The 144,179-nt window shown below is 36.6% G+C and overlaps 5 protein-coding genes and 1 long non-coding RNA gene across 9 annotated transcripts; 1 reads left to right on the top strand and 5 right to left on the bottom strand.

The window, feature by feature from the left end:
* Positions 1–296: 296 nt before the first annotated feature.
* Positions 297–11,189, bottom strand: LOC131545321 (uncharacterized). Of its 3 annotated transcripts, XR_009272409.1 has the most exons (7): positions 10,771–11,189; positions 10,527–10,703; positions 6,794–6,832; positions 5,814–5,886; positions 3,795–4,840; positions 3,641–3,718; positions 297–1,366 (listed from the first exon to the last, which is right to left on the bottom strand). It is a non-coding gene; the product is annotated as an uncharacterized LOC131545321 (long non-coding RNA). The 3 variants fall into 3 exon arrangements; XR_009272408.1 differs by having other exon boundaries at positions 3,795–5,886; positions 10,792–11,189; XR_009272407.1 differs by having other exon boundaries at positions 3,795–5,886.
* Positions 11,190–12,993: 1,804 nt separating this feature from the next.
* Positions 12,994–34,373, bottom strand: LOC131545320 (fibroblast growth factor receptor 1-A-like). 2 transcript variants are annotated; one of them, XM_058784026.1, is made up of 9 exons: positions 34,031–34,373; positions 21,433–21,586; positions 20,796–21,053; positions 20,633–20,716; positions 20,189–20,361; positions 17,703–17,826; positions 14,392–14,582; positions 13,658–13,802; positions 12,994–13,334 (listed from the first exon to the last, which is right to left on the bottom strand). In XM_058784026.1, coding segments are annotated over exons 2-9 (1,143 nt in total). In that variant the 5' UTR covers positions 21,434–21,586; positions 34,031–34,373; the 3' UTR covers positions 12,994–13,167. The 2 variants fall into 2 exon arrangements, with proteins under 2 accessions (XP_058640009.1, XP_058640010.1); XM_058784027.1 differs by lacking the exon at positions 34,031–34,373 and adding an exon at positions 24,741–24,832.
* Positions 34,374–35,753: 1,380 nt separating this feature from the next.
* On the bottom strand, positions 35,754–38,982 carry ankrd39 (ankyrin repeat domain 39). The gene is made up of 5 exons (XM_058784923.1): positions 38,885–38,982; positions 38,500–38,591; positions 38,312–38,415; positions 38,008–38,211; positions 35,754–37,878 (listed from the first exon to the last, which is right to left on the bottom strand). Exons 2-5 carry the CDS (start codon positions 38,588–38,590, stop codon positions 37,732–37,734), a joined length of 546 nt encoding a protein of 181 aa, XP_058640906.1. The 5' UTR covers position 38,591; positions 38,885–38,982; the 3' UTR covers positions 35,754–37,731.
* Positions 38,983–39,781: 799 nt separating this feature from the next.
* On the bottom strand, positions 39,782–47,149 carry kctd9a (potassium channel tetramerization domain containing 9a). The gene is given in 13 exon segments (XM_058784803.1): positions 39,782–41,375; positions 41,473–41,606; positions 43,493–43,522; positions 43,525–43,597; positions 43,691–43,840; positions 43,937–44,032; positions 44,624–44,691; positions 44,920–45,048; positions 45,164–45,222; positions 45,743–45,839; positions 46,026–46,069; positions 46,275–46,396; positions 46,937–47,149. Coding segments are annotated over 13 exon segments (1,167 nt in total). The 5' UTR covers positions 46,985–47,149; the 3' UTR covers positions 39,782–41,258.
* Positions 47,150–47,298: 149 nt separating this feature from the next.
* Positions 47,299–69,618, top strand: LOC131546200 (olfactory receptor 13C4-like). Its single transcript, XM_058785591.1, has 3 exons — positions 47,299–47,394; positions 68,238–68,443; positions 68,585–69,618. Exon 3 carries the CDS (start codon positions 68,653–68,655, stop codon positions 69,616–69,618), a length of 966 nt encoding a protein of 321 aa, XP_058641574.1. The 5' UTR covers positions 47,299–47,394; positions 68,238–68,443; positions 68,585–68,652.
* A 17,561-nt stretch (positions 69,619–87,179) lies between these two features.
* On the bottom strand, positions 87,180–104,223 carry npy8br (neuropeptide Y receptor Y8b). Its single transcript, XM_058784965.1, has 2 exons — positions 103,947–104,223; positions 87,180–92,456 (listed from the first exon to the last, which is right to left on the bottom strand). The coding sequence occupies exon 2, from the start codon at positions 92,262–92,264 to the stop codon at positions 91,131–91,133; it is 1,134 nt and encodes a 377-aa protein (XP_058640948.1). The 5' UTR covers positions 92,265–92,456; positions 103,947–104,223; the 3' UTR covers positions 87,180–91,130.
* Positions 104,224–144,179: the final 39,956 nt, after the last annotated feature.

The following is a 144,179-nucleotide window of genomic DNA, read 5'->3' on the forward strand; positions in this document are numbered from 1 at the left end:
TTTAGGCTTTTGCCTCCAAAATGCGACAAAAGTCACTGCTTGTATGGACACAGCTTACAGTGCCGTGAAAAGGTTTTTGCCCCCTTCCTGTTTTTTATTTTTTGCATGTTGGTCACACTTAAAAGATTCAGATCATCAAACAAATTTTAATATTACACAACGATAATGCAAGTAAATACAAAATGCAGTTTTTACATTTACATTTAGCAGACGCTTTTATCCAAAGCGACTTACATTGCATTCAAGTTACAGTTTTTACATTGTGAAAACACATACGTGAAAAATTAATTGCCCCCTCCTGTTAAATCATGAAAGAACTGTGATCAAGCCGTGTTCGCAGATCTGTGTTTTGACGTTATACGTGAAACTTTTCAAAAATGCAAATCAAAAACCCATGGGTTCAACCCATTGTCGTGTAAACGTTCCCCAATAAAATGCATAAAGTTTTTAGGGGTAAAGTTAAGATTTTGTTTAGGGTTAGTGTGCAATGTTTATGATGAACTTTACAGTAAAACATTAGATGTTTACGGTATGTCCTCATCAATAGCTTTATTTAGTATGTGTTAAAAAGGAGAAAGAAATAAAACGAAACACATCCTGGAGTTTTTCCGAATCGCATAAGGATTCGCTGTAATCTCACACTTCAGACGTCAGGCTTTTATAAATCACACATTAGCGTGCAGGGTGTGGGCTGCTGGCTTCAGTTTTAGCATGAGGAAAATGACAGGGCAGGCTTTTAGACCATTTCCCCCGACAGAATATTTTTAAAACTGGGAGGATGACGAAAATTAAAATCTTTTCTGCACGAGCACATAGCTGGCTGTAACCCAGCTCTGAACAGCTCAGGATACTTTTGTCAGTTGTGTGATGTGTGAATACAAGAGCTTTTTCACAGTTGGCAACAGTTAAGTTTTTGTTGAATAGGCTTTAATGTGCTGTGGCATGTCTAGTGTTTAGATATATAGCGCAAAGTCTGGCAAAAGTTTGTCTGGGGCGGTAAAACATGCAGTGTTGATATTTCTCATTTTGCTAAGAAGCAAAAATGTCTTTGACAAGGTACACAATTCATAATGTTCACCTTATGGACCATTTAGTAATTCCTCAGTGTAATGCAAATCATTTTAAGATGCATATTACATTGGTTTAATCACAAACAACACACATAAGGACACTATTCCTGCGCACTCCAACCAAACAGGCGGATATATGAAGTAAACATGCATCAATATCATGAACACATCAACACCAAAAAATGAAAACTGTACCCATGGGGTTTCCCAGTGTATAATTCTACTCTCCAAGCGATGATGTTATCTCCTTTGGCAGGACATTTTCCTGTGCTGAGATCCGATCCTCCTCTCGTGACCTGAAATGAGCCCAGAGATGCTAATGTTAAGCACATACCGATGTGCCGAAATTATGAGCTAGTGATTTATTTCCAACTGCCGCTATTACAAACCTTAGCTATTGGCTGAATTGCTCATTAACAACATTATGGAAAAACAAATTCCTATATATATAACCTATATTCAGAATGGTGAGCGCCTCTTCATGCAGAACACGTTTAGTTGACACCAAGATAAAAAAATTAAATAAAATAAAAGACACTGCGTTCATTCTTCCTTCTTATCCTTCCTTTTTTTTTTTAGTTGCTTAGCATTGCATCTTACGCATTCTGTGTGAACCGCTTCTAAAAATGCACGAGAAACAATAGGCTACAGTTGGCTCATAGGCTACTGTGCGAATAAAGACACTGAAATATGTAAAGTATGCTTTGAAGTATGCTTAAGTTGCCTTTTTATTTCAGTAATTTTATATTAGTTATCTGAAAGTAGAAAATAAATAAATAAATAAATAAATAAATACACACCAAGTGTTCATTCGATACAATTCAGTGCACTTCACAAAGGCAGCTTCAGCAGAAATGCCAATGTGTAGTACTTAATCTAAACGGTGTGGTGTGAGATTGTATCTTTGGAATTTTAATATATTTAACAATAAAGCTCTGCTAATGACTAGAAATGGACACGTTGTTTGGTCTCTTTCATACCTCTCTTTGGTCTCATTCTACTCGCTCTGTCTGATGTGATGTAGTTTTCTGTTCTGTGACCGACTTCTTACATTTGAACAAACAAGATGCAGCTGGGTGTGAACATATGCACAGATTTACACTCAGAATTAACAGACAGTAAATTGTTAATGCCAAAGGATCAACTGTCTTTTGTTAACAAAGAATTCAGACCAAAATAGAGGGAGTGGTGCATTTTTTATGCTGATTCTTAACCAATTCAACACGCAAGCGTTCTCATCTGACTCATTTGAGCGGTTTAGTTGGATTTAAAGACAGTCAGTTTAAATCACTGCAAGGTTTTGTTTGAATGAATATTCCACGATTATGGAGGGAATACTATGTGTTATGTGTGAGAATGTGCTGTAAGTAGCAATAGCAGAAAAAGGTTGTGGATGAGATGAATCAACCACTGGGACAAACATTATGATCTATTGTTTCTTTCTCACTTTTTCTTTCTCCTCCTTCATTTGTCAAAGTCAGAGGGCTAAAGGAAGTGTTTTGTCTAGTTAACAGGGTAGCCTACAGTCGATGAATGTATGCCATTCAGATACATACCTCACATGTTAGAACAGGCCCGCAGCCATACAGCACTGTATACTGAGATCTTAAACAACTCTCCTATTATTCCAATCGGCTCAGCTTTCAAATATCAATTTATGATGTACAAAAAAGTTTAAATGTTTTAGGTAAACAATATTTAGGATATTTGAAATATATTTAATAATGAACATAAATTTTACATGCTACCTAAATCATATAGGCTACACATAACATTAACAGAAACTATTTATCTTTATAAATATGAGGAAATATATTTATCAGAACTGATTGAAAATGTATTCATGTAAAAATATTTTTAAATCTTTATTAAAGGAATATGGACCTGTTTGGTTGTGTTTCCTCTCCATGTGTTCCCATGTGTTCTCCGTGACCTAGTTTTCCCTCGTGTTTGATTATGTCATTTGATTCAGGTGTGTCTTGTTTATTACCCTCGTTACCCCGTGTATTTCAACCCCAGTCTGTGTTTGTCGGGTTTTAACGTCGTGTTCGTGAAGTGTGGATTACCCTTTGTGCTGGATTATAATAAAGATTGTTAGTTTGATCCACGTCTCTGTCGTCTCTCCGACACAGAGTACTGACAATTAGTAGTTTATTAATTAATTAATTAATTTTTAAATACAATTAAATGTATCTGAAGGTATATTTTTGGTAATTTGGGGTATTTTAGGATCATATTTCAAGGGCCATGCCTGTTTGCATTGTCTAGCAGAGGCATATTTAGTACTGCAAATGTTCTCTGCATAAACAACTTTCCAACAACATATGAACCTCAGAGCTGATTCAAATCTGAAACCAACACAACCCCAACAGAAACATCGAAACTTACACAAATGGCAATCATTTTGCTGCCAAAAAACATGGTCAATTAAAGGGAAATACACAACACACATCCAGGAGTCATGATCATGATCCGTGTGTCAGCAGGAAGGTGATGCAGTATTTCCTCTTAATATGACTTACACTGCTCCACCCCTGATCGTTTAACACAGCACCTCCCCTTGACCTGACCTTGACCTCCTCGCCGTCTCTCACACCTTCTGGCACCTCCCATCCTGTGTCTCGCAGAGCAGTCGCCCACACTGAAGGCTGTAAATGAGCACAATCATCAAATGACAAGATGTTTTAAATCAAGGATGAGGATATTCAATTACTCTAGCTTTACCTCCATCTCACTCCACCCAGTTCTCTGTGGCCTATGATGCTGTGCCCATAGATTAGATTACCAGCCACTGTCACTCTCCCAGCCTCCTCCAGCGCAGGTCCACAGAGGCTATTAGATAATGTGGGTCTTGTCTACCTGTATAGATGTGTTGTTTGGAAATGTGGTGCTCTTTGAAGTGGCAGCCCATGCAGAGCCACTTACCTGATTAAACCTAGTTTAGAAATAGCATGCACTTCCACCGAGAATACAGAGAAAGACAAGAATGGAAAACAAGGGAAAAGAGAATGAACAATGCAAATAAAGATATGCACACTTGCTATTCATTGCTGCTTAATGCAAGTGGACCACTAATAGTATTGTTCATATTTACGGAAAGTGATTTAAACAACTCCACCACCCCCAATTTAAATGCATAACTCGCCTCATACTATTTGTGCTACTATCACCACTTCAAATTACCCAGCTTGATTTGAAACCCTTAGCAACCCAATATATAAAAGGCCAAAAATATATTTAAAATGTTATGAAATATATTTATCAAATTGAAAATGACATTCAAATGCCAAAATATATTATTTAATACTTAAAGGGGAAAGAAAGTACATTCCAATCACAAAAACATGGCAACATATGCTTTCCAGTACAACATATGTTTTCCAGTGAAAAACAAATAGCTATTCCTAAATTGCCTATGATTATAAGACTTGTTTTCGAAAATATATCTTGAGTTATGTATAACTTTAAGTTTTATTCTTACATTAAGAAAAATAAATAAATTATCCACTGCTTGACCAAGCAAACAACTTGTTTAAAGGATACACAAAAAGAACAGGATATTTTCAGTGTCAACTATGCCAAAGCCAGAGCCATTCATTCATGTGTTTGAGAAAATGCTTTTTTTTTTGCAGTATATATTTTCTGAGGGCAACAGAACCGAGGAAGCGGATTTTTGGGAACTTTCATTACTTTTCCAAATAAATCTCATTCAACCCAAACGGATCCAGATTTTCCCTTTGTGGTGTCTTTCTATATTTGCTTCTGGCTTCCTGAAAAAAGATCAGAAACGGAAGGAATATGGTTTAGCTTTAACCAATGCTCTTATGTCAAATACAGCTGTCTCTTCACATTTCTACCTTATATCTAGGTGATGTTTGACTCTGAAATCAATATAATACATTTTGACTCAGTCTGACATGTAATTTGTAAAAGTGACCACAGATGAGAACTTGTAGCTGGAGAAAACCACAGGTTACTTGGCCGTTTGTATTCACATCTATCTATCTATCTATCTACAGATACAGCTATAAAAACAGGCTTTAAACTAAATTCAAATACTGAACAGCCACCAAACAATGACCTCCCTTCTCCTCTGGTTAGACTTCAGCTGGAGCTGATATCAGTTCCAGGCTTTGCAAGAGACTATTTACCACATCAAAGTCTGAAATATTCCTTTATTCACACGCCACACACACAACCTCACACATCAAAACATAGTGCAACCCTTCTAGTTCTCCTCTTATTGCACCTAAAGGTCACACATTTCTCTCTTCTCTCTCTCTCTCTTCTTTTACGAGAAGCTTTTGGCAAACACAGGCCAGTGGAAAGCCTCTTAGAGTGATTGTTTAAATTCTCCCAGAATCATGCATTGACTTGAATCCGGCATTTGGCCATGTTTCTGCTCGAGCACTGCCCGTGCCATCTGCAATGAATCAGTCAAACTGCTGTAGTGCATTAGGCTGCATTTTCCATGGCAGCGTTTGCAGCCATATGCATCGGTACAGAGTTTTTTTTCTTTTTTTTTTTCTAATGAATGAGGTCTGGATTCTGTCTTTTCCCATGACCCAGCTTGAATGGCATAAGTTAAAGCTTGTTCATTGGAGATGTATTATCTGCTTGTTAAGGCGTTTTAAGCACTGCTGTTAGGATAAGAGGTAGCTAACTTGCTTTTGTGAACAGTTAGGCTGCAATACACACATACGTAGTGAACACACAAAATAATATTCACATCGATAATCGCACTTTCCTGCACTGCACTGCATGGCGTCAGCTGCAATAAGCTCCAGATGGAAGCTGGCTCTCCTCCAGACAAGACCTTGGATGTGGTGAAGAAACACACGTGTTCACACACATAATCACAGATGAGAACGAGGTATAAAACAACAAAGCCAAAGACTTGAAATTAATTATTTAGAAATCTATAATCAATATGGCAGAAAAGGCAGCAAGAAAACTATGAGAGAGAAGGAGGAACATACTCTTCAGCCCAAAAATTTCCTAAAGTGATTTCTGCCGCTATGTCAATATACAGTTCCAGTGTCCAAATATCATTAATCTAACTCAACAAATGAAGCAGAAGCAGCAAATGTGCTGGAAAACTGCATTCAATTTGTGCCTTCATCTTCCTCTTTTCCACTGGACAAGAACAGAAGAGTAAAAAAGGACAGAAAATTGTGTTTGTCAAACCATCTGCACGAGGTCTCTAAAGACATAAACCTCATAAGACCTAAAATGATTAGATACATACACCTCAGCCAACGTACTAAGAAAATTCTAGGCCTTCATATAGTCACAACACCCACTATGTAATTTTAAAGTGCAATTTATGACCAGTGTAGTGGGCTGTCTTGGAATTTTTAGAGTTTATGTGTTAAAATAAACACTGTGTTGGGTGGAACCGTTTAGATAAAGATGACCAGGATGTATTTTGTGAAGCCAGCGCAGTATTTTATCAATAATAAACTACTACGTCTACCTAGTGTTTGTGGTAAAACCTCTTCTGAATGCAGCCTGTGGGTTTGATAAACAAACTGCACAGAGATTATATTTTAAGACATTTTACTTATGCTTTTGGCGTTTATTAGCCATAATATATAGTGGCTTGTGAAATAGAGTATTCAGATTAACGTTCTACATGTGAAATAGCAGATTAGATTAGATTGTCTGAAGGATGCACACATCAGTTTACACAATATGAATTATTTTGTGTATTTGTGTTTTACCCGTGAGCTGTGCTTTCCAGAATCTTTGCTGTCCAATTTCTGCAAAAACAATCAGGAGATCAGCCAACAGCATGCTCATTCAACCAGGAGTTATGGATTTACCAGACTAAAGGCCCATCCGGAGTCTAACATGTACCACACACACATTTACTTCGCTAACTACAATCCGAATTTCGGAAATGTTGGGACATTTTTTAAATTTGAATAAAATCAAAACTAAAAGAATTTCAAATCACATGAGCCAATATTTTATTCACAATAGAACATAAATGTTTGAACTGAGAAATTTTACAATTCTATGCACAAAATGAGCTCATTTCATATTTGATTCCTGCTACAGGTCTCAAAATAGTTGGGACGGGGGCATGCTTACCATGGTGTAGCATCTCCTCTTCTTTTCAAAACAGTTTGAAGACGTCTGGGCATCGAGGTTATAAGTTTCTGGAGTTTTGGTGTTGGAGTGTGGTCCCATTCTTGCCTGATATAGGTTTCCAGCTGCTGAAGAGTTTGTGGACGTATTTTTCATTTAATGATGCGCCAAATGTTCTCTATAGGTGAAAGATCTGGACTGCAGGCCAATTCAGCACCCGGACTCTTCTACTACGAAGCCATGCTGTTGTAATAGCTGCAGTATGTGGTTTTGCATTGTCCTGCTGAAATACATGTCATCTGGAGGGGAGCATATGTTTCTCTAAAACCTTTATATGCCTTTCAGCATTCATAGTGCCTCCCAAAACATGCAAGCTGCCCATACCGTATGCACTTTTGCACCCCCATACCATCAGAGATGCTGGCTTTTGAACTGAACGCTGATAACACGCTGGAAGGCCTCCCTCCTCTATAACCCGGAGGACATGGCATCCGTGATTTCCAACAAGAATGTCAAATTTGGACTCGTCTGACCATAGAACACTTTTCCACTTTGAAACAGTCCATTTTAAATGAGCCTTGGTCCACAGGACACGATGGCGCTTCTGGACCATGTTCACATATGGATTCTTTTTTGCATGATAGAGCTTTAGTTGGCATCTGTAGATGGCACGGTGGATTGTGTTTACCGACAGTGGTTTCTGGAAGTATTCCTGGGCCCATTTAGTAATGTCAATGACAGAATCATGCTGATGAGTGATGCAGTGTCGTCTGAGGGCTCGAAGACCACGGGCATCCAACAAAGGTCTTCGGCCTTGTCCCTTACGCACAGAGATTTCTCCAGTTTCTCTGAATCTTTTGATGATGTTATAAACTGTAGATGATGAGATTTGCAAAGCCTTTGCAATTTGATGTTGGGGAACATTGTTTTTAAAGTATTCCACAACCTTTTTATGCACTCTTTCACAGATTGGAGAGCCTCCGCCCATCTTTACTTCTGAGAGACTCTGCCTCTCTAAGACATCCCTTTTATAGCTAAACATGTTACAGACCTGATGTCAATTAACTTAATTAGTTGCTAGATGTTCTCCCAGCTGAATCTTTACAAAATATCTTGCTTTTTCAGCCCTTTGTTGCCCCCGTACCAACATTTTGAGACCTGTAGCAGGCATCAAATTTGAAATGAACTCATTTAGTGGATAGAGTGTAAAATTTATCTGTTTAAATATTTATGTTCTATGTGTTCTATTGTGAATAAAAATTGGCTTATGTAATTTGAAAGTCTTTTAGTTTTCATTTTATACAAATTTAAAAAACGTCCCAACATTCCAGAATTCGGGTTGTATTTTGGAACGCTTCGATCAACATATTCCCAAAAACATGGAACAGTGAATTTGTTCTATATGTTTATCCCAGAATGTTGCGCATTCACTTGCTGAAATTTTAAGCAAATACTGAGTGATAAAGTAGTAAGATTTGAATTTCTTAAAGTAAATTGCAAGGCAGCAAACATTAGCCTCAGTAGCAAGAGATACCAGGTTTCCAGGCGAGATTATGACATCATTACTTGCGGTTTTGAGAGTCAAATACACAATCAGTGTCAAGTCACTGTGACATTTAAAACATTAATCTTAAAATTCTCAGTGCTTACTCCATGGCTGTTGGCCCATCTGGGAACATTAACAGCTGAACAGCTGAAGGGAGAGATGGGATACGGCTGATGGTCAACAGATAAAGGGTCATATAAAGAGTCATGCTGTGACAGCAAACATGCAAAAATATCAACACAGGGAAGCCTACTCTAAGAATTATTCATTTATAATTTATTCAAAGGTATTTCAACATTAAATTTACATAAAAATAGTTAACATTAAAATACACAAGAAGTCTGAATACAAACCATATTAATGCATGTAATCCTGAAGACCTGGATTACTTTGGTGTGATTAATTGGTGCTGGAGCTAAACTCAGCAGGACAGTGGCCCTCCAGGAACAGGACTGTACACCCCTGGTCTAGGCAGTGATGAGGTGAGACCTCAAGTTGAGAATGTAGATGTGATAAGCTCCAGCACCAAGGCCCAAGAAGGAAGTTGGGTCCTTCTTGGGTCTCATGGGTTGGTGTTATCAATTAATTCCCAACCCTTGCAGTAACCCCCGACTAACTTGTTAAGCTATGACACTCAAACACTACACGATATTTGTCGGATCACTGTTCCTTTCGCACTACATGAGTATCGTGTTTTGGGTACCGTGAGGCTGCTGTGGTTTGTACAACAGATTGGAAAATGGGGTCACGCATTGCAAAATCTTTGACTAGGAAGAATCCCTGACGAATCACAAAACGTATGTGCGAGAATTCATGAAAGATTACATGTGAGTGGAATTTGCACTTATCATGCTCCCTCATTGGCTGTAGGTTGTCGCCAATGTCATTTCCAGTCCAGGCACCAAGTCCCAAATATTTAGCCTGCTAAATATTTCTCAGGCATCTGCGCTCCTCTCAGAACACATCTTTGATAATTTACTGTATGCGATCGTCACTCACATAAACCAGTGGTTCCCAACCCTGGTCCTGGAGGCACCCCAACACTGCACATTTTGCATGTCTCCTTTCTCTGACACACCAATTTAAGGTCTTGGAGTCTATACTAATGAGCTGATGACCTGAATCAGGTGTGCTTGATTAAGGAAACATGCAAAAGGTGCAGTGTTGGGGTGCCTACAGGACCAGGGTTGGGAACCACTGACATAAACATGCACTGATTTGCCTCCGATTTCATGCTTTTTTAATCTCCAGAAAACTGTTGGCAAGTGAAAATTGGGCCCAAAATCTTGTTTTTTATACCCAGCATATGGCAGCTAAGAACCTTGTGGAGCAGTGTTTCCCAACCACATTCCTGGAGCAAACCGAACACTGCACATTTTTGCATGTCTCCTTTGTCTGACACAACTATTTCAGGTCTTGGAGTTTATACTAATGAGGCTTGGGAGGGTTACTTTAAAAATGTATTCCGTTACAGTTACAAATAACTTGATGAAAAAAGTATTCAGTAAAGTAATCCAAGCACCACAATATGAAAGTAATGTAATCTGATTATTTTGGATTACTTCAAGGTCACACATGTGAATATAGTCAAGTAAATGCATTATAATCAAAAATACTTACATTTATTATGGATATGATGATGCAAAACATAAACTATCTGATGCACTATGTAAAATATTTAAAATATTTTTTTTAAATGCCATGTAGTTGTAACTATGCTGTAACTAAATGTTCTGCCCATATAAAACCAAAACACAACAGAAATGTTGAAATACAGAAATACAAATACATCTGGAGGATGGAGGACGGAGAAGTACCTGGACTTTAGCAGTGGTCCATGTATCTCTGTTTTCCATGTTTGTTAGGAGTTAGAAATCTGCATGCAATGCAACCCGAGGATGAGCAAAGCATGGATGGGACCTGTAGCAAGCTAGCAACAACATCTGGGCCATACTTGCAGCTCAACTGTCAGCCCCTGAAGACCTGGTGGGATTCTGTAAAAGTAATAAAGCATGTTATATTTTGTTACATCAGACATTATAAATGAAGGCAAGGTTTTACCTGTCTATGAAAAAGAGTTACATCAGATCCGAGAAATCCAAGCAGTTTGAGTTGATTTCAGAAACCCTGCAGCCTAGTAGTTTTCCAGATGTGTTGGCTACCTACTTCCGAGAACATCGTAAGTACAGCGGTGCAAAATGTGCTGGTCAAGTAGCCTATAAGAACAACACATCATTTTTCTTAAACATAACGTTATACCCATAGAAAAGATCTCTGCGCCATTGTTTTGGCAAAGCATCAATCAAAATAAAATCGAAATCGCGATTTTGTGCGCTTATCAAATCGTACGATGTTGCGATTCAGTTAAATAAGTTGTGTGTATTCATTCATTCATTTATTTTATTTTATTTTATTACTTTAATTCTGTGTTTATCGAGTCTCAGGGCGGCTTGTTTCAAAGTGAAGTGAACACAGGGAACTCAATCTCTGCATGTGCTGCGATCACGAGCTCCAGCTGCTCATAATTCACTGTAAAACACGCGTTCATGGGGCTCCATGGAATTGTCCACCAATAAAAGCTCGAGGGTTTTGGAAGTGAAGAAATTAGGACAGTGTTGTAATTTTACGATTGTAAAGTAAAGCAATTGTGAATATGCTTATTATGAAATATATATAGCCTATATATATTTTCATTTACGTTTATTTTATAGTGCAGCTGTATTACAATAGTGATGTGTTACTGTTTTATAACAACTAAGTGTTTATTATTATTAATTAATATTATTTTTATTATATTTAAATAGTTTGGCTCCATAAAAACATAAGTGTGAATGTGATGTGAAATGATACAATATCAAAACTAAAAAGGTTTGAGATTATTTTAAAGTCTAGGTAGGCTACAATGCAAAGACTTTTTACTCTGTTCATGTTCATTTTGATCACTGAAATTAATTGGAGCTCTAAATTTTGCCTCCAAAGTGCTCAGATTGATGCTTTTAATATTAAAACATTGCCAATTTTCTGCAGGGAGCAAATCCCCAGACCAAGTCGAAGTTCGCTGTTAATATATGCCTAGTTATTTTAGTGCGTCTGTCGGAGGCATCAGTAACAGGACTGTATCACCCTCTGCTGGAGAAAACATAAAGCACATGTAAGAGCAGGTCATTGTGGCCTCAGTAACTCCCAAAACCAATTCTCCAGACAGATAATAAAAATAAAAGATTATTTTATCCTATGTAAACCCAGATGAGTAAACTCGCACCTTCCTGCCATCCCAGATGTATATCACTTTCTTTCTCCTGTGGAACACAAACTGAGAAAAATAATCCATCTATCTGTCCATATACTGTCAGTGTATGGGTCCCTCAAATTTGATGCTTCAAAACCACTCAAAGTGAACACAGTGTTAATCCAACCTTGTTGAAAAAAGCATGGATGCTGGTTTGAGCTGGTCCTGAGCAGGAGGGACCATTTTAGGACCAGTTTAAACCAGCTCAAACCAACATCTATGCTTCAAAACCTATGCCTAGCCAGCATATGCTGGGGTTTTTTCAACAGGGAACAAACCCAGTTTTGAAGAGTCTTCTGAAGCGAAATGATAGGTGTGTGTGAGAAAAACAGTATATAATTATGCAATTGGCTTTAAGGGTTACTATATGACTTAACTGTGTACCACTTACCGTAGTTTAATCTCCTTTAAGCAAAATATTCTAAATCAGGGAGGAAACCGTCGCTTGCACAAGCCTGTCAGTGGGCACTATCTACGTGCCAATGGTGAATTATAATACTTATTTTCGTCATTTAATTAGATAACACCACCACCAACAACAAAAAAGTCATTTCCATTTAATTGTACCCTATATGTGCATGAGCACAAATAACTATTAAACAGATTAAATTAAGTGTGGCAGATTAAATTAAGAGTGACATTTAGACAAAGACTGAAATAGTATGGCGCATTTGTATCCCGTCCAAGCAGCCACTATTCAACATTACACATTTAAAAAATAAAAAAAAAAAAAAAAAACTTAATTCAGTATGATTTCTAAGCTGTGTTCCTCACGGGGCTCAAAAATGTCCCCACAAGGGTTTTTAGATATTGCCATATTTGTGAGGACATTTTGTCCCCATAACGTAGGTAGTACATGAACCACACAAACACTTATCTTTTGCAGAATATATATTTAAAAAAATATATAAAATAAAAAAAATTATAATAAAATTCTGGATTTCAAAATAAGCATAAAACTTCAAAAACAGAAATTAAAAATATAATAAAAGAATCATACATATCTCAAAAGAACTTTCAATACACTCTTTCATAGAAAACATTTAACTCTCCATCACAACCTACATTAACATTAAAAATAACAGCATGTTGTATTGTAAGTATGTCAGGGTTTGTGGAAGGAGAGAATGAGGACTCGGGTGCAGAGAAAATTGTGAGCCTTATTTGGCTCAAAATGCAAACAAGAAAACAAAAACTATCATGATTGTGAAAAACATGCAGTCCACGGCAGGCGGCAGTACTGAAGTCAGGTGTAGGACCACTGGAGCTGGACTGGAGGATGATGCTGACATATCGACAGGACAATGGCAAAACTTGAAGCTGGGCATTGTGGATGCTCACACAAAGACAAAGACAAGGACAAGACAATAAAGATACTATAATGCAATTTTAAAGGGATAGAATAATAGTGATTTACACAATTTTTATATAAAGCCACTGCATTAAATGTCAGTTCTTGTTAGCCATAGCTTTGATAAAATTCCTTAAACACAACAGCTTGTGCCTTCCATAAAATCAAACTATCAAACAAAGTATTTTTTGATTTTATAAAAAACACCACAGTCATGTGACCAATTTCAACTCACAGTGGGAAATGCCGCTGTTAGACTGAAAGCATAAACCATCAAACAAAAATAGTACCATGAGAAGCAAAGATACCTTCATAGACAGTCAACCATGCAGACTGATGAGCGAAGCCGACAGAGTTCCCAGCCAAGCAGGTGTACTCTCCAGCATCCTCTAAAGACACTTTCGTAATCTGCAGTACCTCCATGTCCTTATGTGTGGTGTTGACACCTGCCGTCTATAGAGAAAATTACCACAGAATAAAGCCAGACAGCTCTGGGAAAACCCGCCAGAAGAAAAAGAGTGTTTTTGGATATGAAATTGCTTATATTTACATATTGGAGTAAAGGTTGATACTTTTCATGTTTTCTGAGCTCCATAAGTAAAGGGCAGAGTAAATATGTTAAGCTTGTGCCTGTCTTTGTATTTATGTGAAAGTCATTGTAATCCAAGCTGAGATGTCCACCAGGCAGTCTGATCTAGCAGATTGTGAAACTGATGATTTGGATTAAGCTTTCGCAATCCACAGAGTTTTGGTGACCGACAGAATTAAAGGAATGTTCCTGGTTACAACTTCAGTGCTTTCAACAGTATCAGCATTGATAACCTCTATTTTATGCTCCTTCTTTTTATGTTCTGGTTTATGCTTCCATTGTCAGTGTTTGACAGCAAGTTTACTTGTTCATTTTTACAAACTGTAAGATTATTGTAAACTCTGAGGTGTCACAACATTATTTTGTGTAGAAAAATAAAATAATTTTCACTGTAATTGACCGACAACATTGAAACACACTCAGGTCCATCTCAGACTAATAAAGAGGTTTTACCTTCAAGATCCGAACATACGGCAGTCCGTCAAGGCCAAATTTACTGCCATTGACCACAATGTGCTTCAGCCACTGGATGTGTGGCTGAGGATCGCTGAAGACTTTACACTCAAACTCCACGTCACTCCCCACCACTACTGTACGGTTAGCAGGCAACCCCGCCTGAAGAATTGACCTATTCCCTTGAGAGTCTGTATAGAACATACACACAAACACATTAAAGGCTCATCACACAGAAATTACCCCAATTAACAATCCTTTAATCCTTTCTCTGAAAGCATTTTCTCTTCTTAAAGGGAACCTATTATGCAAAATTCACTTTTACAAGTTGTTTGAACATAAATGTGTGTTGGCAGTGTGTGTATATAATATATATAGCCTAGTATGTATAATGTTAATCCACTTGCTCCTTTTTTTTAATCCCCATAAATCACAAGCAGTGTCTCAGAACAATCCCTTGGCAGAATCTCTAGCAGAGACCCCACCCTGAGTAAGCCCTACGTACACAATCTGCCATGTTTATCTTCATGCTAGAGCATTTAAAAGCAGCATTCAAGTAAGAAATGTCTTCTTATTAGAAATTATTCAGTCAAGAGTAGTGAGCGATTTTCTGTTCTTATTTTATTGTGTGGTCATATTACCAGCATAGACAGCAGTGCAGTATTATGTGCTGTCACTTAATACACAGATCTAATATAAAAATGCAGTTTCTTTCCCAGCTGTTTACCGTCACAGACTGTGTTTTTGTAACTTATGTGCTTTTTAACAAACTCAGTGGTGGAAAGAGCAAGAAATTGTACTTAAGTAAAAGTATTGCTACTTAAGGAATAATTTACTTGAGTACAAGTAAAAGTACTAAAAAATAATATGACTCAAGTAAGAGTAAAAAAGTAGCTTGCTGAAAAGCTACTCAAGTTACTGCGTTACAAAATACTTTACTATTATTTTTCTATTGGAGCATTAAACACTCATGTACTATAATGCCTGTTTCACAAGTGAATCAGAAAACCCCTTATACGGAAAAATGCATCAGATATCACTACAGCTGAATAACATGTAGTCAGTTTTTTCCACTGATGAAACATGGAAGACAATACACACACAATTGCAAAGCAACGCTAATTGACATAGCTTGTATCACAGTATAGAATTTTATCAAATATTTTCTGTCTCACTGTGATAAGAAGCAACATGGAACCACAAAAGCTAATTGTTTCAAACATGACTGATGTTATATAGTGATTTTGGAGCAAAACATGATATTTAGTCTCATAAATTGTCATGTTTGACGCTATGCTAAGCAAACATACTAGCTATCCCTGTTGCCAGGAGCAACTGTTTTATAACTAATTTTGAAAAGTGCATTCACGTAAGATTATGTGGTTGTTTTGAAGAAGGGCAAAAGCAAAGAAGGGTAAGTGAGAGGTTTTCAAAGAAATGAGGGTTTAAAACAGTGTGAATAAAGGTGCCAGTAAAAAATAATGTGGGTTATTGGTAAAGTTGGGCATCGTTTTAATTTTAATGATTCCGATTCTTATGAATTTATAATTTCGGTTCCAATAAGGTAAATAAATAAAAAATCTTAAGATATCATTCACATTTATTCTAACTCTTTTTGCAAAATATTTCATTATTAGCTGAATACTATGAATGGAAATCAACAGGCTAAAGAACACTTACACAATGTGTGTGCAGCAGAGAAAACAGTACACGAGTCTTCTTGACTTGAATGGTTTAAAATCACATTAAAAGTGTAGTTGTTTACAAGGTGTTATAAGGTGGACTCCAGGCACATTTTCAGTTGAACAAAAAAGCTTTTTATTTTACATGTTAACCCATACCTAGGCATAGGAATCCAAAATCGATTCCAATTCTGGAATAGGACGCTTAAGGTCAGGAATCGTCTACTTGTTATAAAATTATAATTTTGATTCCTCTTATCGATTCCTTTGTGCACATTTTAATATGACTTTGAACCATTCAAGCAGAAGATGACTGGCGCTCTGTTTTCAGTACTGCACACATAGGAGCGTAGCCATCATTTCAGAAGTGAGGGGTACAAAAGAATAAAAAAAAGCTTATGTCCATTTTGTTGTTAATGTTTAGGTTATTTTAGCTTCGTTAAACTGCACTGTTAAAGAGGGTGATTTTTACCATTCATCTGAACTATGTGCATGCATTTTAGACACTTACATTGATCTTCCTCCATCCATCCAACTGCGTACTTCTATCAACTGAGTTTCTATTCACTTAAACTGCTGAGTGCTCTGGTAATATCAATGGCATGACCCATTTCAGGAGCTGTTAAATTACTATTTAAAATTTCACTAAAATATTGAAACGCAGTGATGCAGATTCAAAAAACCAACACCGGTGATTGACAGTCAAGGCAAAGCGTGGTTTGAACGCCCCGCCCCCAAGCTGAACTGGAAGTTTTGATTGTTTTTTTGCCCAAGTCAGACCTGTCTGTTATTGGCTGAAGTGCAGGGCTCCACCCCAGCAGTTTGAAAAGTGCCCGTCTGTTTCTCCATCTTTGTCTTTTTTTTTCCTTTTTCTTTTTTTGGTAGTACTTTTGGTGGAAAAAAATTGTAGCGTTTGTTGAATACTTTATTTTTTATTCTACTCAAGTATTGTAACAAAAGTATTTGTAATTAGTTACTTTTCACCTCTGCATAAACTTGTATGTATTTGATAGTTTAAGCACAATAAGACATAAAAGAGAACTTACTTTAGTACTCACATGTACTAAACCGCTTTCTGTGCTCGTGCTGTGCGCGCTCAGAAAACCGTATATCAGAAGCTTAAACTGATATGGCTTTAAAACGCATGATTTCAGTACAATAGACATGATAATCAAAATCAAACAGATGTTTTGTTTTGGCAGAGTATGAGAATACTCTTTGGCTGAGGAATGAGCTGTAAAGGCACAGCCCTATTCTCGAAAAGGGGGCGGGGAGCAGCAGCTCATTCGCATTTAAAGATACATGCACGAAAACAGCATGTTTCTGCTTCCACTCAAAATAGGCTTTTTCAAAATTATATAATAAATGATCTGTGAGGTATTTTGAGCTGAAACTTCACAGACACATTCTGGGGACACCCGACATTTACAGTATATGTTACATATTGTAAAAAGGGGCAAAATAGGTACCCTTTAAAGAAATTAAAGCTGGCATAAGTATTGGGATGTTCAATAAGCACTAATGTCATGCAGCCTGCAAGAAGCAGCCTCTTTAACATGCAGACTAATTCATTATAATAAGCAGATTTTAAAAAAGCAGATTCGAGAGAAGAACAGAAATATGACTGACCAACTACGTCCAGCTGGTAGGTGTGATTGATGCTGCCATATTTGTTTTCCACCAGACAGGTGTAGTTGCCTTTATCTGACGGTACCACCGACTCCATTATGATGGTCCACATGTGCTGTCGAACCTATAGAGATATACACATATAATAATAATTATGACAGTATTACTTAATAAATTACTTACATGTGTATATTAGGACATCCAATCAGTGCAGATTCCATGTGGGCATGAAATATATATGTCTATCTATCTATCTATCTATCTATCTATCTATCTATCTATCTATCTATCTATCTATCTATCTATCTATCTATCTATCTATCTATCTATATACAGTATATTTACATAACTATTAACATTACACCATAATGTACAAAATTACAAAGAAGAAGTGGATCTGAGTCAGTATTCTTCAGATTTTAAGACAAAATCTTTTTGCAGCTCAACATGCAAAAGCACAAAACTGCTAAATGCATTAAAAGGCTAAACTAAAACATATGGAAATATACTGGAAAATATAATGTAATGCAGGGATCTCCAACCCTGCTCCTGGAGAGCTACCGTCCTGCAGACGTCAGTTCCAACCCTGCTGCAACACACCTGTCTGTAGTTATCAAGTATCCTTGAACACCTTGATTAGCTGGTGTGTTTGATTGGGGTTGGAGCTGAAATCTTCAGGATGGTAGCTCTCCAGGAGCAGGGTTGGAGACCCCTGATGTAATGTATTAAATAATACATTTCCATACATGGGAAACTAGTACTTTCAATTTTTCAGTATACTGCAATATATTCATGGACCATGTATGACTATATATTAGTACATAGGAAACAATTTTATATAGCAATAAACAAAGACAAAAACTGCAGTATATTTTTACATGTAATAGTTTTGAAACACTCAATTTCTCAAGAATTAGTTTCAAGAGTTAATGCTTGGGTTTGCATAAAGCTGAACACATACTATCTCACTTTATTGTTTGCACAGATACACATTTAATACATGAAAATATGTGTGATGCTACGGTATATAAGAAAAATACCTGAAAATTTTACTGAAAACAAATATTGAAAAGTTTTGGATTTTTGGACAATTGGCAGTATGGTTAAATTCATGGAAACATGGTGGGTGAAAAAATTAGAAGACATTTATAACTTAATTAATTTAGTGCTTAATTTACTAAATAAAAATACAAATACATGAATATTTATCACAATATATTTTCTTCAAAATTGAATTTATATATTATACATACATGTTCCTATATAAATGTGAATATATAAGGTACATATATATCCAAATATATTCACACATATACAGTACCATATTTTATTACATGTACAGCTTTATATTATGAATTACATATATTACAATAAATAAGTAAATAAATATATTGTCCATTATTTTTCAATATATTAAAAATGGCAATTCTTTATGTATTGGAATATCTTAACACAATATTATTCAGTATAGTTTCAATATACAATAAATAATTTAATATATTGATTGTTAATTTAAAAAAAAAAAATCTTTGTTTAAGGGCAGTTTAAATATGAATAATTATTTTGGTCACACTTTATATTAGGTGGCCTTAACTACTATGTACTTACATCAAAAAATAAGTACAATGTACTTATTGTATTGCAAAACACTTTTGCTGCTATTGAGGTGGGATACGGGTAAGGTTAGGGACAGGTTTGGTGGTATGGCTAGGTTTAAGGGTGGGTTAAGCTGTAAGTGATGGGTCAACAGAGTAATTATAAATGTAATTACAGAAATTAATTACAGATGTAACTACATACAGGTATTTTAAATACTAAAAAAAATAAATATAAGTACAATGTAAAAACATGTATGTACACAATAAGTGCATTGTATCAAATGATTAATTTAAATGTAAGTACTTTGTAGTTAAGGCCACTTAATATAAAGTGGGACCATTATTTTCTACCCCTCTGAAACGCCCACGTCATGATTCCCTTGACACACCCCTCATATAGGCTACAGATGTTTTTTGCCATAAAGTGGTTTACTGCTGTTTATCCAGTGAGTCAGTGAGTGACTAAACGATCAACCTCACACTGTCCCATTTAGTAGTGTAAAAATAATCTGTTATTGTAATTATTTTATATACAAAAAGCAATCAAAGATGGTTCTCTTTATAATCGCTAGAGCCACTATAACCTATAATCTGACATAACCACTAATACAGGCCTCTTCTCAAGCCAAAAGCACTATGAACTTCAAAAGTTGAGCACCTCAGAAAAACATTTCAAATAAAAAAAAAACCTCTAATGTGCAGCTCTATTATGATGCAGGTGACTCGTGCAAATAAAGGAGAGTGTTCATGATGCTTTTTTCCTAAGAACAAAAGCATAACAACAGCATACTGTCAATATACAAAGGAACAGAGGAACAAAAGTATGACAGAAGTGGTCCATACAACTTATGCACTATATTCCAGGTCACAGCATTTCAGTGCCCTCACCTTGTAGCCTCCTATTCGCTGGTCTTTTTTAAATTCTTTGCCATTTTTGAGCCACTTGAGTGTTGGTGTAGGGTTACCGTTGGCCTGGCAACGAAACTTGATGGTTTTGCTAGCGGGAACCACATAGAACCACTTCTCCATCTTATCAGGATGAGCCCAGACAGGTGCCATTGCTGAGGAACAGATAGAAAGTTTTGATAATGCCCTTGGGACTCCAAGACTAATAAAGAAATTAATTTGAGTGTAATGAACAAAGGCTTAGCATATTCCACAAGACGGCTGTGGTTTATAAGACAAAATGTGCACTATTTCCTGTTATAGTTCCTACTTTAAAGTAAAATCCTAACAATATCGTAAGAAACAGATACTGTTATTGACATTTGCAGATGTTTGAGTCAGAGTTTTGAGCACAGAGAGTTTGAATAAGAGAGGAGGGTGACTCACGAAGCAGTTTCTGGTCACTCGATAGCCTGGTCTCCTCGGAGGAAGACTCATCTTCTTCATCATCTTCTGAGGAAGCCAATCCATCTGATTGAGAACAAAAATTAAGGTTAAATTTTTGTTGTTCTGAACAATATGAAAATCAACCAAAATCATCCTTTCTCACCTGTAACGTTGACACTGAAGTAATCTGTATGGTTGCTGTTGGGTCCCTGAGCAAAGCAAGCATACAGACCAGAGTCGGCCGGCTCTACTGCTTCAATCTCCATCTGATGGTTGCGCAGGCGAGTGTGCTCTCCATCAACCAGGGGAACATGGTTCTTAGTCCAGGTCACTTCCTGTGTCTCCTCTATACTTTTACAGCTCAGCTCCAGTTTGTCCCCCGGATACAAAGTGTACGGCGTCGGCTCGACCAGGGCTATCACTAAGAACAAGATGTAAGAAATGTAGTTATTATTAAGGCTGTTAAAACTCAACTTAAATTGCTTTGATTCAAATATTCCTTCCTACAGAATTTGCATATGAATCAGGGGCATAATTACCTAATTAAAATTGTTTAAATAATTAACTGGATTAATTACTTGTCCTAGATAAGCAAACAAATTCAAATTATTTCTATAAATTCTGTGATAGTGTTTCCAATCTCGTTTGCACACTCGCTCTACAGTTGACATTTTATTTTAACCATTACTGAATCCAGGACGTTGTTAGTAAGCACTCCTTCAAGGGAAGACATGGTTTATTATTAACATATCTTCAACTGAGACATGATATAACAAAAGTACTATGAAAAAAAGACTTACTCTCATCTTGGGTGGCCAGTCTGCCCTGGGACTGAAGTTAGGAGTACTGAGATCAGCAGCAACATGGTCTTCATCATCATCATCATCATCATTAAAAATTCTTTCTACTCAGCTCTTCATAAAAACAGCCAAAACATCAGCACTGTGTGTGAGACTGAGAAAACAAAAGAGTGATTAAAAACAACATGAAGAATCTTGTGTAATAATAACACTCAGCGGGACTTGAATGTAACCGTCTCGATTTAACTAGATTGTGAAACAAGGGCTATGATACTACTTCTTTAGTGATATATATATATATATTACTAAAATTAATTTGAAATACAACCCAAATTCCGGAAATGTCGGGACGTTTTTTAAATTTGAATAAAATGAAAACTTAAAGACTTTCAAATCACATGAGCCAATATTTTATTCACAATAGAACACAGAGAACATAACAAATGTTTAAACTGAGAAATGTTACACTTTTATCCACTAAATGAGCTAATTTCAAATGTGATGCCTGCTACAGGTCTCAAAAAAGTTGGCACGTGGGCAACAAAGATTTTTTTTTTGTTATTAGCAAGGTTTGTACAGCACAGTGGTCAACTACTGTTGTTTTTATTGTGCTTTATAAATAAATTTTGATTGATTGATTTTGAACAAAGGGCTGAAAAAGCAAGAAATTTTGAAAAGATTCAGCTGGGCATCTAGCAACTAATTAAGTTAATTTACATCAGTTCTGTAATATGATTAGCTATAGAAGAGATGTCTTAGAGAGGCAGAGTCTCTCAGAAGTAAAGATGGGCAGAGGCTCTCCAATCTGTGAAAGAGTGCGTAAAAAGATTGTGGAATACTTTAAAAACAATGTTCCTCAACGTCAAATATCGAAGGTTTTGCACATCTCATCATCTACAGTGCATAACATCATCAAAAGATTCAGAGAAACCTTTGTTGGATGCCCGTGGTCTTCAGGCCCTCAGACGACACTGCATCACTCATCGGCATGATTCTGTCATTGACATTACTAAATGGGCCCAGGAATACTTCCAGAAACCACTGTCGGTAAACACAATCCACCGTGCCATCTGCAGATGCCAACTAAAGCACTATCATGCAAAAAAGAATCCATAAGTGAACATCTTCCAGAAGCGCCGTCGTGTCCTGTGGGCCAAGGCACATTTAAAATGTACTGTTTCAAAGTGGAAAAGTGTTCTATGGTCAGACGAGTCCAAATTTGACATTCAAATTTGACATTGGACGCCGTGTCCTCCGGACTAAAGAGGAGGGAGACCAGCATGTTATCAGCATTCAGTTCAAAAGCCAGCATCCCTGATGGTATGGGGGTGCATAAGTGCATACGGTATGGGCAGCTTGCATGTTTTGGAAGGCACTATGAATGCTGAAAGGTATATAAAGGTTTTAGAGCAACATATGCTCCCCTCCAGACGACGTGTATTTCAGCAGGACAATGCAAAACCACATACTGCAGCTATTACAACAGCATGGCTTCATAGTAGAAGAGTCCAGGTGCTGAACTGGCCTGCCTGAAGTTCAGATCTTTCGCCTATAGAGAGCATTTGGCGCATCATTAAATGAAAAATACGTCAAAGACGACCACAACTCTTCAGCAGCTGGAAACCTATATCAGGCAAGAATGGGACCAAAACTCCAGAAACTCCAGAAACTCATAACCTCGATGCCCAGACGTCTTTAAACTGTTTTGAAAAGAAGTGAGCTGTATTTTGAGAGCTGTAGCAAGCATCACATTTGAAATGAGCTCATTTTGTGCATAAAATTGTAAAATTTATCAGTTTAAACATGTGTTATGTCATCTATGTTCTATTGTGAATAAAATATTGGCTCAAAGTCTTTTAGTTTTCATTTTATTCAAATTTAAAAAAATGTCCCAACATTCAGGTTGTACATTTATTTTGTGCCGAGTATACAACAAATACATTTTGCATATTAATTTGCTTAATAAAAATACCCTGCAACTGTACTTTTTGTATACTAAACTAGTATACTTAAAGTCTGCTAAATTAGAACAACTAATTTTGTGCTTAATGTACTTTAAGTATGCATAAGTAATGCTAAGGTCCAATTAAAGACATACTTATGTATCTTTGCTTGTGCTAAAGTGTAACTATTGTAAGTATACTATAGACGCACTTTAAATAAATTGCATTTAAAGTCTGATATTATACAGAGATCATACAATCCTTATTAATAGTGATATTAAAACACATTTTAGGCTTAATATTAAGAAATGTGCATTGTGCAATAAAGAAATACTACAAATAAAGTTTAATTATAATTTTATATCAGTAAGCAATATGTCAATAAATATGTTAATGGAATTTAAGTATACTTAGTTTGAAATAAATGTATTTTAAATAAATTATGGCAATATTTTATTTATTTATTTTACTCAGGTGGTTTTGATATTATTTTATATTATTATTTTGCTACATCTGCACAACCATTACTATACCAGCATTTGTATTGTTAAATAAATGTATTGATAAAAATATGATTGCCTTCTCTTTAGAGCAGCATTCCCAATATCCTTATGGGAAAAGACAACTGTATGATTCCTGGAAGGAAATAAAATCACAAGATAGAAGGCTTAGTTTAGGACCAAACTACTAGGCTGATGTAAATATTTAAACTTTTAAAGTTTTTAAACTCTCTTTCTCTCTCCTTCAGCTGCTTCCATTAGGGGTCGCCACAGCAGAAGTATCTGGTTTTATGCTGGATGCCTTTCCTCATGCAACTCAGCCATCACAGAAAGTGGACTGACTCATGAAAACCACAGTGCTGGGACACACACACACACACACACACTTTTTTGTTTACCTAAACTATTTCTAAGTAAATCCGGCCAACCAAGAGTCACCAGACTCCTCTTCCACAGGAAGGCTATTACGGCCAAACTAATGAACTCTTTCCTGTTCTTTCTCATTCTTGATTTTCTTCCAAATTTCTAATTCTCCTCTAAACCCTACGACTTGCTTCTCTTTTCCAGGCTTTTATAAAAAGCTGATGTCGACAAAATTTTCATGCTAAAAAACAATTGTGTAATGGCTTTCCTTTCAAAAAAAAAAGAAAAAAAAGTTTACTGTGCCAATCCAACCCTGCCAGAAGTATTCCACAGTAAACAAGCTTACTGACTACTGATTAATGCAACTCAAACTACATAGTAATATTTTTTTTTTTCGAAATAATTTCGAAATCTGAGGCCCTGTTTACACTAGTGCGTTTTCATTTTAAAACCTGGGATCCGGACGTGACTTTCAGCCATGTTCTGTCTCAGAGGAGCTCACCACAGCATTGAAGGCATCGTATACCACCCTGTCATGCTTGAGCTCCTCACTCCTCACTACCCTTGATGGCAGGGCGTGAGGTTGCAGTGCATCTTTGCCTGCAAAATGCTGCCATCTGGAGAAATCATCCGTGTCTCCCATCCAAAGCCTGTAAACTGCCCTCAGCTCTTGCTGTTAAAGGCTTACAGTGCTGTGGGCCAGGCTGCCCCTGCCTTGCACACCATGGTCATCCTGCAGGAACATCAGGACAAGGCATTGAAAAACTGCACAAGTTTTTCTGACTCAGGGTTGATGCAGGAACTGCACACGGCGACTGACTTTGCTCTCCGAAAAGAAGGTCACAGTGCGGGCTTTAGGGCAGGTGATGTCCTTGGTAGTCCAAGAACGCCATTTCTCTGGCTGAACCTGGCTGAGATGCTGGATGCCAACAAAGTTCACTTTCTCAACACTCCCATCTCACAGCCTGGCCTCTTTGGCTACACTTTCAAGGATTTTGCCCAGCAGTTCTTGGCAGTCCACAAGCAGATGGAAGCCATCAAGCTGAGCATCCAGATCCTCAACTGTCTCGATGGCAGGCTGATATTAGCTCACTCGTGAGATCTGTTGTTCAAACACAGGTACAGAGGTGGAAAGCTAATTACAAATACTTTCGTTACAGTACTTGAGTACATTTTTAAATTTTTTTCTACTTTCTTGAGTATAATTAAATTGTGGTACTTTTACTTTTACTTGAGTTGAATAAAAATAAAGTATTCAACTTCGCTACGATTTATTCCCACCAAAAGTACAAAGTACTACCAAAAAAAAAAGACTTTAATCTGCATCACTGCTTTCAATATTTTAGTGAAATTTTAAATAGTAATTTAACAGCTCCTGAAATGGGTCATGCCATTGATATTACCAGAGCACTCAGCAGTTTAAGTGAATAGAAACTCAGTTGATAGAAGTACACAGTTGGATGGATGGAGGAAGATCAATGTAAGTGTCTAAAATGCATGCACATAGTTCAGATGAATGGTAAAAATCACCCTCTTTAACAGTGCAGTTTAACGAAGCTAAAATAACCTAAACATTAACAACAAAATGGACATAAGCTCCTTTTGTACCCCTCACTTCTGAAATGATGGCTACGCTCCTATGTGTGCAGTACTGAAAACAGAGCGCCAGTCATCTTCTGCTTGAATGGTTCAAAGTCATATTAAAATGTGCACAAAGGAATCGATAAGAGGAATCAAAATTTTTATTTTATAACAAGTAGACGATTCCTGACCTTAAGCGTCCTATTCCAGAATTGGAATTGATTTTGGATTCCTATGCCTAGGTATGGGTTAACATGTAAAATAAAAAGCTTTTTCGTTCAACTGAAAATGTGCCTGGAGTCCACCTTATAACACCTTGTAAACAACTACACTTTTAATGTGATTTTAAACCATTCAAGTCAAGAAGACTCGTGTACTGTTTTCTCTGCTGCACACACATTGTGTAAGTGTTCTTTAGCCTGTTGATTTCCATTCATAGTATTCAGCTAATAATGAAATATTTTGCAAAAAGAGTTAGAATAAATGTGAATGATATCTTAAGATTTTTTATTTATTTATCTTATTGGAACCGAAATTATAAATTCATAAGAATCGGAATCATTAAAATTAAAACGATGCCCAACTTTACCAATAACCCACATTATTTCACCCACATTCGTCAAGTGTCTCGAGGATGTAAAATCCTGGATGGCTAAGAATTTTCTCCATTTAAATGAGAGTAAAACAGATGTGGTTGTTTTCGGTCCTCTTAGCTCTTCACCACTTATTTCTAGTTATTTGGGGCCTCTTTCTAGGAATATTCATCCATTCGCAAAAAACCTGGGTGTATTTTTTGACTCAGAGCTGAATTTTACTGTGGTGAAAACTAGTTTTTACTATTTAAGGTTAATATCTAAGATTAAACCAATGCTCTCATTTAGAAATCTGGAGACAATCATCCATGCTTTTATATCATCAAGATTGGATTATTGTAATGTTGTGTATTTAGGAATTTCTCAGTCTTTGATAAATCGATTACAGCTTGTCCAAAATGCTGCTGCCAGACTATTGACTGGTAGGAGAAAGAGGGATAGAATCTTTGCATTGGTTACCTGTTAGATACCGGATTGATTTTAAGGCCTTAGTAATAATTTTCAAAATTTTAAACGGTCTCGCACTTTTGTATTTGTCAGATCTGGTTAATTTGCATAAACCTGTGAAAAACTTACGATCTGCTGACAAACAATTGCTCCCCGACTTAAGCGAAAAGGGGATCGGGCCTTTTCGATTGCCGGTCCTCGGCTATGGAATAATCTACCTCTAGACATTCAGGACGCCCCCACAGTGTCCGCTTTTAAAACGGGTTTGAAGAAGCATTTTTATGTTATGGTGTTTGAATCCGACTTAGGAGAGACGTAATGTATGTTTTCTTTTTAAGATGTTGTGTTTGTCATCGTTATGTGTTTGGTTTTGCTGGAATGCATTGTACAGCACTTTGGGCTGCTCAGAAGGCAGTAGAAATGTGCTATATAAGAAAATAAACTAAACTAAACTAAACTATTTTTTACTGGCACCTTTATTCACACTGTTTTAAACCCTCATTTCTTTGAAAACCTCTCACTTACCCTTCTTTGCTTTTGCCCTTCTTCAAAACAACCACATAATCTTATGTGAATGCACTTTTCAAAATTAGTTATAAAACAGTTGCTCCTGGCAACAGGGATAGCTAGTATGTTTGCTTAGCATAGCGTCAAACATGACAATTTATGAGACTAAATATCATGTTTTGCTCCAAAATCACTATATAACATCAGTCATGTTTGAAACAATTAGCTTTTGTGGTTCCATGTTGATTCTTATCACAGTGAGACAGAAAATATTTGATAAAATTCTATACTGTGATACAAGCTATGTCAATTAGCGTTGCTTTGCAATTGTGTGTGTATTGTCTTCCATGTTTCATCAGTGGAAAAAACTGACTACATGTTATTCAGCTGTAGTGCTATCTGATGCATTTGTCCATATAAGGGATTTTCTGGAATATGATAAGTTTAATACCTCTATGAGTTTCACTTGTGAAACAGGCATTATAGTCAGTGGTCGAATTGTAAAAAAAATTCAGGGGTATGGTGTGCTCGGGGGTGGGGTTGGGAGGGATGGGGTCCTGTGACTAATTTTACACAATGATTACAAAATTGGTCTCAAAAGGTTGCTGAATGTGTTTTTGTGCTGGCAAGGTCTGTCATGGATAAATAAATATTACAATAAAACCGCCAGTAGGTGGAAGCAAGTCCCTGTTTTAATAAATGACTCACTGAATCATTCATATCAAACGATTTGTTCAAAATGGCTATTTCAATAGAAACTAAACAAGTGAGACCATCTGAATGTTTAATCACTGGCTCACTCGAATCGTTCAAAAACTGATTCATTCACGGAATGAAACACCGTGTTGTTATGCACTGTTGTATAAACCTAATAGCACATTTGTGCTTGCGGCCTCGCACACATGTGCTGATATACAGAAAAACATTGCTTGTACAATGAATAAAAAAAAAAACATAACTCATAAATGGGTATTTTTTGTTTCATTGCTGGAATTATAAGGGCATTCTAACTGTATTCTGATGAGCTTCATCGTGCAGTGAATGCTTTTGGACTCAAGACGTGTTTTTTTTTCTTCTTTTTTTTCAAAGTTGGATAATGTCAGCTCTCCTATTGTCTCTCAGTCCCTCACAGTCACACATACATAATGTCAGGAGAATGTCTTTAAATTCTAATCAAGGATAAATCATACCTTCTGTTGTCTTCTTTTTAAAGAACTTCAAACGTTGCGCTTTAACCATTTTGCGAGAAAAATTACAAATTGCTTCTGCTTGTGTGCAGCTTATTACAGTTCCAAATTCTGATTGGTCAATCACCATTATTTAGTTCGTAAATGATCATAAGTAGTTTTACGTAATACACAAAATGAATAATCCAAAGGGGATGGTAAGGGATGGTCATTTTGGGTAAAAATAGAAAAATAATAGTAAAGTACTTTGTAACGCAGTAACTTGAGTAGCTTTTCAGCAAGCTACTTTTTTACTCTTACTTAAGTCATATTATTTTTTAGTACTTTTACTTGTACTCAAGTTAATTATTCCTTAAGTAGCAATACTTTTACTTAAAGGTGCTGTATGTAGGATTGACACCTAGCGGTTGAACTAGGTATTGCAGTCCAAATTCAAAATATTGGAGATGTTTTTTTTCACATTCGGATATTATTAAATGCTTCCATTGTTCTCATTTGTAAGTCGCTTTCGATAAAAGCGTCTGCTAAATGACTAAATATAAATATTACACTGCCTCCAATAGATAGAGAAGAAAAGACCTGGTCGTAACAGGAGACAAGAAGGAACAGCCTATAGCCTTTTTCTTTAGTAAGTGTTCTTCTTTCAATTTTCCATACTAAGGTCCAGAGATGTTGACAAGTGACATGTTGAGGTGTTAAGATGTCAGATTAAAGTACATCCAGCCTGTTATGTTTTAATCCATTACCATGTTCAAAACTGTTTTTCTGTAATCAAATTCTATAATAAGAGTCCAATCTAACATGAAACATAAGGAAATATGTGACACATATATTACAAAACCATACAAACAAAGTATTTCTTTATGATATAAGTCAGGGGTATTCAAGTAACCCTTTGATGCACTACATGGGTCTAAAGTGACCCAACAAGTGAGTTTATTTTTTCTATATCTTTGCAAGCAATCAGTTTCATCATTCAGAATTCCAGGAATTCCTCAATTAACTTGATTTTGATCATCACATATTCTTATTTTTTCTTTGTTACTTTTTGAATACAAATCATTTTTGTTTCACTACCCTTCTAATGCACAAAATGGGTCTAAAATTACCAGTATTCATTTCCTATGTTATTTTAGTTATGGATGAGTGTTTCTTTGCTGAATCTTTAAAATAAATGCATTTTATCATTTATTATTTCAGGTATTCATTACATATCTTTTTTTTTTTTTAATTTCCACAAATCATTATATTTATTTTTCCTTCCTTCCTTTATATAAAAAAAACACTATTTTTGTATTTCTACATCAATTTTACACACATGGGTCAAAAATGACCCATATAGAAACCTTTGATTATTTGCTATTTTTTTGCAAGTAGGAACATATTTACTGCAGAAAACTTTTCACCTACACCACATTTCACAACTCAACATGACTGATTTTGTATAATTGATGCATTTAGTCTTATTGTATAATTTATTACCACAGAAATTATTTGATATACTGTGGAAAATAACTGGACATAATATTTGTATGTTAGGCTAAGGCAACATTTCCCAATCCCAGTCCTCGCACCCCCTCCTCTGCATATTTCGTATGTATCTCTTATCACATACAACGTTTGTTCTATTTGACTGTAAGTGTCCTGCGAAGTGGACATTACTGGATATTCCGCCATGATTCCAGTTCGAAACGAGTGTACATGTTCCATTCAAAGGGCACTAAAGTGTGCGAGACGTGAATTTAAATTGTATTTATGACTGGGATTGGGAACCGCTGGGCTAAGGTTATCTTGGCCTTGAAATCTATTACAGAGAAACATGTCCAATTGTTCCCGAGGGGGAAATGTGATTTCTACCAAGGAGAACGCTAGAGCCCTGCATTTCAGCCTGCATTTTTTTTGTTGTTGTTTCAAGGCAACTGTACAGCCCCAAATTAAATATATTTCTTGGATATATATTGTTATGTTGGTGTTTTACTACCCTTGAAAGGGGGAATTGCTTTTCTCATTATTTTTAGTGCTGAAAAAGACTTTCTCAGACTCAGATGGTAAAAGTGAGCTATAATTTCTATTTTCAATGTATATGAAATACTATTTAACTTATCTTTTTCTTTAACTTAAATTTGGCAACTTTTTCTCATTTAGGGCCATGAACATGTCTAAATAAGTTGTGTTCCAAATTTGAAGTTGATATAAAAAAAATTGAGGTTCCTATGCAATTTTGTTTTGGCGTTATACAAAAACTAGCCACCGGGTGCCATTCAAACGCCATTTATTCTTTTTTTATGCAATTTTTCTTTTAAAAATATATAAATTTTTCTCTCAATATTACTTCTATCACAAAATAACCACCAAATATGGAGTCTTGAGACTCAGACCTTTCCAACGATATGTATTTTGTCAAGATTATAAAACGTTTTGAGTCTAAAAGACTGTAATACATTTTGTAAAACGCCACCCCCTCACTAAGGGGGAGGAGCCCGCTAAAAGATTTTAAAATACCATTTCCATGTTAACGCAATGTCCGATTTCAAAATGGTTTTCACAGGATGAATTTGTTTTTATTTTTTAAGCTTTCAAATTATATATAATTTATGATGATTATTAAAACATTTTATAGGGAAAAATTAAACGAAATATAATTTTGTGACAAAGGTCGGAACTCCCATCATGATGTAGCATATGTTTTGAGGTGCACTCTTGTCATAAATTAGTCTATTACTGTTCCTACATAATTTGTAACAAAAAAAAAAACAGAGGGACGGTAACAGTTAAGGGGTTTTAAAAAAATGCGGTTAAACACGTTTATAAAAAATCATACATTTTGATATTAATTGTTTGCACTGTTTGACAAATACTGATATTAAATTTTTTCTGTTCATACCTGATTCCTTCTTGTTTTTAATAATGTGAAATTTAGGGAATTGCATTGAAGGCAATTAGGGTCAATTTGACCCGCTCCATCAAAATAGTACCCAGAAATCGAACACAATAGAAGGGTTAATATTTTAACTTGCAGTTTCAAAGTTTAAGTTCTATCCTAGCCATCTAACAACAATTTTCCCAATTATAAATAGGCCTACATATATACTGTATATATAGCCTATATATATATTTTTTAAAATGTTCTTAGCCTACAGATTAATAATGCTAGATGTTGATCAGAAATGTCTTGTCACATCTGGTTTACATAGTCAGAGTAGCCTACACATTATAGATAGTTAAATATAGTAAGAAAAATAACTACTTTAATGGCTTAATAACAACTTTCTGTTGTTGTTAAAATAACCGCATCATCCGCAGCTCTTAAACTTAGAGCCGCCGCGTGTCCAGAGAGAAAGAGAAAGCACACAGAGCTGAAAGGGCTTGAATAAAGCACGTTTGGCTTTAGATAAAAATCCTAGAGGATATAGCGCTGAAAGATATTACCATAAATGACACCGAGCGCTTGTTATGTGATCCGCTGTTTTGACGCACTGCTCACTTAAAATGGTGCTGCAGTTACGGCTCGCGTCCAGATGGATGCCGGGGTGCGGATGCGATCCGCCTTTTGAATATCAGTTATATAAGCATTTAAGGATAAAAGACGCAAGTTGCTTTTAAAATTTTCACAAGTCCTTTTCCTCGAGTTGAGTCAAGTCTGCAGTCATTTCAGGTCGAGTCTGAAGTCTATAAAAATGCGACTCTGAGTCACTAACTCGAGTACCCATCTCTGCTAAGGTCATCTGGTTTACTTGGGACGTTGTGAAGGTGACTGCATATGTTTTGGCACTTTTTCTTGCCAGCACCTGCATCGCGCTAATTCTTGTAATAAGTGATGTCAGTGTCGATATAACGTCGAACATGATTGACTGAAAGGGAACATCTCGGTTACATATAAGGCTCATTCCCTGAAGGAGGGAATGGAGACCCCTCTTGCCATAACCTTAAACTACCGCTGAATTCTGTTACATATGGAACACTTTTGAAAACTTTATTTTAACTATTACAGCTGCCAAGACTGATTGTGAAAAATGTTGATTACAGCATTTACTGTATCAATCTTCCTGCATAAAAGGTTGCAGTGCTGAACATTGTAGCCTTTGAAGCCTGACATGTCTTGCCAGTTCAGAAGAAAAGAAAGAAGCCATTTCAATGTAGTTAGCTAGAACACTTCACAGCAAACACAAAACTTTTCAAAACATTGTATTGTGGTTGCAATTGGGTAATGTTCTAGTACAACATTTTAGAAATGCAAATATCACATTTGTTTAATACAAAAACAAAGCCAGAACTGCAACCATTGTGCCAACAATACGTCTAATTGTTTCATTCAGGGCGGTTCATGAAGACAAAGAAATGTAAGAGGCGCTGTGACAACCTGAACAGAAGTCATTTCCAGTTCCACCAACCAGAGACTTCTCCCTGCCTGTAGGGATGGCTAATGTCTACAAGCAATTGATGTGTTCTCTTCAGAATTAGGTCTATGCAGATATTACTCAGGGACAAGAACACATGAATATTGCCAGAATAGATTATGAATGTTAATTGCACTTAAATTAAAAATAAAAATGAATTCAGTGTTTTTCACAATGTGTCTAAAGCCAATTCAAACTGCCACAACAAACTTCAACAGGGTGAAAACAGTGGCCTAAACCAAACAACTGTGTTTTTGGAGCATGTTTATGGCTGTGTGAACTGCAGTAATACTCTATGTTAAGTGTACATTTGAGTTTTGTTATAGTTGTGTTTGTTTGCTATCTCTTTAAGACCTCCAGTGCATAATTGTTGTGTATATTTGTTGTATCTTCGAAGGGATAGCATGCCAAAATAAAAAAAATTGTCATCGTTACTTAAAAATGTATATGTACTTTTATTGAATCAATGAAAATGAATGGAGACAAAAGTTAACATCTACCTTTTGTGTTAAATTAAAGAAAGGCACATAGGTTTGGAACATCATGATTATGAATAAATGATTTTTTTTCTATATAAATACAAGTTACAACATAGATGTGTAGTATAATTTATTGCACCTAGAAATAATTTAAATGAATAATTAGGTGAGCGCTGCGAACCCACATAACAAACATCATACATAAAAAATAGCCTAAATAAAGTTCTGCAGCTTTAAATTTCCCAAACAAAATGATTTTCCATGAAAACACTAAATTAATTTCAACTACTAGGCTATCTTTTGGTTCTCACATTCAGACAAATAAATAAATGAAAATATTAGGGATTATTTTAGTAGGGAATAAAAATAATCCAAGGCACGGTGTAAAGCGAGTGGAACGGAAATGAAAAGAGAAATAGAAATAGGCTACCAAATATCAAATTGCGGATTACCGCTGTCTTCCCAAAATGTGTTTATAAAAACGTTACGATAGGCTACTACAAAAGCACTACTAGGCCATATATTATTTAAATTCAAAGCATGTATATAGGCTTACATGTCTATTACAGACGCACATGTTCCTTTTACAGTCGTTACTCACCTTTTCCTTTTTATCTGAACAGATAGTCACTGGACGAAACTCCACATTTTTCTTCTGTCATAGGATAAAACTGTTTGGTTTTCATGAAACCCCTCGGATTCCGTTCTTCTTTCGACTCGAAGATCAGTGAATGAGGAGCGGAGGTGTTATTACTCCTGAAGCTCGCGAGAAGATTATGAATCACTTCGCACAAACCAAATTCCTACCCAGTTAGTTATATGTTCGGGAAATCTGGAAATCCGGCGTTACACCAAATTCTGTGACCATCGTATCCTGTGAGGCGCTGTTTGGCTTGAACTGTATCACACAGGCGGATTGGGCACGCAAACAGCGTACAGGTTCAAAGCGCCCGTGCACATTGTATGAGCGCGTAATTACAGTCTGAGCGCGTCAATTCACTCTGGCGATTTGCAGCCTCGTCTACTGTATAACCTATCCAGGAAAGAATTTTGGTCTAATATGAACAGTACAACTGTTACATTAATTCATTTGTATTTATTTATTCATTTTCTAATACTTTTAAATTGATAAAATTCTACTTTTTTATTTTTTAATAAAAAATGTCCTTTGTTTTAGCCTTAAGTGTCATGTAGTGTATATACTCTTGAATGTTCTTGAATATGTTTGTACAAATTTTTAACCACTTCTTAAATAAATAAAAATTAAAGTGACTGTGTGGAATGTTTGTTTAGAAATGCTGGTTATTCAACAGGCTTATTAAACCTGTTTAAAAATTCATGAGATTAAACACAATCCAGTTGTTTGCAGAGTAGCCTATTTTCGCATGTTTTATTCAACATATATGTTTAACAATGTTCATGAAGCTGATGTCACAAAAACAGGCTACTAATCTATTTAAAGGGGGCATCAGAATATGTGACCCCATTGTTATGTGTTTGAAAATTCCTGACACAACAATCAAACCATTTCAGGTAACTTACCTTTTTTTTTTTGGTTGGTTTTTACCACAAATGTAAAATAAATGTACAAACATTGTATTCTATACTCTACATACATATGAATAAAACCAATGCTTTAATTTGCAATGAAATGCTTTATTTTTTCAAACAATGTGTGGCAATATCAGGTTAACAGTACCTTTAACTTAACAAAAACCTTAAACACTAATAATATAAAAGCAGGGGAGGGGAGATTAAAATTGACACGCTACACAGCTGGGGCTTCATGGGGGTCGGGCTCTTGTACACATTGCATGTTTATTCTCATGATATTTTTATTTAGTTTAATAAGCCTGATGAGTAATCAGCATTTCTACACAAACATTCCATATAATAATAGTAACAACAGAAAAGATAAAGAGAGAAAAGCCAACAACAAAGTGTTGTGTGTAAAAGTATCTCAACCAGCTTTGAAACAACAATTGAAAAGGAACGGGACGCTAACACCTCTGCGTCCTCTTAAAGGGATAGTTCACCCAAAAATGAAAATTCTGTCATTATTTACTCACCCTCAAGTAGTTCCAAACCTGTATGAATTTCTTTGTTCTGCTGAACACAAAGGAAGATATTTTGAAGAAAGTTTGTAAACAGGCTGTTTTGGGGCACCATTGACTTCCATAGTAGGAAAAAAAATACTATGGAAGTCAATGGTGCCCCAGAACTGCTCTGTTTCCCACATTCTTCAGAATATCTTCCTTTGTGTTCAGCAGAACAAAGACATTCATACAGGTTTGGAACTACTTGAGGGTGAGTAAATAATGACAGAATTTTCATTTTTGGGTGAACTATCCCTTTAACACACAGCCGCGCTCTCGGTCTTGTACGGATGTGACTTTTAAAAGATGCAAGCACGCAGAAGGAGCCAATCCACTTCTCCAGTCAATTATGAGCAGGAACCTGGGTAGACTGAGTACAGTAGAGACACTTTCTGCTTTTTTCATCACTACACAAAAACTAGATGCTGAAATGAAGTGATTTTTCACATGATATTTATTTTACTTGTGTACTAAAATATCATAAATTGATAATAGCCATAAGTAGTTTATAGTTTCTACAATTAGCTCATAAACATGGTGCATTTTTGTCTCAACTGTACCCATATGGTGTACAGTTGAAACAGCATGGTACAGTTGAGACACCCATTCTTAATGCTCCAAAGCTGGCTAACCATTTATTGCAAATGTAATAAATTACAAAATTACAGTATTAAATAATTACAGTTTAAAAATACATGTATTTATCTGCTTTATTTAATTCAGATTCAGTTAAACAAAATAGGAACAAATATTTAACACTATGATTTATGAGCTGGTTTCATCATGGGGACATAAAAAACAATTAAATAAACACATTAAGCACCAGATCAAAGAAAGGCTAGGACATTATGTTATGAAGAATGAACTTACAGATGATGCTTTTAAAAATACTAAACAAAGGTTGGCATTTTAAATATTGAGGAGAAACTGACTGCATGAGAAATATGATCTACACTGAACTCACTTCACTCAGAACTGCCACTAGGTGGCGCCAAAACTATACAAGTGACAAACTTGGGAGTTGAAACATAAATACATAAAAACTATTTATTTAAAATGAAAATAAGTTCAAGACTCACTCGACATGTAGAGGTAGCCTACGTTATAAATTATCCGGTAATTCATATATAAAAATTACTGCAATGAAATTTCACACAAAATCACATGAAACCATTACAAAATATTTTTGTTTATTTCCTTTTTTGTGTGAACTACGCATTACATACCTTTTTATATATTTTTAAATTAATACAATTAGTTACAAAATATGAGTGTCGTGTAAATTATTCCACCGAGAAATAATTTAAAGTAGACTAATAATTAGGTCTGTGCACACCACTGCTGGAAACCTTTTGGTTCACACAACAATATTAAGTCAACTGCAAAATAATTAAAATAAATAAATAAAATTAAACAAAAATAAAATAAAATACTAATACCTGAAGTACTAAAATAACAAGCAACGAAGAACTAGCTTCATTTTAAATAAATCTGGATACATTTAATAAATTACTTGATTGATTTAAGATGACTGCTACAATACAAAACGTCTGTACATCAGACATTATAAATGAAGGTAAGGTTTTACCCGTCTCTGAAACAGTGTTACATCAGATCAGAGAAGTCCATGCAGTTTGAGCTGGTTTCAGAAACCCTACTGTAGCTTTCCAGATGTGTTGGCTACCATGTGTATCGATTACAGCAGTGCAAAATGTGCAAAAGTACAACACATCGTTCCTAAGCAGACTCATGTTGATATGCACTGCAAGTAGTTTACATTTTAAAGAAGTTCATCATTTTCATATTTACTTTTCTGGGCATGGAAACGGCTGTTTATTAAGTTATTCAAGTTCGTCTGAGGTATCAATCCTAGGTTTCCTTATAAAGTGCTGCATTAACTGGACTTTATCACCCTCTGCTGAAGAAAACAAAGTTCCCTGTAGGAACTGTCAATGAATAAAGATTTTTTGCTCATATTTTTGCTCAACCTTGGTCACTGCCTATAAAATTTACATGCATTAGCATCCCATCTAAATGTGCCACAGATTCAAGCCTTTTTTGCTGATCTGATCAAATTTAGTAGCAGTGGATTGGCTCTTCAAGACTAACCTGCACAACTATGTCTCTTTCCAACCAAAAGACTTACAAGGCACAGCTTTTTAAAAGGCACTTCATATTCTTTCACGAGAAGGACAGTAAGATCAGGTCATTGTGGTCTCAGGAACTCCCAAACTCTGTCATTCTCCGGACAGAGATCGAAAGATGTGTGTGATCTTTTGTTCTTCACAACTCGTAAGGACGGGAAGCGGTTCACCAACAGCTCACAAACCACATAATGCTCCTGTTCAGCAGCCTGTGTGCATATACAATCACAAAAACACTCAGAAACTTGCATCAAATAGCCTGCTACTCATAACCAACACTAGCTCTATTAAAAACAACACTTTTATCAAGAACTCCTCCTCATGTTGACCCGTAGTACCTTATGAAGTGCTGTAGATCCATCATCATCAGTCAGACATGGATCAGCCCCACGGTCTAACAGTAACTTGAGCACACTGTGGTGTCCGCAGTAAGCCGCCCTATGAAGCGGGGTTGCCCCACCACGGGTCTGGACGTTCACACAAGCGCCGCAGTCCAGGAGTAACTCACACACCGACAGCTGACCTGCTCGACTAGCATAATGCTGCTCCAAAGAAAAAGAGGACCTGTAAATGGGTTATGCATTATGAAATGAGCATAATTAATAATGTTTGCATTAGTAGTGAATTATTAAATGAACAAACCAAGGCAGTGTAGTTTGCCTGGTCCCTTATATTTGGATCAATCCCTTTTTTAATAAATGTCCTGACTCTCTCCACGTCTCCGTCCATTGCAGCTGACCATATACCTACAAACAAGCAATTCACATCTTCTAATATACAAATATGGGGTGACATGATGATATATATGAACATACAAGCAGGTGATGTACCTCTCTCAAAGTCCATCTCCTCTAGAGTCTGATGGACGCTTGGTGTTGAGCGATGGGCACCACAGGTGCATTGCTTTCCATGGGAATCCATACTAAATTTCATTAAGCAAAATATAGACCACATTAAATGTGAAATAAACGTGGTTTTATTTTGTGTAAACTGTATAAAGGTGTCACAGATGCATCCAAAAGACTTTGCATGTGTTATGGACACCTAGTGACAATCAGTTCAGCTGTTATTCACATTCGGCTGTCTGATAAAATAGCAAGTAACTATGTAAGGTTATAAAATGACGAACAATTGATACTTTTGCGTTTTGTTTAAAGATTTCAAACTTGATAAACCCACAATTGTTTCTGTTTGTGTGTATAAAACTGTCGTTACCTGCACAGGAGTTGAGAAACCTCGGCTGTGAAGACACGTGCAACTTCTGCGAACAACAAACGGATGACCTTTCAAAATAAAAGTCATGCGTAAGTGACATACCTTCGGATTTTAGTTGCTCTGGTCTTGGCCTTTTTTTCATTTTTTTTTTTCACTTTTAGTCAAATTTATTAAAATAAAATAAAATAAAATAAAATAAATAAAATAAATAAAACAAATAAAATAAATAAAATAAATAAAATAAATAAAATAAATAAAATAAAATAAAATAAAATAAAATAAAATATGAAACAATATGCAAAAATCACACAAACTTAACAAAACTTCAAGGGAATATTCTTGCATGAATATCTTAAACTCTGTTGACAGTATCTGTGGCATGCCGTTGATTACCACAAAACATAATTTAGTTCCTCTGCTTTACTTCCTTAAATGAAGTTACAGTAGGGCACCTGAGGCTTTCTCAAGTGTCATTCAGAACATTCACTGTGTTAAGGCAACATCACATAATGTGCAATCAATTAAAAAGTGAGATTGTTGTAAAATCTTTAACAATAATTAAAACCAGCATCAAGCTGCAGTTTTTATTTTTTTATTACAATGTTTTAGATGATAGATAGCTTTAGATGACAAGTTTTTGAAGGAAGTCTCTTATGCTCACCAAGGACGCATTTATTTGATGAAAAACTCAATAAAAATACTAATATTGTTAAATATTATTACTATTCAAAGTAACCATTTTTTTATTTTAATATATTTTAAAATATAATTTATTCCTGTGACGCAAAGTTGAATTTTCAGAAGCCATTACTCCAGTCTTCAGTGTCACATGATCCTTCAGAAATCATTCTGATATGATATACATCCAAACAAATAAATAAAGACAGACAAGGGGAGTTTGATTATAACAGTCTATTTATGGAAACACACTTCCGTAACAGAGTGCAACAAAGTTCGGTAAAGAGAGAACAGGTATATCCTCCCCTCCACCACTTACATAAATACAGCCTGATACATAAATAAATAGCTAGCACCCTTTCCACAAGGGTCTGATATACATAGAGGATCACACTTTAAGTGCAAAAGTCTATTTTGATTGCCTTCATTAAACAGGATTGATAGAGTACCTACAATAACATTTGTAAATGAAAAATAACAGCATGTTGTATAACAAATAACTCTGAGCTACTGTCAGAAATCTCTGACCGAGATGGTTAGGTTTCATTTTTTAACCATGCAGCAAATAATTCAGGTTAGATGATATTATAACGCAATAGTTGAGCAGCACAAGACCTACGATGCATTTCATAAATGTGCTACACAATTTTTGGATATGAATGCACAAGTCCTAATTTAGTGCTTCATATGTTCAAAATGTTAACAAAAAGTAGGACAATATTGATGAACAAACGTAAGGAAATAAGGAAGCACTGGATTTGAGTGACATGAGAAACATCATAAAATTTTTGGTGCGGGTTGGTCACTTCAACATTTCACTTCAATTAAAACAAGATAAAAAATGGGGAAAATAAGAAATCTGAAAGTGAAACATTTACACATACAATAAAGTGATATTATAAACCAGCATATTGGCACCACTGGTTAATTATTGTGCATATTAACCTATGGCTAAGTGTTTTACACAGTTATTAAAGATTAATAGGTGTTGCAAAAACAGCATTTGACTTAATGACTTAAAACTAGAACGGGTTATATGGGAGGTAGATCAAACAACAAATGGCAAACCAGAAACCAAAACAAACAATTCATTTGGTTTACAAGTAAATGTGAAAACAGAATATGTAAGAGCTATATGTTTATGTTGCATATTTGTAACCAGACCTGTCAGTTATAAGAGATGTTTAAGGTATTTTACATACATAAAGCTACTATTATGAGCTTGTTTTGCCTGCAGTAAGCTGTGCAACAATAAGCCTTATCATAAACTGTCTACAATTGACTGCTAAATCTAAAATTCTACAGATATATTTGGTTTTACTGATTGACTGAAATGTTGACTTCATTATTTGAGACAAAACACAACATGAAACGTATACATTCGGTAAAATCCAACAAAAGTTCAACTCAAAGCATAAATAAAAACAAAACCAAAAGCAACAAGTTTGGTTTGACAAACGGCATTTTCAAATATTTGGATTCTCTACACTAAGCTTTCGCTATTTTTGGCCGTGACTACAGACCCTGGATGTGCAGTAGTGCATGAGAGTAAAGCTCAAAGAGAAGGGGTGGGCAAACCAAGTGCTAGTATTGCATACGGTTTCACAGGAGCGTGAAACGAAAAGGGGGGTCGGGGTAAGGGAGAGCTGTGAATAGCTGGCTGGTGAGGTTGCCGGGCAGGGAGAGATGTAATTGGTTATCTCACACTTTGGGACATGTGCAGTGGAGTCAGCATCTCCTCAAAGATGGCTCCTTTCACATTTGAACCACGCAGGTTGGCTTCCTGTAGATCGCAGCCTGAGAGATCGCAGTTCTGCACACACATGCAAGAAAACATTTGTGTCATTTTTTGCGGTGTTATAATATGAGGAATGTGGCTATGTGCCACAAAATCAACACGGTTGACTCACCTCGAGATCTGTGCCGGCTAATGTAGCACCACGCAGGTTACAGTTCTTTAGCTTAGCATTCTTTAGCGTCGCCACACGCAGGTTTATACCAGTCATCTGACTGCCCTCCATGTCAACTCCTTTCAGATTAGCCCCTAAAGTACAAGGTGAATACACTAATTAACCAAACGCAAACACAAAACATGATAATGCAACATTAACGTGCCATAATTTTCATTAGCAATGACTAGTGTTGTCACAATACCAAAATGTCAGTATTCTGTACCAATTTCAGTACCACAGCAAAAACTATTGCAACTACTTTAAAACATATACACTATATGGACAAAAGTATTGGGTCACCCCCTTCTAATGAACAGGTTTGACTACTTTAGTAATTTTCATGATTACAAATCTTAATGTTTAAGCATTTAATGACATTCTAGGGAATTGCAGCAACCTCTTCTATTCTAACATGTATAAGGAAGGTTCAAAAAGAAATGATTGATTCAGTAAATGTGGAAGAACTTGACTGGTCTGCAGAAAGCAAAGCCCTAATCCCAGCTGAACGCCGCTGGTGTGACTTTAAATGGACATCCCCTTCTTTAGAACAGAAAAAGGCACTTCCAAAACTGTGGCAACAAGGATGGAAACATAATTAGTGTATTTAAAATTGTATTTCCATCTCTGTTGCAACAGTTTTGGAAGTGTCTAAAATGACTGCACCCATATGTACAAGTCATTGGTGTTTGGTAAAGAGTTTTTGGCTCCTGGAGAGTGTTCTTCACTTGGCTGGATGTTGTGAAAGGGTTTTTCTTCACTATGGAGAGGATCCTCTGATCATAAACCACTGTTGTCCTCCGTGGACGTCCAGACCTTTTATGTTGCTGAGCTGAGCAGTGCGTTCTTTTTTTGAACTGTTGATTTGGTCACTCTTAATGTTCCTGCTATCTCTCTGATGTATTTGTTTTGTTTTTGAAGCCTAACAATTGTCTGTTTCACTTGTATGGAGAGATCCTTTGACACAGTGATGTGGGTTCACAGCAACAGCTTCCAAATGCAAATGGCACACTTAAAATCAACTCCACACCTTTTACCTGCTTAACTGATGTAAAAAATAATGAAGGAATAGCCTATGCCTGTCCATGAAACAGCTTTTGAGTCAACAGTCCAATTAGTTATGGTCCCTTGAAAAAGGTAAGGTAAGGTAAGGTAACATGATATCACGATAGCAAAACTGTCTCGATATATATATATATATATATATATATATATATATATATATATATATATATATTATATATATACTGTTGTGAGAGCGTGGAGAGATTGACTTGATTACATAATTCGAGGCGCATCATGGCAGTGGGCGGAGCTAAAGAACTTGTTTGGCATGATTTACTCACTACGCCTCTCCGATTGGTGGAATTTTCTTTACAGCATCATGGGTAATGTAGTTTTTCAACAGGGATTCTGCTGTTAAATACAGTTATTGAAAGCATAAGTTGAAATAACGCGAACCGATGGCTTCAACAAAAGCATATAGCCTAGCATTGATTTAACAACCTCAGAGCTTAAAGGTTTTAAAAGGTCTTTAAACGTTTATCAGTTATCATTTAAAATCAATTTCCCTATACAGAAAACAATTGGCATTGTTATCAGAACCTGACTGCTACACTCTATTGTGAAACAATTGTTAAGTGTGCAGAGTTAACGCTTGAAAAACCTGAAAAGCCTCTGACTGGCTACAATGCTAAACGCTGCAAAAACATTGTAAACAGAAACTGTTGATGATACCCTTCACAGAAAGTGAGTGTTTGAAAGCAGCCGCATCTGAGCTGTTACTGCATCAACCCTGCACTTGGTACAACTGGTACTGATACATTTTTAAATTTAAGTATCAACATGGTACCAATTTTGACAACACTAGCAATGACTATGAAAGTGAAACTGAAAGTGAAATTATATATGTCATGTACTGTATATAATAAATGTAATTTTATTTATAAAGCTAAACAATGGCTTCTGTGTGCAGTATTACCTTCTAGATTGGCCTTGAGCCCAGACGGTCCTCAAAGTTACATCCTTTCAGTGACGCTCCCTCTGCATTGGAGCACAGCATCTTTACACCCTGAAGATTAGCACCCTGGAGAACGGGCAAGAAAGCGAGAAAGCAAGGCTTTATATCAGTTCAAAGGGATTAAAACTAGAAGAGATAAAAAACTTTTGATCTGCTCACATCCAGGTTGGCTCCAGATAAGTCCGCTCTCTCCAGGTTTGAGCAGCACAAGTTTGCATAGGTGAGATTGCAGCGACTCAGATTTGCCATCTTAAAATTGATATATCGCAAATCCAGCCGAGAAAGGTCCGCTCCACTGAAATTAAGACCCTGAGAGGGAAAGAGGGGAAAAAAAAGACACCTTAATGCCAACATCAAACTGACTAAAACACACGTCTTTACAATTCCAAAACAAATGTCTCCTACCTGACAGCGTAGCTCTGATTTGGTTGGAGTAGCCAGCAGAAACCGAACAAATTCTTTCCGTGAGAGTGGAGAGTGGTCTTCAGGTGGATGAGAATTCTGCATGCCATAGAAAACAAAATAATAAATGTAATGAATATGCATATACAGAACCTTTCAAAAGCTTGGGGTCAGTAAGATGTTTTATTGTTGAAATAAATTATTAGTTTTACTCAGCAAGGACACAATAAATTCAACAAATGGAAGAGTAAAGACGTTTATAATGTTACAAGAAAAATCTATTACTAATAAATGCTTCTTTTGAACTTTCTATTGATCAAAGAATCCTGAAAAATGTATCACGGTTTCCACAAAAATATTAAACTGTTTTCAACATTGATAATGATACGAAACACTTCTTGAGCATCAAATCAGCATATTAAAATAATTTCTGAAGGATCATGTGACACTGAAGACTGGAGTAATGATGCTGAAAATCCAGCTTTACATCACAGGAATAATTACATTTTTATATAAAAAAATAGAAAACTGTTATTTTGAATGGTAATAATTCAGAATATTACTGTTTTACTGTATTTTTGATCAAATAAATGTAGCCTTAGTGAGCATATCTTCAAAAAGCTTACTGACTCCAAACTTTTATATACATTTTGTATAATAAAAAACACTTTAACACATCCGTTCTATTACCTTAATGGCAACTTCTAGCTGTTCAGCCATTTGCTCTATTCCAAAGAATCGAGCTTCTTCCAGTACTCCTATAAAACATAAAAAAAGTTTCTTTATCATAATAATAATGCTGTCACTTTATAAAAAAGTGCATTGTATTGTAGTGATTTCCAGTACCAAGGTTAAACTGATTGCATTAATCTACACCCCAGGCTCGAATGTACAGAACATAACATCTAATATTTAATTTATATCTCATAAGCTACATGGGAACTATCATTGGAGAATGCCTTTGGTAACATTCAGATGTCACTCACCGAGCAAGTTTATTCCTTCGTTGACAATGATCTGGCCGTGCCTCAGGTAATTCAGGATGGGCTCAAAGTACTCTGGGCTGCGATCAATGAGGTAAGCCCCTCGTTCATCCTGCTTATTACCCCATACATCTGCAGATCAAGAAAGAACTCTGAACTGTGCTATACACTGATTCACAACCTGATGAACTAGCGAAACAAACAATGCCTAAATCAGTCAGTGAGTCAACATGAACTATAATCTTACCCTTCTCTCGAAACATGTGTGCCAGCATGCTGTCAGGCTCCTTACTCACAAGAGTACTCCTTAAACAAGAGGAAACAGAGAGATCAGACTTCATTAATGACATCTCAAGGACAGACCACTAAGCATCTGCAGACTAGTATTATTTATACACTAATAAAATATTTATACACTACTACTAGTTAAACTGCCCACTGTTCTTCAGAAATATCTTATTTAGATAAGTACTAAATAAACAATAACATGCATTTTGTTTGATCCCTCTTATTTTGGTAAAATAATTAACATTTTGCAGATTCTGCAAGGTGTATGCAAACTTTTGACTTCAACTGTATATACACACATATTATATTATGTTCTATATGTTTTAAAATATATATGTGTATATATATATATTAATGTGCCAAAAAATACCTTAATCGTTTTTAAATCCCAGCCTTTTGCTTTATTTCCTCTCATATTTTTACTTACAAAAATATCTATTAACAGTAGTTATAATAATAGATTAGGGCTAGATTAATAAATTATATACTTAAATGGATTTTAAACCAATAAGACAGCGAACCCATGGTGCATGTTTACCTTGTGGTTGTGAAAAGCCGCCCACCAATATTCAGCGTCAGCCAATCAGTGTGCGATCCTGAGATGTCATCTGAAGTTTTCCCATCACTCTGAGGGTCTAAAACACAAACACATTCATAATTCTACACACTGAACTAGAAGTACACTTTTAGTTTCACTGAATAATGTAAATACATGTTTATACTTTTATGAAAAGCGACTTATTTGTTTGTTTTCCCTGAGAATCTCATGACCCTGGCGTTCCAAGTGGCATAAAGTGGAAAACAAAATGATGTTGACTCACCGATGAAAGCGTCTCCTCCTGACACGTACAGCACATCATCATCTCTGTGGAATATATACACAGTAACCAGTCAGTTCATCCAGCATTGGGTCTCATTTGCCTATCCCACTCAAGAATCAAGTACAAGGCTCACTGTAATCATTCAACTCAAAGCAGGTCAAACTGAGAATAGCACTGTATTTTTCAATAAGGTTCCCACCATTGTTTTTCCTAAATGACAAATAATTGAAAAATGCAAATGCAACACACCTGATCAGGGCAATGTCATCTATGAGACCACCTTTCCCATTATATAGGTTACAAGCCCTGATTCCCAATTTATTGCTCGCGACTGTCAAAAGATCAGACAGAGTCCCATAAACAGCTACAACCTGCAAAAGAAACAAATGCATGATGAAGCAATTAAAATTGTAATGTTTGCGATAATTACAATATTTTTTTATTATAATAATTATTGCAAGCTGTCTGAATGGATAACGTAAAGCGAATAAAGCAATTAATTTTTTCACTATTATTGAATACTTTAATAAATAGTACTTAATAATGATAATTTCGTTAATTAACATATGCATACATCAAAATAAAAATATATGATGCAAATCATTTACTAAATGTTGCTGTTGGTAACGTCAGTACAATACAGAAAATGCAATTGCGACGTATAATAAACAATGATATTAAAATAACAGAGAAGCGAGCTCTTATGTGGCCTTCCCATATCGTCAGGAGTAAAATGATAACTTAAATGTTTAGAGTGGCACGCTATCTAATAGTTTTCAGTATCTTTACTGAATAAAGTGAGATGTGGTAATGGAAAGGCTTCATGCATTAACAGGACATCACTGTCCCCTCAACACTCAACACTTACAGGAGTTGGGCAGGCTAAACATGCACTGCGTGTGTTAACTCACCTTGCCATTTTTGGAGGTTCCGTTGACAAAAAGCGTCACCCTTCGCATGCTTTGTTTACACTAATTAAACGTATTAACTGTACAAATATTAATAAATTAATATCTCGCTAACTTATCTATGTATTAAACTAATACCTACGTAAAGAGAGTAGGAAGAACCAACCTAGCTACATTGTACCAAGATGACGAAGCAGATGTCCAATCAAAACGCAAATACTGTTGCCGACCTTGACGACTGACCAATCACAGGACGCGTTTCATAGACTAGGCCCGCGGTTTGGACCAATCGGACACAATTGTGGTGTTGGACTCTTTAATGAAAAACTTGCCTGGTGAGAATGGAATTTTGACGCAAGGGAAATGATTACCTCAGTGACTGTGGGCTGCTGTAGTCAAACTACTCATTCATTACAAAGCCCTATATAGGACTGCGGGTTCAGTTGTGAAAGTCAAGCAAAGTAAGTAGTATGGCAAAACAAATCACAGATCTCTAATTCTGTAATTTATATAATTTAAAGTCTCTAAAAAAAGTGAATTACAAATTCAATTTACATTTTACTTTTGTGCAAATGCATTAAAAAATTTAACTGCATTCGATGACTTCAAATTATTTATGCATATTGAGCCTTTTTTGTACACTAGAGGGCAGAGTAAACATATTTTTGGGTAAAAAAAACCAACCTCTTGATATTAACTAGAGGAATATCAAAGTAAACATTAATACATCTAGTTTAGATATGGTAGTTATTATTATTATTATTATTTCCCTTATGCTATTTATATATGTAATTGCATACAGACAGAGTTAAATAATTTGAGCGATTTATTGATTTATATTTAAATATACATAAATATGTATTTAAGTATACATATATACACACCACACACACACACACACACACACACACACACACGCACGCATCATATTAATAAACCACATGTAATCTAAGCCGGAAACTGTATGCTCAAGAACTAATAATGGAACCTAATTATGTCCTATGAAACTGTCTATTGTCTATGAACATCTAATGTAAGAAAGTTAGTCATATATGCATAGTTGCTCACACTATTTGTTTACTCTGTCTAATATTTCACATCTTAAATGCAATAAAAAAAATTATCCCAGTCCCTCCATATTATCTTAAGTATTAAAAAAAAAATCCCCATAAGCTAAAACTAATATCATTACTTGGCCAACAGATGTGTTTGTCCTCCTATCTGTAGCATGTAGAAAAACTAAAACAGGACACATGCAGAAGCATTGATACATTACGTTAAACAATAAGGCAGCGAGTGATAATATCCTGCTTATAGTTGACTGATCCTTACATGGTGGCCCCTGTGCTATCTTCTGTAAAAAGCCTGTCTCTTCCAGAATGTCCCACTATGTCTGTAACTGCCCACATGCTCTGCAAACACAAAGGGCTGATAATCACTTCTCTTGCAAACTACTGTTGACAAAATGTCCTTCAGGTAAAGGGAAGTTTTTAGTTCTCCCTTAAATTCCTGTTCATGTTATTTGGGTTGGGTATCGCCTTCTTGAAAATAAATTAGATAAGGAGCCATTGAACATTCACAGTATACAGTGTGTTTCCTTTACAGAGATAATGTTATGATCTATTTTATATTCAAACCCACTGCATGTCAGGTTTGTGCTCCTTAACTGGCCTTGCAAGACTTATTAGTTATGCTATCAGTAGGGATGTTACCCAGACGTTTAGTCTGATATTGTTTGACTGATTAAACATTTAATCAGTTAAAATACAGCTGTACCACAGTTCCATTTTGAGGTCTAAAATCATGAAAAAAATAATAGATATACACTAAATCCATTTTTTCTATAGAATCTCTAAATATTAAGATGTGACAATGCATGTTAAAAGTCACATTATCTTCTGAACTGGACTGATGGAGCATAGCAGCAATAAAGTTTTGAACTTAAAAGGATTTGGGAACAATTGCAAAATATTTCAGGGGAGGTAATAGGTTTGTCCTCTATGCACAAATAATTAAGGGCATTTTCCACTAAAAATATTCCCAGACTAAAGTGAATATAAAAGTGGATATCCTCTATATTCAACATATATATATATATATATATATATATTTTTTTTTTAGTGCTGTCAAACGATTAATCGTGATTAATCGCATCCAAAATAAGTTTTTTTTAAATTTAAATAACATATCTGTGTGTACTGTGTATATTTATTATGTATATATAAATACTCACACATACACTATACAGGGTCATATAATTAGAATATCATCAAAAAGTTGAATTATTTCACTAATTCCATTCAAAAAGTGAAACTTGTATATTATATTCATTCATTACACACAGACTGATATATTTCAAATGTTTATTTCTTTTAATTTTGATGATTATAACTGACAACTAAGGAAAATCCCAAATTCAGTATCTCAGAAAATTAGAATATTACTTAAGACCAATACAAAGAAAGGATTTTTAGAAATCTTGGTCAACTGAAAAGTATGAACATGAAAAGTATGAGCATGTACAGCACTCAATACTTAGTTGGGGCTCCTTTTGCCTGAATTACTGCAGCAATGTCTGAGTCGATCAGTTTGTGGCACTGCTCAGGTGTTATGAGAGCCCAGGTTGCTCTGATAGTGGCCTTCAGCTCTTCTGCATTGTTGGGTCTGGCATATCGCATATTCCTCTTCACAATACCCCATAGATTTTCTAATGAAAATCTGCATCTCCATAAAGTTGGTCAGCAGCAGGAAGCATGAAGTGCTCTAAAACTTCCTGGTATACGGCTGCGTTGACCTTGGACCTCAGAAAACACAGTGGACCAACACCAGCATGGCACCCCAAACCATCACTGACTGTGGAAACTTTACACTGGACCTCAAACAACGTGGATTGTGTGCCTCTCCTCTCTTCCTCCAGACTCTGGGACCCTGATTTCCAAAGGAAATGCAAAATTTACTTTCATCAGAGAACATAACTTTGGACCACTCAGCAGCAGTCCAGTCCTTTTTGTCTTTAGCCCAGGCGAGACGCTTCTGACGCTGTCTGTTGTTCAAGAGTGGCTTGACACAAGGAATGCGACAGCTGAAACCCATGTCTTGCATACGTCTGTGCGTAGTGGTTCTTGAAGCACTGACTCCAGCTGCAGTCCACTCTTTGTGAATCTCCCCCACATTTTTGAATGGGTTTTGTTTCACAATCCTCTCCAGGGTGCGGTTATCCCTATTGCTTCTACACTTTTTTTTTACCACATCTTTTCCTTCCCTTCGCCTCTCTATTAATGTGCTTGGACACAGAGCTCTGTTAACAGCCAGCCTCTTTTGCAATGACCTTTTGTGTCTTGCCCTCCTTGTGCAACATGTCAATGGTCGTCTTTTGGACAACTGTCAAGTCAGCAGTCTTCCCCATGATTGTGTAGCCTACAGAACTAGACTGAGAGACCATTTAAAGGCCTTTGCAGGTGTTTTGAGTTAATTAGCTGATTAGAGTGTGACACCAGGTGTCTTCAATATTGAGCCTTTTCACAATATTCAAATTTTCTGAGATACTGAATTTGGGATTTTCCTTAGTTGTCAGTTATAATCATCAAAATTAAAAGAAATAAACATTTGAAATATATCAGTCTGTGTGTAATGAATGAATATAATATACAAGTTTCACTTTTTGAATCAACTTTTCCATTCTAATTATATGACCAGCACCTGTATATTTTGAAAATATTTACATGCATTTACATGTATATATTTATATTCATATAATTTATATTATATATAAATATATTTAATATATAAACTTAACATATTTTTCTTAAATATATACATGCATGGGTGTGTATTTATAGATACATGATTGTCACGAATCCGGTCCGTGGCCTTCCATCCGATTGCCACCAGAGGTCGCCCTTCCATTATATTGACTCTCACACTACACTACACAGACTGTTTCATGTTACCTTGGACTACATTTCCCATGTGCCATTTCAGCTGTAGCCAATTACACACACTATATAATGCTGTGTTCACGCCATATCGTAATTGCCGTAATTTTGAGATGACAACACATGACGTTTTACTCGGAGATGTTCACGTCCTCAGACTCGGATTTATGCTTTTCTATGGCAACACTATCAACACCTAAACAGAGCCTGCGGTGGTCAGGTGGTACAGCGGTCACGAGGTACAAGTCATAGCTCTCAGAAAACTCCCAGTTCACAAGTTGTAATTACGAGTACGTGAATGCTTTTAACATGTTAAAATCTCGTAATTACGGTTATTATGATATGGCTTGAACGCACCTTTACACCCACTCACATCCTTTTCAAATCGCCCAGTATTGTTTAGTGTTTATCGCTCTCCTAGTGATAGCTACATTACGGAGCTTTTCCGAGTTTCCTGATTCTAGTTTAATCTTGTTCATAGTCTGGTTACCTGAGTCTTGTATTCTAGTCTGTTTATCTCATCCTGTTTGTCTGCTGCCTGCCCTGGAATTATAGTCTGTCTTGGATTATCTCTTTGTATTGCCGTTTCGGACTCTGTATGCCCCTCATCTGGACTATTGTCTGTCTGTTTGGATTATCCATTTGCCTCTCCCCCTGGATTACGTTCACTGTCGATTGACCCTCGCCTGTTTACTGGACTACTTTTGTGTCTTGCCCACGATATACCTGTTTGCCATTGTCTGACTCTTGCCTGTTTCACGACCACATCTTTAAATAAAAGCTTACATATGGATCCACACGCCTCTCGTCCCTGTCGCCCCCTTACAATAATAAATATACACAGTACACACACATACTGTATACTGTAGCACGGCCACATAAGAGGGAGAGATTTATAATGCTGTTGACGATATGTTAATTTGATTATTGATATGTCACAGCTGTTATCGTGGTCCCTTTGTTTGTATTGCCCGGTCGAGTGTTGTGTCCTCTGTTTTCTTCTCACGAGAGTTCGCTCGCGACGTGAAAGGGGAATCCCGTGACGTCATCCTGATCATCTGATTCCACACTTCCGATAAAAGAAGCCGGTTGAGGGTCGTTCGAGAGTGACGTTCTTATTTTGTCACAACGTGCGGGAGAGAAATCAATTCTGTGTTATGAACACAGTGCGCAAATGCTTAGTTGCATTGTTTTATGTCTTGTGCTTGAATGATTTTAAATCTCTTGAATGATTAAAGGCTTAAAAAAACATGCAAATAATAATCTTTCACAATGAAGCGCTGCAATGGCCCGTCAACTGTCGAATATACTGTATTTCATGCTGGCCTCAGACAGTCAAATGAAATAGAACAGGGCCCCCCCACAGCCTTGGGCCCTTATAATCATCACCACCTTTCACCCGACTAGTGACGGCCATGTTTCTAGCATTACTTTATAGCGACCTCTTCAAAACAAACAAAAACTATAAACACACCAAAAAGTAATAATTCTACTCCCCACTATAGATAGATATACAGTGATAGATAGGCAAGGCAAGTTTATTTATATAGCACATTTCATACACAGTGGTAATTCAAAGTGCTTTACATAAAAGGAAGTGAAATAGTCATTAAAAAAAATAATCACAACAATAAAAACAAGGAATTAAATAAATATATATATATATAAAAACAAGGAAATTATATAACAATTAAAACAGTTAAGAATAGAAAATGATTAGATATAGATAGATATACAATGGAAAGCAGGATTATCACTGAATATCACAGGATTATCATTATCACTAAACTATGAAAGCAAATTATCAAGATATGAACCAGACTGAGAAAAGAGTTAGAAAACTGTTTTTTTTGTGTTGTACAGATGGTAAATGGAGTGAAACAGGTAAGTAAAGCAACAACAGACTGATTAACTAGTAGATGTGGTGACTGACAATTTTCTTTTACCAGGGTAATGCGGGAAACCAAGACATTGAATGAGGGAACGTGAAGAACACGGCACTAGCTGGGACCAGTAAGTATGCAGGTAAATCCTCAATACACACACACAGGGACAGAAAGAGATCACAGGAGTCAATGAAGGAGATTGCTGGAGACTTCCGAGCCAAACCACCTAGGTGAAGATAGCAGGTAAGGAGGCCAGGTGACTAGTGGTGTGTGCTTTAATGAGATGCTTGATTGGAGTGCTGATGATGCAGGTGCTCAGTAATCTGGTGAGTGGAAACATGGAGTGAATTTGACAGGAGAGCCTGGTGTATCCGGAACAGTACCCACCTCCCCCACCCTACGGCCCACTCCTGAGGGCCAAGGACCCTGACATCATGGTAGGTCCTCATAGAAGGTTGTAAGTAGGGCTGAATCTAGGATGATGTCTTGAGCATCCCATGAACTTTCCTCAGGTCTATAGCCTTCCCAACTGACAAGGTACTTGAGATGACCTCAGGGGTGTCTGCAGTCCAGGATCTCTTTGAAAGCTTAGACTGGACTGTCCTCAAGGAACAACAACGGAGGGGCTTGTTCACCGGTCCAGGTTCTGTGGGAGTGGGGAAGCAAGTAGAGTGGTAAGATTTGAACAATGAAACATGGATAGTAGAATGAATTCTGTAGTGCGGTGGGAGTTTCAACTTACAGATGACCGGGTTGACTTGTTCTTTGATGGGAAAGGGAACAATGTACTTGGGACCAGAGCAGGAGCAGCCTGATGTCTCTTATTGAGAGCCATACCTTCTGCCCGGGCTGGTAAGTAGGTATTTTTGTCCTCCGGGCATCAGCATGGCTGACAAAATGTCCAAACACTGCCCACTGGAAAAGGTGGTGTGCTGAGTCCCACACCCTTGCGCTCTCCTGGAACCAATAATCCACTACAGGGACATCTGAGGGCACTCCTGACCAGGGGAATAGTGGAGGATGGAAAACAAGGACACAATGGAAGGGTGTCAGGCCTGTGGTCAGCTGTCAAAGAGAGTTTTAAACATATTTACCCCAAGCGAGGAATTGGTTCTAGAAGTTCTGGTGGCTGTGGCAGAAGGTTCTCAGGAATTGCTGGCTGGAAATGATCTTGAAGGGGGCTGGATATCCTGTCATCCAGGGACCATTGGATCGGGCTGACAGTGACATTGGGAGGCAGAATGAGGTCTGGATTATCAGCTGTATCCTCAGGGAAACAGACATTACAGGGCATCAGCCTTGATGATGTTCTTTGCCCTGGACAATAGAAAATCACGAACTCAAACCTACAGAATAGAGCCCATCTAGCTTGTTGAGGATTGAGACGCTTGGCATCATGGAGGTACTCAAAGCTGAGGTGCTGAAAGGATGGCCAACTAGTGTCTCCATTGTTCCAAGATGAGTTAGATGGCTAGGAGTTCACAATTGACCTATCGGTAAGCCCCTCCCCTCGAACTCAGACTAGCCAATGGCAGTCGAGTATCAGTTGCACAGGGAGCGGAACTCGGACATCTTTAGGCTTCAGCGCCATAGAGAAACATAGGAAGATCCGAAGCTCACATTGGTTTTATGGGGTTTATGCTTCAAAAATGGAAAAACGATGTGCCTGGGGTACTTGTAACACTGATTCCAGGTATCCTGAGAGGATGGGCAATATAATTTATTTTATTACATTTCCTGAATCCAAACAAAACAGAGCAAAATGTCCCTAAGTATTCACCCAAATACAAATGAAGACAAAAACGTTCATTTTCTGGTTGTCGTACACTCATTAAGTTGCAATTTTCATCTGCTCAAGCAGAATGTTAATGTTATCTTGTGCTTTAGCAAGGTATCTCTGGCTAAAACTAGCTAACGTTAAAGTTAGTGAGTCCATGCTAATGTACAAAACTAAATAGCGGACTGTTCTCGCGTCTTGTACAGTGTAGGTCAAAAACATAAATGAAGGTCTACATTTTAGTGCCTCTCCATATTAAACTGGTTAAATGTACATTAATTTAATCGTACCCTGCGATATATGAACAGTGTTGATCCTGCATGTTGTCATCCGCGATCGTGATGACCGACCGTAATATGAGACTTATCTCGCTTGCATTGTGATCTGTAAACCCTCCTTCGAGTTACCCACCGTATTTATTTTTAAATATTTTATAAATCCCTCCATGGAATATTTAATTCCCATTTGGTGGCCTTCTGTGTCCAAAATTGTGCAAAAACATTGTGGGACAAGGTTTTCACACTGCAGCTGTCATTGTAAGACAGTGAGCAACAGTAACTAAGGGGGGCAGGGCTTACCGATAGGTCAATTGCCAATATCGTAGTTTTGCTCCACTGGAGACAACTTCTTGGAGAAGAAGATACTGTGGAGGATGAGGCATTCACCTCCATAACAAAGGGCTTCTCGGGATCAGGGTGCACTTGCAGAGGAGTGGTGGTAAAGGCTTCTTTGAGGACCAGAAATGCTTCCCAGAGACTTGGGCCTACCTTTCAGAAGAGAGATCATAGAACTGGCAGTAGAAATTAGACAAACCAAGTAAACGTTGAAGTTCTTTTATTGTGAAGGGAGTAGGCCAGGTGCAGACAGCTTCATCTTTCCCCTCGTCCATCTTGATGCCATCAGCATCCATGCTAGAGACAAGGAACTGTGTGGAGCATTGGTGGAACATTGATTTTTCCGCCTGGAGGTACAGTTAGTATTCTCTCAGCTTGTCTAGGACCTGTCAAATGTGTTGGCAATGTTCAGTCAGGTTCCAGGAGTACATGAGGATGTCATCAATGTAGAACAGCACAAAGCAGTGGAGGTACTCTCAGAACACTTCATTCATAAAGCCTTGTAATACAGAAGGGGCGCTGACCAGCCCATACAGCATGACCCAGTATTTTTAGTGTCCCATGGGGAATTACAAAGGCAGACTTCCACTTGTCCCCCTTCCATCTCCAAATAAGGTTATATGTGCTTCGCAAGTCCAGCTTTCTGAAGATGCAAGGCTTTCCAAGGCGGCTGGGTTGAGGGGAAGTGGATAACGGTATTTCACAATGATATTTTTGAGTGGTTAGTAGTCAGTGCAAGGCCATAAGCGTGTAGTGAATGTGACAGGAGAGTCTGGTGTATCCATGACACACACACACACACACACACATGTTGGTATGTGTGGTTTATGGGGGCTGTCCATAGGCGTAATGGTTTTTATATTGTACAAACTGTATTTTCTACCACCTACACCAACCCTACCCCTAAACCTAAGAGATTCATTGTGCAGAGAGCTTATTAACGGAACGTCGTGAGATTGCGATAAACTGAAGTGAGTGACAGCTTTTAGTGATTATAGATGGAGCGCTCTTTGCGCGCATTCTAAGCTGTTTTGACTGTCTCAGAACAGATATATTCACCTCAGTAAAGAAATTATTGTTTCAAGTCAGAATTTTATTTGTCTTGATGTTTCAAAATGACTCTCTTGTGTTTTTTTCCTAGGCGCGCCAGCGCGAACTATACACTAAAAACGCGTTTAAATGCACGAATGCAATGACTGGAGATTTTCGCTTAATAGATTTCATTTTCGATTTGTTTCTTGGTATTGTTGGCAAACCCTATTGTATGCCTTAAAGGGGTCATATAATGCTATATCCACTTTTACAGGTTGATTGTACTGAAATGTGTGTTGGCAGTGCCTGTACACAACCATCCTATAATGATAAAAATCCATCCAGTGTTTTTTTTTTTAATCTCCTAATATGTTTTCCCTGTCTCAAATCGAGCTGTTCGTCTTGTGATGTCACAAGATCGGACCCCTCCCATGATAGTTTGATTGACAGCAGCATTTCAGCACAGACTGCACAGGTGTCTTACCTCAGACCCGCCCTGAGTGAGCTGTCATCAGTTGTTTCACCACCGGAGCAGATGTAGACAAGAATGACTCCTAAGCGATTGAGGTGTTTTGTTGTTGGTTGTAATAATGAACATAGCAGTAGTCATTTACTCCCGTCATCTGAGCGGCTGAAGAGGATTAGGTTTTATTCTGAAGGGAATGCGCCCTCCATCTACCTAAATGTGTCTATGTTCACGAATCATTTGTGATCCAGCTTCACCTCCAGAAGAAGTGAGTACAAGGTTTTTTAAATGAATCTTTGCAAATGGCCTTTCCTAATAATGTGCTAATTAGCAAGTTTCAGGATGAATGCGGCTAAAGTAAACAGTCCGTCAGAGAGCAGCTCGGAAGAGAGGGGCGGAATCAGCAGAGCTCATTAACATTTAAAGGAGAATGACACAATACCGCTTGCTCTGACAAGAGCTGTTTTTGACGGGGTGAAAAAGGTGTTTTTTACACTACCAATGAACAATTTTAACCAAACTATGTTACAGAGTTTTCATTTAGACCCTAAAGAATAATATCAACTTGTGGAAAATGGGCATTATATGACCCCTTTAAGAACACTTTACAATTCATTAAATGGACAAGTGCAAGCATTTTTTTAATATAATGTCTTCTTTTGTGATCCGAAAAAAATAAGGTAGCTTAATATGGCTTTAGAATAGCATCAGGTTGACTAATTATTTAGGCTACCTAAGTTGTGAAGGGGTAATAGTTATAATAAATAATAGTTATAGCTATAATGAGAGAGAGCTAGCGAGCAAAATAAGGGTTAGGCATAAAAGAGCATATAGTTATTGTGTTGTGGCCCCGTACCTGAAATTTGCTTAGGGCCCCCAAATCAGTCCCCCAAAGTCCGCCCCTGTGTGTGTGTATGTACATATGTATGTGTGTGTGTGTGTGTGTGTGTGTGTGTATAATGTAATATTTCAGCATGAGGAGAAGTAAATATTGGCAAATTTTCATTTTAGGTAATTAACATGTTCACTAGTTCGCTGTATAGGTTCATAGATGACATACCTTCACTAAGCTAGCAGTGTCTCTCTGTGGTTAGAGTAAAAAGCACTATACTGCATAAAGAGGAAAGTGTAAACAGTGGTTAGTACTAAGCTTCTGTCTTCATGCCTGACTTGTGTAAATTGTTTCTAAGCAACTGTGGCTCTCAACATGGTTCTGAAATGGCTAATGGGTTGTAAAGCTCACAGAAAATTATGATAAACAACTGTCCCTGCTGAAAGGGAGAAGACTTTTATATTTAACCTCTGTTGTAACATGCCTTTTGAATTTGGGGTTGCCAGTTGTGTTCAGCAAAACCCTATTCTGAGAACGTGGATGTTGCTGAGGCTGATGTAAGTCACAGTGCAAGATTTCTACAGCACTGAGGAAACACAGGGAGCTGTGTAAGAGCATCCCGTGTGCCAGTGGGTCGTCTGAAAGCTGCACCAGTCCATGAATAAAGCATCAGGTGCCATGCCCCTCTGATCTGTTTTTTAGGATCTCTTTGAAATAAATCAGATAGATAAATAATAAATGCATACAGTCTGAGTGGAGACAATATAGGAAACAGAATACAAACCCAAAGGGAGTGTGAGAGAGATAAAGGAAGAGAAAAGGAAATCACAAACACTAAACACCTTATAAAATTTTTTTTTACTTCCTCGTTATAACTTTTATCAGTATCATCATCACCATTAATATATCAACAGAACTGCTTATAACAATTACATATATAAACTATATTTTAATTTTATAACCGTATATATTTGCACACATATATAATACAAATAATTTTATGGAATGCATTGTTTTAAACAAGGAAATATATTTTTCTATTAACATTTTTGTACATAATATAAACACAGTATATGTTTTTGTAAAATATCTCTAAAAACCAAAAAAAATCCTCTCAGCAAGTTCATGTATAACTATATAATTCATATAAAACATTTGGAATACCAAACTGAAATTGAGTGAATTATGATCATTTATCTATTTAATATTTCTCCTAAATCAGAGCTCACCTTCACTTTTGGAGTTCTCTCTTTTTCTTGGCCTTTCTGTAGAATATTATTGTTGTTATTTATGCATGACTGCAAGCATGTTACTATAAACATTACTACATAAATAGATAAATCCAGTAATATAATTGATGTCACTATCTATGAGGAAATGTATTAGTGCAGTTCCACTAAGAATTGACATGAATGATTATGATTATGATCATTGTTCTGTAAACAAACCATCTAGATAATTTATCAGACATGCAAAAACACCAGAAATATGTTCAATATTACAATATGAGGTGCCCATTGGCATGAGATCTAAAATAGTCTTGGTGAGAAAAAGAAATGTTGCTTAAAATAGCACATAAAAAAAAAAAACTGCTCGTTTAATTCCAACAATTCAGTATTTTGTATCTAAATAATGTTTTCACTCAGTTTATGTTCTCCATCATAATTATTTATAGCTAAAATGTGTAATTAGGATTTCAGGGCAAAATCATATAAAGTAATACAATCACGTTGTTGCATAAGAGAAGTTACACAAGATATGCTTTTAATTAAATCAAAGGTATTGCAGAAGATGGAGTATTTTTAGGGGTCACAGATGGAGGAAAGCTGTCATCTACCGTGCTCTCATTTGGAGGAGACTGACTGAGAGCACCAGTAGAGCTATTATGTTTGACTTCTGCAGCACAGTAGACACATCAGATCAAAGACCAGGGAAATGATGGTAGAGTTTCAGATGGTGAAGTAACATTTCACTTTGCTCCTGTCTGGGATGTCCATAAACTGTGACATTTATTCTCGTAATTCTAAGGGAAAAAAAGGTCATTATAGGTGTGTGTGTGTGTGTGTGTGTGTGTGTGTGTATATATATATATACAGTATATATATATATATATATATATATACACACACACTCAGAATTACGTGATGTAACCCACAATTCTAAAAAGAAAAGTGAGTTTTGAGATATTAACTCGCAATTGTGAGGGGGGGAAAAAACAAACCTTTTCATTTTTTAAAAGAAAAAAATAAACTCTGAACTGAGATGTAAACTCAGAAGTGTGAGGGGGAAAAGTCAGAATTCTGAGTTATCTTGCAATTCTGTGTATACTGTATACTTAACAAGAATTACAAGAAACAAAGTCCAAATTGTGAGATAGATTCTTTTATTTTATTTTTTTATTATTATTTTATATATATATATATATATATATATATTAGTGCTGGGCAACGATTAATCGCGATTAATCGCATCCAAAATAAAAGTTTTTGTGTACATAATATATGTGTGTGCATTGTGTGTATTTATTATGTATATATGAATACACCCATGTATGTATATATTTAAGAAAAATGTGTTATGTTTATATATTAAATATATTTATATATCATATAAATTATATTAATAAATATATACATGTAAATACATGTAAATCTTTTCAAAATATATACTGTATGTGTGTGTCTTTATATACACATAATAAATATACACAATACACACAGATATATTATATAAACAAAAACTTTTATTTTGATGCGACATCCAAATATATATATATATTAAAATATATATATACAGTGGTGGAAACAGGCTTCCATAGGTGAGGCGGAAACACGATTTGAAAGATTTGATGTACTTCCTCTTTAATGAAATGTAGAATAGAGATCATGACAACTCTCGGAGGGATTGGCATGGTAATGTACATGACAATGTTAATGTATTTGGTCTTGGCGGAATAGATCTGCTACGCTGCTGCTGCTGCGGCAGAGCAAGTACTGAGACTTGCTAATGCCAATTCATGCACAACATGCTGCTGTGAGCATGTAGGAAATACTGCTGCTGCCCCCATATAAAATAATAATAACCCCCATATAGCATACATGAATGACCTCGTAACAGATCTATACAGGTGGAGCTGGGGAAGGTGGAGGGTTTCTGAAGCACACTGGGAACTGCTACAGCAAGCACAAGTCATATTTGAATATTGAGCAGCGAACTCATTGGCTACCGATACAGGAGACAACCAATCAGCTGTGTCATGTGATGTCATCAGGTCAGATTGAGTTAGACCTATAGGACTGCGATATATAGCCACATTTAACTCACACAGGTAATGATTTAATGGATAATGTCACAGAAGAATGTTTGAAGTCAAACATTTACTGAATAAATGAGCAAAAAAAAAGTTAAAATGATCTTTAGTCTACTGCTGTACCGGATGCAATATGTTTCATTCCTGATGCCTAGACAGATAATCCTATATGTTTGAGAAAAAAAAAATAGTTTGATATTTGAAAATGTATCACCTTTAAAAAAACAATATTTGGTCACACTTTTTATTAGGTGGCCTTAACTACTACACTGTAAAAAAGTTGAGCCAACTTAAAATTTTAAGGCAACCAGCTTCAGCAGATTTTTGAGTTTTCTCAACTTGTCGTTTTAAGTTTATACAACAAAAATTTGAGAATCTCCCACAAAGATAAGTTGAGCAAACTCAAAAATCTGCTCAAAAATTGTTTAAGTTCGCTCAACTTTTTTTTTTTTTTTTATACAGTGTATGCACTTACATCAAAAAATAAGTACAATGTACTTATTGTGTGCATACTGTATTGCAAAACACTATTGCTGCTATTGAGGTGGGATACGAGTAAGGTTAGGTGGTATGGGTAGATTTAAGGGTGGGTGAAGGTGTAAGGGATGGGTGTAAGGTGTAATTATAAATGTAATTACAGAAATTAATTACAGATGTAATTACATATAGGTATTTTTAAAAAATATAAGTACAATGTAAAAACATGTATGTACACAATAAGTGCATTGTACCAAATGATTAATTTAAATGTAAGTGCATAATAGTTAAGGCCACCTAATATAAAGCGGGACCCAATATTTTGCTTACTAAAAGATCATATGTAGCTTAAAGTGTCATTTCCTAACCCCTTGCTGTTTTGACTGCACTCATGGAGAGGATATGCAGTGTTTTGCAGGGTGAAAAGGGAAAGCCTGTGATGAATATTTTATGAGCGATCGTTCAGCTAGTTTTCTGTGGCATGACAGCTGTGAGAAGTCCTACAGTCTTAAAAAATCCTTTCTGTCAAAGAGAATAACATGCAGGAGAAGATGATAGCATGACAGAGTCTTTGTGGGATCCCATCAGCTAACTTAAAGTTTAATGTAAAGCTAAGTGACTCCACCATCAAAGCATATCATGTGGCTTACATTTATTTATTTAGCAGATACTTTTGTGTAAGAAACTACAAGACAGGTCTCAAACTTACATCTTATCACTCCATACAAAAGGACTGGACTATATAATACCCTCAACAATGGAATAACTACATTTAACACATTTAACATCGAAGGAATGTGACATTTTTGAGTAAAACAGAATTTTCTATTTTAACAGAGTAAAATATAGAATGTAGAACAGTTTTGATTTTATCCATTAATGAATATTGAATAATATTGTTTCTCTAACTTCTTTCCACATGCCACGTTCATTCAAACAATGCAAACAAATGAGCTCTGATTTATTGTTTGTCTTCAAACGTGCAAATAAAAACCCCTCCACAAGATATGACATAAAAACAGAGGGTTGTTATCCATCAAAGATGGTTTATGTGATTACTACAAGACTAATTTAAAAGCTTATGTATCCAAGAAGGCATAGCCATCATATTTATTGCTTGAAGTGGCACATGTTGTATGATTTATGATGGTTCCGTGTGTCAAAGCCTGATTTTCATTTTGATGCTCTCATCCATAAAAGTGATAGAAAAACTGAGATTCTGTTGAAAAGAAAAATACTAGTCAAGTACTTCATCATAAGTAGTTATAGTGACACTGCATCTGCCTTTTATAGAAATAGATCATCATAAAATGAAAATCATTCATCATTTATTTGTCATTTTGTTATTCCTCTGTCTTTTCTATGGCTGAGTGAATCTGCTAAAGTTTTATTTCATTTGCAAAATTGGTCAAATTCAGCTTTTGGTTACAGTGTTTACTTCTTTTTGTATTCATATTTTAACAATTTCTTTATTTGCGAGAAATACTTATAGAGTTACAGAATCAAGAAGCTAAATCTCTTCATTTTTACAGATTTAGCTCAAGGTCATTTTTTTCAAGGTCATGCTAAAAGCTGGAACGCTGTGGGCTGCAGCTGGATCCTTTCAAGGATAACCATCTCAGTGCTCAGTTTTTCTCATCTGTACCTATTACAAGGCTTCATCCATCTGTCAACGCATACGGCCTCGGATCAGTAGTGAGTAAGCAGTCAGAATACTGAATCACCAAGGCAAAAGGGGTCAAGGCCAAATGAAACAAATCGTCTTCTGTTAGTCTCTTCTCCCAGAACCCCTGTAATAAATGAAGCTCATTTCCAAGCTAATAGCCGCCCTCATTTGTCATGCCTTATTTTCATGTTTATCTGTTTCCAGCTGATGCATAATGACTCTGAGCTTGTTTTCCGCAATTTGTCCGTATCTACAGAGTAGACAGTGGTCAAAGGTGCTTGTTGACGGAATGAGGCTGCATTATTTATACTGTAAGGATGTGGATAAAATCACTTGCACCCGGTTGCCTTTTGGCAACTGTTATTGTCAATGGTCTTCCTCTGCAAAACGAAATGTGGAATAAACAAAAATGACAAATTACTTATTCAAGTCATGAACATGTATTTAGGTGCATTCAATCTTTGATGCCAATTTAAAAAGTTTACACATCAAGAAATACATTTTGTTTTTGTGAAGAGTCATCTGAATGGTTTAAACATTCAGTAATGAAGACAGTACTCAGTTTTCTATAAGAAATAAGTGTTTTAAATATGTATGGTGAGGATCATCCCCCTCAGTGTAATTCGCCATGTTGAAATTACTTGCGTTTTTTTCATAAATGGCAGAGAGAATCCTTTAATTTCATCACACAAAGTTATTATTGGGTTATATAAAGCACAGTACTTCCACTGGGCACCAGTGGCTGATAGAAACTATAGGTTATTTGATATCAGTGTAAAATTACATAACGCACACTGTTTCACACGCTAATTTTCAAAAATAGTAAGCAGTATATGCTGTGTAGAATTGAATTCCAAATACACCTGAATTGAGCCTTGCACAAACACCACTGCTTTTTTGCCTGCATTTGAGTATTTTTATTTGATTTGTTTGCACATTACACATCACATTTTGCTCTTTCTTTCTTTTCTTTTTTTTTTTTTTTTTTGATTATGTCTAGTTCTGTCTTTGTAAATTACTTGTTATGAAATACAAGTCATTGTCTAAAATAATACGGAAATTCAGATATGGATGCCACTTGAGAAAACAATAATTCAATAAGCAATTATGAGGCAAATGCAGCTTCCAAACAAAATATATTTGAAGGTTTGGACAGATATTGAAGGCTGTTATCTGTTTTGCACTTGACATCTCATTGATATTCACATCTGATTTTAATCTCGCCATATATCACTGCAGCCAACTCTCAATATTTCAATAATTGTTATAATAACAAATAAATACCAAATCTAGGCCAACCACAGTTGACCTTTTAAATTCCAGAAACTCAATAAATCTTCTTGTTAAAGGGCTCTTTCTCTCGTTTTCTTTATTTTTCGTTTAAGTGTTGAGTGTATTATGATATCTTTTTGAGTTTGGGGGATCAATTAACTCGCTCTGAGGATGAACGTTGTTGTGTTTACATAAGGTCATTAAACCTGACCCTCATGAGATAAGAGCAGCCTGGGGCTAATTAGAGCAGAAATCATTCTCACACACTAGACCCGATTATTTTTGTTTCAGCATTGCCTTAATAAGACAAGATAAATTAGTCAGTTTGTCATTGTTGTCTTTATTTTGAGAGAATGAGGTTGTTTGGGGAGTCATTAGGTTGTTTATGAGTGTCTGTTTTTCCCTTTGGATTGTAATTTCTTTATATGTGTATGGTATGTTTCCATTTACAAGAAGATAGCTGTGTTTGTTCTAACCTTTACATTTCTAAGACCAAACAACGGTCATTTTGTTAACTGTTTGTCTGACCAGTCGCAGATTAGAAATATTAGCTCATCTGGAGAAGTTGTGTTCACTCAAAACACCTTGAGTGAAGACATTCGGTCAATCCAATAGATAGCCTCTGGAGAGCTTAAAATTACTTATTTTAAGCTTTGATTAAAATGAATGAAGTCATAATTATGTGTTATCAAAGCTAATTATAGGTTTCCTTAAGCATTTAAAAAGGGAGTTATGAAGAAAAGGGGGAAAACATAAAAAACTGTGCTTTTATTTAATTCTCCAAATTGAGACAGATGTCTGTGGTGATGTGTTTCTTTGTAACAGCACTTGTTCATGTAGCATTATGAACAGTAATCATTGAAAGAAAGAAAGAAAGTAAGTAAGTACGGAGCCTCGCACATGACATGTGAAACATGACTAAAACGTGCACACGATTACTATTTCGTTCCCTCGATTTGCTAAATCATGCGCCTGATTTGCTAATTCGGTCCCTCGATTTATAAATCGTGTGCACCATTTAGCAAATCGAGGTAACGAATTAGTAAGTCGTGTGCACAATTTATAAATCGAGGGAATGAAATAGTAAATCGTGCACACGATTTAGCATATTATTTTTTTCCTGCATGTCATGTGCGGTGCTCCGAAAGAAAGAAAGAAACTGAAAATGCAAATGAAGTTTAAGAATTTATGTCCATTTAACATCCCAATCAATTAAGCTGTTGAACTTGTGTTCATATTTCATTAAAGTGTAGTTTTGTTTTTCTCGTCTTACGCTGTCACTTTCATGTCTCCTGAAGCATGCAGGATTGTCTTATATTTTATAGAATTTCGAAGTTCAATATGTATACTGTTCAATACATACATGGTCATCCCCTAAAGCACAGTGATGGACATCATGCTGTGGAAGCGTATAATGAGTCCACTGATGGCAAGTTGAACTGAATTCATGATCAAATACAAGGGCCTGCAAGAAGTTGTGCAGCATGCCTCAGGGCCTGATCTTTCTGATGTTGTGCAATGCAAACCTGCAAGATCGGGCAGTTTTTGTCATGCTGTAGAGTTGGAGAGGCAGGGAAGACAAAAAGCTCAGTCTTTGCCAGGTTGAGCTGTAGGAGATGATCTTTCATCCATGCCGAGATGTCCGCCAGGCAGCCTGAAATCCATGCAGCTATCATCATCTGGCTGAAGTGAAAGATAATGTTATGTGTCATCAGCATAGCAATGATATGAGAAACCATGTGCCTTTATGATGGGTCCCAGTGATGTAGTGTTTATGGAGAAGAGGAGGGGTCCAAGAACTGATCCCTGAGGAACACCAGTGACCAGTTGATGTGCTTTGGATACCTCTCCTCCCCAGGCCACCCTGAAAGACCTACCTGTGAGATAGGATTCATACCAGCAAAGTGGAATACCCTGTGATGCCCAGTGATGAGAGGGTGGACAGGAAGATCTGATGATTCACAATGTCAAAAGCAGCAGATAGATCCACCAGAATGAGAACTGATGATTTGGAATCAGCTTTTGCAATCCGCAAGGATTCAGTGACTGACAGTAGTGCAGTCGCAGTTGCATGTCCACTCCTGAAACCTGACAGGTTAATGTCCAGTTGGTTATTCTGTGAAAGAAATAATGATACCTGGTTGAAAACAACTCGTTCAAGTGTTTTTGCTATGAATGGAAGGAGAGAGACAGGTCTGTACACTGTAAAAAATGGAACAGGCTATTTACTTTAAAAAAATTATGGTAACAATATTACACTTAATATTTTTGAGTAGTTTTTACGACTTGATTTTTTAATGGAATCTACTTGAAAAAATCATGTAAAATCTCCTAAATTAATTAATCTATGGCACAATGAATTTAATATAATTAGTGAAATGTGCTCATTTATTTTTTTGTATTTGACTATGAGTTATTTTGTACATTTAAAAGACTGTATACAGGAAAATACTTGAACAATACTGGAAAATACTGCTCTAGCACTAGCAAAGCACTAGCAAAGCTACTGCTCATTGAACAAGGCTTAATGCCTTATAGGAGTAGTATCCATAACCATAAGCTCTACTCTTCTGCACAATGGTAACTATTGCACTGTGCAATTGAAACTTCAATGTAACAGAAACTCTTTCAAATGTCAAACATAACTGAACATTAAACATTAATAGATGTTTCCCTTCACTCAAAAACACATAAAATAGCATTTAATTTCAAAATTCAATCACCTCTAAAATAAAACCGCAAAATTTAGCAAATAAATAAATAATAATAAAATAAAATAGGTAGCCTTCTTTCCTTCATTTTTTTTTTAGTTTAATCAGTTCCTCAATTCAAGCCTCAAAACAGCTGAAGTTTCCTTTTAAAAAAATGAGGAAAACACATCTCTTGGTTTTATTAGTAAAAAGTCCTCAATATTTTCTATACAACACTGAATCACAATTTCTTTAATGAAATATACACACTATTTTTAAGTATCACCTTAATTTAATTTTTTTAATGAAAATTACAAGACCCATGATTCATTTTTTACAGTGTAGCTATCTACAAGTGTAGTATTTAATGTAGGCTTTTTTGAGCAGTGGGGTTACCCGAGCCTGCTTGAATACAGAGAGGAAAATGCCTGTGAGGAGAGATTTGTTGGTGATGTGTTTGAGAGCTGGTAAGAGTGTGGGAGAGATTGTTTGGAGAAAGTGTGAGGCGATTGGATCCAGTGGGCATGTTGTAGAATGGCTTGAGAGGAGAAGTTTTGATGCTTCTGCCTCAGCGATGGGGACAGGAGGAGAAGAAGGGAGTTTTAGCAGTGGATGTGGTTGGTTTGAGTTCCTGTGTGTGTGGAGCTGAGAACTGACTGCTAATTATTATATGTACATATAATAATTTACATATTATAGAGTTTGGGGTGGGAATAAATTAAACAGTATATGTGGTGACGTCATAATCAGGTAATCATAGTTGTATATGGAGCGGCATATGAAGTACATATGAAGTAGATGCTCACTCTGTCAAAATGAAGGGGTCGACTCGTCCACTTCACGAAGTGGAAGACACTTCTAAATGGCAGCAGGGATTCACCCAAGAGGAAGTGCTTAGGGAAGTTTGTGAGTGCGTGTCTAAAAGCGAAGTGGAACACAGCCCTGGACCTGGATCTGCACCAGGGCACAGTGGCAGGCCTGGACCATAAAGAAATGGAGGGACCATAAGACCATAGACCTTAGAGCAGATGCAAAGAGACCATGAAACGTGGAGCAGTAGATATTTTATTTACTTATATTATTTAATTATTTATTTTACCTAATAAAATAAATCAGCTGAATGTTTCAGAAGATTTTAGAGGTTTTTTCTTTAAATGCAAAGTTTTGTTATATGATTTATATGATTGTTATATGAAGTTTTTAATAACTACACCTTTACATTATCCTTCTGGGAGTTTTTATTATTGCCACAAAAATGAACACAAAAACAAACAGGCAGTTAGTTATACCATCATTAAACTCACATTAATGAAGCAAACCGCACTAATGAATGTCTTTTCTCTCAAGACTATTTAGATACTGGAGGTTCTTTCCTGTTTAATGACACCTCTGGAGGAAAAATTGGTCAATATATTGCCCCCAAAAAGATTCTTGAGTTAACATTTAGGATACATAGTGATCCGGAGCTGAAGCAGAGGCAAAAACTGCAAGGAAGACAACAGCACGTCTGCATTATCTACAAACCACAGCATCATTGCATGTATGCAGTTAAGGTAATCATTGTAGCATATTACGTGTATATTAATATATATTGTATATTGCTACATTTCTGGTTGAATGTCATAAGGACATACCGTATGTACTCAAATAACACAGATGTTAAATCACAGACTGTTTGTGACTGTTTCTCACAGGTATCTGGTTTCTTCACTGAAAGCGAAGCACGCTGCAAGGAAGCTGGGTCATAAAAAAAAGGACAAGCATGCAAAACACCAGCAAGCCCATCATTCAGCCTGCAGGATTTTATATTGTTGCGTTGAGTTCAATGCCTTACAGTAATGTCTATGTCATGTTCCTCACTGTGATTTATGTGATCACAGTTATGTGCAATGTCTTTCTGATCGTCATAATTTTCTATGACCATCGCCTGCATGTCCCAAAGTTCATGGCCGTTGGTAGTCTGGCTTTGGTTGATCTTGTTCTCAGCACCTCGCTTGTGCCTAGCATGATAAAGACTTACATTATTCTAGACAATTTTGTGACATTTAAACTGTGCTTTGTCCAAATGTTCACTTACTATAATTTTTTAGAACTTGAATCACTTTCCCTGTGTATTCTCTCTTATGACAGGTTCATTGCAATCTGTTTCCCTTTGAAACAGAAGTCTATAAACACTAACATCAGAATGGCCTATATAATCTGTGCAGTTTGGACCTTAAATACTGTTAGTTCATTGTACGGTCCTTCATCCGTCTCAAAACTGTCATTTTGTGGCTCTCTTAATGTCAACAGCTATTTTTGCGATTTCGCGCCTGTTTTAAGACTCTCCTGTAGCGATGTTACAGCCCAGTGGAATTTTGCCACTATTTCAACTATAATCTTTAATGCCTTACCTTTGATTTTTATTTTCTTGACTTACATGGGTATACTGATTGCTGTATTCAGAATGAAAAATAATCAGAGGCGTTATAAGGCTCTGGGCACGTGCACTGAGCACCTCATACTAGTGGCCATTTTCTTCATTCCAATTTTTGTTATCTTCAATCTTGGATTTTTTGGAATTGTTATAAACCCAAATATAAGAACAGTGTGCTTGTCTTTGTCATCCCTCATTCCACCCTGCGTGAATCCCATCCTCTACTCACTGAAAACGAAAGAGATTCAAAGCCGGATTCATTCTTTGTTAATCCAGAGACTGTCTATTTATCCTCTGAATAATATACATTAATGTAGAACATAACTGTGTGGAGTGCTAAGATTATTTATAATGTTAACTTGGAGGCTTTCTGTGATGCTTCCTTTCATGGTATTTTTAAAATGCATGGTTTTTCGGTAATAATTTCACTAATTATACATTTGCTCTGCAGTTAACTTGTAAGAAATGAATCTTCTTGTTTAACTTCCACTATTTAGTCATTTTTCTTGCTGGCTGCTTTCAAACATACTGTAAATAATGTAAATCTCTGTGTTAGTCCATTTCCCAGCAGCCTTATTCTATGTTTTACTTCTTTTCCCCTGTATCTGTCTCTGATGAAAATCAATAGACACTTGGTCTCCAAAGTGCAAAGCTAGTGCAGTGTTTACTTACTGTACTTTAGCAAGGTTAAAACTGCTCACTGGCTGAGCAGTAGCCTATTTGTTCAGAGTTGATCTAATACATGCTAGTCCACAATAAATTACACATATGAAAGATATATGTAAAAAAAATTATTTGGACTAAATTCACTGGCTTTTGCTGAGCATCAGGACTGAAGTAAGTGTCAGACTGGGGTTCAGAAGTTTAAGGAGTATATGACCACCTTCCAGAACACTTGCAAAGAGCAGTTCCTGAAGCAAAGGACTTCAGCCACAAAATCTGCCTGATGCACAGGCCACTGAGACAGTGCTGCGTAATAAAACATCACTTTCTTAACAAAATGCATAATGTGAAGTACTGAAATCTTTTGTGATTCATGAAAGTTGTACTTTTGCAGTACATTTTAATATATGTTGAATATACTTTTTTGTACAATGACAAGAACAAAGCCAAACTGAAGCTTTTTCACTAGTCTCTCTAGCATAGAGTGCCTTTATCATGGATATAATATACATGAGAAGAATATAATTAAGTGCAAACCAAATGTAATGTTTTTCATGCACTTCATATTATATAAATTTATATATAATGCATTTAGTAAAACTGAATATTGCTTTTTGAACCACTAAAAAGACATTTAAAAAGACAACTTTAAATGTAATACCAAATAGCACACTACAGTTTAAATTATTTTCAAGTACTTTACATGTGCTTTAATGTTAGTCAACACATCAAACTAAGTTTACTTCTTTAAGCAGAACAATTATTATTAAAATAAGATTCAAATTTAGTAAAACTTTTAATTTTACATTTTATTACAATGTGCAGTTTTAAAAAAAATGTACATGAGCGTGTTAAGAAACATGAGAGTGTGTTCTCTTTAAGTACACTTAAATGGCCTTTTATTTAATTAAATTTTTTAAATATACTTTTAAGATTTGAAGTACACTACAAGTCAACAGAATTAAGCAAGAATGATCTTGTGGATCCACATTTATAGGCATCAGTGCAGCATCTAATCTAGCTGTTGCGGCGCGACGCGACAACTGTAGTGTCCGGTGTAGACACGGTGAGTGAATCTGAGAGCATGATATGCCTCGTTATATTTTCTACATTTAGCTTTTGAATTATCAGCACCTGCCTGGGTTTGTGCGACTTCATCTATGGCTTTTCTCTTCCCTTTCACAAACCGATCCATCTCCCATTCTAAGTTACGTCCATACATAACGTAACCAAAGGTAAAGTGCCACAGCCAGAACTATGTTATGTGAATTCACGGTGCAGGTGCTGGCAGGCAAGTGTGTCAGAACAAATGCACCACATTCTGTAACCTATCCCAATGCCCCATAAACCAGATAACATATAAACTACAAAGGGCTTAAGAAGCCAAAAAAAGTTGTTACGACATTCTCACAGTATTACATAGGCAATAATTGGGGTGCGGAGACATCCATGCAAGAATGAGAAATCACAAGACTGATTGCAGAACAGTCATGGTACAGACCTGAGCCTATTCAGGGGAACATATCAGGGACTGACAGCGGAACTGTCCAGGGAAAGTCACAGGTTTGCCAAGGCAGACCATGCCATGGAAAGAACATACAGAATTGCCCAAGGGGAATCTCATGTATGGGCACCTAATACAGTACAAGGGGTGACTAATGGCATATAACACAATTACTGGACCCAGCAACAGAGTCTGAATGCCACATGGTTCTGGAGGAACTCAACCAGGGTTCACCAGACAGAGAACTTACTGGAGAAGAGCTGGTCAGTGTCTAAAGTTCTGGGTCTGTGTGGTGTTGCAGATGAAAACGACCAAGGCCAGAGCTAACTCCATACAATGGAGATTGTATTACATGAAAACCACCGGACAACTCATGTCTAGCAGCAATAACAGAACTCTTCATCTCTCTCTACCTTTTTACTTGCGCTATTATACTGACACCTAGCAGTCATATGCAGAATCACAGAGTTTTACAGAACACAACAGTGTGTTCCATGTAAATTCGCAAAGCACAAATGGGACACGGCAGCACAAGGGCTGAATCTCCAGGGAAGGTGCTTGCAGGTTCACCACTTGGTCCTGAAAGGGAGTAGTGGGAACTTTGGACACATAACCAGGCCATGGTCTCAGGGTAACGAAAATGCCTGCAGGTCTCCAACTGTCTTGATGGATGTGAGCGCGACCAGGAGTGCTGTCTTAAACGAAAGGAAATTGAGCTCAACTGAGTCAAGTGGCTCAAAGGGGGCTCTCCATAGTCCTGCAAGGACCACAGAGAGATCCCAAGAGGGCATGAAGCATGATCGAGCTCCACCAGAACATAAACAGCATGCAGCAATTTGAGCTGCATTTGACTCCAAAGAAGGAGGTGGTGGGTAGATTGGGACATGTGATGAGATGATTGATGATTGACATACGCAACTGTTTGCAGTGCAGATGCCCAACCATTGCAGTTGCAGATGCTGAAGCACCATATTCCTGTGCTCGCACAACAGATCTCATGAGTGAGCTAATATAAGCCAGTCTTCACGATAGTTGAGGACTCTGATGCCCTTCTCCTATAGTGGAGACAGGGCACTCTCTGCAACTTTCATAAAGATGTGGGGAGACAGGGACAGCCTGAAGGGGAGGACCCTGTACTGATATGTGTGACCCTTGAAAGCAAACCAAAAAAATGGCCTGTGTCGAGGTAAAATCAATATGTGAAAGTATCCATCCTTCAGGTTGATTGCTGCAAACCAATCTTGGTGCTAAAAACACAAAATGATGCTTCTTGAAAAGGAGGTAGCAGGAATGCTTATGTAGCTAGCTTGAAGACAGTGGGGCTGTCAGTAAGAACAGAAGGTCCAGTCTAGTCACATCAGGTATAGTAGTCTTTATTGCACAACCAAGGAGGTTTTGTGTGTATAGGTGTGTGCGTGTTTGCCTGTGTGCATGTGCTTTCTACAAGGGAATAGAAATACAGAGTTTCACTTTAACAATAAACATTTAAATAACCAAAGCACATGCCTAAACAGAAAATATAGCAAGTATGAAACACATGAACACATTTTAGGCCAAACTTCAGTCATACAAAATAGGCACTTACATGGTCAATTACGCACATGCAGAAAAAAACACAATGAAAGGAGCAAAGCTCAGTCCTCTGCACAGTACAACCACATGCAACAAAAGGTCAAGCTGGGGGCACAGGTGCAGCTAATAAAGACTGTGAGACAGTCCTGATTGGCTTGAGATTGGGTGGAGCTTTGGGCTAACAGGGAAATGAACAGGCTAAGAGGGGTGTGACTCTTGCTTTGACAGTGCAATTTAGGGACACAAAAACTTCTCAACACTTCTGCATCAACATCTTGAACAGAAGCCTGTGAAGGGACCAATTCAAGGCCTGCATTGTATTTCTTGGGTACAATGAAATAATGCTGTAAAAACCTGATTTTATCTTGACTGGAGGGATGGGCTCTATTGCATCCTTTGCCAAAAGGACTGCAATCTCTGCACACAGGACAGGGGCATCCTTGTCTGTCACAGACATAAAAAGGACGCCCCAGAACCTAGGACGGTGCCTGGCAAATTTAATTGAATAGCCAAAGTTGAATCATCCAGATGAGACAGGTCAAGGAACACTAGCCAGACCCCCACATTCTATGCAAGTAATGTCTGATCTACCCACGGTGGGGCAGCAATGGTGAGGAAGAGTGCCCAAGGAAGTAGAGGCAGAGAAGGAGCTCTTACCTGATTCCCCAGATCCTGCAGCAAGATGGCAAGGGGAGCCATATGTTGGAGCTGACAGTGAGGAAGCAGAGATAAAGGAAACTTATCTCTGCTCTTATGGTGAGAATGTGGGTACCGGCGGCCAGGTGGTCAGTGGCGGAATGGGCATTCTTGGTGGTATACACCCCTGGCTCTCCTCCAAAGGAAGGAGGCCCAGATGTTACTAAAACACAGCTGATAAGTTCCTGAAGATTGTTGTTCTTGTCATTCTTCTTCTTTTTAGCAGGACACTAAAAAGGAAGCTCACGAAGCGATTGGCTCCGAAGCAAAAATCTGAATGAGTGGATGCATGCCACCATCTTATATACCCGTATGTACGGGAAGTAGCTTAGCTTGCAAATTCCACTCGCCAATAGTCACTGGCTATTCGTTGTAATGCTCAGAAGTGATTGGGGCTCCCAAGTGAGACCCCTAATAGTGTCGATGTAACATCGAACGTGATTGACTAGAAGCGAATGTAAGTTTATTTAATTATACAAGATTATAAGTGATAAGTGATGTTTATTTCACTGTTGTGTTTTAAAATTCAGCTTTTGCAGTCAAACTTTTTTAACGTATTGTTCATAATATTGTAATATTCAATATATTTACTTTGATTCACGTGCATATATTCACTACTGTTAATCCTCTCCTCACCATGTGGGTTTATGTATAACATGTCAGTAGCAAGTGGTTGTCTGTAACTTACATTTAGCAAACATACAATGATACAAATTTTATTATGTTTATTTCAGAAAGACCATATTTAACACCTCATGGTAATAAAGCTCTAAAATATCCAATCAAATTGTATCAATGTTGTGCCACCACGTTGCTGTGAACATTTAAGGACTTCAGATAAAGGGTTGAACAATTCCCTGTCTCCTGTCACACTTCTCATTGGAGCCCCGTAATGGATGAGCATTCACATACCTACCTAAACTACAATCCATAAAAAGTGGCCCTTTCGAGCTGGATGCTACATTCATTATGGTGATATGGAGCAACAGAGCCAACTTCACTCTCCTGATACTATACATTCTTTTCACTCACAGACAAGAGCAGGTCAGCTCTCAATGTGTCTACAAGCTTATGAAGAAGCATTTCCTAAATCTCTCCTACCAGACATTGTGTTTTACAACAGTCCATGCCACTAACCCAGGATGGATCACCCAACAGCACAGCTAAACCTCAGTGGAAAAGCTGCTTTCCGTAAGTGAGTTATCTCTGGTACAGTATGGAGAAGGTCAAGCTAAAAAGTGAAAATCATCAATTAAATACTGGAAGATTCATTCTAGCTCACCAGTAGCCAGCAAGAATATCACAGTCAATCCGAAAGTGAGTCATTCAGCAATGGCACTGTACAACCTGCAATCCGGGTTGAAGAATAAGCTAAAGCTGTCTCACCACCTGGGGTCAGACCGAAGTCTACTGCGGTCTCATCTGTCCCACTCCTGCATATGGACCAGCCATTCCTAGTTCCTGTGGCCACCAGAGACATTTCTCAACAGTCAGCTTTATGGCACATCACACAACTACACCTCATATATGGTACAACTTCGCCATACCTTGGTTTTTCTCATTTATCTACCCCACATATAATGCTGCATCAGCAAACTTTATTCAGTGCAACAAACTTTCACCCCTCGTGTCAGCTATTCTGGTAGGAGTCTCACCTGGTGAAACATGCAACGTATGTGTGGTGAGTGGGGTGGGGCCAAGAGCAATGGGAGCGGAGCGAGGCCTGTGGAGTTTAATGATAATGAGCGACACCTGCGCCACTCACCGGTCTCGAGTCCCACAGAGGAGCTCCGGAAGAATAAAATTAGTGACGACAGTGCAAGACAAGAGAGGACCAAGTCTGGACTTTATTTTGTGTTTTGTGTGAGGCAGTCATCCGTGAGGGGCTGCTGCTTTACTTTTGTGTTTGTTTATTTCATTATTAAAGTCTTTTGAATGTTCGCCGGTTCCCGCCTCCTTCCCGTTCTACGAACTGTGTTACAGTATGTCACTGCTAATGGTGACCACGTACTGCCGAAACAGTAGGAGCGCTCCTAGCAATGAGACACCAAGGTTGGGACCTGGAAGCAGCTGCTGATTAAGGGAGACACCTTGATAAACAAAAGAGCAGTTGAAGAACAAACATTAAGGCTCTGGTTGTGGATGCCAAATCATGCCCTTTGCTTGCGAGAGAAGGTCCTTTCTCAGTGGTATCATCCAAGAGGCTGCCTTGAATCAGGCAGCTGAATCAGGAAGACTGTGCATCCGACTTCCCTGACCCGTCTGATGACCTGAGGAAGCAGGGCAATCGGGGAAGGCATACAGGCGAGCACTGGGCTAATCATGGGCCAGTGCATCTCGCTGTCTCGAAAAGTAAATTGGGCAGTGAAAGTTGTCTTCTGAGCTGAAGAACTCGACCTCTGCCCTCCCAAAGACAGACCAAATCATTTGAACCATTTGAGGATGTAGTCTACATTCATCCTGGAGATACATTGTCTCTGGACAGCATGTCTGTCCCCTGGTTCAATCTGCCCTGCACATGAACTGATCTCAGTGAGAGGAGTTTTCCCTGTTCCCATAACAGGAAGCGTTGAGCCAACCTGTAAAGAGAGCGTGACCTGAGACCATCTTGGTGATTGATGTAGGCTACCACCGTCATGTTGTCCAAAAAGACCAGGATGCGGTGCCCCTTTAAGGCCAGTAGGAAGGTTTACAGGGCCAGAAAAACTGCCATCATCTTGAGGCAGATGATGTGTAAGCACTGCTCCAGGTTTTACCAGGAGCCAAAATCCGGTCTCCCTTGTACAGAGCTCCTCAACCCAAATTGGAGGCATCCGTCGTGACTTCCTTCCTTCTGGAGGTCAGTCCCAATGGGACGAGAAGTTTTTCAAAGGGTCATGGCTCTGATGCAGCAGTGGGTTACCCTGTCATAAAACTGGCCTTGGCACCAGGCATGGGCCCAGAGGAACCCAGAGGCAGACGACATGAGGCCGAGGATTTTCTGGAAAGCCCTGATGGGACCTGAAGTCCCTAATCTGAATGACGCCGCTAGCCGCTGAATAGTCAGGGAGCGTTTTGGCGTAATCCATCCGTGTTTGGGCCGAGTCGATAACTGTCCCCAGAAAGACCACAGTTTTATTTCTAGGAACTCTGTTTAAGGGAACTAAATTAGCTCCTACTTCAGAGTAGGGTCTAAAACAGTTCTATAGGAACTACCAGTGACGCACATGTACACTGATTGGCCAAACACATACAAAACACCGGATACCCGGCATTTTTAAAAAGCCATGTAAAAATGTTTACTCCACGAACATGGAAAACAGCGATAACGGCATTAACCTATTGTCTGCAGCATTGTGTTCTTTTCTCAGCTTGATGATAACACTACAAGTTGTCATAGATTTAGTCAGATTTTCATGCTCTTTCAATCGCATAAATTGTGTTTACATTCCATCTCCATTATCATGAAACCCACAACACACAACAAAAACATGTTGTGTTTTGTAAATGCCGCAAAAAAAGAAGTCACTGTCGGCCACTTCAGAGTTCATGTTCCTAGACCATGTTCCTAGAACTACACGGTGCAAAAGTGTCTAATATGACCGCTTAGGGTTCTCCATTCCCTTCATCACATTGTCCAAGGTTCTTTTCCAGAAGCTCTATACCAAACTAAGGAATTGTGATGACCCAAACCTTCCCACAGACTTGCTGGAGAAGTGGAACATGTGGGAGAAGGAGTTGCCTGACCTCTGTAAGCTCAAGCTTCCCAGATGCTGTATCCCTACCTACCTTTATGTGGAGACATCAGAATTTAGCTTGCATGTATTGGTCCCACTTTATATTAGGTGGCCTTAACTACTATGTACTTACATTTAAATTAATCATTTGATACAATTCACTTATTCTTACATTGTACTTATATTGTTAATAATACCTTTATGTAATTACATATGTAATTAATTTCTGTAATTACATTTATAATTACGCTGTTGACCCATCCCTTAAACCTTAACCCACTGTAGCAAATCAGCTCAAAAGGGAAATGTATATAAATAATTACAATTAATTATGATTAATTACAATTATTTATATCGGCTGACAGTAATAACTGTTGCAGAATTAAATTGCCATTAACTGATCTGTTCGTCCAGCGAACATTCAGTGTAAGTTCATATCAACTCTAAGAAAGGATATTTTCGTGGCCACAGAAAATACTTTCCTAAGTATTAATGCATTAGAGCACGTAGTAAGGATCAAAAATCGTAAAGGGACATTAATTTGCAAGGCAGAACCAGAAACTCATGTAATTTGTGCACACAACTTTTATTAACTAAACACTAACACACATAACTAATCTAAACAAACAAACGAATAAACATACACTCACCCGCACATACAAAGGGGAGCTAAAGTGGATGAATGAAGCCATTAGAGAAACAGAGAATACAGTTATGGAAAGAATCAGTTAACCACCTGGATAAAACCATCAGCGCCGTTTATAACGGGGTCTATAACTTATACTAAACCTCTATTTAGTTTAGTTAGATGTACGATACTTGCACTTCCTTAGTCGTTGGCGATTGTCCGAATGCAGTCTCGGATGAAAAGTCTTGATGGTTTCAAGGTTTTGGAGTCGCGATCAAGTTCTTCTGGGTTGAATGGAATGTCATGGCTGCAAGGCCTGGCACAAAAACGTAAGGGTCCAGAAGCATTCTAGCTCACATCCTCATCTTCTCAGTATCTGAAAAAGAACCACAGACTGGGACATCTGGGAGCCTACCGGGCACGCCCGTACCGGCTCAGGTTCTCCACACGGGCAGCAATCCGGAGATTTAGCAGAAGAGCTTTTGCAGAAGAGAAAAAGGCGGAACTGTGTGTGAGCCCTTTAAGGTCTGAGAAGAGTCATGCCTCTCAGGATGGGCTTGACCAATGAGAAAGGCTGAATTTCCAAGCGGGAGTTTGGAAATACTGGGGGATTTTATGACTCTTTGTCTGAGAGCATGGTAATTTGCAAGGGGTTGGATTGGAAGTTGATATACAAACTATTAAAGATTCTTAGGACACTAATATGTTGCATAGGTATCAACATGGATTTCATTTTCAGGTGCATTCATGATGCATTCACCTCAACCTCCTCAACAGCATTGATACTGATGCATTTTTGTTGGCATTAAGGCACATGGAGATCAGATCAGTAAAGTCTGAGTTGTGAATAGTTGTTGGGAGCTATCCTGCTCCTGAAGCAGGCAAGATGGTGGTGCAGTTAGTCGGAGCGACCCAGAGCTCTTCCTTCAGCAACTGTAGCAGTGTTAATAGAAATGTTTAAAAAAGTACACATTCAGAAATCTTGCATCTATGGGACTGGTGTTTGGAACATACACCCAGTGACTCTGGGTCTGCCCCGTTAGAGATTATATGATCAGCGACATGTATGAAGACAAACAGACCCACCGAGAGGAGACGATGGTGAAGATGTAAGAAGGTAGAAGGTAGAAGGTAGAAGCGGTGTAAGAGAGCCGGTATCCGAGCGAGGCTACAATTAGCCCCGTATAAACCTGCTATTCCCAGCATCTCCCTTGATAACAAAATGGACAATGTGATATTCCAGGTTACCAACAATCACTTGGACAACTGTGTCACAGTGTTTACAAAAACTTTGCTGCATGAAAACATCCCTGACCTAGCCATCGAGATAGCAGGCCACTCCCTCTACCGTGTGGACTGCACAGTAAACTCCGGTAAGATAAGAGGAGGAGGTGAGAGTGCTTACAACAGTTGGTGCACTGACCCGACTGTTATTGAGAGACATTGTTGCCTCAATGTGGAATTTTTAATGCTTAAATACAGACCATTTTACTTGCCCAGGAAATTTTCAACTGTTTTAATCATTCCTGTTTACATCCATTCCCGAGCTAATGCTAATTTAGCCATTACAAAACAAACATCCATTTTGAGGATACTAGGTGGGAGCTCTTTGAAAAGACAGACATAGGTCTACACTACTACAGTTCTGTCTTACATTAATTTCTGCACAGGTACTGTAATCCCGAAAAACAGATCAAGGTGTATCCCAATCAAAAGCCTTGGGAGCTGCTCAGAGTCCGGGACGCAGTGCTGAGATCACAAGATAGAGAGAAGTGCGGGAGGGCTAGGGCTTACCTACACAGAGGCATCAGCAAAAAGCGAGAGTATAAGCAAAGCATTGAGGATAACTTCAATGAAAATAGCTCCAGCGCCATGTGGCAAGGTGTAAGGAACATCACTGACTATAAGCAGAGCAACAGTCATCCCACTTCCATTGATCCCTTCCTCCCTGAGCAGCTAAATACTTTTTTCATCCATTTTAATATCAGATCCAGCCTTAACAGGAGGTCAGACTGAGATACGGACATCTGTTTTCCAGAGAGCGACCAGCCACTCACTCTTCAGAACTATCAGGTAAAGAGAGCACTATCCAGCATCAACTGTAATAAGGCAACAGGACCAGATGGCATTCCAGGACAAGTACTGAAAGCATACGCTGAACAGCTCACTGTAGTATTCACACATATTTTCAACCTGTTGCTACAGCAAGCCACTGTCCCCATTTGTCTGAAACCTGCCACTATAATTCCCATACCCAAAACATCAGCCATTACCAGCATGAATGATTACCAGCGAATTGTTCTCACCCTGTTGATTATGAAATGGTTTGATAGACTGGTTCTATCCCACATTAATCCGTTCATCCCTCCTGACCTTGACAAATATCAATTTGCAAATAGGACCAACAGATCCACAGACGTGGCTATCTCATTTGCACTGCATGCAGCTCTCACAAACTTGGAAAACCCCAAAAGCTATGTCAGGATGTTACTTGTGGATTATAACTCTGGATTAAATATCATCAACCCAATAAAATTGGTCAACAAACTGCAAACATTGGGTCTGGGAGCCCTTCTTTGCCACTGGATAAAAATGTTCTTACTAATAGGCCTCAGCATGTCAGGCTTGACCATTATTGCTCTTCCACCATCAAAGTTATCACCAAGGTCCCTCAAGGCTGTATTCTTAGTCCAGCACTCTATTGTCTGTTCACACATGACTGTACCTCCTCCTACAATTCTAATACCCTCATCAAATTTGCAGTGGGACTCATAACTGACAATAATGAAATTGCCTTCAGAGAGGAAGTTTAGACACTAACTACCTGGTGCAAAGATGATAACCTCATCCTTAACACACACACACACAAAAAAAAAAAAAAAAAAACATTCCACAACGGTCTGTGTATTAATGGAGAGGAGGTGGGGAGTCTTTAAGTTTCTGGGATAGAATATTACTGAGGACCTGACCTCCCAGTCAGCAAACAAATTTGGCCCAGATTTGGCATGTATCTGGCACAGCTGGCATTCATCCAGCACTGGCATACAGCATGTGGGCCAAACATTGGCCCGGGTTTGGCTGAAGTGGTACCAGATTTAAGACGGCACACAAGACATGGGCCAGATGTCAAATGTAGTATTTGGCCCAGATGTCAAATATAGATGGGCCACATAAATATGGCCGATCTTGACCCACATTTAAAATCCATTTCAAATATTTTTGACTAAAATCCCAATGTTTTCCCATACAGAAAGGTAATATATTCACATATATGTGAAACACTGTTAAATATATTGAAATACATTTTGAAAATATATTTTTAAAATGCATAACATAAAGCTCATATTGTGTGTTAAATTATGTGTTTACATGTGAAATTATATTCATGCCTCATATGATATTATATCTTATATTATAGAATAGTATATCCTGTTGTTTTATTTATATACATGACTTCAAACAATGTTTTGCATTCAGTGCTTTCATATTCTCATTCAATTTACAGTTTGATGTAGGCCTACTAAACAATACATGATGAAGTTTCAGAACATTTTATTTGACTTTTATGTACTATTTATGTAAATTCGTAACTTTGATGTGTTTTAGGCCATGTTGGCCAATCAGAAGCCTTGAAAAGTTTCCAGTAGGCAGAGATAGCAGTGCAGGCTCCGACGTCGCAAGCCAAAAACTCCGGTTTTACTGTCTACAACACTGCAACTGGAGTTTTTGAAAATCTTCACCCTGGCAGGAGTTTTCAAAATGTTCGGTTTCAGTGACCTGGTGCAGCATTTGCATGTCTCTCTGCTGTTTTCACTGCTTTCAGGTAAGTTTAGTCCCTAAAGTTACACAAATAATACAACCGTTCCTAACACTTTCTTACACGTAATTGACACGTTTCTGTTGAATCTTTACTTTACAGGAATGGTTTAGTGTCTTCAAAAAGACCGTTAGCATCACAACCTTTAACTAGCAATAGAGGCTAACAATTAGAGGTAAGCTATAGATTTGAGCTCTTATTAATGAACGCTTGAGCTTTTAATCACCTTTTATGTGTAGATGTGCGACTTTGATAGTTTTGTAAATGTTTTGCTGATACTTTGTCAATAAATAAATGGAAGTCACGATAAGCTAATTAACCTAAAAGTCTGCACTGTGGGATCAATTGGTGACGTCATTTACATGAACTAATGGGCTGAAACTATTTCAAACACGTTTTGAACTTTCATTGCAAACAAACATTGCTAAATTGTACTGTGATTTCAGGAGCGTCAGAAAAAAAAAAAAAACTAAAACAGGGGAAGTTACAAGAAAATTTGTAATGGGAGCTGCTGACAGAGATGCAGGAAACACAGGTGATCTGAGAAATCTTATTAAATAACTTTATATGCATTTTTCACAATATATTTCAACTATATCATCATGCATCTGTAAAACCTAAAAATATGAATTCTGGTATCTTAAGATTTGTTGTATGTTTTGTATATTATTATTATTATTATTATTATTATTTCTGCATTTCACCTCTGCTGTAGTTTGTTTATTTCTAATAAACCTCACATTGTATACTACATATTGTTGGCCATGTGACATATTGTTCCTATTCTTCCATGCTGATGGTTGTGCTGCAGAGATGGAACGGAGCGGATCTACTGTTGAAGAACATCTCCAAAGCGCCATGAACCATCTGACTAGTAAGTAAATCCTCAAACATTCAAAAGTTTATCAAATATTTCCTGTATGTCTTACAAGGCCAACTTGTTTAACTGTTCAAGTAGACTTTGTTGCTTTTGGAAACCTCACGCAAGTCTGAAAGGTACTTAAAACTTAAAATATTATTTGCACTCTTGAAGACTGTTCGCCAAAGACTAAATTTCAGTCCAGCAGAATTTTCTGCACACTTCACCACCGAGGCCAAAATGAGCGTTGTGATTGTAAGAGCCTCACACTACATTGTTTGTTTGAATTGTATTTCAGGGCAATTCGTGAAGACAGATAACCTGTACAGAAGTCAGTTCAAGATCCAGCCTCCACACCAGACTTCTCACTCACAAGGATTGCTGTCTACTAGATATTATGTGTAAATAAGCATGTTTTTTTAAATAGTTTTTTATAGTTTTTGTGGAAGTGTGAACTGACCATAATGCTGTATGTTAGGTGTGAGATTCATTCAACTTGGTTTGCTGATTAAACATGATTAAATATTTGTTCAGAATATTGTCGTTGTTGTGACTATTCATCTGGGAGGGGTGTGTATCAAGTGGCTTGGTTATGGTTTTGTTGAGGCTGACATGTGGAACCCATCTGGTCCAGCATATAGGGCCAGCTATGGTCATACAGGTATGGTCATACAGGACCTCAGATCCCACATAGCAATTTTTCTCTGGTCTAGCTCCGGCCTATACAATCAGCTTTTGCTTGGCCCACATACCGCAATGAATTACGGTCCTAGTGTGGACCAGGTCTGGATTCCAGACAAGGGCCACACATGGGCCATAACTGGCCCAATTCAGAGACTTGGGCCAGTTATGGCCCATGTGTGACCCTTGTCTGGAATCCATTTTTGGATCCCATACATCCCAATTTTGTTGTATAGACATATGCAATGACAATAAAGACCTAACTAATTAACTGAAGAAGTACTAAACACATGCTGCTTGTGGGGTGGCAATTTGCCTTATACTTCCCCAGGTAATCTATACTAAGAACCCCTATCCAAGCACTGCTGGCATCATTCTCATACCCCGTTGATCACTTCTGGTCATATTACACTCAGCATTACCTCCCAGGCCTCTACTCTCTAGACAGAAGTGGCAACGGGAAACCCGAGATCTAATGGGAAAAAGTTTTGGTAACGATGGTCTATACACTATCCCAGAGCTCATTGGCCAGTTGGTTGGGTTGTCAAAATGATACCATGTGCTAACAGACGCATCAGGTTAGCTCAAGTCCAGGTCAATGATCACGTGGCCAAACTTGTCAGACTGCTGGCACTTCCAGATGGAGGTGAAACTGACTCCAATGACTAGGGAATTTATCTTTATACATATTAGCTATGCTAATCTGAGGGCAGCTATTCTAAATTCCCTATATATTTGTACCCTAAATGACTTTTATTATGAATGTATGCAGCTAGTTTCTGCTATTTGTCCGGTTTATGTATAATTTGTTAGTAGCAAGTTGTTATTTACATGTCTGAAACTTACATTTAGCAAATGATGATGTATATTTTATTCTATTTGTTTCAGAAAGATCACATTTAACATGCTCCTTGTGTTTGAAAAAAGACACACAAAAGGCAAAGCTCAGACATGGTGCAAGCTCACATTATAAATTTAGTGCTTCTACAGAACATTTCACAACACAGAGAAAATATTTCACTTCTCTCTGAACACATCAGTTCTCAGCTTCCATAAACGTATGCTTTTATTTGTATTTATGCAACTGCCATCCATTGTAATTGCTTTAGGTTAGAGCAGGTGCTGGATCTCAGCTGTAATTAAATACATTCGAGGGCATTTCAGGGAATCCATTTAGTTTTCTATTTATTGTTGTGGTGTAATATTTCTATACAAGTACACAAAACGACAGATGTGATCTAATTACTCAGGTGGGTCAGGGAGGGATCAGGATTGGTGATAGTTAAATACATGAAGTTTCCATTACTGTTTCCTTCCTCCCAGCAAAGGTGTTCAAAACAGAATGATGATTAAATATCTCAAATGTTCCAGACTGTGTTTACGTGAGGTTATCCAGGATTCTTGTGAAGTCACATTCATGTCTTGCACTAAAAAATATTTAACATCGGTGATAAAAATGTATACACAATGTGCTCGTCTGTGTTCTTTTATCCTGCCTTAACCCCAGAGCGTCTGTTCTGGTGCTGTATAATAATGCCAATACACCGTATATGGATACAAAACTCAAGACTTGTTCGACATCCTATGAATAAGGCATGAATTTCTGAGTGCAGGTTTGCTCATTTAAGACAGGTGAGAACTGAATCCTAAGGCAAAAAGGGAGATTGGAACAAAGAAGGGCGGTAGAAGGAGAGAAAAACAGCACAAGGTGGGAAAACAGACCTTATTTTAGGTATGGACTGGTGGATGGAGAAAGAAAATTAAAGTGACAGAGGCTCATTAATACAGCTCATTCTTCTGTCTGTGTCCTGTCAAGTCACTTTCTTCATTTTTTTTCATGAAGCTGTCGGATTATTTGTCTGAATTATAGCAGGAAATACCCAAGGTTCTATTCACACTTATTAGAAGTGAAGTTAGACTGCTGTGGCACAACATGCTACATCCTGATAAGACCTATTATGTGTCTGCAAGAGGTAATTAACATTTTATTCAAAGCAAAGAACACATGGAAGAGAAAGATATGTTGTGTGTGAGTCTTTTCTGTTTATTTCTGTCTGCCTTGCCTGATATACATGACCTGATGTAGACGCTGTTCATAAAGCACATTTATACCTCAGCTGATGTCTCATTTGTGTCCTCATGCTGTTCTTTTAGTAATTATATTGCTTTAATTTTAGTCAAAAGAGTTGACATCTACAATGGCATTAGACACTGCACTGCCATCTATCAGTGTGAATCAGCATGATTGCCCTTAGGCCCCGTTTACACTGAAACGCAACCCCGGAGTTTTCAAATATAAACGGGGTCTGCAGCGTTTTCAAAAGTCTCCATTTTCGTCCTCAAAAACGCCGGAGTAGTGTAAACAATAGGTGTAACCGTAGTAAAAGTTATATTTATAGTGTTAACAGGGCTTTAGTGTGCTAAGGGCAGAAAAAGAAGTGTGCTTAATTGTATTGAATATGCATGTATTTAGTGTACTTAAAGCCTTAAAAGTATATTTTTTAAAAACTGTACTTGCAGATAGTATAATATTACTGGAATAATAAATTATGACCATAAATGTGGCAATAATTGCAGCAGTACAGATATTACTGCAATAGTAATTATGAAATTACATATGAAGATATTCTTAAGTGGGTCAAAATAAAACACTCAAGTTTAATTCATTGCATTTAATATAAATTTAAACTAAAACTACACATTAAAAATAAATTTAAATTAAATGAAACCTGTACAAAAAACTATCAATTTAGTATATTCTTTTACTAAAGTATATTATCTCCATTATAAGTACTCTATTGAAAAGTATGCTAAAGGTTCTTTTACACAAGGGATGTCTAATAATTTTACAGTAATACATAGTTTCCCATATACTTCTGAATACACAAATGGAATGTATAGGAATTTAGTGACCTAAAAAAAATATATGGACCCAAAATATTTGATGAACATAATTTGAGTTTGTATGTTTTGATTAATCATGTAATTAGAGGGGAGCATTTACCCCACATTTTGGGCAAAAGCCCCCTAATGATATTGATATATGAACAGTGAAATGACAAATACTGTATGTCACCATATGCAAATACTTATTGATATAGCAACATTTAAGAACATGCTCAATTATAATATAATCTTCAGCAAGTCAGTGTTCTGGTCATTTGATCACGTTTTTGAGAACTCCAGCATTATTTTCCTTTTAGTAAAGCATTGAATGACTTGTTTAGCCTGTTGGGTTTATTTGGTCGTATTAAACCATTTCCTTGACTTCAATGAAACCAGTACATATAAATGTTGCTATACCTGAAGAATATGCTTCAGACTGATTAAACCTTTTAACATTGTGTATTCAGTCATAATGGCAGAGAAGTTCAATACTATATCTGGACTATAATCTCTGGACTCTGCCCTGAGTTTCAGTCATCTAGTTTATTGTGTGTGATAAAATTGAATTTGGCTTAACATCCGTTAACACGACCTCCATTAAATACAACATGGAGGAAAACAATGTATGATGGTGATTCTTTCTCTCAGCTGTCTGTTTCTGTGCATCTCTATTTGAGGCAAATCTGTACAAAACAGTCAGAAGCAGAGCTTATTGTAAAACAACCTTAACTGCACACATCATAACTTAAAGCATATAAGTTAATTTAGGCATCGACTATATCTTAAAACTCTCAGAAATGTCTCAAAATTAGTATCAAGCACTAAGAAACACAAAAGAAGTGCAACAGATGGAGGATTAACATTTTAATATACATGAAAGTACATTCATGAATTGAGCAAAAACATCAACATAAGTTCAACATAAACTTTGGTCCACTTTATATGTACATCATTACCAAATATCCAATGACATGATGAATAATGTACAAATGACTACACTGTTGAGGATATTTCTGCTGATCCTTTATTAGATGGCCATCTGAATTCTTCACAAAACAAAGCATTTAAAGTAGTATTTTAATTACATTTTCTTAACTAGAAAATGGTGATACTCATAATTCTTGGTTCTTCTTATGAGTCTATAATGAGTCAAATAATTTAGTCTTTCATTGATTCTGGGTCATGTACAAACTACTAAGACAATAAATCAAGTCGAGTATATTAAATAGTTCTGAAATATATACAGTAAATAAATGATGACACTAATTTCTGTATGGCACATTCATTTGTCCTGAACAGCAAATTATAAAGATTTACATGTGAATGCTCAATAACATAATCAACAGTACATTTGTGTATAATTTATATAGTGTTGGGAGCTGCAATGTGTCCAGGAGATTTTTCAAATACTTCACTGGGTTTGTAAACAGCGATTTTATACTGTATATTTCAGCCTCATGAATGGAAATTTGCCATATGTGACTTTATGTGTATTTATGGAAGGTCTATTGTAAATGCTTTATTGCGAGCAGTCCAGATATCAGCTTTATGCTAAACAGCCAGCTGACCTCAGGCACACTCCACTCATTGTGGCCAGCAAAATAGAAAAGAAAATGAGAAAAAAGTATTGATTCACATAAATACCTCAAAGCAATTTTCTAAAGGTGTATTGCTGGAATATAGCTTTTCCACATAGCAGGCTGTCCAGTCAATAACTGGCCCTCCAATATGTGAAAAACAGAGAGAGGAGAACTACCGACGCTTCTGAAATACACTGTATCACACCATAAATATCTTTGTAAATGGTGTCTGAATGTTTAACTTTTCCAGGTGAATGGCTACGATGTTTTTTATGGCAACACATTAATGCCTTTCACTCTCGATGCAACCTGCTTTTGGGAAACTCAAGCTTGTATAGTTAAAACATAAATTTCCCCATTCAGTCAGGCCCTAAAACCATCATGGACCATTTCAGCAAAACAAAATCAATTCAGTCAATAAGAATAAACTTACAGCTATACAGTGTCAGGAGTGAACAAACGCTATATAGTCAATGTGCTATCAGTGCTATGTTTTGACGAGTGCATTGCTTAATAAATCAGAAGAGCAGTGTGTCAGCAGTCTGAGGATTTAACTGTAAAATAATCAATTAATATCAAGCTATATATTATCAGTGAGAACTCAGGCCCTGTCTTAAATGATGCACTTACGTGGACCTGTAACTTCATAGCCTTCATTGCATGAGTTTGTGCCATAGGGTGTCGTGTTTGTCATGTATTTGTTGTGTCTTTTATGTGTCCTTTCGCAAAACCTTCACAGCAAACTACTTTTTAGTAGCTTATGTGGCATTATGTCACCAAAATACAGATTATGAGGAGAACTGCAAAAATGAGTTTGTCAGTTGGGACAGTGGATGTACAGTGACACATAACCCTGTACATTGTTTTAACAAACATGCCACAAGAAAAAAGTAAAGAAACATAAGGATGGCAAGATATTTATGTGTATAATGATTGATGTTGAAGTATACCCTTGTTAAAAAGAAGTACACTTTAACATACAGCTATAAGAACAGGAATAATATTTTAAAACCATATACTTAAGCGTGAACTGAATGTGTACTTAAGTTAATTGCATGGTCATTGCAATTAAATAATATTTATATTAAATGCAATTATTTATAAAAGTACTTTTAAGTAGGACTTAAACATATCTTTATATGTAATTTCATAATTGAAACATACTTTAATGTCATCCCTACAGAAACTTGTATGTAATATATTTGTAATTATATATTAGTAACAATGAACTTGCAATTTAGAACATTTAAAATATACAAACTTGAAATATAACATTTAATAACACTACCTTTAAAATTATAGACAAGTACTTTATGTGCTTTATTATGTTAGTGAACACATCAAAATGTGCAAAAAAAAAATGTAAAACAATATTTAAAATGAACTTTTAAATTGGAATATTTTTACAGAATGCACTTTTTACAAGTGTATTTAAGTGCATTAAGAAATATAGTCATGAAAGTGAACTCTTTTTAAGTACACTTAAGTGGTTTTTATTTCATCAGTAACATATTATCTGCAAGTACAGTTTTTTAGTATACTCTGAATATTTTAAGAACACTGCAAGCTCACATTCAATACAATTAAGCACACTTCTTGTTCACAAGAGTATACTTAATTAAGTGGAAACATAATCTAACTTAATACTAAATCAGTGATGGGAATACTAGATCAGAAACTTCAAATTAAGTTGACTGATCATTTCATACAAGTTAATAAACATCTGACATTTGCAAAGTGTTTCAAAGTGTTATTATTCTAATAACTAAATTATGTTTTGACCACATAAACATATATATATATATTTTTTTTTTACAAATGCTACTTACAACATGCAGTCCAGTGAAAGTGCAAATGAAGAACTGAATCTATAATTCACTTGGATAGCTTTGGCAAATAAAGCCACTCCGCGAAGGACACAGTGTGTTTATATTGACTAACATTTAGATCAGTAAAACAAATTACACCTGTCACACAGAGCAACAAAATGTGTAAATTATTGTACATACCAGTTTGAAATAGCAGACATTCTACTACTAATCAATGACAGAATGTGCTTATAATGTTGTATAATAACTATTACATATAATCATTAAATATGTTTTTGCTAGTTCTGTAACTTCCTTTAAAGAAATATTTAACAATAATATACTCACCTTCACGTCGTTCCAAATTGGTATAACTTTCTTTTCTTGGTGAAACACAAAAGGTTGGTCTTTTCCATGCAATTACAACAAATAGCAACCAAAGCTTTCAAACTTCAAAAAGAATGACAAAATGCTAAAAGTAGTCTATATGAGTCATGTGCTATATTTCATGTTTTTTGAAGCCATACTATGTTCATTTGAGACTGAATCATTATTTTTGAGTCAGATGTTTACAATGAATCAGTTGATCAAAATGGCAGTCTGATTGATCCATTTGCAGTTCAATTCAATCAATTCACTGATTCATACCAAGTAATTAAAAGCTTACTGCAGGAAGATTTTCAGTTAAAAATGACACGAATTCCATGTCAAGGCTATTTCAGAAGACTTGGAATAAAGCACACAAGTCATATGCAGTTTTGTGATAATTTATGGTGCTTTTGTGTTCCATGGCAGAAAGAAAGTCACAGGTTTGGAAGAACATGAGTTATGATGACAGAATGCTTATTTTTAGGCGAACTATTACTTTAATAGTGAAAAGAACCAAAGTAGTCCATTTCTTCTTCTTTTTTTTTTTTTTGTTACCAAGTCACTTATTCCTTCCATAGGCATAACTTGGAAAAAGACTATGACAAGAAAAGGCCTCCTCCGCTCAGTATTTGATTATAATGTCTCTCAGAGAGAACCTTGCTCTAATTGGCAAAAATGGCTTTCTGTGCCATTGAGAACTCACCATATAATGACCACAAAACCAGCATGTTTAATTGGCCACAGTCATTTTAGCAGTGGTTAAAATAGCAACGCAATTTGCAATGATATTTCTCATTACATGGTTCTCCTCTGCAGAGCCCAGCTACAATAAGCCTTTCCTTAATATGTTTCAGTCCATTTCTGTGTTTAAAGAAGACAAGTGGACATCTTTTAGCAACGAGAACTTGGAATGTCACAGATTTTGTCTGTCCAAACCTCAAATTCAGTCACGAATCTTGCACTGATTGACTGGCGGTGCTCTCGAGCCACCTCTGAATGCTTGAAATGTAGGTAGGTGCATTGCCTTATAGTACTTCCGACACATTTAAATGCTCTCTTTCTGTTCCAAACTGTGTTTCTTGTGTGGTTGATAGGTGCTAGCAGAGCCATTGCTCAGGATAGACCCCTTAGTAATGCCTGTACTGACAGTGGACAAAGGAAAACTCTCGTAACTCTCGGGCGGACCCCAGCAGCGGCACCTGGAAAGCAATGATTTAAGCTCCTTCTGGAAGTTATTGTTTAGGAACCCATAGATCACTGGGTTCACACAGGTCGATGCCATGGCGGTGAGGTGACATGCCGAGAAAATGGCGTCGTGCTGGCAGACTGGAATTGCTTCGTGGTTCCAGTCAAAAATCGTGTTGAAAACATTCAGTGGCAGCCAACAGAGGGCGAATGCTGCTACAATCGAGGCTAGCATAGCGTTGACTCGCTTTGAGCCTTTGGTCTTCTTCTGCCGCCCACCTCGAGCCCTTTCGACTATGTCTTTACGGCGACTCAGACGCAAAAATATGCGGAAATAAAAGACGAGAATGAGCGCCAATGGTAAGCAGTACTGGCACAGCAGCAGCGTTGTGGTATAAGTGAGCCGATTGCCCTCAGATGGCCATTGTTCAATGCAGATGAAGTGATCGCTGAAGGGGTTGAAGGGAAGACTGAGGTTGTGGAAGGGTGAGTTTGTGAGGATGTTGAAAGACAGGAACGGAAGGGAGATAAAACATGCTACGATCCAGATAACCGCGACAGCCAGGTAGGAGTGTCTGACGACTGGTTTCCAACCGGTGGGATGGATGATAAGCTGGTGCCTTTCCAAGGCAATGAGAACCATGGAGAATATTGAAACCGTTACAGACATACACTGAACGAACGGCGTCACCTTACACAAAGCCTCGCCCAAAATCCATCGATCCATAAGGGTGTAGATAATGGTGACCGGTAAACACACCAAGCAAACAAGGATATCAGAGCATGAGAGATTGACGATGAAGATGTTGGTCACATTGCGCATCTCCTTTTGTCGTGTGATGACTAAAACCAGGCAAGTGTTGCCCACCAGGCCCACTGCTAACATGGTGCTGTATGCTACGATGAGGAAAGTGGTGCTGCTTAGGGAGGTTGGACAGACGGGATCCTCCAATAACCAAGAGCCGGAGCTGTTGTTCAGATGAGACCGCTCCATTGCCGTCAGTTGCTGTAGTATCTCTTGAAATGAATGATGACCGCTCTGTCTGGCTTATTCTCCAGGGAGGCGAGGAAATGAAGTGGAATTGTCCAGCGTAAGGCTGCTCCTTCCCAACACCAATTTTCTTTTAGTTCCGAAGTTGTCTCATCTTGTTTTCTTGCATAGTGCAGAACTGTTGATCTGGGAGACCTGAGGACAGAACAATAAAAAATAGCTATCAAGATCAGAGGAAAAAACCGAAGCTGCAAAACATGACAACAATATGAACCCAACCCCCACCCCTCCCGCTCAGAAACATCATGCCCATTCAAACTGGGACACATACTCCCTCAAGATATTTTGAACACAGCTTCCAAAAAATATAATGCTTACCGTAAGTTAAAAAACACACTCACACACAAAAAAACTGTTGTTCCAAAACGCATAAAAGTGTAATAGTCTATATGTGATGGTAACCCAATAATGGGCACCAAAACAATAAAAAAAAGGATGACCAAATTAAACAGAGGCAGTATGAGAATACAAAAAGTTTCATATAAATTAATATTTATTCAAACTTGAAAAACATGAATTATCTGATACTCAAAAATAGGCAAGAAAGGGAAAAATTCTCATCCAAAAATATCAAAAATATACAGAAAAGAACTCTCACTGCAGTAACAAATACAAACTAACTCCATTAAACAAAGACAGCCAGCACCGTTACCCTATGGGGAGGGACAAATTCACATACAACATTCAACATTTTCCCATAAACATCAAGTGTAGAAGAAACCTTTGATCATATCATTCAGAATTAACAATCTACTCTCTTATGCAATAAAAAGAATAATTTACAATGCAATGAACAGGAAAATATAACAGGAGCAACTCTGCCGCATTATCCCTGAAACACCCATTCTCCATTAAGCATTGGTACATACTCAAACTTAGTGGAAAAAAGTATTCCTGCCACTGTTTCCCCATCTGAGTTTTTCAGGCTGTGGAACTGACAATACTGCACAAAGACAACAGGTATTTCATTCATTTCACTATACAACTAGTAATCATAATAAACAAATTACAACCTCAAACTCTTGTCAGTAAAGAGTCTGTGTATGTGTATGAGAGTGCATTCATAGAAACTCCAATTTAAGTTAAATGTGTGGTCATTTTGTGACGGTCACACTATATGGAAGCCAATTTCCACCACTGAATAAAAAATTAAAAAGGTAATTGCAGCCTTTTATCTAAACAATTTTCTTTTCTTTTTCTCGGAATTGCGTAATTCAAACTTGCAAGCTATAAAATCAGAATTGCTTGATATTTATCACGCAATTCTGAGAAATAAAAGTTGTTAGATGTGAACTCGCAGTCGCAAAAGTGTTTTTTTCATTCAGAACTGGACTTTATAAGTTTATATCTCACAATTTTGAGGAAAAAAAAATCTGACTTGCGATAACCATTTGAATTTTTTTTTTATTTAGTGGCAGAAATGGGCTTCCATAAGTCTACACTTGGTCCATCCAATCAAAGATATCTTTTACCCACCCTGACGCTTATACAGTCACATAAAAACATGAAGCATTTTGTTAGAAACCAGAACAAAATACAGACCTTTTCAAGTGATCTACATTAAAAGTAAAGCAATCTCTTTGTTCACAAAAATACCCTTATTAGAAAAATAGGACAGTGACAGACTGAAGCGCCTTGTTCTGTTCTTTGATATTTCTTTTGTTCTGCTCTTTTCGACTTTAGTCATTTCATTACTTGAATACATTCTCTTCATCTCCCTCTTTGTATTCAGCACATCCAACACCAAAGCAGTGAATTATGAAACATTCTCTAATAAATCTCTTTTTTGGACAATCTAACTAACGCCCCAAAAAAGGCAAATGCATCACCCAGGCAACAAATGCATCATACATTTTAACTCCGATTGCAGTTTGCATCATGAATTTTTAATGCATCAGCAGTGATGTAGCCTGATGAGTGTATATTTATAAGAAAAACATCAACATTGTAATAATAGCAGACAGTGTGTACCTCTAACACAATGCAAATAACAACATGATTATACTCAAACGAATATGTTTGTAATGCTAGTATGCTTGACTTCACAAATGACGTAACCTGCCCATTTAGCTGCCGCTGTTGCTTTAACGTTTGGTTGGTGTTACATGTTTTTGGAAGTATTTACGATAATGCAAAAGCTACAGTTCTCAAGGGAAATGATATGTGGAAGTGTGACAGTGTTAACTGTAAACATGTTATGGCATGAATCCAGATGGCATGATGTCTTTTTAATTTTCATTTTACCACCCTGCTATCAAGGCAACAGCTGTAAAATGAGCATAGCATCCAAAAATTTAGTCAATCTAGAAGACCTATAGTCATTATTACTAGAAAACGTAATTAATATCTTAGTAAATCTCTCCATCCGTCCATCTATCCACTGAAAAATATATATACTTTGGACCAATTTAAAAAAAATAATTCTTATTTGTATTTATGTTTTGTTTTTCTCAAATTATATTTGAGGTTTTGTTTAAAATATTAATATGAATCAAAAATATTTATTTCCCAAAGAAGGTGACTACACTGTAATACGTATACAGAACATAGAAATAATCAACTAAATGAAAATAATAACTGGTATTGTACAAAATATCTTAACCCAGTAACTGACTCAGAATTGGAACAGACTTACATGATGTTATACAATGGTGTTATGAAACTGTTATGGAACTGCAGGCTAAGTGGCTAAAGCTCAGTGCTGCTGGTACGTTGAAGGTTTCTTGTTTGAGCCCCACAACACCATCGTGCCACTGCGCAACACACTTGTTGCACCAAAGGCACAAGGCAAAGGCATATATATCCAACAATGGGAAACTCATACTTGTCTATAAAATAATTTGAGCACAGAACCTGATAATTAAAGCAGCACTTACTCGCCCTCCTTCTTTCCATCTGTCTCACAAATTTTCTCCATCCACTGATGCTTCTTGATTTCTTAAAGCGCTCTGGCTTTGCAGTAATAGCTACTGAGCCTGCATGTAAGCACACTGGCAGTGGATGAATAACCCAGTAAGGTTTAACAACGGGTGAGAATCTAATTATGAGCAGAATCCTGCTGCTTTAAACCCGTCTCATTTCCTCAAACCCGCATGAGACTTACAGCTAAAATACATTCAGCTACATATAAGAATAAATCCTTTCACTTTGGCCTCCGCCCGTCTCTCTTTTGGCTAAGAAAATGATGAGCCAATACATTGCAGTTAATAATTCCTTAAGCAATATGAATAGTTATAGCAATTAATGAGCTAAAAGTAAAGTGCGCAATTTCAGCACCAAATGGAATTTCAAATATAATGGCTCTGTCGAATCCCAATCCTCCTCCGAATCTACTCTACACTGCATGGGCTGCTGGAAAAAAGGTCACACTCGTTAACAGTCTTTAAAACCTGAAATTACAAATGAGACACCTTACTGGAGAAAGTGACTTAATCAGGGAAACATCCCTGATTGAACCGATTGAGCCTCCCAAGACTTCGACAGGAGAGGAATAAGGAATGTAGAGTGTAATTCTGCATTCAAACAGCCAAATGACATTTAACAGCAGACGCCAGATGCAATTATTGCATAAAGCCTGAGAGATTACATAATCATCATGACAATAATGGCTGTGATTGCCATTAATGAATAATTCATTAGATTATATGCATTTAAATTAATTTATGATTGTAAACTGTCATTTTGAAAATGCTGAAGGTTTTTTTTTTTTTTTCTTTTTAATTTAATCCACATGAGTAAGGCCAGTGTTGTGCAAGATTCCTCTCTCTCTATCAAGTCATATCGGCTTTGGACCCCAATGCAACTTTTTTATCGAGACTTTTTATGTGACCTCTATTCAGTGCCTGATTAGAAAATGATACAAAATCACTTTACAGTGTGCTTATTCTTAATCACAATATTAACTATTGAATTATTATGTTTTACATTATGCCACAAAAAAATACAGAACCTAAAAATGGTAAAGTGAAACATTTCCCTTTCTTTGTGTTTTCATCCTTCAGTTCCCTTATAACAAAAAAGTACACTTCAGCATACATTTAAAAAGAGTACTTATAATTTAAATAATATACTTTAAAAAGAAGACACTTAAGTGCAATTTAATTGTAAAATTACATGTTATTTACTATTAAAGTGTATTATAAGTTTACATTAATAGAAAAATTCAATTAGTTGAACTTTAGAGTGTTTTTTTCACTCACTTAAGTAGGCTTTAAGTACATGTGATTTCATAATTACTTCTATTGTCTTTGAAATATGGTTAAAATGTACTGCTGTATGTACTGACAAACATTTATGATAAACTAAAACACATATTTATGTAATTTCTATTGAGACACATGTCATGTTTTTAAATATAATTGTAATTGCACATTTATTAATGATTAAGTTGTAATTCAGTAGCCTACATTTAAAGTGTATAAACTTTAAATGTGTAATATTGAGTAACACATTATTTGGAGAGAATTTCACGTGCTTTAGTATGTTATTCAACTCAGCACGTCAAAATGCGTACTACTTTAAAACATGACAACAGATTATTAAGAATAATGATTTAAATGTACTTTAAAGTAAAACATTTAATTTAATATTATTACAAAGTGAACTTTTAAAAAGTGTACTTAAGTGTTTTAAGAAACATAATCATTCAAGTGCACTACAAGTGTACATTCCATACAATGAAACACTTTTTTTCACATGGGTTAACAAGCTAACAGCTTAGCCTAATAGCTTAGCGTAGCCTAACTGTTTATTTAATATTCTATTGACTAGGTAGAACGATGCACTACATTTCTTTGGCATTGAGAAACATTTTCTGATATTTATACAAAGTGAAAAGGGTATCTTTGTAATAAAAAACAAGAAAGCAGAGGAAGAACTTTCTTTCATCTATCTGCCATTGTTAATCAGATGGACCTCAGAAGAGGGCGATGTTTTAGCATTGACACGGTCAACATAAACCAGGCATCCTCAAATCTTGCCCACTCCTGCAGAGTTTAGCTCTAACCCTAATCAAACACACCTGAGCATGCTAATCAGAGTCTTCAAGATCATTAGAAAATCACAGGTAGGTGAGTTTGATCAGGGTTGGAGCTAAACTCTGCAGCAGATTGACCCTCCAGGGAAAGATTTGAGGAACCCTGCTATAAACTGTTGTAATATGGAAATGAACAGCTTGAAGATTCTTCAAATATTCACCTTTTGGGTTCCACAGGAAAATAATGTAAAATAGATTTGAAACAACATGAGGGTGAATTAATGATGCAATTTTCATCTTTCCCTTTAAGAAAAATACCATCATCCTCTTTATGGAGACATTCATCTAAATAGAAATAACTAGCTTCAGTGTAATTAATATAGATCCCGCAGGGTTATTGCAGTTAACTTACAAGTGACAGTAAATCAATCACAGAGTCTCAGCCCAGATGTGCCTCACATACAGCAGATAAGTGGTAATAAAGCTCATTATTGCCTCCTCAATCCCGCATCTCTAACCGGCCCTCTCTAAAGGACTCTGATTGTTTTCAATTAGGAGGCTAGACTCTGCCAATGAATCTCCTCCTGCGTGAGAGTGTGTTGCAATGAAGCAGAGATGCTCTGTTCAATATCTGAGACAAAGAGCGCATGATGCACCACTGGTTGCACACAAAGGTTAAAATCTCAACAACATCTTCCCCACAGAGCTCTCAATTCAGTCTCTATGACTCCTCCATTCTCAAATAGACAACATGGCGGGACAGAGAGTTCTGACAAGCCCAGACGTGCTGATGCCTTAATTCAAGCACCTGTAAACATGGAAGTATTGTAAGCCCAAAATGTTGGCTTCTAGACCTAGGTGGTTATTTGCTCTAGCTGCTATCGGTAGATGCTGTAACAAAGACCTGAACAACCATATGTTGCAAAAAAAAAAAAACCTAAGGCCAAAAAGACTACTAATTAATCATAATAAAACACATTATGTATATAGATATATATTCTGGATGGAATAGATTGTAGAGGGGGGAAAAAAAAAGTATTGTTCAGTTAACATAATCTGGTTTGACCATTTGATGGCAATTAAAAATTAGCTGTGACCAAATAAAAATAAATAAATAAATAAATAAATAACATTATATAAAAGTTTGGGGTCAGTAAGTTAAAATTAACTAACTTTTATTTAGTAAAGATGTATTCAAATGATGAATAGATGCATTAAATTTAAAACCTTCAGTATTAGAGTATTATTAAAAAAAGAAATACAATGATGTTAAACATATTTAATTAATCGTAAACCGTGTAATGCAATGAAAGCACTTTTATTATGAAAATTAATTAAGAATTTTGGCATAAACACGTAAATTACTATGAAATGATTGTCAAAGAAAAGACAGTGATATAAAGGTAAAAATATAGAAAAATAAAGGATTGTTCTGATATTATTCCTCAGAATATTTCTTCTCGTCCCTAAAAATGTCTGGATTTTTTAATTTTAAGTCTTCTTGCAGACGCTCATTTTAAGTGCCATTTAGTCAACCAGGTGACTCCTTCACATGGAAAATATACATAACTGGAAATTAGCGAGCTGTCCTGTTTGAAAACAGAAGAGCATCATGAAGCTCACTGCAAGTCCATTATGGTTTCTACAAAAGTGTTAAGCAGCTGTTTTCAATATTGATGATAATAAGAAATGTTTCTTGAGCAGCAAATCATATCAGAATGATTTCTGAAGGATCATGTGACACTGAAGACTGGAGTAATGATGCTGAAAATTCAGCTTTTCATCACAGGAATAAATGACATATTAACATATATTGAAATAGAAAACAGTTAATTTAAATTGCAACAATATGACACAGTATTAGTGTTTTACTGTACTTTTGATCAAATGAATGAAGCCTTGAGCTTAAAAATGTCTGAAAAAGAATGCAGATTCTTCGCTCATACTTTGCCATTTAAATGAATGGAAATGCCAATGAATCTCTCCTGGTATTATAGAGTTGATTGTTAGAAACTAGCTGCCATGCTCCAAAAAACTTCCTTAAGATGAATTTCTAGCAGGGCTCTGAGCTCATTTGTACTTTACTGGCGCAGTAGCTGAGACCAGCTGAAACTGCAGGTCCCTGTTGACCATAGACTTCTGTTTTGCCAGAAGTGCAGGTATGAATTTTTAAGAGGTGCTTCGTGAGTTCATAGCTATGAAGGCAAAATTAAGTAATGCTGAAACGCAATGTAAGTTGCCACAAGCAATTGCTTTTTTCTGTAATGTGATAGTATAGTACCTGGTGTGTGTTTGGAGAGAAAAGTGACATTGCCTATTATTTCAGCATCGGAAAACATGCCACAACGTGCCGGTTTTGCCATCGCTCTGTGACACTTGAGCTTCAGAAACCTGCGCATTAGCATGCATAACGCAAAGAACGGCTATATTTATAACAGAGATCGCCACGGGGGCGAACACTCCCTGTGATAGCGGGAGGGGGGTTCAAGATGAGCTTTTGCTTTGATAGTTGTCAGATGTGGCACATCCTACAGCGCTACAGTCAAATGACGACATCCCGTAAACATGCATGTTTTATTAAAGTTAATGAACAGTAGCGTGGTGTGGAGTGTGGACAGACATTCATTAGAGGTTTCATAATCTAAAGGGGAAAAATCATGATTTGCATTCAAATACAGCACGTTTTAAACATGTCTCTGTACATGCTGAGCATTAATTGAGAAGAAAAACAGCATGAGTTTTACTAAACAGTGGGGTTCAAAAATCTGACACCGCTTTGAACATCTGGGATTTTGTCCTTTAGATCCTGGAGAGGTTTAGGACCAATTTAAAACAAAAAAAAAGTTCAAATGAAGATATAAATGTATAATAAAAGGAAAGTAAACTTTTATTAAATAATTTAATTAAAATTAAAAATGTTACTAAATAATTACAATGAATAAGTAAGTCAAATTAATAACAAATTGATCAAACATAATAAATACAATATATATATATATTAAATAAATACACTCTTAAAAATAAAGGTGCTTCACGATGCCATAGAAGAACCTTTTTGTCTAAATGGTTCCATAAAGAACCTTTAACGTCTGAAGAAGAAGAAGGTTCTTCAGATTATAAAAAGGTAAGGAAGAGATGATTCTTTAAAGAACCTTTGACTGAATGGTTCTTTGTGGAACCAAAAATGGTTCTTCTGTGGCATCGCTTGAAGAACCTTTTGAAGCACCTTTATTTTTAAGACTGTACACTATTAAAGATTCTGCACTACTTACATCGCTAATGCACTATTTCTAGGTCATTTAATAAGTAATTCTGTGACGGTCAGCTGTTCTTGCTTCCGTTAAAGCAGGGGGTTTTGATCTTTTGCCATGGACTCCTAAATATGATCATCCTCATGCGAGGGATTAATATTATGAAAAATAAATATGTGCAAAATAAAATTGGTCAAATAATGTAATTTGTCACAAAATGTACAATAGTACTGTTACATGTATTTATTTAAATCAAAATGTATTCACATTTATTCATTTATTTATTATTTGATTCATTATTATTATTGTTGCTGTTGTTGTTTTTATTTATTTACTTAGTATTTATTTAATACATAAGTAAATATTTACTTCTATCAATTTCTTTAATCAAATGTATATTAATTAAATTAAATGGTATTTATTTAAATTAATCATTTTTATTTAGATATTTATTGATTATTTATTTATAATCTAATGTATTAACTTATTATTTTATTTTAATTAAATGTATTTGTTTATTCATATTTATATATATTTATTCATGTTATCTTTTTATTATCTGTTTATTTTTACTTTTTTGTTTTGTTTTTTGTTTAAAATGCTTTTCTCTAAATTTTCCATGGACTATCTGGATTGAAATCCCCTGCATTAAAGCACAAGATGTTTTGGGGTCATTCTTAAATCAGGGACATGGCAAATACTGAGAGATTCTGAAATTTATGTCACTTTTTCAGTTCAGCTTCAATTACTTCACTTGTCAGACACTGGTAATATCGTTTGCAACAAAAAGCACTAAATCAAATTAGAAGCAAATGAAGGTTATGTAAGTGACACATCTCAAAATCTCACTTCAGTTTTTTCTTAAAGACACTTGATCCCCCAAAGGAACTTCATCTGAAAAGTTCATGCCGTACTCCCTCTTCTCAGATCTTACTTCACCGGTATAGCGAGAGAAACAAGCTAGTTTTAGATCAGAGAGGCAGCCATCAACTGAATGTGTCAAAGATGAAAGGTGGCTCATGCTACACCTGCACTCTATCAGCCATCTCACTTTCAGACTTCTACACCATCTTTTACACATTTTAACAGAGAGTAGTAGCAAGAAGGCTAACAGACCTTATGTTGATACTAAAACCATACATACGACAGCTAATACTGCCTCTCCACACAACCAATACTTATCTTGCCAATCTTCAAGCAATTAAGTTCAACCATCAAGTCAAATTGAACTGTATCACATGTCAAGTCAGATGAACTGTTTAGCAGTAATGAAAAACCTAATTATCAGGGAACAAAGACTTGAGTTAAACCATTCCACACCTCAGAAGCAAAACTCAAAGACTATTTAAATACAGATTTTCAAACGAGTTATTCTAAGTCAAAAGGGACCAGAAAACAAATCTGGCATCAAATGCAGAATTCAAAAAGGAAGAGTGCAAAGTATGCGATCAAGGACATACAAATACTAATGCTTATTTTTAAGATGCTCTGAGACTATAAGATCACAGTAACAACACAGAATGAGAAAATATATCTTGGCATCTGTTTTACTGAAACATTTTGTTTGTGAGGGCTCATACCAATACAGTTGATCTGATCTGCATTCAAAACATCACAAAACATATGTATAGCTTACATTTGTGCCTTTTTTTGCACCTGATTGTGCACCTGTGGTGCTGCTCATGCACTATTTATAACTGCATGCCTCTTATGTAACAGGTATCTTTAGTTGTCATGTTTTTGGCGGGTGATAATGAGTAGAGTTGAGTGTGAAGCAGCACTTGCCCATTTCTCCAGCAAGTGTGAAGACAGTGCATGAGAATCAAAGCTTTTGATGCCTCAGTGTTTGTGTCTGTCTTTGATACCTTGGGTTGTTAGGGACTTGTGAAGTTAGAAACAGCTCTGAAGGGAAATACAGCCCAATTATAATGAGGACAGCAAACCGGTTATGAATATCTAGCACTTATAATATTCACATGGTGGAAATTACTTTGAGTATTCACTCGTTGAGGTATTTTTTATTTTTATTTTCTCAGAGCAGAGCACTTGTGTTAAGAGGCTGGCTCTTACTGAAAGAGCCATTAGCTTGAGATGAAAAGATATTTACATATTTCCATCATAATAAATGTGAAAGCATGAGTAATGGCTATGTGACTGTAGCTAATCCTGGTGTACGGAGATTCAAGTTTTCTTTGCTGTCTTGAATGAGAATGAGGTTATGTAGTAATTAAGCAAATCAAATTCATTTTTTTTCAGCATACTTTGTTTATATCACTAATAAGCATATCTGAACTATGATGAACAAGCATGCACAAATAAATGTTGTTTATTAAAGTTTATGATTAAATGTACTGGTAGTCCTAAAGACAACTTCATCTGTCTTGCAACACACATACACACACTCACTAAGAGATGTCATTAAGATAAACAAAATACAACAGAAAATCAGGAGAATAGAATTGAAGAGAACAACAAAAGAACAGGACAACATACTAGAATTTACCAATATAGAAAATAACAGAATAAACCAACACAGAAGAGTAAAATAGAATAGAATAGGTCAACAAAAGAACAGGACAACAGCATAACATAACAGAATTAGTCAATATAGAAAATAACACAACAAACCAACACAGAAGAATAGAATAGAATAGAATAGAATAGAATAGAATAGAATAGAATAGAATAGAATATGTCAACACTACAACAGGACAATAGCATAACATAATATAATTTGTCAATATAGAAAATAACAGAATAAGCCAATAGAATAGAATAGAATAGAATAGAATAGAATAGAATAGGTCAACAAAAGAACAGGAAAACAGCCTAATATAATAGAATTTGTCAATATAGAAAAGAACAGAATAAGCCAACAGAAGAGAATATAATAGAATAGAACAGAATAGAATAGAATAGAATAGAATAGAATAGAATAGAACAGAACAGAATAGAATAGAATAGAATAGAATAGAATAGAATAGAATAGAATAGAACAGAATAGAATAGAATAGGTCAACAAAAGAACAGGAAAACAGCCTAATATAATATAATTTGTCAATATAGAAAATAACAGAATAAACTAACACAGAAGAATAGAACAGAACAGAACAGAACAGAACAGAATAGAATAGAATAGAATAGAAATGCAGCAACGATTATTTTAACCATAAGATCACTGACAGGACTGATAAATGACCCGATCGGAGTCTCCAACGTCATATACGACTTAGAAAAGTGTGTAAAACCTTTCAGAGTCTCTGCATCGAGGAATGAGCGAGGCTGAATTCATAATGCCAGAATATAAAGATCCTTTACCATGAAACGAAGACGCTAAATGTTTCGGTAAGTTCCCTTCATTAACACGCATTTGTGAAACTCTGCTCAGGCGCATCTTACCGTGTGTGACAGGCGCAAATCCCGTCTCCGTGACTGTAGCTCGACACGGCGCTCTCAGATGCACTGTTCTCTTCTGTGCAGGAGTAACTGGTGGTTTGAGGAGCTGAGGTTTATCAACCAAACCTGAGGCGCAAGAAGGAGGTGCCTTCAGATATCGAGCGCTCCTTCGCACATGGACTCGGTCAGTCTGTTGACATTGACCACTTCCATAATGTGTGGGGTTCAAGAGACCGATATGCTATAAATAATAATAATCATTTCAAAATGGCCCAATTATATTCCCTTCAAAATCTTTTTTCCTAATTAAAACCCACACTGAAACTGCTGCCCTCGATCACATGTATCACACAATGTTCTGTAAAAAAAAAAATTGTTGTCAAAAATAGTGTTCACGTTTGACACTAGTAAGGACACATTTTGAAAAATACAATGAAACTAATAGTTTGTATATATATATATATATTTTTTTTTTTTTTTTTTTCTTTCATGCCTGAGCTCTTTGATTTGACTTGTGATTTTTGGAACATGCTGAAGTTGATAGCCTATCTATTTAATACCAATTCTCATAAAATTAAGAAATGTCAAGTGTCATCCATGCTTCAATGTTAATTTATGCATTTTGAGTTATTAAACAGATATTCCATCCAAAAATGAAAATTCCGTCATGTTATACTCACCCTCACGTTGCATTTCTTATGCATTTCTTTCTTTTGAGAAACATGAACAATTTATAATTTGAACAGTGTTGCTAACCAACCAGTTTTGGTTCGCATTCACTTCCATTGTATTCAGTGGAAGTCAAACTGAAACTGTTTGGTTCCCAACATTCAAATAAAACAAAAAAATATATATCTTCATTTGTGTTCCAGAGAACAAAGACAGTCATACTAGTTTGGAACAACATTAGGTTGTATAAATTTACATTTTGGGATGAACTATCCCCTTTAACAGGGGCTGAGGTCCTCAGAGAAAAAGGTCAGACGTCACTGGATAATAAAAACTCCTTAGAGCTCAAATTAATGTTGCTCGAAAGACTGCATCTTGCTCTCCAAATGTTTCAGGAAACATTTTAAAACCGACTATACATATTTTTTTGATGTGTGTGTGTGTGTATGTGTGTGTGTTTTGGGATGTGGTCAATAATTATTTGATTTGAATGAAATGTTTTGAAAAGTATATGTTGTTTGAGAGGAATAATCAAACTGACAGTTATGTAACAGATATCAATAATGGGTTCAGTGAACTGTATACTTTAAAAGCACTGTGTGCAAACATAATTTATTTTTTTAATGGTTGGCTTTAATGGTTGATTTTATGACAGCTAAGTCATTTATACCAAGAATAATGGATGGCTTCAAAACTGGCAAAGTTATGCATTTTCACAACTCAGACTTGGTGTTTTACAGATTGAAAGCATACAATCTCACAACAAGTATATAATGTATAACAGACACCATTCTGTTAAGTCCTATAAACAACCGCATTAAGACACAATTATTCTTAAGACATCAAGGAAATGTAACGCTTATAGAGCCGGTGGCACACTCCCATTAGAGCGGTGTCATTAAACACACACTGTGTTTTCTGGAACAATCCATATTACTCTTATAGAGCCCCTTCTTGTTCAAATGTTTAATCTGTCCTGCAGGTTTTATCAGGACCTACCTGGGGCTTCCTGGTGCTCTTGTAATTGACATTTCCAACTGTTGTTTTTCCATTCACAGACCACTACTCAGAATGCTCTCTTCAAATCTTTATACTTCTGATTTCCGGCCTACAAATGTGAGAGACGGTGACGTTGGTTTGAATGCGTTTGAGGCTGCAGTGTGGATTCATAACTTGAAGTTGTTACATGGTGGTAATGTTCCTCTAAGCCACAGGACAAAGGTTTATTTTGTGGTTTTAAAAGTTTATCTTTTGTAGGTCAAAGCAAAAAAAAAAAAAAAAATAGTCCTATGTCCAATTTTCTATCCAAATAAAAGGGAATGATGGCTTATAAGTATGTTGTGCAAGTCTATAACCCCAGTCCTAACCTGGTTGTATGACAGGACATTGTTTTTGGACCAAAATTATGTAGATTCTGTTTGGTGAAATCAAGGTAAGCCCAGGATGCTCACAGTTCTGATATCAGGTATATTCATCAATAAAGGTGCTGTTGCACTAGCAAGAAAAAAAACAAAAACAAAAAAAAAAACATTATTTGTCAATATATGAAGCACAGCTCAAAAAGAAGACACCTTCAAATAGTAGCTATTTTCTTGTAAAATATATCCCAATAACCTGTTTTATTCACAACTTTGAAAAATCTTTTTTGACAGTGTACACTGAGCAAAAATTGGTGTAGGATTTACTTGGAAACAATTTTCACTCAAATAAATTGCTAGTAAATTAAAATAAATGTAAAATTAGAAAGATTGAAACAGTATTTTCTTGTAAAACATTCTGTAATAATCTATGTTTTATTTGTAGTTTTTTAAAAAACATGTTTACTAATGTTGTCAAAAGTACCGACTGCGATACCATTCGGTACTGACATTTTAAAAACGTCCATTTCCCGCTAAAATTTGAGCGGATTCTTAAACAGCGCTGATTGGTCATTGTGTTCACGCGCTCAACAGATACATCTGTGATTGGCTTCAATGATCAATGAAGCGCTCGCTGAAGAGCGTGATCATGGCATCGCGGTCGGTACTTTTGACAACACTAATGTTTACAGTGTGTTAAAATGATTTTCCATTTTGGCCACGAAAATTCACCAAGGAATGAGTAAATATGGCTGTATCTTTAGGCAGGAATCCAATGCAAATCAGAAGTTCCTACCATAATCATCATGAACACTTCAGACAAATTCTACCAAACTATTTTGGTATTTTAATTTCATATATATTTTCTGGACAAATTACTATGGAAATGTTTTGTTGCAAGGAAGTATCTATGGCATTTATGATTATTTGTGATTATTTTTACAATATTTACCATCTCTTCATTCTAGAGATTCTCTTCATTCTCTTCATTCTGATAGTTAATCTTTAGAAAATAGTGAATAACCATATCAGTGTGGACTGAATTCTTTCTGCCATAATATTAGAAATTTGACTGCTCAGTCAAAGACACTGCATTCTTTTCCCCCGAAGCTGTCGTTCAGAAGGTGAGCAATTAATGAACTAATTAATTATGTACATTAACCTTGACGCACGCCACATTTGTCAAAAATAGGTCCTTTAAAGCACTCCACACATAAACACTACAAAATAACTTCCACATCTCTTCCTCTGCCTACATGTGTTGCTTCCTAAATTGGCCGTTGTGTATGAAATGAGGCTTATCCAGAGCCGTCTGTGTGGCGCTGTGGGGGAGTGTTCACGTGGTCTCCACATTCATCCCACGAGAATGGGATGTTAGTGTAGTGCAACACCTCTCTGTGAGTCCGGCTGGAGCAATACCAAAAAGCAGCTAGAATCTATACCTCTCAGACGATGCAGTGCATACCAGGGCCAAACCCCCCACAGAGAGACACAAGTCAATCAGTATTCACAATTATGTCTGACTGATATTTGTTTTTTGGTCCCACTTTATATTAGGTGGCCTTAAATACTAAATACAATGTACTTATTGTATTAAAATATTGTATTGCAAAACACTTTTGCTGCTATTGAGGTGGGATAAAGGTAACAGGTTTGGTGGTCTGGGTAGGTTTAAGCGTGAGTTAGGTTAAGGTGTGAGGGATGGGTCAACAGTGTGATTATGTAGGTATTTACAGAATAATTACAGATTTAATTACATGCAGGTATTTTTTTTTAATTTAGTACCGTATAAAAACATGTACGTACACAATAAGTGCATTGGATCAAATGATTAATTTAAATGTAACTACATAGTATTAAGGCCATATAAAGTGGGACCTTTTAAGAAATGATTCTTCAGTCATTGCATTTGTTCCTACCAGAATCCTAAATATGTGGTTATATTTTGGTGGTTTACTGGTGGTCCCTTTTAGAAAATTTGACCAAAGAACTTGGTGCCTGTAAAAAATAAAATGTCAAGCAACCACTCAGAACATCCTGGCAACCACAAAATGATACCCTGGCAACAGTTTTTGCACAGACAGGCACCACTCACATTTTCTTCTGAAAAACATCCCAGAGGACAAAATAGAAGTATAAACTGTGACTGAGTTTTTAGTTATAGTTATATACGTCATTATCTGTTAATTCTAAACTTGAGTTATTTCACCGTAGAGCCATAATTGCAAGCTTCAGCTCAATCTGCTCATTCTGTGCATAATCAGACAGAGCAAAATGAGAAGAAGAGAGTGTGAGAATGTGTTTCACAGTGTGTGAGTGTGTGTGTGGATGTGTGAACGAGTGCAAGTGTGTGACGCTGCGAGGTTTCCTGAAGGTGAGAGGCATGATAGACAGTTTTCTGGAGGGTGAGCTGAGGCTGGATCAGATCTCATCAGAACAGGGGAAGGAACAAGTAAAATGTCTTTTCACTGTCTGTGTGTGTGTGTGTGTGTGTGTGTGTGTGTGTGTGTGTGTGTGTGTGGTTCAGGTAAATTCTACGTTATGGGGACAAAATGGGGTAAATCCTTGTGGGGACAATTTTTGGTTCCCATGAGGAAACAAGTTTATAAATCAAACAGAATGAAGTTTTTTGAAAATCTAAAACTGAAGAAAGTTTTGTGGGGGTAAAAACTATTATGCCTGAATGTCCCCATAACATGGAAACCCAACGTACGTGTGTGTGTACGTACATGTGTGTGTGTGTGTGTGTGTTGAGAGGCGCCTTGGTTTGTCAAAAAATCTTTAATAACTATGTCTGCACTACTGTGGTATCGATAACTGATTAAGTCAATATTCATATAATGCTATTACATGCAAAAGGCACTTTTTCTACAATACAAACAACATTATAACATTTTATCACAATATTTTTGAATGTTTACATTTATATACATAACAAATTCAATGAAGAGCCAAGTAATATATTTAGATTCTGTACATGTTTCTACCTCAAAAAAAACAAAAAAAAAACAAGTCACATTGTAAAATATGTATCGAAACTTATGGGAAGTACATCGCTATTGTGCATCCATGCTAAACGTTGCACAGCTGCGAGATATAAAGTCACAAATGCAAAAAAGAAATGGCATGATTACGAGAAATGAGTTGCAATCATGGTATAAAGTCATATTGTGAGACATAATGTCCAAATTACAAAAAATAAAGTTCCAGTTTTAAGAATTAAAATAATTATGAGAAAAAAATTACAGTTGTGAAATATGAAGACACAATTTTAAGATATAACAATCGAAATTACAATAAATATAGTTGCAATAAAATGTCAAGTCAAATTGTTGTTCTGTTTTTTATGTTCATTTGTTTCTGATTACCTGCCAAGTGACTGCGATTGAAAACTAGCCACTGGCTAAATTCGGCACAATGCATGAAATGGAAACATTATGTTAAAACTGTGCATGGTCCCTTTTAAAAAAAAAAACAATTAAGTCAGTTTAAGCAGACTAAACGATTAGAGAAGTCCAGCATGCGTCATCAGAGAGAATAAAGTAACAAAGTCATGTTCACAGTGTCAGATATAAAGTCACATTACAAAAAAAATTGTCATAATTATGAGATATAGTTGCAATTTTGAGATATACAGTCGTTTTCAAGAGAAATAAAGTTTGCAATGTTAAAAATCCTAATTACCTTATTTTATAATTTGGAAAATATACCTAATTTATATACGTATATATAAAATCCACCTTATTTATTATAAAGTTTACATAGTGGCCGCAAAAAGTACAGTGAATATTAATTTGTAAACATGCACTGTATGAACAAACATGCTCGGATAGATCAGAAAGTGTTTCAGCACATAGAGACATTACATATTTAATCATCTATTATCTAAAAGGCCCTTAATCAAGAAATGGCCATGTCAGTGAAAGTCAATGAAAGACTTGACAGCTGTTGATCAATAAGGTAACAGTCTAACAGACAGAGGCTGATGAGACTTGCAGCGAGATGGGAATCGGTGACCATTAACTTGTTTTTGCTATGTTTCTGTCTAGCACCACCTTGGTCATGACTTGATTTCCATCCTCAGTGGCTCCAAGTATCACAGATACACACACAATGCACATAAATGCTTTCAAATTCACTAATTCACATCTACATCTCATCTGATATTTAGAAACAAAAGAGCATTTCTCCTGCACTGTAGCCCTGTGAACACAAACACAGACACATGCATCTTAAAAACATAATACTCCCTTTTGGGTAATGAACTCTGTGTGGGATATTTTTTTTATAATAATAAATGTTACCAGATGCACCCACAAAGGGGGTGGATTGTTTAGAAAATGTGAATTTAAGCACCTTAAGACTCGTAATAAGAGTTGTGTGGACTAATGCATCCTTAACATTTATACAGTTATTTGTACACCTCTTACATTATCATAACTTCTACAGCTTTGATCAGTGATCATGGTCAGAATTTTATTGCATAACATGCACAGTGTTAATATCAACCCTTGTGAAAAAGAAGTGTGCTTAATTGCAGTAAAAGTGTACTTTTTGTGTACTTCAATTATTAAAAGTATACTTTTTAAAAAGTGCACTTGCAGATAATATAATATAATTTAAATTAAAGGCCACTTAAGTTTGCTTAAAGAGAGTACACTATTTATCTATATTTGGGTAATTGATAAAGTTATGTTTTTTTCTCTGTAAAGTAGGAATAAAAAATGTTTGTAAAAATGTTATCTATTTTTAAAGCCCAGTGTCAGTGAAGATGGTGTGATCAGGAAATCTGGTGTTTGTAGTAAATCTGAAGGAATCTGTATTCTACTACGATGTTGCCCTGATGATTGAGGTAATTCACATCTTAGATGATGCAGATGTGGTCAAAAGTTTACATACACCTTGCAGAATAAACTGCTTCATCAGAGCAGAAATTGCAATTTTTTAATGATTCTACCCCTCTTACTGCTTAAAGTATTAACATTTTGCAGAGACTGCAAAGTGTATATAAACCTTGGACTGCAACTGTGTCTATTGCTTTCACTCAACTGAACCATTTATAATGACCGGATATGTTTTATAACAATTGTTCTTCTTTCTTTCCTCAAGGAATTTTTTTCTGACTTTTCTGCCTCTTTGGAACTCGTTGGAATTTCCGTTCACAGAGACTGTGGAGAGATGGTGTGCAGCTTCATGACATTTGAAGTTTACTGCCGATGGAGAGCTTCTAGGACACTGACAAACAGCACTTTCCAGCAAGTTCATTTGGAGTTCTTTTTTTTTTTTTTATTAATTAATTAATTTATTTAGTCAAACTTGCATTCACTAATGCTGGAGTAAGATTTTAGAAGAAACCTTTCGGTCCTGTTTAATGTTGGTGCTAGTAAAGGTTTGAGAATTTATGGCCTGGTTTCACAAACAGGTCTTAGACTAAACCAAGATTAGGCCATAGTTCAATTAGGACATTTAAGTAATTTTCATTAACATGCCTTAGAATAAACCTTACTGGTGTGCATCTTGAGACAAAACAAAGGCACTGATATTTTTAAAGATCAGTCAGTGCAAGTTTCTTTCAGTTGAAACAGCTCAGAATTACATTCAATTCGATTCAAATGAGCTTTTTTGGCATGACTTGCACAGTATTGCCAAAGCATAATTATAGAATTACATTTTAGTCTGGGGCTGGTCTTAAGCCTTGTCTGTGAAACCGGGGGTCCCATTAACACAGTTTGGTAATGTTTTACAATTAGGTCTCATTTGTTGTACATGGAATGATAATTTTCTTGATTAAAAAAAAAAAAAATTGTATTAAGTGTGTGTGTTTGTGTGTTAGTAATCCTATACGTTATGGAGATCAAATGACTCCACAAGGATAGTAATACCAGTAAATTTTGACCTTGTTGACATTTTTAGGTCCCCAATGAGGAAATAGGCTTATACATCATACAGAATGATGTTTTCTATGATGGCAAGATTAGGTACTTTTGTATGTACATATGAAAGTGATTTTGCATTGTTCTCCATACTCTTTCTAAAAAGTGAGTTAAAGTGTTGCAACTGTGTATAGTGCTGGCTTTTTCTTGTGCATCAGCAAAAAGCATTTTTGTGTATTTGTTTTAGAGATTGTTTTGTCAAGAAATGTAGAGGGGTTTCCATTTTTTGTTTGTGCTGATTGTAACTAGGTAATTAATACATTGAAATGACATTGAAGTATATTTTAGTTCACATTAATTGCTTATTCAGAAGTACATATTAACATATTTCAAAGTACATATAAAATACACTAAAGTCCCACTTAAGTGGTTCAAAAATATCACTCAAAAGTTCAACTAATTGCATTTAATGTAATTTTAAACTGTAATATATTTTAAATTAATTACAAATAACATGCATTTAGGTGGTCGAAAACATTACATTTAATTCACGCTTAAGTGCATTGTTAACTGACATTAAAGTATATTTTAGTTAACATTAATTGCTTGTCAGTACATTAGTAGTACACTTTAACCATATTATAAAGACACTAGAAGCAATTATGAAAGTACATATAAATATGTACTAAAAAGTCCCACTTAAGTGGTTTTAAAAAACACTCAAAAGTTAAACTAATTGCATTTAATATCACTTTAAAATTGTATACATTTGAAGTTAATTACAAATACAATGTATTTAAGCATCGAACATAACATTTAATTTGCACTTATGTGTGTTCTTTTTAAGTATATTATTTCTGCAATAAGTGCACTTAATAAAAGTATACTTAAGTGCACTTCTTTTTCACAAGGGAAACCACACCTTAAAAAAGAAAAGTGAAAAGTGACTCACCATCATTTAATTCCAAAGCCATATTACTTTCATCTGTTGAGCACAAGGAGATCATTTAATGAATATCCAGTTGGGTGAATTCAATTTTTAGTTTAAAGTTTAATAAAATACTCAAACAAGATCAGTTTTGGTATAAAACAACTCAATATTTAAGCAAATTATTGTAAAAAGTTGCCATTGCTCTCCTGTCTGCTGTCCACCACTCCACACTCCAGTCCAGAAGTTGGCAGAAATGTTCATCTGATTCTACGACGTACCATATAAGCTTAATTTCCGGCACTACCGTAATGGACTGTGAAGCACTGGATGGCAGACAAGAGCTTTGTCTTGAAAAAGGTAACAAATAACATCATCAAGTGCAGCTCCTATCTCTTTGAATGGGGAAACATCTAATTCTTCAAAGCTGTTTACTAAGCTTACATTAAAATTTCATATTTCAAATCACCAATGAAATCTGACAATAACTGTCTCAATAATTTTGTTTCTTATGCTCAAAAATAGCATTTAAAAAAGCTTATTTTTCAGGGTAGATGCACATGCACGCGTAGTCCTAGCGCTTGCTGACTGTTTCTATAGCAACTGGAGCTTCTAATAATTAGCCATTGGCTCTTTTATTTAGAAGGCGGGACTATTCCGCCATAGGGCTTCTAACTCTCACACATTCAGCGTGAGACTCATGCAATTGACAATGTTCCTCACATTTTCTCATGCAGTCAAAAGCACCCTCAGTTAAAACAGTAATAATAGGATATTGGTGAAACATATTTGGTAAAGGCTCCAGTGCATTTTTGTGTTTTTGCGCTCTGGAAAGCGTCAAAAGTTTCTATTTACTACGTGTTTTTGTAGCACTGTGCAATGTAGCCAATCACAGACATACCTGTTGATTTCTTGAACACGTGTGATTGGCCACTTCAAGTTGGTCAGAATTCACTCACCTCTAAATGCAGCTTCATTGCTTATAATTGAACATTGTGAGATTGCAATGAACTGAAGTGAGTGGAAGCTTTTTAGTGATTATATGGAAGCACAATTTGCTTGCTTTCTAGGCTATATAATCCATCCAGAATTTGAATAAAAGTTTTGCTAACAGGACCAACAGCCACATAACCTTGTACATGCAGCAAATTTTCAGGAGTGGCATATATCCCCAACCAAATGAGGTGGATAAGGCAAAGTATTTTAACAAAGACTTGTTCCACTTGCTTCACATTTAACCAGACAACAATCTCTCTGAACCTCTTTTTGGAATTAGGCCATTTAAAAGGGATTTTAACTGAAACTCTGAGCAAATAGCCAATATAACAAAATAATTAAAAACTGGAAGAGGGGCTTCACGATATGTGACTCAATTCTCTGTATCTTGATTCTGCTGAATCAATCCCGTCACTGCAAGTACAACTCATTGCAGTGGGAATTAGAATGCCACATTGGGTCATGAACTAGAACAAGAAGAGGTATGTGAGAGAAAGATTGCAGAAAAAGACAGAAGTGCTAATCCGTTAACCCCACCTTTAAACAAGGATCAATACAGCCCGAATGAAAAGCTAAGGAAATCATTTCACACTTTCACACCTACCTTCCACACACACGTACATGTAATGACACGCATATATTCACACGGTACCACCCCTCACACCATTTGATTAGCAATGCAATGGTTTTGAAGAAAGCTGATAATCTACAGAGCAATATTCCAGACAGAAAACAAAAAAAATGGAAGAATTGCAACCTGAAGCTTTTTTCAATACATGATGGGAATGTCATTCTACGTGTACCGACAAATTACATTGATATTGTACTTGTAGCAACCCGATAAGCCTAGTTTAAATCATTATACCTCAAAGACCTCTGATCCTGGCATTCAGACTGTTGAACCCGTTCCCTGTCAACAAATTAATTTTGACAAGAGCAAGCTGGCTAGTTTCAAAGACTTCAGGTCACGACATTTCAAGATGTCACACAGAACTGAAGGGTTTATTAAGATTTGTCACTGTGCCCCAGTGGAGGAGGTTTGGGGTAATAATATGAAAAATGCAGCAACTAGCTTTCAAACCATGATTTCAGGCATATTAATGAGACGTACATGACACTTTACAAGAATGATATGCCAGCTTGACATTGGTGGCACTGACTGCCATAAATTAACACAGTAGCTCTGGTCCAAATCCTAGTAAGCTTTATTGCACCATTGCCCACACAGCTACTGTCAAATCTAAGGCAACATGCTAACTGAAATACGTCTGGTTTTACATCGACAGAACATAAAAGTTCCATATGAAGATTCACAGTTAATTACAATAGTTTGACATAAGCATGTTGCTAAACTTAGCACTTAACCCTTAACCACGTGTCATTTACAGTTAAATGAAAGCATATCATGGTTAAAACTTATATTAATAATAATAATAATGTTTATTTTATATAGCGCCTTTCTGCGAACTCAAGGTCGCTTTACAATATCATAACAGATAAACATGACAATAAACATTAAAGCAATACAGATAAACATGACGTGAATCAGATCATACAGTCAGAGATCAGAGAAACAAGAAAGGAAAAGATATGTTTTAATGCGGGTTTTGAAATCATGTAACGATGAGAGATCACGAATGTGTTTGGGAATAGAATTCCAGAGTGTGGGGGCAGAGATACAAAACACCTGTCCACCAAAAGATGCTAAATTGTGCCATGGAATTCACAGCAGATCAGTATCAGAAGATCATAATGTGTTAACTGGGGAGTATGTATGAATGAGATCAGAAATAGACAGGGGTGAGAGACCATGAAGTGCTTCAAAGGTGATGAGGAGCATCTTTGAATACGAAAATGAACGGGTCGCCAATGAAGTCTGTGTAGAATGGGAGTAATGTGAGAAGATTTCTTTGAAAAAGTGAGAACCCTAGCTACAGAGTTCTGGATATATTGGAGCTTATTCATTGTTGTGTTTGGTAGACCATAGAAAAGACAAATATAGTAGTCGAGTCGAGAAGAAATGAAGGCATGAACCAGTGTCTCAGCATCATTGATATTTAAGAAGGGATGTAAACGAGCGATATTACAGAGGTGAAAGAAGGCAGATTTAGTGAGTGAAGAAATGTGAGGAAGGAAGGAGAGAGGAGTCAACCCTGGTTTTTAACAGTGGTGGAAGGTCGAACCAAGACTCCAGCAATGTTAACATTGTCGACACAGAAATGAGCTAAATTTTTTGGTCAACCAACAAATAGATCTGTTTTATCAGTGTTAAGTTACTGGTCATCCAAGCATTTATATCATTAATACAAGCCGATACAGAGTTGGTGGGAAAAGGAGAGTTTTTTTGAGAATGGATATAGAGCTGGGTCTCGTCTGCATAGCAATGGAAGTTGAAGCCATGATGATGGATAATGTTACCTAATGGGAGCATGTAGATGAAGAGTAATGGCCCAAGAACAGAACCCTGAGGAACACCGTGAGAGACAGAGGCAGTAGTGGACTTAGCCTGCCGGATAGCGATGTTATGTTGATGGTCAGACAGGTAGGGCAGTTCCAGAAATACCAAGAGTAGAGAGTCGTGAGATGAGAATACTGAATATTATATGTATTTAACTGAACTTAAGTGTGCCTGTTTACTCACTTAAGTAGAACCTAATTACATATTTATATATATTTTTGATTACTTTTATTGTCTTTGAAATATAATACTAAATGTACTAACAAAAAGCTTACCTTTTCAAACAACCTTCGCATTAAAGGCACAGCTATAATGTCTAAAAACTGATGTCTAAGTAGACAGCTAACTAGGTTTAGTAACAGAGCTAGGGTTTTAAATTTCTGTATCAAGAAAAGGTAGCAGTGAAAACTGGAAATTTGAAATCCATTCTCATAGATTTACATGCTTTATGAGCAGCAGTGTGTCACTGAAATTTAGCATTTTTACATGTTCAGTTATCCTTTCCATCTTCCTCTTGTCTATTAAATAGATTTTAAAAATGTCTCTGCTATCCAATTAGTGTAGTACTTATACATAATGAGGTGTGGATCATTGGTGAGAGGTCAACAGTATGAATACTTCCCATTTTAAACCCTATTCAGTCTCCCAAAAAGCAAAACTACATTGTGAAACTGTATTCCAGTGTTGCTCGCTTACAAAAGAGATGAACCAGTGAGATAATTACAAGTCTAGCTATTGCTCTTAACTATAGCCCAGCCAATGAACCTCTATGTTTAGCTTTTGTGTAGAGTTAAATAGATAGCATGGCTGACATTGATTTCATTGTGCACCTGTGACATAGTTAAATCCAGAAGCCTAGCAACCATTATGTTAAAAAAAATCAGCCTACTATTTAATTTCTCTGTCTAATTTAGCCCACACCGCTTGTGCTATGAATATTATCGAATCATGCAAGCTTGATCAGAGGATGTGCACAATTATTTTTCCATGTGATTGGACGTTCAATTTTCTGTCAACGAAAATATTTAGAAACAATGTCACAATCTGCCAACCCAGGCTCATTAGAAATACGTGCTTGTGGCGATGTTTCTGCAACACTGATATTATGTGCCTTATTGCATATTTCATGGCAGTTTCAAAGTGAAGTGTCCAGTGATTAGCACTAAAACTCGCATTCAATACATGACCATGGCCATGCTTTTATTACATTGGTCCAGGCATGTGTTGCAGCGGTTCAAAATTCAAATGCCCGGGGAGTGTCGCTAAAAGGTTAATGCGTGTTGAAAAATAAAATTCCCCCTACACCAAACCCAACCCTAAGCCTAACCGATAGTGCTTAAAAAAAGCAAAAGTGGTATAAAAATGCATTTGCTGATGCAACCGTGCTATTTTAACTTATTTATATGTGGGTTTAAGCTGTTTTGTCAAACCATAGTTTCACGGAATTCATACCAAGGTAACCTATTGCATTAGACCATGTGAAAATACATGTGAAGCTGTATATGTGACGCTAACATTCAAACGTATCAGTTTTCAAATCTTACAGCATGTTAAAACTGTTTTGAGGTCATAACATAATATTGTGAAAAGAATTGTGCGAAAATTGGGCTTTCTTAATCAAAACTCTGGCCCTTTAATACATAATTTATTTGAAAAGAAATAAAAGTTGTTGGAGTTTTACTTCCTCTAGTGTTCATTTCAACTGAAAACTGCAGCAATTCATACATATAGATAGGTTTTTTAAAGTTTGCAAAAACATAGGTAGAGGCATGTATTTCCAATCAGCCTGGGTAGGAATCTACTGTCATGTCTAAAGAATCATGTAATATTGGTGATTTTTTCCTGATTGAGTCAGTGTTAAACTAGGTGCACACTGTATGATTTTGCCCACGATTTGGCTGTCAAATTTTGCAAATCCTAAACGATTGCTCTGACCCTAAGCCAAAATCTATAGTCTTTGATCACTAGTATGCTCACCGACTACCAATTAATCATCATTTTGATTAAATCTTCCTCCGATGAAATTGAGGTAGAGTCCTGTTTGCGATTGTTTTGTTTGCTAGTCACCATTTCAGTTCTGCATGTAAATGCAGCTGACTGTCATCGAACGTGTCACAAATTGATAATGTAAAACTCTGAACAGGTCTTCTCGCATTTGTCTGTTTTAAAGACGTTTTAACTGTCCTACAGTCTGATATTAATGACAACTGAGATCCCACAGTGTAACGTGGCTTATAGCTGAGATCTTGTTCGTACAGTCTGCCAAGTAACAATTGTAAAGGACTATTATAAATCATACACTGTGCACCCAACTTTATTGATGGAATAGGTTGAGTGAATAATTCAATAACTCACTCAGAAAATCACTGGCTACATTCAAAATTGCATACTTCCCTACTATATAGTAGGCAAAAACAGTATGTGAAAAGAGTAGTATGTCCAAATGTAAAATGTACTCAGATGACCTACTACTACTCACAAGATTTCAAAGTAAACATCCATGGAGACTTTACTATCATATGAGGCTATGGCAAACGATTTGTGAATGGAAGTGAAGCAATGCAACTGATGCAGGTAGATCACATAACAATGACATTGTGGATGTAGTATGTCAGGAATAAATTCATACTACACAGATTTATACTATGTAGAACATGCTTTTTATGAGCGCAAAGTAATTACTTAATCAAAAGAAGTACCTACTTAGAGAGTATGTGATTTCAGACAGGGCCCATCACTTGTGTACAAGTGTGTCCTCCCAAAAGAGTCTAAATAACTAAAGACAGAGAAGCAGAGCGATACCAGTCAAAAGTCTCAGTGTTTGTATTGGCTGCTGAGGCAATCAATTTGGAATATTTAAAAAAAAAGAACTGTTTTAATAAGTAGGCTAGTAACACACAATTTTAAAAGTAACAAATCCTCATCATCACCACAGACAATATGCACTGCAGTCAGGCTTTGCATATTGTCAAAGGTTAGCAGCTTTTATGTTCAAAGCCCAAGCTATTCAAATAAATATCCTTAAAAAAAGAATTTGAACAACACATTTCCAGAGATGCCATCCTTTCAGAATAATTTCAGACATTCCTATGAGTACAGATAATCCCAAATCTGAGAACAGTCCTGCTAAAATATTTAATGTGAAGGTTGAGATAATAAAAACACGCTGGCTTTTGCAGAGAATCTCACACTGGTTCACAGTTATCGTTAGATATGCAAAGGAGACTCCTCATACATAAACATCATTCTGTTCTGTGCAGCGCAGAGACTTGTGTTTGTGTCTGCAGCAGTGTAAATCAAAGGGAATCTCTGGCTCATAACCTGCACAGACCTCTGTATGAAGGCCCTGGACGCCCATCACTCGCTCTGCCCTCTGGGGAACTGTAAATCAGGCGCTAATGTGAATGTACGATGTCAGTTTCCACAGAACGTATTTTTTCACCTAACAAGCCCAACTGGGAAGAATTCCACTTCTTTTCCTCTTGTTTTCTCTCCTACTCTTTCCCTCATTGTTCTTATATTCTCATCTGACCCTCATAAAAGACATTTCTTCTGTCCCTAATACTTCAGACTTTGTGAAGTGTTGTTTTTAGTTATGTTTGACTGGAACTGGTGAAATTATCCTTAAGACTTACTGTGAAAGAGAGATTTAAGGGGGCTTTTTAATGATACTTTACAAAAATGTACAGTATCTGTGAATAATCAATCAAGCCATCAATGAATGCATCATACACAGGTGTTTGAGGTTGTATGTTTCCTGCAGTTATGTTCAGATGAGTGAAAGAGACTGATATAATGTGAGTATGTACTTGAGCCTGATTGGCGTCTGCCTGGGGCAGCAGATGTTGGGTGGATGCCGATACAGAAAACTCATTACACCAGTGGGGAATGGAGAATATTGTCATTTCCTAACATTCAACCATCTGCAATTACTCACCAGACAACTTGTGAGTTTTCTGACTTTTAAATGACACACTGTCAAGCCATGTGTCTTCTCAAAATATTGTCATTTTGACTGGCCAAGCGTAGAGTTCATGTAATTGCCATCACTGTTGGTTTTGTACCTGGTTAGAAGTAAGTGGAATGTCTAATGCAATTTAAACAAGGGCCATTTCCCAATTAATCCCTCAGCTGAAGTTCCACCAAACACCCTAAACCAAACCAGAGTGGTTTATGTCACAGTGAACCAATCGTTATTCTAATAGCAACCGACTAAAGGCAGAAAAGGTAAAGTGAGTATGATCAACACATTCATGCTTGTTTCGGTCAGAATGAGAGGTCAGGACCAAGGTGACTTCTTTCATCAGTTGTAAGCGTCATTCACATCTGTTTTTTTTTTTTTTTTTTGATGTGCTCAACAGAATACAGAACATTCTGGAAGTCCCCTAATGACTTGAGCCTGGCTTGAGGAGAGAACAGGCCTCTGCTCCTTCAGTACCCTGAGAGTCTGAATCACTGCAGGACATAAAGGCCACAGCACACTCAGACATGATGGATTCTCTCTCTCATCAGAGTGACAAATGGAGCCAAAACGCCTAATGATTCCACAGAGAATTGCATGAAAAGCAAAACTATTTTGTTAGACATACAAAAATATGTGTGGTCGGGGTTCATTTGTCAGTTTTTTTTTTTTGTCAACTTATTATTTATTAGTTGCTAAACTACTTAGCTAAATGAAGTACATGAGGCATGAAAATTTAAGGTATTTAAAAAGCAAAAGAAAACATTACCAAACACAATATAATCTTAACATTATTATATTATATTATATATCATGCTTGACAGATCATTAGTTAATATGTCACAGTGATGTGATGCAATATATATATATATATATATATATATATATATATATATTTTAATTATGTTTTTTATAATTGTACTATTTTCTATAATAAAACCAACATGAGGAAAGACCGATAATATCACATTACAAAACATCCATTTAATAACAATAATAATAATAATAATAATAGGATGCATTTATATAAAGTTATATACTAGAGTTTGGGGAGAAATTTTATTTATATTATATTTTTTTATATGTATTATATTATAGTTCTATGTTATGTATTTTTTAATAACTTATTAAAGTTATAAAAGTTTACCAAAAAAACAGGATGGAACTTTTTCGTAAAATTAATTCACCTATTACGCTCTTGACACACAACTGTTTAATATTATAAATAATTGTTTAATATTATCATTTATATTTAATATCTAAAATACGACCTCTCAAGTGTGTGTATCATTTTTCAAAGTGTGTACTTACATAATAAACTACAAAATTCTGTCCAAAAGCACCATCCTCAGTTCCTTGCTTTGAGTAAAACTGCATCCACTCTGATGAATGGATATGTTCCAAAACCACGAGAGCAAGACCTGCATGGGCTAAGAGAGAATGCTTTATCAAGATTACATTTCATTAGGAGAGTGAAAAGTAAATGCAACTCTCCCAGGATTAGATCTTCTCTCTCTCTCCATTTCCTCCTGTATTAATCTTTATTCTTCCTCTCTGCTTTTGTTCAGTCACTTAGTAATGCATGCACATGTTTGCTAAATGTTAAATCTTTGTCCTTCATCATATTTGTACATTTCTAATGTCCAGACCACCTCCATTTGAGCACATCAGATGTTAAGCCAAATTCATTATTGATATAACCTAATTTACAACTTAAAGGGCTAGAACTCCTGTTCGTTCTTTTAAAAGTAACTGAATGTTACATATATTACATTAATCGTAATTCCACAAAACACATAACTGAACATATACAATTAATATTACCATTATAAATATAATTATGTTTATAAACAAACTATAATTGTGTATATAAAGTGTAAATATTTAAAATAATTATGCGCCAAAAAAGAAAAAGGTAGACCAGATCTACGCGCCCCCAGAACACTCATAATAATAAAGATGGACAGTGACATTGAAGTTTGCAGTGGCAGCAGTACGGAGGGCTCTGCTGAGGTGGAGGACTTCTCTCCTCCTGAGTCCCCAGGGCTAAATGGAGACACAGTGGAGGATAGTGGTGCAGGTCCCCTGCCCTATCTATTTGAACCATTTAGCTCTATAAATATCTGCCAGCGAGGCTCCAGGAGCCAGCACCCAGGATGCAACACTTCTAGTAGAGTGAGCTCTCAACCTGAAAGGGCAGGGCACACCCTGTGCCTGACAAGCCAGGATGTTGGCATCCACTATACAGTGGGCCATCCTATGCTTTGAGACGGCATTCCCCTTCTGCCGGCCTCCGTGACATACAAAGAGCTGGTCTGAGGTCCTGAAGCTTTGCGTTCTGTCTACGTAGCATCTCAATGCTCAGACGGGACAAAGGAGCTCCTCCTGTCACGAGGAGCATTAGTTCCGGGAACAGGTCCAAGTGGGCCAATACGGCGCCACAGGCAGGACCTGCTCCCCTGTTCTCCCTGACCTTGCACAGCGTCAGCCAGCTTTGTGCCAGTGCGTCCGTACCTGAGCTACTCTGAAACGTCTCCAAATCAGCTGAACCGTCTGGGGATGGAGTCTCCATTCTCCGGGGAGCGCAGCTCGTGACAGCTCGTTGGCTGCCCGGTTGTGCAAGTCCGGAATGTGAATGGCACGAAGCGACCTCAGATGCTTCTGACTCCAGAGGAGGAGGTGGCAGGTGAGTTGCGACATGTGACCACCTTGTCGGTTGATGTACGCAATGGTTGCAGTGTTGTCTGTGCGGACCAGTACATGCTTGCCTCATAAGCGCCCCTTGAGACGGTTCAAGGCCAGGCGTACTGCCAGAAACTCTAGGCAATTGATGTGCCAGTACAGTTGGGGGCCCGTTCGAACTCCCGACACTGCAAGCCTGTCGAACGTAGCCCCCCAGCCGGTGGTGGAGGCATCCATGTAAACCACGGCATGCCTGGAGACCTGTTCCAGGAACACTCCTGGCCAGGGAAACGAAAGGTCTGACCATGGGGTGAAGGTTTGGCGGCAGGCCGGTGTGACTCGGACCCGGTGACTGCCGCATTGCCATGCCCCCCTCGGGACTCGGCCATGGAGCCGTGAAACTGCCGTGAAACTGCTCTTTTGTCAAGATTCTTGGAAACAAACGATTCTCCACCCAGCCCTCCTCCAGGGGAGGGAGAGGTGCGTTCACCATATCCCGAAAGCAGTTCCCTCTCTCTCTGGGTCGCCCGTCCCGGGGGCTCTTGCTCTTCCGCTCACCACCAGGTTTGACGAGGGCCAGGACGGGTGGGGCAGCCTGAGGTGGGGTGGCACTCCACGGCGCTGCTTCTGGAGGCTGCTGCGGAGCTAGCAGGTCGGTTTCTGGAAGTAAAAGGTGCCGTCCATGATCTGGTAAGCTCCCCATGCACCTCCGGGAAGAGAGGCACTGGGGCAGGGCGCTGAGAACCAGTGCAAGCTACCCCAAGAAACCAGTCGTCTAACCTCGAGGGCTCGGGACACGGTGGAGCTTTCCACTCGAGCCCTACCCTCTCGGCGGCCCGGGAAAGCATAGATGTCACTTCTGGATCCAACTCAGGCATTGCTACCGCCGGAGCAGCAGCGCAGCCGTATCTTCTTCTCCAGAATGCTCCGGCTCACACTCCGATGCAGCAATCGACAGGATACTGCTGGTATGCTCCTTGTAGAGGGCCCAGCACATTCCATTGGCAGCTCAACTGGTTGTGGAGTGCAAGAGGAGCAATGGTCCCTAGAGGGTTGGTTCCCTGGAGGGTTTGCCACCACTGTAACCCTCTGACCACCCATGCCACCGCCTGTCCTCGCCTGGCTGCAGCCCGGAACAAGAACCAGATCGAGGGAGAGGCAACAGAGCTTCGCCCCTTTGTCAAGGTAACGGAGCCTGGCCCGCAACTCCGAGATGATCATCTTCCCATAATGAGAACATGACTCATCCATGAACACTACCTCAGCATGCTTACTGCCCAGGCACATGAGGCAGCGATCGTGACCATCACCCGGCACCAGGTAACGACCGCACGGGTGACACGTTGTCTATAGCAAGACCCACATCGTCTTTACAAAATGTAACGTCGAGTTTGCCAGATGCAACGTCGTCTTTAAAAAGATGCACCCGTGAATGCTCTTTTAGGGAAAAAGCTCTTTTAACGTGCTGAAGCGCACAGGGGAGATGATTGCCTGCAACACAAACAGGGGGTAGTGCAGCCTGATGTGTGCAACCCACTCGACATGAGAAACCACCACCGCTGAAGCGCCATACCGCCAACACCAAGAGCTCCAAAGAGCACACTGAACTCCTTCAGTCTTCTCTCAGTAGAGTAGTCAGGAGCAAAACAATGTGATCTCTCGGCTACAAAGCGAAAATCTGAATACACGCTGCACCTGCTGCCTATTTATACTCACGCTGTGATCAGCGGCAGCTGGATGGAATCATTGCATGCCAATGTGCATTGGCTCGTTTAGTTACACTCGAAGTGGATTGGTCTCTCTAAGCGAGATCCCAATTCGTCAGTCACCGACATGACTCGGATTGACCGACTGAAAGGGAACATGCTTTCTCTCTCATAACGACAGCCATGAGAACACAGATTAGGGTGAATGGGTCCATAGTGAATCACTTAGCTGTTCTGTTATCAGCCCTGCTTTGTGCTTAATATTTATCTTCAATTGTGTGAGTGTGTGTGTGTAAAATTGATCAATATACTTTGTTACCTAGAAATCGGACTGTGAACCTTTTAAGCAGGCACAACAAAATGTCCAATATTGATCTTTAAATATTGATCTTTAAAAAAAAAAAAAAGCACAACCATCTCATTAAAGCACAGTTTAATAACTGATATCCTCTTGACCACTTTTAAAAGCAATCATTTAGAAATACATCTCAATAGCTTGACAAATTAATCACCCCAAAGTTGAATCATTCATTAATTAATAAATATCCACTCTATAAACATAAAAAGTATATATTAGACTTTAATTCACTCTTTGTAATACACTGTACATACACATCCATACATCCAGGTTGCCATTGGACTGTATGTGCAGTGAAAAAAAAAAAAATGTTTTGACAGAAAATTAAAAAAGTTTTTCATGTGGTATAATAAAGATGTCCATAATAGAGTAGTTACAGCATCAGCCAGCAGAGGTTGATGAAAATAACCAGCTAAACCCTGATGCCTCAGTACACTACACTGTATAAAAATAAAAATAAACTATTTTTACATAAAATGTTTTCTGTTATTTCAAATTACATTCAAAACTTTGTATAATTACAAACAATATCTGTAAATTAACAACTTGACTGTTATTTTAGGTACTATATCATTAAAGACAAATTACAGTAATTTTTATTTTTTATACAGGAAAATTACTGTATTATTTTACAGCATTTTTTTGTGCTATTTTAAATTGTTCAAAACTCTGTAATATTACAAACAATATCTGTAAATTAACAACTTGACTGTTATTTTAAATATTATTCCATTAATGACAAATTACAGTAATTCTCATTTTTTTATACAAAAAATTACTGGATTATTTATACAGTATATTTCCAGTTTTCTTAAATCATGTACAAATGTACGTATAATTATAAAAATAATCTGTAATTAAAAAATGTACATAGCTCATTATATTAAAGGTTTATATCCATACTATCAATGTTCTTTTTTGTAATTTTAAAGTACAAACCCGATTCCAAAAAAGTTGGGACAGTGTACAAATTGTGTCAAATAAAAAAGGAATGCAATAATTTACAAATCTCATAAACTTATATTTTATTCACAATAGAATATAGATAACATATCAAATGTTGAAAGTGAGACATTTTGAAATGTCATGCCAAATATTGGCTCATTTTGGATTTCATGAGAGCTACACATTCTGTAGGAAATATTAGTTTACATTACATTTCCAAGCATTCATTTTGCCATTAATTGTAATAATCCAGTGAGATTTTTGTTTGCACAAGGAGTCTGAAAACAGCCAGTGCTCCACACAGATATCTGATCTCATCGTCCAAATCCAGAAGAACTGTGGCAACATCTCCAAGACTTAGCTGCTGAAAATACTAGTGTTCTAATCATTTTGGACACCGCTGTATATGGAGCCCACAGGAGTCAGTAGAATATTAAAATTATGACTTCATCATGAGAGTAACCCTAACTGATAAGATAGAAATGCAATTTTTAGTTATTCAATTCCTCCTGGGAGCTATGAAGAAATGTTTATGAAGAATTCATTGATAATGTAAAATTGCTTTACCTGGAATATTTTCCTCAAAAACTTTAATTTCTTTTTCCACTGAGTAAAGAAAGACATGAACATCTTGGATTACATGGGAGTGAGTAAATTATCAGGAAATTTTTATTCTGGAAGTGAACTTGTCCTTCAAGTTGAATATTTTTGATGAAACTGTTCTATGCTCTTCATCAGTACAGTATTTTAAATGTAATTGTGCTGTATTTATTAAAACTGAAATGTCAGGATGACATGACCCTTCGGCTGCAATGCACACATAGTCCTTCTCTCTGCTCACTTTGTCAGAAATTGTATATATCCTGTCAGGAAATTTTGAACCACTCTTTATTTAGCTCACTATGAGTGCCCCAGCAGTCAAGGACAGCCGGAAAAGAGAGAGTGGACAATCGCCAATAAAGAAAAAAAATTCAAAGATTCCACCATCTCCAGAGGGGATGTCGACGCTGCTATAGCTCACAGTATCAAGCTAGTGCTTAAAGAGCAGCAAAGTACTCTCGATTCAGTAGTGGCTTCAGCTGTAAGAGATGCGATAGACTCTGTACTGACCCCAGCACTCCGTGATCTACATTTGGATATACAAACGACCAACGACTCTGTAAAAGAGCTAAAAGCAGAAGTTGAAAAGTTAGCAATCGCGAAACAGACACGTGACCGGGTCGATTCCGTTCAAGCAGCTGCACGTGAGGATAGGAGGACAGTCACAAACTTAAGAAATCAGCTGGAGCAACTCGCTGAAAAGATGACAAACATTGAAGATAGGAGCAGGTGAAATAACATACGACTGGTGGGGTTGCCAGAGGGGGCGGAGGGCTCCGATGCAGCTGGTTTCCTCAGAGCTAATCTTTCCAAGTGGAACCCTTCCCTGAAAGGCCGTGACATCGAGATTGACCGGGCCCATCGCATGTATGACGGAAGGACAAACTCTGATCGGCCGCGTACTCTCATCTTCCGTGTACTAAGATGGCATGACAGATTGGCGATCCTGAAAGGTGCTCGGCAGGCATATCCGGTGAAGTATACGCACGACAATGTCACGATACAATTTTTTTCCTGACTTTAGTCCAACCGCAACTACCAAGAGAAAGAGCTTTAATCCAGTCTTGAAGAAGATGACAGCACTTGGTCTCCAGCCCTTCCTCACCTATCCGGCGGTTATTAAACTACGGCACACGGGTGAGCAGATGATATTCGACTCTCCTCAAAAGGCGGAGGATTTTGTTGCTTCACTGTCACTGAAGACGTGTTCTGCGGCGCTGTGGCGGCTACCGTCTCCATCCTCTCAGCTCAACGAGGGAAAACATGTAACTAATGTTTACATGTCACTAGCAGAATGGCATTGCTTTTGTTTCTCTTCACTTAGACAGAATCTTGGCATTGTGATCACACAATGCATGTGCTGAATATCTTATCATTGAATGTGAATGGCCTAAATTCTCCTATTAAGCGTACCCGGTAGGGGTGTCCCCGACTAAGGATTTTCATAGTCGAATCGGAATTTTCAAATCATGCCGATAGTCGACTGATAGTCGAATCACATGTTTGGGGGCGGGGCAAAATACATTACCAAGAATCAAGTCAGACATTCCACAGTCATAAATACACAGTGAAAATGAGTAACGGACGCCTCGCAGATACAAACTGGGTGAATAATGTTTTATGTTTTGATTAAAAGATAGTTAACATTAAACGTCAGCGAAACCCTTAAGAATTCACAACATTTTTATTTTTTTATTTATTTTTTTTACAATAGTGCTCTCATTATAATGTTATGTATATGAGTTATAACGTTCTGCATTTCTATTTTGAGCTGCGTGCTCTGAAGATGACCAGTAGAATGAAGCATATTATAACCGGTTTTTAATCAATGGGATTTAACTCATTTATCTCACACAGAATACGCTTCGTTATTTATATAACATAACGTTAATATTACGACTTATAGGCTATCTGCACAAAATGCCCCGAATGCACATGAAGCGCTTTACTGTAGCGTAACTCAACCAAATGCATCTTATACGGGATAAATAATATATACAGGATATAAATAAACCAACTGAAACGTTTTGTAATGACTTGTTGTACCCTACCTGATCGAAAAAAAAAAAACCAAAGTCTTACACTGTGCCTGTGTCAATTTGAGTCTTGTTAAAGATTTACATCCCTGCCGCCAAGATGCTCCTCTGTCGGTGATGGATTAGAAAGCGAAACTTTAATCTATAGGGGAAGTTGGATTTATCCACACAAGTTAATATTTATTTAAAGCTTCTTTCTTTTAAGATTCTTATTTACAGCATTATCATAATAGCTGTATAACTCATTGGGAGAAAACCGGTAGTTCGATGTGAAATCAGACACTGAGCACCCCTGTATAGCCAAAATGGCATGATCATAACACCCCGCGAATATTCGACTGTGAGATTGGGAGTCGAATCAGGCTCCTCGAATTGAAGCACCATAAATCAATTTCCTGTACCCTGATACACGAGTCTCATTTAAAACAATGCGATGTGGCACGTTTTCAAAACAAGTATTACAAACTGGTAGCCTTCTCTTGTGCCCCTAATAAAACTAAGGGGGTGCTTATCTTAGTCAATAGGAAGTTACATTTAACTATTGAACATACCGGAAATGATGATGAAGGTAGATTTGTTTTTATACGCTGTAAAATACATGGTGACAGGTTAGCATTGGTCTCCATTTACTGCCCGAATGTGTGCATTTTTCACAAATATTTCCAATATATATTACCTGAGCAGACTGATTGTCCTTTAGTGATGGGTGGTGATTTTAATGCTATTTTAAATCCTGCACTGGATAAATCTCACGCTGATACTACAGCTAACCCATCCTCTAAGTTATTGAATAAATTTATCACTGAACATGTAATCAATCTTTGGAGAATCCAGAATACTACATCTATATTAATTGTGTCCAAATTAAAATTGCAACATAGAAATGCTGTGCATGCTGCTGCTGAGAAAATCTTGATGACTGAATGCCTATGCCAGCTGCTGCTACTGCACAAGAGACTGAACTGCTGAGAGCTCCATTAATTAGGCATATAGGTATCTAGGCAAATGCCTATTTACTCTGCACGGTGTCTATGCCAGACGCGAGCGGCACAACATGGCAAAGTCAATAGGCCCGTTACGATAGGTAAAGCTGTCCGCAATGTATGCAGTGCAATACACCCAATGCAACAAAACTTCTGCTACTGCTGCTATTGATAATATTCACTAACATTTCAATACTAGTTGAAGTACATGCGGTTATGATATTCACAATGTTATAGGAAGTTACTGTGCGAGCTGTTGCAGTTGTAATATTACTCAGAATTTGCGAAGCATAGTCTACTGCTGCTGCACGTTTCTCTCTCTTTTTGTTTTATTTATTTATTTTTTTAAGCAAAGCAATAAATGCCTATTACACTTTGCAAGTTAGCCATAGCTCAATAAGGAGCTGACAGTCATATTTAGCCTTTAAAAAATTGCAATTTTGATAATATACCAATTTTATTATGCAATGTATTGTAATCATGTAATTGCTTAGAAAATGATGTCAATAAGGAACATGCTTTGTTATTTAAAGGGATATTACAAAATAACAGAATGATTAAAAACATAAAATAAAATTGAGTTGTCAAATTTATTTATATAGCACTTTTTACAATACACAATTGTTTAAAAGCAGCTTTACAGAAAATCATGCTGTTCATGTTTATAATGTTTTATTGTTGCATTTAGCAGATTGGAACAAGGTGATAATGTAGTTTATATTTTGCACTGATAAAAACAATCAAGCAGTTCAGAATTGCTGTATAGTATATATTGCTCTTAAAAATAAAGGTTCCAACAGGGGGGTTTTCGCAGTGATGCCACTGAAGAACCATTTCCACTCCCCAAAGAACCTTTCAGTGAAACATTTTTTCTTAGTGTGAAGAACATTTTAAAAATCTAAAGTACCCTTTTCCAATAAAGAACCTCCCGTGGAGTGGAAAGATTCCATGAATGTTAAAGGTTCTTCATGGAACCATGAATGCCAATAAAGAACCTTTATTTTTAATAGTGTGCAAGTATACATTATGTATTGGACACACTCATATATCTAACTTGATTTAGCAAGTTTAATATTTTATCCAATATATTAAAGGTTCAGGATTTGACAGCTAACGGTTGAAATGGGTACTTCAGTCCAAATTCAAAATACTGGAAAGAATTGTTTCTCCCTCACCTTCCTCTTCAGGTTTGATGCTCAAATGGGTTGCCAGATTGAGGATACGCAACAGGATTAAGAGCAACTGACAATAGAAGGCAATGAGCCTTACACTGTAATCTGATAGATTTATTTATCCATCTTTAATATGCCTCAGGTCATACAGCTTTTTAGTTGAATGCCAAGGCTTTTTAATTTTGTCGTTTGCTGTTTTCTGTTGCTGCACTATGTTTTCCACCAACTGGCAACCCGGGGGGTTGAAATACTGGGTAAACTGGTAGTGGGCAGAAACACACAGACCAAAACAATTGTTTTTCAGAGAAACAAGTATGAGAACATGTTTGCTAAATATTTGCAATCATATTATGGTATTTTATGCTTTAGGACAGTCAAAAAAAATTACATATAGCTAATTTAAGCCATATATGATAGAGACGTGTACAGCTTAGTAAGACCCACAGAATCGGTTCAGCTCACCTTCCCATCTTCAATTCAGCTGAGGCAAAGCCATTAGTCCCTGACCTCAGTGTTGAATGGGTCACCCCTGCACTCCATTACCGTTTCACAGAAAGGACTCCAACAACTCACACAATTACAAAGAGCTCATCAAGGGCATAGGGAGGGATGGGCAAAGGACACAACAGCTACAACAAAACACAGTAAACAACAGTGGAGCAAGAACAGCATTGGCCTGAGAAACAGCTGAGATGGTACATCATCAGCTATTAACCACATCTTTTCACCAAAATGAAAGAAACATAACTCAAATGTTGAACAACTCTTGAGTCTTTTCAAAAAGCCTCCGTTCATGCGCTAGGTCCACTGTACACGGCTAAGAAACAGATGCTTTCTTTGCTGTGAGCCAAATTAATAATGACTGGTATTTATGTAGGCAGGGGCCTTTCTGTCTGCCCTGGCCTTTCTGAAAAAGGACCACAAAATGTTTCACCTGCCCTAAAGTCTAAATTTTCAGTGTGGGATAGATTGAGAGAGACTGAAAAGACCTTGGGTGACATGACCTGGGGTCCGTCGCTTAATACATCTGAGATGATTTGAAAGATGCCAGATCTTCTAATCGTGATAACTGATCTCTGGCTAATTTGGTTCTTCAAATGAATTTATGTATTAGATTAAAATATCTGGATTAAGTTGTCTAAGATTACGGCGCATTCTCGTGTTCCCCGAAAAGGGCAGATGTATCGATACTCGAAACCAGGATCAGCAATGCAGCGATTGGCTGGCGGCAAGACAGCAACGTAATGACATATAATTAAAAAAGACACCTGACGAAAAATTTGACAAACAGGAAACAGTTAAGCGAACAAAACTGCATAAATGTTATAACAGATAAATTAAATGTGCTCTGTTTTTATTTTTATTTTTTACATGATTCCCAATTATTTATATTCACCATTTCTACTATATGTACAGGCTTTACATTTTTATTTCAATGTTGCAATTAGCAATTCATTTAATTTTATCTTTGAAACAGATGTGTTATGTGACAGCATTAATTAAAGTTTCTTAAGGGTCAAGACCAAGTTATCTGGATCTCCTGCGCTCCATCAAGCCACTCAATAGCTGTCACCATTCAAATTAATGCACGACTCAGATTAACTGTATAGCATGTGTGTAAAACTCGAATACAATTATGAAGTAATTATTTTATCATGAATAAATATTTCAGTTAGTTAAACTGTCTGTGTCTATAGTATTATAGACTACACAACATTATATTATTTTTCAATTAATTTTTAAATAATTATTATTTTACATTTCTGTCCCTGGATCAGTAGGGTACTCTTATAATAAAGTAGCGATGGCTGGGACATATATTTTAAGTGTCAATTCTGGTTAAAAATATGCAATCTAATCCTGTTTACATTAAATAAGCCTGCTCCCGAGCAGGTTTAAGTTTACGGACCTGTTGCTATGACAGCAACTCCGGGATGAGCTTTGAAGAACCAAACAATCTAAGATCAAGTGAAATCGTCAACCATCAAGTCCAGCTAAGTGAGTTAGCAACGTACGAAGAACGGGCCCCTGACTGACAAAAAGCCAAAACTGCCAGCACTGGAAGACTGCGTTGCATAAATATGACAGGTGGATGCTCATGTCTTATTCAGAAGATCCCACATACTCACACTCATTTCAGTACAGCTACAAAAAAATGAATTGGCCAGTTGAATACAATCCACATGTATTTTATGTTTCAATGTTTGTCTTTTTATCTACTCTTCTACTACATCAGTCTATGTTGTGGTTTGGATGCAGGCTACTTATCTAAGTCAACGTGAAAATCAAAATTAAATTGTAGACTATATTGATTTTATTTCATCAGCAAGGTAAGAATATTCATATAATGATTTCATTTTATTACCTTTTGTGTATTTTTTTTTTTTTTTCCTGGATATTAAAAGTGTTCATGTAAACTTAAATGGGGAATTTTGACATACAACCCGAATTCCGGAAATGTTGGGACGTTTTTTAAATTTGAATTAAGTGAAAACTAAAAGAATTTCAAATCACATGAGCCAATATTTTATTCACAATAGAACATAGATAACATAAATGTTTAAACTGAGAAATTTTATAATTTTATGCACAAAATGAGCTAATTTCATAATTGATTCCTGCTACAGGTCTCAAAATAGTTGGGACGGGGGCATGTTTACCATGGTGTAGCATCTCCTCTTCTTTTCAAAACAGTTTGAAGACGTCTGGGCATCGAGGTTATGAGTTTCTGAAGTTTTGGTGTTTGAATTTGGTCCCATTCTTGACTGATATAGGTTTCCAGCTGCCAAATGTTCTCTATAGGTGAAAGATCTGGACTGCAGGCAGGCCAATTCAGCACCCGCACTCTTCTACTACGAAGCCATGCTGTTGTAATAGCTGCAGTATGTGGTTTTGCATTGTCCTGCTGAAATACACAAGGCATCTGGAGGGGAGCATATGTTGCTCTAAAACCTTTATATACACCTTTCAGCATTCATAGTGCCTTCCAAAACATGCAAGCGGCCCATACCATATGCACTTATGCACCCCCATACCATCAGAGATGCTGGCTTTTAAACTGAACGCTGATAACATGCTGGTCTCCCTCCTCTTTAGCCCGGAGGACACGGCGTCCGTGATTTCCGACAAGAATGTCAAATTTGGACTCGTCTGACCATAGAACACTTTTTCCACTTTAAAACAGTACATTTTAAATGTGCCTTGGTCCACAGGACACGACAGCGATTCTGGACCATGTTAACATATGGCTTCCTATTTGCATGATAGAGCTTTAGTTGGCATCAGCAGATGGCACGGCGGATTGTGTTTACCGACAGTGGTTTCTGGAAGTATTCCTGGGCCCATTTAGTGATGTCAATGACAGAATCATGCTGATGAGTGATGCAGTGTCGTCTGAGGGCTCGAAGACCACGGGCATCCAACAAAGGTCTTCGGCCTTGTCCCTTATGCACAGAGATTTCTCCAGTTTCTCTGAATCTTTTGATGATGTTATGCACTGTAGATGATGAGATTTGCAAAACCTTTGCAATTTGACATTGAGGAACGTTGTTTCTCAATGAAAGTATTCCACAATCTTTTTATGCACTCTCACAGATTGGAGAGCCTCTGCCCATCTTTACTTCTGAGAGACTCTGCCACTCTTAAGACATACCTTTTATAGCTAATCATGTTACAGACCTGATGTCAATTAACTTAATTAGTTGCTAGATGTTCTCCCAGCTGAATCTTTTCAAAATGTATTGCTTTTTCAGCCCTTTGTTGCCACCGTGCCAACTTTTTTGAGACCTGTAGCAGGCATCAAATTTGAAATTAACTCATTTAGTGGATAAAAGTGTAAAATTTATCCGTTTAAACATTTGTTTTGTTCTATTGTGGATCAAATATTGGCTCATGTGATTTGAAAGTCTTTTAGTTTTCATTTTATTCAAATTTTAAAAACATTTCCGGAATTCAGGTTGTAGATTCATTTAGATTTGCATGGCATAAAAAGTGTTTTTATTTTAAGAAACAGGGAATAAGGCCCACAGTAGGGTGTTGTTTTTTTATTATTATTTAATTGAGTAATTATTATATTTCAGGTCATTTCTAATGTAATATTTTTATTATTTAGTTAATTTCTCATAACGTATAGACTATGACTGGAATAATCTGAATTCATAGTTTATTACCATTATTATATTAATAATATGTTGGATTTTAAATGGTCAAAATCCATATACTGAGAAAATATTTGATTTAGCATTTTACATTAAAAGCATTAAAAATTACAAATATTACTGTAAAGTAAAACTTTTAATTTGACATTAAGACGAAGTTCACTTTTTAAAAGTGTACTTAAGTGTTAAATATAGAAATATAGTCATAAAAGTGTAAAAGTTTTTCATTAATTAATTACCATATTATCTGCAAGTACAGTTTTTAAGTACACTTTTAACGTTTGAAGTGCACTACACGTGCACATGCAATACAATTAACCACACTTCTTTTTCACAAAGCCAGTGTCAAACCAGCATTAATTAGCATAAACCAGCATGAAAGTCCTTGTATAATTTAATCTTTTTGCCATGACTTGGGGGATGCAGGTTGAGGATCAGGGTCAGCTATAGGTCAGCTGTATAGGTCCACAACTGGGATATTGATTAAATCCTTTGATAGCGTTCCAATTTAATCAGGAGATTTTCCTGATGCCCTATCAAAGCTCAATCTCGAAAGACGAAAACAGTCTTGGTTCAGAAGTAGCTCTTCCTGCAAGCAGAGACAAGTGGAAAATGGCAATCCGTTCCTGTAATATACACAGCCAGTGACTTTGACAAAAATAATTTATCACGGCAGTTTTTGTGGTCGGCACAACTGTCTCTTCATGACTGATTCAGAAGGTCGGGGTGGGGGTGGGAGGGGATGGGAGAAAAAGAGCATAACGTCTTCGATTTATTATTGTGAAGGGCGAGAGTTATGTATCTCTATGAAAGTGCCTGAGGAGACAGAGCGTTGAGATCTGACAAGCGTTGGTTGTAGCCTTATAGGATTTTTCTCTGTGGCTGAGAATTGATCACGCGGCAGTGCTCGGTGAGAGGCAAAGACAAAATTGCTCTTGTCAGGGTCAGCCAGCTGTCAAGACACCATCCAGACCTGATTAATAGAGTCCAGCGGTAAGCCGGCCCGCAGAAGTACTCAGAGAACCAGGACCGAGTGCTGCACTGCTACAGCTAAATTCGATAGCGTCTGAGCCATAGGTAAATTGGATCTGCCAACATTTCTGAGCAGTTACAACATGCTAAATTAGATACTTTTCTGTGAGAACACAATCCGTAGCTCCCAGTGAAGTATTTGATCAGACGAGCTACTGTAGGGCACAGGCTAATTCAGTTCAGAGGTGCAAACTCAAGCAGATCAATAGAAAGGTTAACGATTTTGTGCACACTAAGAGCTGAAGATAAGTTTACGATGGCACACTATGAGATAATAACCTCTGGTGGACTAGAAGTGCTTTAGATAAGGATGTTTCCAAAGCTGAATACATTATACTGAAAGGCATGAACAATAACTCTACCAAATAAAATTAAAAAAAACTGTTCATTAGACTATTTTCCAACAAGAATAAAGTGGTATTTTCAAGCATACTTACAATTACGACACAGTGCTGAGTTCGTGAAGCCAATGTGATTGACTGTGATTGAAGTCATGAAGTGTGAAGTTCTCACAGTGTGATATCAATCTTAAAACAGATGGCCGTGTTGCTGTGATTTTAATTGTGCGCAATAAAAAAATGTTTCAAATATCTACTGTATGTTAATGTTTTAAACCTTCCTAACAGGATATGTGATAACATGTTTCTGTGCTTGCTTGACACGCTTGCTTGATGTATAAGAACCAGTGAGGTTAGATCACGTTACACGACTAGGTTGAGCTTTTGTTTACCATATTTGATGTATGTGTACTGATCAATGTTTATTTGGGAATAAACTTAAGTCCAAATTAAGTCCTTAGCAAAGCATATTACTAATCAAAAATTTTTGATTTTTGACAACGTTTTGATATATTTACGTCAGAAAATTTACAAAATATCTTCATGGAATATGATCTTTACTTAATATCCTAATGATTTTTGACAATTTTGACCCAATATATTGGTGATTGCTACAAATATACCCATGCAAATTAAGACTGGTTTTGTGGTTTTATGGATTATTTTTACAATGACTTTATGAAGTTTAGAAGACTTGGACTTTCAATGGAGGGACAGAAACTATGTTTCATTAAAATATCCTCATTTGTGATTTTAAGACATCATGTTTTCTTATTTTATTTTATTTTTTCCCCTCAAATCCATTCTTAGTTTTATTTTATTTTCTACATCAATTAAGCAGGTAAAAGTTCTGGAGTTGATTCTAAGTGTGCCATTTGCATTTGAAAGCTATTGCTGTGAACCCACATCATGCGGTCAAAAGAGCTCTCCATGCAAGTGAAATTTCATTTGCTGAAGACAAAACTAAAGGCAGAAAGACCCACAAACAAACAATAACTGAAGTCAGTTGCAGTAAAGGCCTGGCAAAGCATCACAGAGGAGGAAACCCAGTCTCTGATGATATCCTTGAGTTCCAGACTTAAGGCAGTCATTGCCTGCAAAGGATTAAAAATGAACATTATATTTATGATTATATTTATTTGTCCAATTACATTTGAGCCCTTGAAAATGGGGGGACTGTGTATAAAAATGCATTCCTAAGCATTTTATGTTATATTTTTGTTCAACTCCTTGAATTAAAGCTTAAAGTCTTCACTACAATTTAATTTTGATTATTATAGATATTAATACATACCGTATGCAGATAATGGCTTTACTCACACTAGTAATTCTAAAACACTTCATCCGTCAGAATGAGAGTCCAAACAGCTGACAACAACATCACATCACAAACTCATGTATTCCTTTAAAGAAATATTAGGTTCAGTACAAGTTATGCCCATTTAACACCATTTGTGACATGATAATGCTTACCAGAAAAAATTATTTCTTTAAAAAAAACAATATTTACAATATTTAAACCCTATAGTGCAAAAGACACAACACTTGTGAAAAAGAAGTGCACTCAATTCTATCGAATGTGCACATACTTTACTGCTGTTGATGTCTTGTATTGAACCCGGAATACTCCATGAAGTAAATAGGTTACATTTAACCTATTTAGGTTGAGTTTTAACAACATACATTTACTGAAAACACTGATTCATGCACGAATGCATAATTCAGGGGGGGGACATAAAAAGCACACCATCTGGGATCCTATGGCATAATATTTAACGCACTGTGATGGGATGGACTAATCAGCACATATAGTATGTGAATTAGGATGCAACCAGAGAAAACACATTATCTGGTTCCTTCCTGAGTGGAGCTCAGACTGACCTCTACGAGACCAACCAGTCGGCATGGAAACCAACCACCTCAGCTGTGCGCTAATTAGAGTCATTGTGTGCAGATCAGCCACTCCCTTGCACAAGCTTCCGCTCCAGAGAACACTGCACGACACCGCTCACACACCTGCTGGACTTATTAGCAAAAACACAATATTTACTGAGTGAATATCTCATACTCATGTTCACAGCAATAAAACACCAAACGCCCCGGAGAGCAAGACTGAGAGACTCGGTGGCTCTGTAAATGCAGTCATTGAATGTGAGCGCCAAGTCAAATTGTTTTTTTCTCTCTGGAGCAAAGAACAAGCTTTCCATACATGTCCAATTAAAGAGTCATTCAAACTCTGTTCCAGAATTTTGGAACAATGCTTTATGTCGTGGACCGACTCCATCAAAAACAAATTACACCTCACTATGTGATGTATTACTCTGGCGTGTGGCTCAAGGGACAGAGAGCAATGAACCGATAACAATCTGGTAAAGACATTTATCACACAATGGGTGACGGAGAAGAACTATTCTTTAGTCAGGTTTTTCTGGGCTGCATCCCAAGTCTCATTCTTCTACAACACAACAACTTCTACAAGTTTGTAACTGGTGGTGGGAGAGCACATACTTTTAAGTATGTATACAACAGTATGGCAGTATTGCTACATATATTTCACATTTGTAATAAAACTGTTGTGGGATCTTTCATTCCTAGATATTTTGAAACTCACAAACTCTGTGTAGCGGGCAATATTATGCCTACCATTGTGAGAAACAAATACAGTTTTGCATACTTTTAAAAAAGAGTATTTATTATGGAATAATGTATTATAGAATATAACAATACATAAGTGTGAACTGAATGTAACGTTTTAGACACTTAACTGCATGTTAATTGCAATTAAATGAAAATGTATTATAGTTAAAATTTATATTAAATGCAATTAGCTGAACTTAACATGACCTAGTACTCAAGTAGGACTTCTTTATCATTTTTTTATATAATAGGACATCTTTATATTTTCATAATTACTCCTATTGACTTTGAAATATGGTTAAAGTGTACTGCTGAATGAACTGACAAGCATTTATGATCAACTTTAATGTAATTTCTATTAAACTTGTATATCATGTATTTAAATATATTTATATTATACATTTGTAATGATGAAGTTGCAATTTAGTACATTTAAAATACTCTAACTTTGAATGTAATATTGAATAACACATTATATCCTAGATACCAGACCAGCACTGATTCAACATTGAATTAATGCTGAAACCAACACTGAATCAATGTTGAAATTTAACATTGATTTTTCATCACGTTTGCACCCTGAAATAATCTTATTTCAACAATAAAAAATAAATCAAGATGGACATAAAATCAATATTTGTTCAACTTAAATCACATACATGGTCTCTGATTAAAAGAGGTCAAAACAGACATGACTTACTGTTATAGAATCTTGCTGTATAAAGCAAAAATGATTTGATACTGTTTCAATGTTAATTCAATACAAAAAAAAAATTGGTTTAATTTAAGTTTTAATTTTTGGTACGAACATGAAAAATCAATGTTAAATTTCAACACTGATTCAGTGTTGGTCTGCTATCTCATAAAGTACTTTACATATGCTTTAGTATGTTAGTCAATACAACAAAATAACTGCACTTCTTTAAAGCATGACAAAAGATTATTAAAGCAATGATTTAAAATGTACTCTAAAGTAAAACATTTAACATTATAATGAAGTGCACTTTAAAATTGAGTTTGGAAACAGTCATAAAAGTGTGCTCTTTTAAATACACTCAAGTGGCCTTTTATTTCATTAATAGCCTACTATTATATTATTTGCAAGTTCTTTTTTTTTTAAATAGCACTTTTTACGTTTTTTTTTTTTTGTTGTTGTTTTTTTTTGTGCCTTTATTACAATAGCACAGTATAGTGTAGGGCAGGATCTTGAAAGGTCCTCGAGCTGGGATGGCGTAACGCAACAGCATTATTTGTCGGCACACTACCCACTAGGCTATCGGCGCCGACTTTAAATCACACTTTTAAGATCTGAAGTACACTACAAGTGCACATTCAATCAGTAGCCCCTCACTGCAGAACACATGATGCAGGGGGCGAGGTTGGATCTAGGGGTGGAGATTGGTAGGTTTAGGGATATGTAAGGTGGGAGGAGTTGGATCTGGATCTTGTGTTCTGCAGTGAGGACCATCTCCATTCAATACAATTAAACACTTATTTTTCACAAGGAAAGAGGGTCTAGACAAATGGATGCTTACAAAAACTTTCAGAAACTGCATACCATCTGGCCACTTTTGACTTTTTTAAAGCGTTATGACATCAACAATTGTCAATAACCCAAAGCACAGGATTTTTAACTTTCACAATAATATTTCATTTTGTATTGCAAAAAATGTGTCCAAATGTAAAGTCTGGCAGGCACACTGATGTATGTAATTGCTGTGGAAATCTATTAGTTCACCTGCCGTTATGTAACATGTTTGTCCCTTAATCACTTCCCATAAAGTGCCCTTGGGAACTCCTCTGAAAGCCAGAAGCAGACATACTGTACACAGCAATGCTTGAGCAAAAATCTGTATCAAGATGACATTGATCCAGTGCCAGTCAGTTTAATTGAATATTCCACTGGAGACAGCAGCCATGACGCTCATATCAAGTATGTACTATAGCCGCTTTCTGACATGTACTATAGTTCATGTCACAGCAAGGGGAGAATTTGGCAAACTCAGATTTGCCGAGATAATCTAATTAAAAGTCAAAAATCTCAATATAACCTGAAAAATCTCTCATTCAGTTCTTTCAAGACAAAATTATCTGAGAAATTCTAACCATATTCATTTTATAGCTCTACACTGTAAAAAAGGAGAACGTTTTACAAGACAATTTCAGACAATACTACATTCTTTTATGTATATACAATATATATATATATATATATATTCACCCAGAAACTATTTTTGTACTTAAGCATTCGTTTAATTTGTGTCTCTATTTCTGCTGAGGCAAAGCTGATACTTAAATGAGACACAACTAAGAAATGCATTTTTAAAGTTCCAATTTACCTGCATTGTAAAAAAATTTCAAGTCGTTAATATAACAAAAATTACTGGACTAATACTATTTCACTCTGCTTTATAAGTTAAAAATGAAATTCAATGTATTTGACAAAAAAAAAAAAACAGCAATTTGAAACAGCAAGTGAAAATAGTTTCAAAGGCTTTTTGTGTGTGTGTGTGTAAAGACTACAACATTTGGTACAATGTCTTTATGAAGTAAGACAAAAAAAATAAAAAATGATGGCCTATGATGTACAGTAAGTAGCCAATGCACAATGAACATAAATAAACAGCTACTAGATTTCCACATCCTTTGTTTGCTTGACTAAAGTCTTAAGATTCTAAAAAGTATTTTACATTTAGTGCTTTTTGAATGGATAAGCAATGCTGTCTCTCTTAAGGAACAGTGAAAAAGAACTATGTTGGGACACTTGACTGTCTGCATCTCGATCTGTTCCTGCCCTATACCAGACAGTGACGTAACTGCATCTTATCTGCATCACTGCCCCGGCCAAGAGGTCCTGAGACACTAACTGAAGGAGACAGGATGCTCCTCCACGCAAGTCTCACTCCACAGAACTGCACACATACACAACCAAGCAATGCAAATACAGTTGTTCATCAAAAATGATTTCAATCAGTACTGTAACAGGAATTAGTCAAATACAAGTAAACATAAAAACAGTGCAGATTAATGGAATATTTTTTTCTGCAAGATACACTAAATGGCTTTTCTATATTTTATTTCAATGGCATTTTTGATTATGAATTTATTTAAAAAGCATGTTTTGTAGTCTGATATCAAACTGTTCTAATTTGATTTGTTTTCTGTGCCGTGGGATGCAAAAGAAATCTAAAAGAAAAAAAGGTTTATGTAATTTAAAATTATTTTATTTATTTATTTATTTAGAATTGTTTAAATCCAACATGAATACAGCAAACTTAATGCATTTAAAAAAAAAAAAAAAAATACATTTTTAATTTAAATAACATTTTTTTAAATTATTTTTCCTTTACTTTAGAGTAGACTATATTCTTTGTCATAGGCCCATTTACACTAAAACTAAAACAATAAAAACATTTTTGTTACTTGAAATAAATTAAATGTAAATAGATTTCTCAGGTTCATTTAGTTTAACTTGATGTACTACAAAAATGAAACTAAAATTAAAATAAATAAATAAATAAAAACAATATAGACAAACTATTACAAAAATATAACAAAAACTAAAAATGGCAAACACACAAAAACAAAATGACTGAACTTAAAATAAAAATGAAAATATAAACTGTTGAACATTAATAAAAACTAGTCTCTCAATGATACTAAAATTGTCCCCATAACCAGGCTGCATAACAAGTACAGTGGTGTGAAAAAACGTTGGCCCCCTTCCTGATTTTTTATTTTTTTGCATGTTTGTCACACTTTAATGTTTCAGATCATCAAACAAATTTAAATATTAATCAAAGATAACACAAGTAAACACAACATGCAGTTTTTAAATGAAGTTTTTTATTATGAAGGGAAAACAAAATCCAAACCCACATGGCCCTGTGTGAAAAAGTGCTTGCCCCCTAAACCTAATAACTGGTTGTGCCACCCTTTGCAGCAACAACTGCAATCAAGCGTTTGCGATAACTGGCAATGAATCTGTTACAGCGCTGTGGAGGAATTTTGGCCCACTCTTCTTTGCAGAATTGTTTTAATTCAGCCACATTGGAGGGTTTTCGAGCATGAACCGCCTTGTTAAGGTCATGCCACAGCATCTCAATAGGATTCAGGTCAGGACTTTGACTTGGCCACTCCAAAGTCTTCATTTTGTTTTTCTTCAGCCATTCAGAAGTGGACTTGCTGGTGTGTTTTGGATCATTGTCCTGCTGCAGAACCCAAGTTCGCTTGAGCTTGAGGTCACGAACAGATGGCCGGACATTCTCCTTCAGGATTTTCTGATAGAGTGCAGAATTCATGGTTCCATCAATTATGGCAAGTCATCCTGGTCCTGAAGCTGCAAAGCAGCCTCAGACCATCACACTACCACCACCATATTTTACTGTTGGTATGATGTTCTTTTTATGAAATGCTGTGTTGATTTTACGCCAGATGTAACGGGACACACAACTTCCAAAAAGTTCAACTTTTGTCGCATCAGTCCACAGAATATTTGCCCAAAAGTCTTGGGGATAATCAAGATATTTTTTGGCAAATGTGAGACGAGCCTTTGTGTTCTTTTTGGTCAGCAATGGCTTTTGCCTTGGAACTCTCCCGTGGATGCTGTTTTTGCCCAGTCTCTTTCTTATTGTTGAATCATGAACACTGACCTTAATTGAGGCAAGTGAGGCCTGCAGTTCTTTAGATGTTGTTCTGGGTTCTTTTATGACCTCCTGGATGAGTCGTCTTTGTAGGCCGGCCACTCATGGGAAGGTTCACCACTGTTCCAAGTTTTCTCCATTTGTGGATAATGGCTCTGACCATGGGTTTCTGGAGTCCCAAAGCCTTAGAAATGGCTTTATAACCCTTTCCAGACTGATACATGTAAACTTTTTTGTTTCTCATCTGTTTATGAATTTCTTAAGATCACGGAATGATGTGTTGCTCTTTAAGCACGCTTCACTTTGTCAGACAGGTTCTATTTAAGTGATTCCTTGATTCAACAGGTCTGGCAGTAATCAGGCCTGGGTTTGGCTAGTGAAATTTAACTCAGCTTTCTAAAATAATGTGGTTAATCACAGTTCTTTCATGATTTAATAGGAGGGGGCAATTAATTTTTCACGTAGGGCCAGGTAGGTTTGGACAGATTTTTTCCCTTAATAAATGAAATTATCATTTAAAAACTGCATTTTGTATTTACTTGCATTATCTTTGTGTAATATTAAAATTAGTTTGATGATCTGAATCTGAGTGTGACAAATATGCAAAAATGTAAAAATCAGGAAGGGGGCCAACACTTTTTCACACCACTGTATTACCAGTTAAGACTTCTTAACCAACCAGCTTCACAAGTGTTTGATGATGA

The sequence above is a fragment of the Onychostoma macrolepis genome, chromosome 08, assembly GCF_012432095.1.
Source record: "Onychostoma macrolepis isolate SWU-2019 chromosome 08, ASM1243209v1, whole genome shotgun sequence".
NCBI classification, from domain to species: domain Eukaryota; kingdom Metazoa; phylum Chordata; class Actinopteri; order Cypriniformes; family Cyprinidae; genus Onychostoma; species Onychostoma macrolepis.

What these genes read in the sequence shown, in the direction of transcription:
- ankrd39 (XM_058784923.1), bottom strand. Translation starts at nt 38,590, where the DNA reads ATGGATTCCCATGGAAAGCAATGCACCTGTGGTGCCCATCGCTCAACA. An exon ending in AGGCAAACTACACTGCCTTG is followed by an intron (nt 38,212 to 38,311) that starts GTTTGTTCATTT and finishes TCTTTGGAGCAG; the next exon opens with CATTATGCTAGTCGAGCAGG. An exon ending in GATCTACAGCACTTCATAAG is followed by an intron (nt 37,879 to 38,007) that starts GTACTACGGGTC and finishes ATATGCACACAG; the next exon opens with GCTGCTGAACAGGAGCATTA.
- LOC131546200 (XM_058785591.1), top strand. Translation starts at nt 68,653, where the DNA reads ATGCAAAACACCAGCAAGCCCATCATTCAGCCTGCAGGATTTTATATT.
- npy8br (XM_058784965.1), bottom strand. Translation starts at nt 92,264, where the DNA reads ATGGAGCGGTCTCATCTGAACAACAGCTCCGGCTCTTGGTTATTGGAG.
- LOC131545320 (XM_058784026.1), bottom strand. An exon ending in GAGTGACCAGAAACTGCTTC is followed by an intron (nt 20,362 to 20,632) that starts GTGAGTCACCCT and finishes TCTGTTCCTCAG; the next exon opens with CAATGGCACCTGTCTGGGCT. An exon ending in CGTATGTTCGGATCTTGAAG is followed by an intron (nt 13,803 to 14,391) that starts GTAAAACCTCTT and finishes TTTTCTCTATAG; the next exon opens with ACGGCAGGTGTCAACACCAC.